This window comes from Aptenodytes patagonicus, chromosome W, assembly GCF_965638725.1.
Source record: "Aptenodytes patagonicus chromosome W, bAptPat1.pri.cur, whole genome shotgun sequence".
NCBI classification, from domain to species: domain Eukaryota; kingdom Metazoa; phylum Chordata; class Aves; order Sphenisciformes; family Spheniscidae; genus Aptenodytes; species Aptenodytes patagonicus.
The window spans coordinates 17,067,534-17,211,712 of NC_134981.1; the positions used below are offsets into that span (position 1 = coordinate 17,067,534).

Below are 144,179 nucleotides of genomic sequence, written 5' to 3' on the forward strand. Positions count from 1 at the left end.
CATTCTATTTACAGAGGCAGGTTGTGTTTAAAGTGATAGTTATGAAATAATGATTATCTTTGTTATTGAAAGACCTGCCAATAAACTCATGTAGAGTTATGATTGCATCACTACTCCCTGATATGACCACATTTACAACCTGACTCATCTACATGTGCTTTAATCATCTTCTTGCCTTCTGCAGTTGTCATTTCTTGTTTTGATAATCGTAAAACAGCTACCAAGTAGATTTTACATCCTACTTTTCTCCATTACTTTATGTTAAGTAAAGAAAAATATTTTCCAAATATTTTTAATCCTCAAGGGAAAGATCATACAATGTATTTTATTTCAACAGTATTAAAAAAAGCTTTCTATTGTTAAAAAATTTGGTAGTAGCAAAAGAAACTCAATTTGTCACGTTTACATTCTACAATTTGTAGATACCTTTAGAATTGCAGGAATACAGGCCACATAATCAATAACTGTAGCAGGAGATACAACTTTCTCAGAATTTCTTTCTGAGCAAATATTTGTTCTTCCAGCGGTTCAGTGCAGACATCTGAACTTTCATAGTTCATTTTATCTGAGCTAATGATTCTTTCTATATTAGTCAATCAGTGAAGCCGTTCTAATTTAGCCTGTAGTGATTTAAAATTCCCAACAGTAGTCTGCACCATTAGCGTCGGGCTCATAGACTGAAGTTCAACCAAGTAGCAACTAACAGCATCCAAGCAAACACTTGTGAATCGTCGCCTGTAAAGAAAACAGAATAACAACAAGCTCCTTTTTGTTTCTGTATATTAGAATTAATCTGAAATAGAAAGTGAGCATTCTTTGAGTTTTAATGGATTAACATAACATGATACAGTTAATAGCAAGGTGAAATATTTAGTTAATATTTAGATATTAATACAATAAGTTATTAATTTAGATAGCAATTTAAATATCTAACATGAACATCAAATTACAACAATTTAGATATTAATATCTAAGTACATATTAAAATTAGACAACATTCACTTAAGTTCTATACAAGTTAAGAGTGTTTAAATCAGCTAACCATAAAAGACCAAAAAAGCAAGGAAAAAAATAGATGTAAACTATATTTGAACGGAGGATATTTGCATGTATATTTTCAACAGAATCAGAAAAGCGTATGGTTAGAAAAGTTATCAAGACATTGCCTAGTTCTGCTTGTTGTTTCTGAGACAAGATAGTTCTGATTGAAGTTTGTATAGTCTATTCACAAAAGTTGCCAATGCTAGAGATTCCATAATATGCAGGCAACTTCAAGTACATAGCTGTTCTTTTAGCTAGAAACTTTTTTTTCCTAATATTAAACCTAAATTCTTTCCTGTTGCAGATTAAGCTGAATTTTAGTTTTGGAGAGTGATTCATCACCAATCTCTTTAAAAACAATTTGGGAAGATCTATGCCCGTTTAGTCTTTTCTTTTCCAGAATACAAGAACTCAGTGCTTTTAGCCTTTCTTCATGAAACATTTCACTGTTTCATTCACAAAGCACCTGATTCTCATTTTTCCCCACTTTTCCCAGATTCCCTCAAATTTGTCTGTACTACTCCTTAGAGTATGTTGCCAAAATTTACTAAATAATCCTCTCAGTTCCTCATGAATCTTCAGTGAAGTGGAGAAAATTATCTTTAAGTAGTTTATAGGGAAGACCCTACAAGTTTCTACCAACTGGTTTAGAATGAGGAGTCTCAGTAACCACTACTTGGAAAGAAATAATAAATTCACCCAAAAGAAAATAAGAAAAGCTTTGGGGACTGCAGAAGTGCACTGCTTTAGGATATTTCATATATTTTACTATTTATTAGGATATAGTTGCCTCTCTTACCTCAGAAGTACTCTGCTTGGATCACGTACATATCCTGATAATAATACATGAACACACTCTAAAAGGTGTAAAGGCTTTTTCATTCTATTCCAATATGGGTCCTAAAAAGAGATTCCAAAATATTAAGGAGACAAGAAATACATATATATATAAAAAAATGGTATCAATATACCATACTATTTGTATGAGTATACAAATTACCAGCTGTGGTAATTATTTATTAATTGTAACAAAAATGTAAGAGAAATGGGAATTCTATCTTAATCTATATTAAGTCTATGTTTTGAGTACTATTTTGACTTTTGAGTACTAAAACATACATGAATTTAACTCAGTTTTCCATTGCCTAACAGTCTGTAAAGTAGTAGATTTTTAGGAGGTTTTGAATTCCTTACACTGTAAGGGATCTGGGTAAAAAGAACCAAGTCAATTCTCTTTGTTTTAATTCAGAAATCCTGTTCTACAAACCAAAAGTTCAAAATATGAATTCTTATTCTTTTTGCCTATTGCATCTAATCTATTATTAGAGAAGATGCAGTAATATAGCAAATTTTAATCATGAATAGGAAACAAATACAATTAATATATTCAAGATATGCTGTTCTTTCTGCAGCATAACAATTTTAATCCTACTTAATCCTAAATCAACTGTAGGTGATGTAAAAGGGTTAACAAAATCAAAACAATTTTCCTCATACTTTAGGACTGAAGTTAAAATCAACGGGGGGGGGGGGAAGCAACATTAAGAACCTTTGAGTAAAAAGGAACAAAAGCTATGAAGTTGGTATTTTGATATATCATACATTACATTATTTTATGTTTCCCGCCAAAGTAAGACCTTGATAATAGTTGAAAATAAAACTATTTTGTGGCTATTTTCCTTACCCGTGCTTTAAACAACTGGTCATATACTTCAAGCAGCCTTGGCAATGGCACTCCAATTTCTTGCATGGTACATGTTACAAAACCTACATCCCAGTTCAAAGTGCAGACCTGTTGCTCTAGAAACTGCACTAAAAAATCTGGAGGAAAAATATAACAGGATGTTTAGATTCCAACTTGTTAATGGTAGTCTAGGAAAGAAAGGCATTTGAAAGTGATTTACTAGCTCCAAGTTTGATTTTCTGTCTTCCACACAGTTGGTACCTTTCACCTGCGAAGCAGATGTAAGTTTCCCCCAATCTGCACAGAGGAAAGGATATGCAAAATATAACTACCTCCAAAGATGGTATTAAGCTATCAGCAATGCATGATAGGGTTCTGCCATAGAACTATGCAGTTAAGAAAAGTTCATTAACTTTTGTTTCATCACAAAAGAACATACTATCATTTCATTTGCCAGAATAGCCAGCTCTATCTGAAACACTACTGCATCTTTATCATGTTTAAGTGTCAGTAGCAATATTTTAGTATTGTAAAAGAATATTTAGTGCTGTAACAAGATATTTTCCAGGTTTTTATTTAATACCAAGTCATCAGAACATTTGAGCATCTCAAAAGCAGAAAGAAGCTCCAAAAGGATCCAGAAATCTCCTAAACTGTTTCTAGAATCTGCCCCTGCAGATAGCAGTAGATACTTTAAAAGACAACAAATAAATGTGGTTGCCTAAAATCTTATTATATGTATAAACATACATTTTTACTTTGTACTTTAATACAAAAAACAACTTTACTACTTTCTAAAATGCGATCTGCACAGCCATCCAAAAGTAACCGTTGCTGCCTTCTAAGCTTCATTCAGGGTGAAAACCTGTAAATTCTGGTTAAATCCCTAGATAAACTCTAGCAAAAACTGCACCTGTAGAAACTGTAATGGTTTTGTAAACATACAATTATACTGCATTTACAAGATTAGAGGCAATAGGAATTCTATTTCTACTTTTTGTCTAACCTCCCTCTCCTTGGTCCCTTGTCAAAGACACTGTAATAATGAGCAAGTATCACAATGCTTTTATTCTTAATTTTGTGGACAAAACCGAAAAGCACCACCCAGCTACCCTCAAGATCAACTCCACTATTGGTGGTTGAAATAATTTGTTGCTTCAGCTACAGCGAAAAATTTCACAAATAACTACAGTAATTATGTATCACAAGCATTGGAGGAAATAAAATTATCAATATTCTTTTCTTTTAGATTTTAGAGAGAGACATTTCCTAGGTTAGAATATTTTTTTAGGAGGCTAAAAAGAAAGCTGAGACCCATTCATGTAATGCGTATGTTTATTCACTATGCAGGCTAAACCACTTGCCTAAAGGAAAGTAACGAGGTGTGCCAGCATATATCTTTCCAAGCAATACCATCTTCAAACTAAGTGTTTGCATTCTGTCAGCAGGGCTCAGAGACACAGTATCGCTCAACTCTGAAAGAGAAAAGAAATAATTTAGAGAGAACTTCGGGGGGGGAAATTCCACATTTATTCACAACTACACTGAGGTACTTAAATTTACTATTAACACATTAAAATCTTATGCTATTGTCAGTGCAAAGTCAGCACTGGAAGTGAAAATACAGCTCTATCTGGTGTGTATGCATATATATTCACAGATTTTTTTGTTTCCTTGAAGTTCCATGCAAATCTACTGAAAAAAAGCAACCACCAAAGCCAACACAAAACACACAACCATGTAGCTTTTCCCTCAAATCACTGTCAATGTTGTTTGCACAATGGCAACCTCAAGCACAAAATCCAAGGGGGAAGAGAAGAAAAAAAAAAAAAACCACCCAAACAGGAAGAGTGAATTACCCACTTATGGTAAAGGTTGAGGCAGATTATCACAGCTGAGTGGCTAGGATTGCAGAGCTGTGCCTACTACTCTGCTTCTCTATAAAGGGACAAAAGCCTTAAGTTTCCACTCCTGTCAACATTATAAAAAACGCTGAACTCCCTGAAGATTCTTTAATCTTTGTCACAATAGATTTAACATTTTTATTAGAATTTCCTAATACTGAAACCTTCAGAATAAAATTTCACAAGCATTCTGAAGTCCATATATAATGGCATCTAAGAACAAGAAGGGATGAAAATGACTTCTTAAATGTTATCTGGAACATGATTATTCAAGCCATACATGCAATATGCTCCAACATATACGTAAAAATATTACTTTTCTGTCCTTTAGGCACACAAACCAAAGGTAATAACATTAATGAATTACTAGTAAACTACACTTACCAAATATATTACAGAATATTCTAGAAAACATGCATCTCACCTGGACAGCATATTAGTAGCAGCACATAATCAGTCTTAAAAGCTTTAATTGTACCATTTTCCTATAGTTCTAGCTTTGTACCATTCCTAGTCCATTAAGACCTACCTTTCTCAATGATTTCTTGCCAGAGAGTTTGCACCAAGATAGGATCAGAATGACTCGCACAATGTATAATTGCAAGCTTACACTCTGAGAGATTAAAAGGATCAGCAAATTCTCCATACAGCTGAAAGAAAAATGATCAGGTTTTACATGTCAAATAGGATAAAAAGGAAATTTTTAAAATCAGCTTTTCTTTATTTTGTATGGTAGACATTAGACTAGTAAAGGTACAACTTAAGTAACTGTTGTCAAACACAAAATGAAAATTATTTTTGTTTACTACATTTAGTTTTACCTCTTAAATACAATCCCCAATTTTATATGAAGTTATAATTAATACTGCTAATTTTCTAACATGACACTCCCAATAAATCAAGAAATCTAAGAGGCTTAATAAAGAAGATAAACACATGAAAGAAATTAAAGTACTAAAAACTGAAGGAATATCAAAGCACAGAAAAAGACAGTATAGGGTAACACAGACATTCTGAGACCAGGAATGCCAAACTGTCTATCTATTACTTTTCCTAGTCAACATAAGATCATTCTTTGCAAAGCATTCCCCCCCCTCCCCCTGCCAACGTGATAAATTGACATTTAATTCAGAGAACTTTCTAACAACCTTGGTTATATCCATCAGCTCAGCATCAAGCTGGGAGATTGCATCTTGCACTGAAGACTGATGGGAATACTGCCACTGTAATGTTTCTTGTATTTGAAGCTGGATCCTTGCAACCTTGTTAAAAAAAAAAAAATCAAGATTGGATTAATTTAATCAAAATTTAAGAATACACCCAGAATTAACTTTAACTTATTGAAACATAGAAATGTTACTGTCTTACACCTCAGAGTCTCCTATCAACTGCATAACTTTGCCATGTTGTGAAGAAAGCACAGAAAACTGTTTCTACAGAATTGGTAATAAAAATATCATGTGCCAACGAGACAAAGTGAAATAATACATTTACAGTGTAGCTTAGATTAATATTTTTTCTTACTTCCATTTTCTCTTCTAGTTCATGTAAGAATTCACCATCTGCAGCTATAGAGGATATAGCAGTAGAACTTTTGGCACTCGAAATGGCACGTGCAATGTATTCAAGACGCTGCTGAAGAGAAATTTCTGTGCTGCAAAACAAATATTCAAAGTGTAAAATGGGTACTTAGTATTTGAGGGTGTCCTGGTTTCGGCTGGGAGGGTCGAAACATGGGGCTCGAAGGCTTGAGATAACGACAGATCTGACCAGAGCATGAGACTCTTAATCTCAGGGTTGTGGGTTCAAGCCCCACGTTGGGCATCAAAAGGACTGTTGTGGTTTAACCCAGCAGGCAGCTAAACACCACACAGCCGTTCGCTCACTCCCCACCCCCCACCAGTGGGATGGAGGAGAGAATCGAAAAAAAAAAGTAAAATTGGTGGGTTGAGATAAAGACAGTTTAATAGGACAGAAAAGGAAGGGAAAATAATAATGATAAAAGAATATACAAAATAAGTGATGCACAATGCAATTGCTCACCACACGCCGACCGATGCCCAGCCAGTTCCCGAGCAGCAGTCACCCCTCCCCCAGCTAACTCCCCCCAGTTTGTGTACTGAGCATGACATCATATGGTATGGAATAGCCCTTTGGCCAGTTGGGGTCAGCTGTCCTGGCTGGGCCCCCTCCCAGCTTCTCACTGGCAGGGCATCAGAGGCTGAAAAGTCCTTGACTAGTGCAAGCACTACTTAGCAACAACTAAAACATCAGTGTGTGATCAACATTGTTCTCATGCTAAATCCAAAACACAGCACTATACCAGCTACTAGGAAGAAAATTAACTCTATCCCAGCCGAAACCAGGACAGAGGGTTAGTTATATTCTTACTAGACCCTGGGAATTAGCATGTGACTTCTCCTGATTTTACTAAATCATGCAGGAGATTACCCAACCATGTAAACCCCTTCTTTGTGCAGGCTCAGTTTTAGTGTACTTCTCAATCCACTGCTCCACAGTTACACTATCACATTATAAAGTTCTGTGTAAGAAATGACCACTTAATATATGGTACTTACAACAGGAAATACATTGCAAGCTAATGAATAATACATAAAATAAATATTTCATTTTTTCCCAATAATGCCCTGGATTAAAAGCTAACATATTCCATTCATTTAAAAATTTTTTAGCAAATGTCCTTGGGCATTGGCCTTTTCTTGTCCTTGTCCTTTTCTTAAAATACCTAAATTAGGTATTTTAAAATACCTGTTAGGTATTTTAAGAAAACCCATTAGGTTTTGATTTTATTTTTCAATTACCTCAATACATGCAATAGATCACACATAATCCATACCTATGCAGGTCAGCCAACTTCGCCAAGACTCTGGCTGCATTACTAAAATTTCTGTTCTTTTCAAAGTATCTCCAAAGTAAATCCATATAATGGACTTTGTTTTGGTCAATCTTGGTCATCCGCACAAGGTAGGGTTCCAAAAAGGGGGCAGTCACCTGCAAAGGTCATAAAGATAACATTTATATTCTTGCTCTGTCCTCTTTTTTAAAGCATCAGCATTATTACTGATAATACTGATGCTTCCAGCCCAGTGGAACCATCCAACAAATTATTTCCTTGAATAGAGATGAGCTCACCTGTAACAGTTTGTCAGCCAAGTCAACTTGTATCAACCAGTTATAAAGTGCAATACTAAAGAGTTCATCTGTTGAACGCTGAGCCAGCTTTAGCATTTGTTCAAACTAAGGGAAGAAAAGGCCAAAGCTGCTATTCCAGAAGTGGTTACATTACGTCAAGCACTATGCATGCGACAATATTTAAGTTCATATGTTATTTGCATATCATCATTTTTTATGAACACTCTGTACATAAAGAAGCCAATTCATAACAAATCTTGATGTTTATCTACTTCACTAAGCTATTACTTTTTTTAAAAAATAATAAATTCTATACCCCTTCAAATCACACTATTTCTGGAGTGCAGTCATGATTTTTTTTTGCAAGTTTCTTACATAGTGTCCTGCTTCTTCATTGCTTAGCATGTTGGGGTCAGATGACAGCACTGGAGGACCTGGCTTTTTGGGTACACTGGGAGACTGAGGAGCAGCTTTACTTTGATTCACTAACTCTTGAAGGGTGTCAGTGATACACTTGTAGCTGTTCAGTCTGTAAACAGAGCAAAAGAAAATAAAAGCCTCACAATTTTCATTGCGACTATCTATGAAATGCTCTTCTCAAATGTTGTTATTGTATGCCTTTGTAAACATAATTACTAAAATGAAAAAAGGTCCTAGATTATTGTTCAGCTAGTTGCCACAATCTAGTTTGTTCTCAATCATCTAACAAATATTTCTGTAATGTTCAGATCACAACGTTTTCTGCATATATCAGTTTATCCTCTGTTCCAAATTAAGTTGATGCCATATTAATGATAATCAAGGAAATCATGTTGGGCAAAGACATCTATATTGTGTCCCTTATTCTAAAATGCTTGTTTGTCATTACCCTCCATACCTTCCCCAAAAGAGCTACTTTTTCAGTCACTTGAAATAAAGCACCCCATATAATGGTAACAAGGTATCCTGAAAACTTGCCTCTCTTGAAAAGCTTGGAGTCCAACAACATCCTCTTCTGGTTCTCCATTTTTATAGAAATGAAGGCCAAGACCTTGGGGATCTTTCTTCTCAGCAGCTGTAAGAGAGAGTTCTACTACTCCCTCATAGAAACGCACTAGGAAAAAAAAAGACCAAATAGCACCGTTCATTATTGTATTAAATCTATGACAAAATGGTAAGTGACATCAAATGCTTCCCATTTTAGCAAGCAAGAAAAAATAAACCTTATTCACTCTGGTCTGTACCTTATAAAGGTTTATGTCTGTACTTAACCTGTAACTTCAAATCACACTGTAATGTGAAATAAATGGATGGGAATATTTTTATACAGAAGTGGTGGTTTTTTTCATTTGTTGGTGAAATCTAGAAAGGCTTTAAACAAGAACAGGTTGACGTATATTAATTCTAAGAGTTATTAAGAAACTGTTTATGACAAAACATCACTATAAAATGAGTTGGAAGTTAGCAAACAAAAAAGAAGATGGCACAAAAGAAACTATTTAGCAGAACACGATCAGTGATTGCCTCTTACCTTGCCTATATTGCGCACAAACATTAGCAAGGTCTACTTGATTGCTGATCTTTTGGTACTCTTTCAGTGAGCCTCTTAGCATCTTCTCTTTTTCCAGTTTGCTTTGAGCCTGTCGAGACCGCTGAAGCAGTTCGTTTGCCTACAGACAAATGATGGGAAAATGGAAATTATTCACATGAACACATCATGAACAGATCATAAACATTGTTGTGAGTTAATGAGTTATCATGCCAAACTTCAAAGCTAAAACAGTAGAAACATCATCATCATCATCTCAAAAACACCCTCTCGTCACTTGATAACAGTAAGTTTCTAGCAGAAAGACTGTACAACTGCAGTAGAGAGAAGGGATTAAGACTTAAACAACCAATTGGTTCCCCATTCTCCCCTCACCAGTTACTTTTGTCAAATTTATTTGAAGAGCTCCAAAGAGAGAAGTTTTTGAACATAATTATCTTCCTACAAATTCCACGGCAACAGGCAGAAAACAAGAGACTACGGTGAGGAAAGACTGGAGTAAGAACACGTTTTATCAACATCAGGAAGAAAGACAGTTTTATTAGACATCACATTGGAGGTAGAGCCCCTATGAACACTACAAATAACTGCAAATGCTTCAAACCAGAGCTTGCATAATTTTCAGCATTAATCAACTACAAGACGCAAATATGCAGATGACCTGCCTTCATTAGTTCTTGTGCTCCTGAAGCTACTTAAGCATAATGATTTACAAGCTGCCCAAGTTATCTCATTTGAACATGTTGTAAAGTTGTGTTGTGGTGCTGTAAAAATCTGGAAGTGCCCTTACCTTGGAACACACAGCATCATCAGTGCTATAAAGAAGAGGACAGATATCTTGCAAATGGGCACTGATGCCATCCACAGCAGCGTTATCTTTGATATAACAGTTTATGAGAGAAGCAATGAGTGCTCCAGTCAACACTCTGTCTCTAATTACCAAGTCTTTGAAAGCAGTAATCTTTAGATGTTCTTGAAGTTCCTGAAGATAGACAGAGTTTCATTAGTTTACCGAAGTTTTTACTTTATTCTGCTTAGAAATATCAAAATGTTACAGCAGCAAAATTAACTGTTTCCAGTAAATAAAAACATACAAAACTCCAACGACTGAAGTGCACAGCATAGAAATACATTATTTTAAATACACGTTGTACAGTAAAATGGAAAATACTAGAAAAGAAAGCCCTGTCAATGAAGACACTAGACCCTTGGATGCCAAAGGACAGTGAGAACGCTATACGACTTCCTCTGCTATCTTCACTATGTGTCACTTTTGTTTCAGTTCTCTGTAAGAATGGAATTAGCAGTTCCCCCCTACTTCACAGGGCACTGTCAGAATGCACACACTATAGAATGAGTATGTCACAGTTTTTAATAATGGGAACCATCTGAGTACCGTCATAGATGAAAACAATGACGGATGCAGAAAAAGGGGGAATTTAAAAAGTTTGAGGTCTGTACTCTTTCTGCTTTTTTATATTAAGTTATGTTGAAGGTTATTAATTTTTTTAATTATTAGGAACATTTGCTCACATAGAGTTGCCAGTAGTGTCTATGTAGTGTTTATGGATGACCACTAACAGCATGAAAATACTGTTAGAAAAAACTCTAAAACTACCGAAGACAGAGGAAAAGGTTCTATTTGTTAAACAATTAGTTAACTCCTTGTCTGACACAAGAGAAAAGCTGCCTGTGTTAGAAATCGTGCTAACTCCCCAAAGCAACAGTGTGAAGAACTCCAACTTCTGTGCATTTGTAAAGTTTAAAAATTGTTCTTTTTAATGACAAAGAATACAACTTCTCAAATAATCTATTCTATCAAGTGCTAGGACAAAATGCCTAATATTCAAATTAATAGCTTCTTCAAGGGCTGGATGCAAATTCAACATTAGCAAAGGGTACACAGCAGTAACATCCATAGTTCTGTAAGTTTTGTTCCTTACAAACAAGGAGGCTGAAAGAACTGGGATTGTTTAGCCTGGTGAAGAGAAGGCTCGGGGGGTGTCATGTGTGGGATCTTACTAATATTCATGGGAGGGTGTAAAGAAGACAGAGCCAGACTTTTCTCAGTGGTGCCCAGTGCCAGGACACGACGTAATGGCCAAAAGCTGAAACACGGGAAATTACATTTGAACATAAGAAAAATCCTTTTTACTGTAAAGGTGGTTGAACACTGGAACAGGTTGCCCAGAAGTTGTGGAGTCTCCATCCTTGGAGATATTAAAAACCTTACTGGACATGGTCCTGGGCTACCTGCTCTAGCTGACCCTGCTTTGAGCAGGGGGGACAGATAATCTCCAGAGGTCTCTTCCAACTTCAGCTGTTCTGCGATTCTGTGATACATTCTAGACCCCTGCTTATGCAAAAGTGCAAGGGTTTGAAGTCTCTACAACCCTACTGCTCTCCACTGTTAAACCTTTACCAACAGTAAGACAAAGAGTAAATTCCTCTAGGTTGGACAACACTGGTCCATTCTTTTCAGAACACATTTTGCAGAATGTGGTTAAGGTGAAAACATAGTTTATAAAACCAGACTCATTATTAACTGTCAGTAAAATTAAATCTATTGTTAGTGACACTTCCAATTTGCTAAAATTGGGAGATGAGATCGATACTACACATTAGTCTCTTAAAAATAAACACTTGCAACCTGAATTAAAAAAAAAAAAAAACCCCACACAAAAAAAAAAATCTATATGTGGTTTAAAATTCATAATATGCTTCTCAATGAATTAAATACCCCTTTGGGAATATCTAAATAGCAAAAGAAATTCAGACGTTAAATATGAACAAATTAGAATCATATGATTCAGATCATACCTTCTGAAGCTCACCTACAACAACACTGAATTGGTGCTCACACAGCAATTTCCATAAAGCCAATGCCTGGCAGGTTTTGCGAACAAGCTGCTGGATGCCTTGAAGTGAGGTCTTCTCAGTTAGCTGTGCCTCAGCTGAAAAAGCAAAGAGATTGTCAATAAGTAACTATGTTCTACATGTTTTGAATTAGTATGTCAATTTTTAAGGTTTTACAATAACAATTTCCTTAAACTTCTAATTTTTTTCTCCTCCATTCTTCATTAATGCTGTCTAGCTCTCTTTGGAGGAAAGTGCCATGTTAACATTTCCCCCAAACAAATACCATCTCTTAATATTTATTTCAAACTATGCAACACAGGAGGAGTCCTCTCTGAAAAAGAAGTATGGCTTCGTGTGAGTGCACAGAATTTACATAATCAGTCTTAAATTTTAACTATTTCTGGAGAAAAAAAAAATCAAGTTATAAATATATTTATCATTAATATAAAATAAAAACAAATATATACATATTCCCTTCTTGTTTGATTACCTGTATTTGCTTTTAGAAAGAACAATTATAATTACCTTTTTGGTCAACACTGTCTACAATGTCTTTAAAGCTCAGGCTTCAAAGGAACAACAACTACACCAAAAACCAGCAACATTAAAATCTGGTAAGATGTATTATATTCACCGAAAGAATATAATGGTCATACTTATTACCTGGGTGGAACATAATTGCAACAATTTATGTCTTTACTTTTGAGTGCTTACATTTCAGAAATAAGGCAGCAATAACTATATTGTGTCATTTAGCAATCCAAAATGATTTATTGGCTTTGGAATGCATGAAAATGAAAAATAAAATTATTAAATGTCTACCAAATTCTACATAACGACTTTTCTTTTTCTTTCTTAAATTTACATTCACACTATTGGAAGTAAGCTGTACAGAAAAAATAGTAGAAATGAAAAAACAGGATTATACCCACACGGACCAAAACCATCTTTAATTCTGTATACACATCAGCAACACTTCCCAACTTGCCTGCAAGTGCTGGGCAAAAGCTACACTAAAGGAGGACATGAGTTCAAATGAGCTGTGTGACAGGACTCTGATTTCTAAACAAAGTTTTGTAGACATTTCAGTGATTGGAACTTTGGCAACTTGCATTACAGTATTTGGACAACATACTAACTCGTCTCACAAACGAATTGCTTAACAATTGCTATCCTGAAAATATAAATAGATATGCAGCTACTAAGTATTGTAATGAAGAGATGAAACAATCTTCTGAAATATGGAGAACATTAGGAACAAAAAAAGAACTCTAGTTTTGTATTTCAAAATTATTTGAATGGGGAAAATAAGATAAAGAGGACACGTATCTACATAGAATTGTAACAATTCTTTGTATGAGAGAGAAGTTTAAAAGTGTTTTAAAGTTCAAGCACTTATATTTTAGCTTAATAAATTGACAGATATAACTTGTGTTTTGCAGTGGCTCAAGACCACTAGATGTTATTGTGCTGAAATCCAGATTTTCTTCAGAGATGTATTCTCCTTTGTGGACTGCTTTAATTAGTTGCAATATTAAAGCTTACAGTATCAAACTGAAAGGTAACATCTGCAGTGTGTAACAAACAAAGTCTCTTGCCACAGTCAACCTAAAGACTGGAATGTTCCTCTATTTAGATTTGAGTTTTCATTCTGGGTATATACTTCATCTCTTGTACAGTCATATGTAAATGACTTCACATCAATGTCACTGCAGAAGCACTACTCCTGATGGAATGTTATGATACGCTATGAAAGCAAAAGCAAGGTGCTAGCAAAGTTAGTTTCCAGACTACAGTGCTCTTTCTGAAGAACTTATTACTGGGTATGGTATATTGATAAATGTCAAATTTGTATGGAAAAAAAGGCATTTTTATTCAGGGTTTTTAACAGGAAAAGTGAGAAATTCAACATCCAGATGCACCATTCTCTGATACTTCCTGTTCAAAAGTAATTGCCTACCATGATATTTCCTTTGGAGTTCTTGTTGGACTTGCTGAGAACTTCCACCATCAGGTCGCATGAAACCCAGGAGCCTCTGTTGGAGATTAGCTGCTGTGCTGAAACTGCAATTCCAAAATAAAAAGAGATGCTAATATGATTACAAATACTGAATCTTTTAAAGATTAAATTTAACAACTCATTTTTGGCATCTGAATAGTTGAAGCTGGAGACCATACATACACTTCAACTCAATGAACACAGATATGCACCGGATAGTTTTTCAAGAGCTGGACATTAAACACCACTAGTAAATTTAACACAATGAATAATACCTTGGGTTTCCGAGGACTCCTACTGTAGCAAACTGTGAATTTCTATTCAGAAATTCTTGTAAACCTTTTAGTTCTTGTAGTACACATTCCAGCACATGGGATGGAACACTGCTTTCGACCTGCAACAGAAAGCAACTTCTTTACAGAAAGCTTAGAGTTTCCAAACATTTTTCCAAAAGTTTACAATTCTAAGCTAAAGCCACTAAAAAGACAAATGCAAAGAGGGTGCAAAACATAAATAGCATAATAGTAATGCTATCACTAGAACACAACATTGATTATACCACACTCATTGAGGAGGGGGCACATATGTGAAGAGGCAGTAGTCCTCTGAAAATATACAGTATTAAAGATGCTTTGTTTGCCCCTCTGATAACCAAATGAGCTGTGTTTTACTATTTCCAACTCCAAACTAAAACAATGATTGAGCATTGCTAAGACACAGAGTATAAATGCCAAGGTCTTCCAAAGTCTCCCAGTTACCTTATAACTGGAGGAGGAAAGCTTATGTAGCAGTTAATTGGCATTGCCGAAATTACTCAGTTCAGGATTCTATTAACATCCAAAGTCAGAAAAGATTTTGTTATTTTGATCGTGGACAAAAAGTGAAACACAAAGATGTTAGTCAGGAAGATGCTGGAAAATTATACGATGTCCTTACATAACTGCAATGTTTATCCTAACCCACTAAAGCACTTTATTTTTAGGCTTTGTCTGGAGGGTGTATGCAGAAATGAAGGAAGTGCAATTGATGAACATAGAAAAAACTGGCCATTGCCAATTAACAACAGATATCAAATTACTTCTTAAGAAACCTAACTGTAATGTTCAAAATAGTAACTTAAAAAGATTTTAACATCTACAATTACTCCTCATTTAAGAGCGCAGCACTTAAATGCAATCAAGAAAACATTCAAATGACAATTATGTTTTTTTTTTTTTCTCCTTATCAGTTTATAATTGGGAACAGAAGTTATAACAGGGCTTAAGAGACATACTATAAGGAACTTTTAAAAATACAAAATAATCTTTTACATACTGCAACAACTTCTCGATTGCCACTTTTGAAAACTCTCTCCACAACTATACTGCCATCCCAAATATTTCTGCAACACAAAACAGTACTGTGTTAAAAGCCAAAGAATTTAAGCAAGTATTTTTGCAAGTCTTCTATTTATAATTTCTTAAGAAAAAAATTGGTAATGTTTTTGACTTCATGGTCTAACATAAGAATTTTTTGAATGTTTAATTTTCATCCAAATTAAAAAGTTAGCATTAAACATTTCTGAATGGTACAGATATAGATCATTAACAAAATTTCAAATTTTAAAACTTTAATCAAGTGGAGTTTGATGCTCTCAAATATTTTATATATGGGCCAGTATTATTCTCTGGAAACATAATATAGGCAAACAAGTGTCATAAATATTTCTTTCCCAACCAGCATACAGAGAGATGACCAGCGTATGAAGAGCTCTGTTCTTGCTTGGGGTGTTTAGTAACACAGGACCCAACATCCAAGTAACAGAATCCTCTTTAGTCTTGCTTCATTGCTCTGATTTGAGCATGCTGTTAACAGAAAAGACTTCAAGCCAGGATTTTGATACTGTAAGTCCTTCTGCATTTCTGTTTCATCCTTTAATAGGAGTTGGAAACATACAGCTCATAGGATTGAAAAATAAACCAGCAGTTTTCAGAGTTGTGCATATACACTCGATTGCAGGATCAATGTCTAAGCAACTTTCCTGTCTTAGCCATTCACTGAATGTATTATTAATAGAGCTATAAAGAGAACCTATTATATTCAACAGGTACTTCATAAGCACAACATAAGTGTACTTTACTAATTTTAAATTTAAATGCTATTAAGATAGAATTTACCACCTACAAGCATTAGGGGACAGAAAACTATGAAATGAATTGAGTGAATCTCTTTTTACACAAACACCTCACCCTATAATCCGAGCAAAGTATATGCAGATGCCATTGTGTCTTCCAGAAAATACTATCTCGGGACCCATCATACCGCTAATGGACGTACCAGGGTGAGACATGGAATTCCCAGAAGGAAACATGGGGGTTGACATACTAGGAGGTTGTAAACCTAAGGTAAAGGTAGGCAAATATTACTCCAATTATTTTTGATGCAAATAAAAAAACCTAGTTGAAAAAAAATTCTCCACTTCTCCAGCAAGGGAAAAGAAGTCCTTACCTTGCCCAGGTGTTGTCAAAAAGCTAGGATTAGGATATGGACTATCAACAGTCAAGGGGGAACCTAAAAAGAAAAAGAAATAAAATAAGTTTGTTTAAAAAAAATTAATTACCCCCCCCCCCCAAAAACAAACCCTAAAAACCCTGTGCAAAAGCAGCAAAGTTTTCAAATCACGTACTTTAAAGTTAGAAAACATAGAATTTAGTGGCTATACAGGACCCTTCCACAAATCCATTCCAACAGCTTTTAGTTATAGTTAAAGACCAAATTGCACTCATTTCTGACGGACCCAACATTCCATAAGTGACCCAAATGGATATGATTCTTTTAATGGCAGTTATTAAGCATTTTTTTCCAGCATTCATGTTTTATTGCACACCATCTGTTCCCTGCATTGAATTTAATACTGTCCACATACTTTTTCTTGTTCTTCATCTTCTGACTGCTCCCATACCTGACATGGGCACCTACTCTCAAAGCACTCACTTTCAGTCATTTAGATCTTTTCAAAGAATACCAATTTTACCTTCAAAGCACGCAACTGAAAGAAACTAGTATTATTAATTTTTTTTTTTTTTTTTTTTTTTTTACATAGGACAGTTGGACAAACACTACAGCAACACTGTTAACTTGGGACATTCAGTTTGAGACATCCTGAGTCTGCTTTTTTGGCCAAATGAGTCTAGAGCAGAACTGTCCATGGCCTCAGATTCAGCTGTGAATACTCAAGCTGTCCAAAACCATGAAATGCTTGCTACTCACTGGCAGGAACAGGAGAATCGAAAATAGGTCCAACGTTGCTTGGAGGAGGCAGAGCTGACCGAAATCTCATTTGTGCTTCTCCACCATACCTAAAGTTTACATGCAAAGACAAAAATTCCTCACACTTCATACACAGCCCATTTAATTTTCACGTCTTTGAGAATTAACAGCAATTTTGGGGTTCTTTTAAAATGGGGAATAAAAAAACCCAAAAAACAGCAGCATAACTTTTCAAAAATATTTGTGACTGTATGATACTTTTGGCACAAGAAAACTAACAATAAGTGTTATATGAAAAGCATTAACGCATGCAATTGCAAAGATAAGTTAGATGAACAACTAAGTAATTTTTTTGTGGACGTTTTAAGTTCTGTAGTGATATAGGATATGATCAGGCTTTAAAGAGAAATTTACCAATTCTCAAAATCAGGCTTATGCTTTAGTATTTTTAACCTTTCACTGAAAGGGTTATCAAGCACTGGAACAGGCTGCCCAGGGAAGTGGTTGAGTCACCATCCCTGGAGATATTTAAAAGATGTGTAGACGTGGCACTTAGGGACATGATTTAGTGGTGGACCTGGCAGTGTTAGGTTTACGGTTGGACTCGATGATCTTAAGGGTCTTTTCCAACGTAAATAATTCTATGATTAAAGAGCCTGTATGATTATTTAGTGGCTGTAGTGATCCTGAGCATAATATTCAAAACAACCTACAGAATTTAAACTTACCTGAAGAATGCTCGAGTAGCCCAGGCAGACACTTCTCTGTCACACGCAGCATTAGAACAGGCCAAGATAAGGCAAGTGGCACAGGCCTGATCCTCCTAGAGCATATTATACTATTACTGTGGCAGCTTATATCAAGTTGATAAGAAATGTACAGAACTTATATTGGTCAATAACTAAACAGTAAATACTTTTTGCATCATTTTATTTAAAAGGCAAGGAAATCAGCTCTGCCCAATTATAGACAGGAAGTGAATCATAGTGAGGCATCCCACCATAGCAGGTAAGCTTTTGTTATACACAGTTTTTGCAAACTCAGTATGGTTACTGGTAGGAAACAATCTCCATGTCTATCACCTAATTATGACTAAGATTCATGAAATTTCTACAGAAATGTAAATTAAGATTGTGTTTGAAGAAAAAAAAAATCTACACAAGTAATAATGGTTTGCATATTCTAATGGCATGTTAAAATATCACTTAGTATGTCCTATCAAAGCAGAAGAGAATAGATTACAGTGAACATTCACTACAGATACTAATCAGTACTAGTAAAATTAAAATTGTAATCTACGATAGCTTCCTTCCTGCTTGTCTGTTATTTACCTTAAACAAAAGAATAGACCAGTTTACACATTTGTACTGGCCTTCAAAATGTAAAAACCTCTTGTAGTGGTAGGAAATTAGCTTTTTTAGAAACTCTTCCTCCCCTGGTCTTAGATTAACTCCTTTCCTAAACTAAAAAACTGCATTATACTTCTGCGTACAAGAAATATAAGAATTTCAGGGAAAGTGAATTACACTTCCATTTTTAGATATCATAAAATGAGAAATTATTTCTCATTATACAATCTTGTTTTATGTAGACAACACAGGAAGAAAAGCTAATACTTAAATTGATAAATGAAATGTTAACTAGAAGTTTGTAGCAACAACAACAAAAAAAGGACACATGCTAAAGAAAGCTATTAGATTTACATATATATTATAAATCTTCCATTTTTCATAACAGGTCAAAAGTTCTTACCTGATGCAACTTGAAAAATCTTTCAATCTCTTCTCCATCTCCACCTATATTGCTAACAAGAAGATGCCGCAGCTGATCGACGGGTCTGAGTTTATGAAACATAAAGCTCCCCTAAAAGTAACCCAAAATAATACAAAGTTAGAATAAAGCTATCTTTACACTGGCCATACCAACACTCCCTCCCCAAAATGCTTATCTTCAGCATTCTGAATTTTCCTTTGTTGCACTATTGGATCAAAGTGTAATGTGAAGGGTGCCTAAAGCCTAGTTCCCATTCACATGCAGAAAATTCTCTGGTGAGTCTAGGAAAGGCAGGAAAAATACTACAATGGCTATAAACTCTCCAGCAATTGAGTTAATTAGCCTAACATGAAGCATACAATACAAACATAAAGCCTTTCTTTTTCTTTATATACTTGCTATCTGTATCTTGCAAATCCTCAAAACTGCCTCGAAAAAAATGCTTGAAGAATTCAGGATCAAGGGCATGGTAAAACTCCATTCAATCATCTCGCCTGCATCCACACTAACTACTGGAGACAGTCTGATTACTGCCTTTAACAAAACAGCTGCTATTAAACAAATGCAGGTTGAGTCTAGAGGTTTGTCATGGTTTAACCTCAGTCAGCAACTGAGCACCACCCACGCAGCTCCTCGCTCACTGCCCCCCCCCGGTGGGATGGGGGAGAGAATTGGAAGAGCACAAGTGAGAAAAACTCGTGGGTTGAGATAAAAACAGTTTAATAATTGAAATAAAATGATAATAATAATGTAATAATAATAATAATAATAATACACAAAGCAAGTGATGCACAGTACAATTGCTCACCACCCGCCGACCGATGCCCAGCCAGTCCCCGAGCAGCGGCCCCCCCAGGCCAGCTTTCCCCAGTTTATGTACTGAGCATGACGTCACATGGTATGGAATGTTTCTTTGGCCAGTTTGGCTGTGTCCCCCTCCCACCCTCTTGTGCACCTGCAGCCTTCTCAGTCAGCAGAGCATGGGAAGCTGAAAAGTCCTTAGCTAGTGTAAGCATTACCTAGCAACAACTAAAACATCGGTGTGTTATCAACTTTGTTCTCATCCTAAATCCAAAACACAGCACTGTACCAGCTACTAGGAAGGAAATTAACTCTGTCCCTGCCGAAACCAGGACAACATCCACCCCTTATTCTATACCATCTGCGTCATGCTCAAGTCTCACATTTTCCAGTACATTTTCATTAATCACCACCCCCTTTTTTTTTCAATACATATATACACACACACACACAGAGATATCATTCCCTTAGTCTGTGGGCCATCCCTCTAAAATGTTCGGTGAGTTCATTTAGTCCATGACTTCAGGCTCCATCTGTCATAATAATCTTTCAGGGCAGGAAAAATGGAGATGGTGTGCGGTGTTGGATTGTTTCATGTTGAAGTCAGTTCTGGTACCATCATCACTGTGCTTTCCTTGGTTTCACTGAAGTTATTCTTCATTAGTCTGCGTGATTCTTATTGTAATAACATTAGTATGGCATATAATATTATTAGTATCATTAGTATAACTATTATAACTATAATTAGTACTTAACATCACATAATTCAGATCATTGGCTATTCTCACCCAAAATCAAATCCCCTTGAGGTACACATCGGACTTCCCCATCCTTCCGCATCACCCACCAAGTGCACCCAGGCCCTTGAGCAAAAGCAATCCCACAGAAGGGTTTGCCTTTGCCCGAGGCAGGAATAACCCAAACTGTTTTCCCCAACATATTTTTTATGTGCACTACAGGGACTTTATTTCCATCTACAGTACGTAAAAGTTCTGACTGGGCAGGGCCTGCTCGACTGGCAGATCCCCTCGTGTTGACTAACCAGGTGGCCTTTGCTAAATGCGTATCCCAATCTTTGAATGTCCCGCCACCCATTGCTCTCAGTGTAGTCTTTAACAGTCCATTGTATCGTTCATTTTTCCCGGAGGATGGTGCATGATAGGGGATGTGATACACCCACTCAAGGCCGTGCTCTTTGGCCCAGGGGTCTATGAGGTTGTTTCGGAAATGAGTCCCGTTGTCTGACTCAATTCTTTCTGGGGTGCCATGTCACCATAGGACTTGCTTCTCAAGGCCCAGGATAGTGTTCCGGGCAGTGGCATGGGGCACAGGATATGTTTCCAGCCATCCGGTGGTTGCCTCCACCATTGTAAGCATGTGGCGCTTGCCTTGGTGAATTTCTGGGAGTGTGATATAATCGATCTGCCAGGCCTCCCCATATTTATATTTCAGCCATCGTCCTCCATACCAGAGGGGCTCTAACCGCTTGGCTTGCTTGACTGCAGCGCATGTTTCACATTCATGGATAACCTGCGCAATACTGTCCATGGTCAAGTCCACCCCTCGATCACGAGCCCATCTGTATGTTGCATCTCTTCCTTGGTGACCTGAGGTGTCATGGGCCCACCGAGCTATAAATAATCCACCCTTATGTTGCCAGTCCAGATCCACCTGAGCCACTTCAGTCTTAGCAGCCTGATCCACCTGCTGGTTGTTTTGATGTTCTTCAGTGGCCCGACTCTTGGGTATGTGAGCATCTACGTGACGGACTTTTACAACCAGGTTCTCCACCCGGGAAGCAATATCTTGCCACAATGCGGCAGCCCAGATGGGTTTGCCTCTGCGCTGCCAGTTGCTCTGCTTCCATTGCTGCAACCACCCCCACAGGGCATTTGCCACCATCCATGAGTCAGTCTAGAGATAGAGCACTGGCCACTTTTCTCGGTCAGCAATGTCTAAAGCCAGCTGGATGGCCTTTACTTCTGCAAATTGGCTCGATTCACCTTCTCCTTCAGCAGTTTCTACAACTTGTCGCATAGGACTCCATACAGCAGCTTTCCACCTCCGATGCTTTCCCACAATACGACAGGACCCATCAGCTTCTCATTTTCTGGTAGTTTATTAAACATTGGGGCCTCTTCAGCACGCGTCACCTCCTCCTCTGGCGATATTCCAAAATCTTTGCCCTCTGGCCAATCCATAATCACTTCCAGGATTCCTGGGCGACTGGGGTTTCCTATTCAAGCCTGTTGTGTGATCAGTGCGACCCACTTACTCCATGTAGCATCAGTTGCATGATGTGTACAGGGGACCCTCCCTTTGAACATCCAGCCTAGCACCGGCAGTCAGGGTGCCAGGAGGAGCTGTGCTTCAGTACCAATCACTTCCGAAGCAGCTCGAACCCCTTCATATGCTGCTAATATCTCTTTTTCAGTTGGAGTATAGCGGGTCTCGGATCCTCTGTAGCCCCGACTCCAAAACCCTAGGGGTCAACCTCGAATCTCCCCTGGTGCTTTCTGCCAGAGGCTCCAGGTAGGGCCATTCTCCCCGGCTGCGGTGTAGAGCACATTTTTTACATCTTGTCCCGCCCGGACTGGCCCAAGGGCTACTGCACAACTATCTCAGTTCGTATTGAAGTTCTAGCATGTCTGGCACAGCAGCACTCAGCGGTGGCGTGACTTCATTTAGGCCACGATAGTCTACTGTCAGTCTCCACTCTCCATTAGACTTCCGCACTGGCCATATGGGACTGTTAAAGGGTGAGCGAGTCTTGCTGATCACTCCTTGGCTCTCCAGTCGACGAATCAGCTCACGAATGGGAATGAAGGAGTCTCGGTTGGTGCGATATTGCCGCCGGTGCACCGTGGTGGTAGCGATTGGCACCTGTTGGTCTTCGACCTTCAGCAACCCCACAACAGAGGGGTCCTCCGAGAGACCAGGCAAGGTGGACAGCTGTTTAATTTCCTCCATCTCCAAGGCAGCTATACCAAAAGCCCACCGGTACCCTTTTGGGTCCTTGAAATACCCTCTCCTGAGGTAGTCTATGCCAAGGATGCACGGAGCATCTGGGCCAGTCACAATGGGGTGCTTCTGCCACTCATTCCCAGTTAGACTCACTTTGGCTTCCAATGCAGTTAGCTGTTGGGATCCCCCCCGTCACCCCAGAAATACAGATGGGTTCTGCCCCTCTATAGCTTGATGGCATTAGGGTACACTGTGCACCGGTGTCTACTAGAGCCTTCTACTCCTGTGGGTCTGATGTGCCAGGCCACCGAATCCACACAGTCCAGTAAACCCGGTTGTCCCTTTCCTCCCCCTGGCTGGAGGCAGGGCCCCTCTAATCCTCATCACAGTACTCATTTCTCACTTCTTGTACATACGAGTCAGAAGTCTCTTCATTAAGATCAGGAGTAAGATCAGCCCTTCTACTCTGTCTGGGGAACTGCCCGCTGGAAACTGGAGCAGCAATTTTCCTGGAAGAACCCCCTTTTGTGATTGTTTTCCCTTGCAATTCACGTACCCGTGCCCCTAGGGCTGCAGTAGGTTTCCCATCCCACTTCCTCATGTCCTCTCCGTGGTCACGAAGGTAAAACCATAGGGTGCCCTGTGGTGTGTACCCTTTATATCCTCTCTCGAGCAAAAGAACGCTGACTCCTAATAGCCGAGATACTGGTCCATACAGGTGAGGAGTAGGACCTATCCTCTCCGAGTTGCTGGATCTCCCGGGACAGTTTCTCCACCGCCGAGACGAGGGAGGAAGAGAGACTTTCCTCATATTGCCGGAGTTGACTAGCCAGTTCATCCACCGTTTGTTCCTCTCCATCTTTCCAGGTCATCACTGCCAATGAATTGGCGTATGATGATGATACACTCCTTATACACTTCTGCCACATGGGTCGTGTGCACTTGACTTCATCCGGATCTTTGGATAGTTGTTCATTGTTCAGGTCACCATAAATCACCTCCAGCACAGCTAATTCTCTCAGAAACTGGATACCCTTCTCCATGGTGGCCCACTTGCTTGGGCAACATATGACATCTTCCTTGAAGGGATACCTTTCCTTCACGTTTGACAAGAGTTGCCTCCAGAGGCTGAGGACTCATGTCCCTTTTCCAATCGCTTTGTCAATGCCCCCTTCCCTGGAAAGGGATCCCAGCTGCTTGGCTTCCCTACCCTCTAATTCTAGGCTACTGGCCCCATTATCCCAGCATCGGAGCAGCCAGGTGACAATATGCTCACCTGGACGACGGCTGAAATCCTTTCGTATATCTCGCAGCTCACTCAGGGATAGAGATCGGGTGGTCACTGCCTCGTTTATGAGTTCTTCCTCTTCTTCCTCCCCAATCAGTGGCCGGCTCTCCTCCTGCTGTCCTCGTGATGGCCCTTCTCCAGGGTCGTCTGTCTTGTACACTTCTTCCTCTGCTTCCCTTTTAGAAAAAGCTTCTTCCTCTCTTACTAAGCGAGCCAACTTCTGCTTCCAGAATTTCTTCTTGTGTACAGGGGCGACTGATACCGGCACAGGCTGGTTCTTTGGTTCAGTCGAAGGGTGTGTCACCGGGGTCTGAGTGGCCGCAGGGCCTGTCGCTGGGGTCTGAGTGGCCACGGGGCCTGTCGCCGGGGTCTGAGTGGCTGCAGAACATGTTGCTGGGGTCGGAGCGGTCACAGAGCGTGTCGCCGGGGTCTGAGTGGCTGCACGGCGTGTCGCTGGGGTCGGAGTGGCCGCAGGGCCTCTCGCCGGGGTCTGAGTGGCCGCAGTGCGTGTCGTTTTATCGTCAGATCCAGAGACCTTCTCTTCCCTTTGAGGGTACTGAATGGTGTTGAACAGGGCTCGGTAGGCATGGGCCAGGCCCCAGCACGTTGCAATGATCTGCATCTCTCTGGAGTTGCCAGGGTGACAGCATACTTTGTCCAAATATTCTACTAACTTTTCAGGATTCTGCACTTGCTCAGGGGTGAAGTTCCAAAACACTGGGGGTGCCCATTGGCCTAGGTACTTGCCCATCTTGTCCCACACACCCTGCCACTCATAACTATTCAGCCTTGGGGCAGATCTCTGGATGATATTCTTAAATTGCTTACCAACTTTAGACAAAACCGAAACAATATTCCCCAGAAATACCAATAGAAGTATCTTAACTACCCAAGGATGTTCAAAATACTGAAAAGTTACTGTAATGAAGGAGGAAACATCATAGAAGAAGGTAGTGACACTGCCATTCTGTATTTCCTCCGTAAAAAAACTCTCAGAAAAGTCACTGTAATTGCTAGTTGCCTCCACGAAATGGTATCCGTGGTACAGTAACGGCTTCATTGCAAAACTTACATACCACACTAACACCAAGGTCAATGTTCTAAAAACAAACCTCACAAACGAGACATCACCAATCACTGCAGACCACAGCAAACTGCAAAACCCAACACCAATCTTTAACATGTACAGCAAAGAAAGGAGCACGATGCAGATTATACAAATCAATATCGAGAACAGAGAAACCAACATTGTGACCCACAACTATTAACAGATATAAGTTCCTTAATACACTCCGGTTAATCTGTTATTATCTCAAACCCTTCGAGCCCCATGTTGGGCACCAAAAAGGACTGTCGTGGTTTAACCTCAGTTGGCAACTAAGCACCACGCAGCCGCTCGCTCACTCCTCCCCCCACCCCCGGTGGGATGGGGGAGAGAATTGGAAGAGCACAAGTGAGAAAAACTCGTGGGTTGAGATAAAAACAGTTTAATAATTGAAATTAATAATAATAATAATAATAATAATATAATAATAATACACAAAGCAAGTGATGCACAGTACAATTGCTCACCACCCGCCGACCGATGCCCAGCCAGTCCCCAAGCAGCGGCCCCCCCGGCCAGCTTTCCCCAGTTTATGTACTGAGCATGACGTCACATGGTATGGAATGTTTCTTTGGCCAGTTTGGCTGTGCCCCCCTCCCAGCTTCTTGTGCACCTCCAGCCTTCTCAGTCGGTAGAGCATGGGAAGCTGAAAAGTCCTTAGCTAGTGTAAGCACTACTTAGCAACAACTAAAACATCAGTGTGTTATCAACATTGTTCTCATCCTAAATCCAAAACACAGCATTGTACCAGCTACTAGGAAGGAAATTGACTCTATCCCTGCCGAAACCAGGACAAGGTTGCAAGACATTAATGATTAAACATTTTTTAAAATTGCCTATTGGTTAAGATATTAAGTGCCCTAAAATATTGCCAAATGTAATCAGAAAAGAAAAGTAGGGAAGTTAATTTCTTTTTTCTTTTGTGTGTTTTGTTTTTTAAAACCCTTTCAAAAAACCCTTTTGGGACTTCTTCTATGAGAAAGAAGAAATTATTTTTTCAAATTTCAATTGCCAACAATATTTACTCAAACTATATTTTCTGGGCAGCCCGTGTCTGTTTCAACTTCACATAATCATGAGTATAACCAAGGTTAAAAGAACTTCTCAGATGATCTTTATCTACAAGGGTCTTGTGAGGCCAACAAAAACGATTAATACACTGTGGAAGAGAAGCTGGCCCAATAGCTTTGAGTAAATTTAAAATAGGTACAGATGGTTTCAGCAATCTTCTCCCTTATTCCTTTTTATGTTCAGAATATAACCCTAAAAACGTATTAAAAATTAATAAACATTTACAGGTTTAGATCAGTCTTCCAACTTTATATTTATTCTTCTGATTTCCTGTATTAAGAAAAGTAATACTCACCTGGGCTGAAAGCAGAACAAACTTCTTAGGTGGCAACATGTGTTGCTGCACGACAACAGGAGAATCAGTTATTGGAATAATGTCTTCATTTAGCGGTGTTACAATCTTCTGAACTTTAAATTCATTGATAGCAGAAAGAGCCCAGGAGTGTCCATCAACACAGGTGGTCATCTGAACAACAGATAGATATTATCCAAAGTTTGGCAACAGACATGGATTTTGTACATCCACGGTGATATTTTACTATTTACAATTTAAAATTACACAGAATAGAAACTACTCTTGACATAAGAAATCCCAAAGAACATAAGCAAGTTCTTGTATTGTCTAACAGAAGATTACCACCAAATTTACAGCTATATATACTACTTCTTTTAGGAGACAGAGAATATATTGCTTCTTTTGGGCGACAGGGACAGTGTTTTGTATTTAAATGTAAAACAACTTGCAAAGTGGGATCTTTTAGTGCTGCTTCAATATAAACAGCAACAATCTGTTAACCATATGAGAAGTAAGTACCAAATTTTATTTATTTATTATTAAAAAAACAAAAAATGCTGGAACTGAATCATAAGGGTTTACAAGACTTTCATGGTTGGCAGCAGTACTTTAAATATAACTCAAGAAAAGACGTATGGTAGTGAAGACGTTCCAGAAAACTATGTATGCTAACAAAAAACCGCTGCTCAAGAACAGATTGCAGTTTTGTTTGGGAAATCTAGCTGTCTGTTACTGTCAAATGCCTTGGAAAAAAGAGAGGTCAGCACTGGGGATATTTATGTGTAAGTTTTTGCAGGGAAGGGAGACGGAGTAACAAATCTCCTTTGTAAGTTATTAAAATGGCAGATAAATCAAAACCTTACTTTGAAACTTTTAACTTATAGTCTCTCCATTCACTCCAACTCTACCATTGCTCCTGCAATAATACTATTTTTTGACAGGTCATTCCTCTACTTCAGCAGAAGACTCCAGATTTCCTTCAGTGCTGGAACGCAAGGAATGTTCTCCCTGAACTGACGCATAAGGAAACTAACCCCCTCCAAACCTCTCCTACAAACCCACTTATGTAACAACTGGGAAAAAGAAAATCAGGAAAAAAGAAAAGAAAGAGTGAAATAATGAAGAGATTAATCATGTTTGAAATTTAATGAAGACATAGCATATCTGTTTAAATAAAGAAACCCAAAGTCCCTAGCACCTGTATTTTAAACAATCTTCTTCACCAAATTTTATCCTCGTCAATGAACACTACTATCGTAGAATCACAGAATGGTTTGGGTTGGAAGGGACCATTAAAGATCATCTATTCCAACCCCCCTGCAATGAGCAGGGACATCTTCAACTAGATCAGGTTGCTCAAAGCCCCGTCCAACCTGACCTTGAATGTTTCCAGGGATGGGGCATCCACCACCTCTCTGGGCAACCTGTTCCAGTGTTTCACCACCCTCAGCGGAAAATATTTCTTCCTTATATCTACTCTAAATCTACCCCCCTTTAGTTTAAAGCCATTCCCACTTGTCCTATCACTACAGGCCCTACTAGAAAGTCTGCCGCCATCTTTCTTATAAGCCCCCTTTAAGTACTGATAGGCTGCAGTAAGGTCTCCCCAAAGCCTTCTCTTCTCTAGGCTGAACAACCCCAACTCTCTCAGCCTTTCTTCATAGGAGAGGCGTTCCATCCCCCTGATCATTTTCGTGGCCCTCCTCTGGACCCGCTCCAACAGGTCCGTGTCTTTCCTGTGCTGAGGGCTCCAGAGCTGGACACAGTACTCCAGGTGGGGTCTCACCAGAGCAGAGTAGAGGGGCAGAATCACCTCCCTCGACCTGCTGGCCACGCTTCTTTTGATGCAGCCCAGCATACGATTGGCCTTCTGGGCTGCAAGCGCACATTGCTGGCTCACGTCCAGCTTTTCCTCCACCAGTACCCCCAAGTCCTTCTCGGCAGGGCTGCTCTCAATCCCTTCATCCCCCAGCCTGTACTGATACCAGGGGTTGCCCCGACCCAGGTGCAGGACCTTGCACTTGGCCTTGTTGAACCTCATGAAGTTCACACGGGCCCACTTCTTGAGCTTGTCCAGGTCCCTCTGGATGGCATCCCTGTCCCTCAGGCATGTCAACCGCACCACTCAGCTTGGTGTCATCTGCAAATTTGCTGAGGGTGCACTCGATCCCACTGTCCATGTCCCCGACAAAGATATCAAATACTGTTCCCAATACGGACCCCTGAGGGACACCACTCATCACTGATCTCCATCTGGACATTGAGCCGTTGACCACTACCCTCTGGATGTGACCATCTAACCAATTCCTCATCCACCAAACAGTCCACCCATCAAATCCATACCTCTCCAGTTTAGAGAGAAGGATGTTGGGGGGGACCGTGTCAAAGGCCTTACAGAGGTCCAGACAGACAACATCTGTAGCCCTTCCCGTGTCCACTGATGTAGTCACTCCATCCTAGAAGGCCACTAGGTTAGTCAGGCAGGACTTGCCCTTGGTGAAGCCATGCTGGCTGTCTCAAATCACTTCCCTGTCCTCCATGTGCCTTAGCATAGCTTCCAGGAGGATCTGTTCCATGATCTTCCCAGGCAGAGAGGTGAGGCTGACAGGTCGGTAGTTCCTAGGGTCCTCCTTTCTACCCTTTTTAAAAATGGGTGCAATGTTTCCCTTTTTCCCGTCACCAGGGACTTCACCTGACTGCCATGACTTTTCAAATATCATGGAGAGTGGCTTGGCAACTACGTCAGCCAATTCCCTCAGGACTCTGGGATGCATCTCGTCGGGTCCCATAGACTAATGTATGTTCAGGTTCCTCAGGTGGTCTCGAACCTGTTCTTCTCTTACAGTGGGAGGGATTTTGCTCCCCCAGTCCCTGCCTTGAGGTCCATCCGCTCGAGAGGTGCGGGAAGAGAGATTGCCAGTGAAGACTGAGGCAAAAAAGTTGTTGAGTACCTCAGCCTTCTCCTCGTCTGTTGTTACCAGTTTGCCCGTCGTGTTCATCAGGGGGGTACACTTTCTTTGATCTTCCTTTTCTGGCTGACATACCTTATAGAAGCCCTTCTTATTATTCTTTGCGTCCCTTGCCAAGTTCAGCTCCAGCTGCACCTTGGCCTTCCTGACCCCATCCCTACACAACTGGGCGAGTTTAAAATTCAACAACAGTCAGCACACTATGGACTGGGGACCATGTTTTCATGTGCTTGTGCACAATATGCAGCATGCTATAGACAACAATATTTTCAAATATGTTAATTAGAAGTCAAATCTTAGAAGTCAAGGCAATTGCTTTTGAAACATAGCTTGCATCAAGCTAGAAAACATGGCTGAACTGGGAATTCCTACTAAGAGATCAGTTCCCATTCACTGACAAAAACGCCTACTAAGAAAAATTTGGGGTTTTTTTCTTTGAAGTATATTGATTAGTAGCTTTGTGTTTCCAAACTCCTCATGGAAGTTTTCTGTGAACTACCCATTTCTTTCAGATAGCATTATTCAAGTATCCATTATCAGAAAGAAAGAAAAAAAAAAAAAAAAAAAATCTATAATCCATCAAAATTGTATAAAAGTTTACTGTAGCACCTGTGTTTCCATCATTGGCTTTTGAAAAGGGAAAGAATCATGATTGATACACCACAGGATGTCATTATCCTCATTTTCTGAAGCTGCCATCAGCAGGACCCCTAGCAAGAACAGCGATATTAAGTTTGTATTAGAAGCAATAACCATGCATTAGATGCAAATTCATTAATTCCTTATTTAGTAAAAATCAATCTTTAAGTCCTCATCATACAATTTGAACAGCAAATAACATCTCCTGAGTTTGTATGTCATGGGGTTCTTCAGGAGGTCACTTTTAACACCATCTTGCCATCTACTCTGAAAGGTACAAACAAAAATGAGCCTAAAATAGGTAGAACGTGCCTCAAAAATGAGATGTTTAAACAGGTCCTGGATGAAAAACAAACCATCCGGAAATGACTTCAAGGATAAAAATCAGTATGTATGACTAAAAGGGTCAGCAACATAGAGATGTTTCTCCCTGCATTTCTACAGCACTTAAAAATTCAGCCTACAATCAGAAGTGACATAAAGCTGGAACCATCTGGCAGCTGTTTGGTAGCTTATGTGGTATTAGTAACTAAATGAGTTTAAAAATAAACAACAGTCAGCACACTTGGTAAACTCGGCAAAGATGAGAGGCACTGAACAGGTAAGAAGCCTATTCTATCCCCTGCTTTCCAGAAGTAATCGCACGTGGCTAGACATATAGGCAAATTTGCTCCACATTAAATCTATTTTATGGAGAGATTAGCAATTGCAAGAAGAAAAGGTTGATCAACACATGAATAGAGTTCTCTGCTCAAACACTGTACCTTGCAGAAGAACTAAATTCTGAAAAATGACAACTTTCCACTTCCAAGAACTCTCCCATTAACACGCAGAAGCCACGTTTAGTTCTCAGTCATTCCCATTGCTTCAAACTTGCCAATGTAAAATAGTACGATAGTGACTGTCACAAAAACAAACAAACAAACAAACAAACAAACAAACAAACTCATCTGAGCTGTGTTCCACTGCTTACCTTTGCTATAAATAGCTCTGTGAACCTTTGAGGGCTTCTCCACATTAGAAGAAGCTGAAAATCCAGGCGGCAAACGGACATGAACCAAGGTTAACATAGAGGGACGAGCTGTTGGATGCTTAAATTGTGAAGTACTAAAATACAGTCGGACACCTGAACAAAAGGGAAAAAAGGTCATAATTTTGTTAAATTGTGCAGATGCTGTTTATCAGTTTAAAAGGGGGGCAATTAGCATTGCTTTCTTACCTGCATGTGTGATTGCTAGTAGTTGACAGTATATGGATTCAGAATTTTCAATCACTGCTATTTGAACAATAGGCTTAAATACAGAACGATCTATTGTTCTAAAACAAACAAACAAACAAACAAACCCCATATGCTCTCAATCCAAAGAAATAAGCAAATAACATTCTTCAAAAATGTACTGTGAAACTATTGGCCTTACAGGAATCCTCTTACATTATACTTATAAATATACCTGGCAATGCTTCCAGCAGCAGAAACTATAGCATTTTGTGAAAGAGAAGTAACCCTGGTCATTCCTTGACCATCTTGTCCCAAATCGTAAACCTGCAATATAATAATACAGCTTAGTGATTTACAGTTGAATTAATTCATACAGCCTCACCTATCAAGCAGCAACTCAAACTCTATTTTTATTCCATCCTCATGTTTCCATATAATTGAGGGGAAGATCAAAAGGCTACTCTTTCCTCAGAAGAAAGTATTTTAGGTCTTAAACACATACTGTGTTAGGGAAAGATAAACCAGAATAATATCCTGACACACCTACAGAGAATTCCCAGGTACTGAGGAAAACTTAAAAAATTATATACACATTAGTAACATAGCCAACAGTCATTAGAATAAGTCACATACTTGCAGCACTCCTTTTTCTGAGCGGGTGTATAAGGTATTTCGAGAGTTGTCAATGGCGATTTGAACTACAGGATCTGAGGAGTGGGAACAAAAGGAAGAAGCAACAAATCAACATTGGACTTGGTGAAAACAAGTTTAAGACAGAATATCTATAAAATAATTAATTGCAAGTTAACAAAAACTGCAGGAGTCCCACACAGGACTCCTACCAGAAGGGTTTTAAAACAGCAAACAATTTCACACAATTATTAGTAAACAAAAAACAAAAAAACAAAAAACGAGCAAGAAATTGCATAATAATTTCAAATTAATGTTTCACTAATCAGTGAAACAGGGTAAAATTATTTACTTAAAGATTCTACTGTTTCCAGTGATCCCACTAAGCACATATTAATTTTGTACTACAGAACACTAACTTTAGTCATAAATGTCAAACTTTTTAGGCTTTGGTATCTATATCCTGACCTAGACGCACAAACAAGCGACCTGATTTTCATAATCACCAACCACTGCAAGTTTCATTGACAATAACTATATGCATGTAACGAGGAAACCATTCAGTCTAACTTCTTGGTAGTATTATTTAAAAGGTTACATTAAGTTATTGGGTAAGTCTTTAACATCAGTACTTACCATCCTCTGAGAACGTGAACTGTAGCAATGAAGGAATAAGGAAAGACAGCGTGCTCTTTGAATGATTAATTTTTCTACAGCGCTGGCTAAACCAGCCTGCCTCAGCCTACAATTTAAAACAGATACAGCATTGAAAGAAAAAACAAACCAAAACAAAAAACAAAGTAGCAGTTATATTTAAAAAGTCGTTAACAGGACAAGTATGAAAACAAGTAAAAATCTAACTACACACCATTGATTTCAGTGAAGCATATATTATTCAATTGAAAGCAGTAGGTGATCATTAAAAGGAAAATTTTACATGAAAAAAGGGTGCAAGATATGATTTTAATTTTATTTTTGAAGTTGACCAAAGCTGCATTGCTATTCCTCATATAATTACTACTTCTTCAAAGAAAATGCATCTATGCTAAGACATCAGAGCAGTTGTGCAAATAAGCCATGCAACATAATTATGGAAGAAAGAAGATGGCAAATCTGACATGTTTTAAAGCTCTTAGTGCCTAGACCCCACAACCATGAAACAATGAAAAATGCTTGTGTGTAAAACCTATAATCACCTGGTAAGCTACTTCATATAAGCAGCCATCCTTTCCAGCCAAAAAGATACGCCCATTATCAGTGGATGTTATTCCCAGAATGTAAGTATTGTCAGTAGGGAGCGAATAGAGAGGGTCTGGTAGCAGCTGCATTCCGCCAGACATATTGTCATTGAGTGATCCAGTACCTTAAATAAATAAATAAATAAATCCTCTTCAGTTTTTAGGTTGTTTTAATAAATATTACAGGTCTGTGATTAGAAGCATTTCAGAAAACAGGAAAGATTACAGCAAATTTCATAATTACTAAACACATTCTGGAATAGCTATACTCCAAAGTGAACTGCAGAGTAACAAATCTTCTGTTTTTAAAAAAAATTAAAGAAAATTCTCTGTATAAGTTTCCAAGTAAGGAAATATAATGTTTTTTCATTTTCATACATTGTCATCTCCTCTAAATCCCGACAAGTCTAAACCACAGATTTCTACATTTCTATTTCACATCAAGAGAGTATCAAAAGAGAGCAAAAGATTGTAATTCTCTCACTTTCTCAAAACAATTGTGTATTTTCTCTGTTAATATATATGGCATTAAAAAAATGGTATCAGGTTCTCAATTTCTGTGGTTGGAATACAAATGCCAACGAGGTTAATGAACTCATTAAGTTTCAAGATTCATGCCCATCTCATCTCCTTCTCTAACATGCTGCTTAATTAACAGGAGTATCTATTTTAAAAGTTGGTTTTTTTTATGTTAAACGTGAATAATACAACTCAATGCTCCTATGGGAGTCCAGGATCCAGCAGGTGCACACCCCATAAAAATTATTTGACCCCATCTGTAACGTGATTTAAAAATTAGCAAGGGGCTTACCATATGGTCTTGTTTTTCTTTTTTCAAATGGCTACTAATAAAATATATATAAAAGTATATATAAATATATATAAATATACTTGTTAATGCACAACTGTGAATGCTACCCTAATAGCTTCTTTAATTTACTTAAAAAGAGGCAGGAGGAGGAGAGAGAATTACCTGCTTGTGTATTAGCACAACTGAGCCCTAAAATCACAATATCAACGGGGGTAGCCAGAACAAGTAAGTGTTGTACATGAGGCTGGAATATACCTAAAGAGGGGAAGAAAATTAGATTTTAGTTTGCAGCCAACCTCTCAAACTCACAATGAGATATCCACTGTATTCTTTGGATAGACACATCAGCTGGTTAGAGGGAAGTCATATTTAAGACCTAATGATCTGTGAAACACTAGAATTAGAAAGCAGTATGAGTCAGCAGTTCAGCTTCCAGTTCATGAAATACAGGATCTTTAAAATGACATTTTTCTTATAAATGTGCTTCTTTTAAATTCAACCCTACTGCCGATTCAACTTTGATTTCAATGTTATGTAAGCAGTAGCTATCAAAAGAACTGGGAGGGCTAAAAATCAGGATCTCATGGCAGTTATCACTTGAATGTGTAAATTTATAAACAGTACAAACTTTAGAGTATGATGTGGCAAAAAAACACAAGCTCATCAGTGTAAATGACTGTTAAACTATACATTATTTTTGGCTTGTAATTAATTTCATGTTTCTAAAAGCAAAAAAAACCCCATATATCTTGCATATATATATGCGCACATAAAACACAGATTTTTACATATGCATATATAAAAAGACATATATAGAAGGTTCAGTAACTGCCTAATTCTAGTCACTAGTCATATATTCCTTACCTCCCTTTGGCTTTACAAGACCCACTGCAAGAATAGTTTCACTAAGGCCATCAAAATAAGCCAGATCTCCCCTGTCAACAAACAAGAAAAAAAAACCTGCATAGAACTTGTCACATAGTATCACAGAATAACAAAGCAAACAAAATCAGATACTGTATTTTTAAAAATTAATACTTATTGTAACATTCGGAAGCCATCTATACATTTTGCTTCGGGCAAAAGCAGGTCCAGCAGAATGGAATGCCAGAGAAGTTTCACAGCAAAACTATACAATCATTTGAGCTGCTTGAGAGTCCCTATAGTGGAGTTTCAAACCTGAAACCCAACTGCAGTATTTTATATTTTTTGATTCTGTTAATTCATACAGTCTACTCTGAATTACACAATGCAGCATCTGCAATGCTGATTAACATCAAGAGGGAGGAACTTATTTTTCATGGGAAAAAAATACAATATATCTAAGTCAAAAAACCCCAACCTCTTCCCCAGTACCTTATGATTAACACCATGAAGTGTTGTATTATTTGGTGAATGTATTTAATGCACTGTAACACAATATAAACGTATGGAGTGGAGCTATGTGAGGCACAATCTTAACTTTAATCTTCTTAAGAAATGCAAGAATATGTATAAAGCAATTCCTACTAAAAGAATTATTACTATATAGACAAATAAGGAAACAAACCTGCAAATTATAAACATATCACTGCTATTTGAAAAGATAACGAAATTATTTTCGGGTTTATGCATCCTTAAAATAAGTTAGGCAGGAGAGCTTCAATCACAATACTTCAAAGTACTAAGGCCATATTACTTACCATTGTGGGAATGACTGACCACTGTATATGCATCAGTGTACTTACTAAATTTACTTAGAAAAGTTAGGCAATTAGTATAATTTTTTTCTACTTTTTGGCATAATCAAAGCCCTAGCATAAACACAGCAATAACTTTAGGATATTAGATATGTCTAACTAAGCAAACGCATTTTCCTTTCTTCCATCTCTAGATTATTTGGCAGCAGTATTACTAACTCTTAAAAATCCTTAAACACTTATTCAAAAATTTCAGTAAAACCTGAAAGGAATCAAGATAAGTTAAACTGAATAGCACACCTCTGTGCTACCAGTAAACAATCTCTCACTACTGCAATCGCCTAATTTCGATATAATACCAATAAAATATCATTGGGAATGTGTTCTCTACATACCCGTCTTCATAGTTCCACATAAAAATGTCACTGTCGATGGTTAGCCAAGCTCTGCTGATTTCTGAAAATACTCCCATCATACAATTGCACTGCATATCTGAAGCACTGCTGATGTAAGGACTAAATGCATTTCAGCTAGCAAAGGCAAAATCCCCTTTGGAGCACTTTAAAAAATAATATTACTTTATATATAGTAGTACACAAACTATGTACCATAAACATTCAAAGTTCTTCATACAGAAACTAATTCCACCAGCAACTCTACACAAATAGACCTTGTTACCACTTGGAGCCTTATGAAGGGAACATGAACAATATCAAAGTTCATTTTTGGGAGTCTAACAGAAAGATCAGGGAAAAAAAGATTATGAAAGAAAAAAGTTCATTTCTAATATTATTATTTACACGACCTAACACATTATTTTTCATCAGGATACGTCCAAACTGCTCCACTAGCTCTGGGGGAAGTGGGACTCTGCGGACTGAGCTGATCTCTGGAAGATTAGGTATTGACAGCAAACCCGGTCCTTGCAAAGGATAATCCATATCTGACATACCAGAAACAGTAGGGCTACCTGCAATTAAGAACAACAACAAAGATTAGACTTCCTATAAAGGATTAGAAATTTACAAAAAAATGTTTATATTCTCTTTCTCTATCTTTACCTGATTATTTCCTAATCTGTGAAATCTAAATTAGACTAATGCGCATTTCTCATTTTAATTTAGATTAATAACACAGGCCTTCAGACTATGCAGAAAAACATGTCTTGATACTGCAAAGACTTTAAGCATATGAATACCACTACTCACAAGATATGTGTGAACAAAGGCTTCTGTAGAAGCAGGACCGTAAACAATAAATCTAAATCTCAAATCAGACATGAACAAACAGTTTTGCAAACAAACTCTTACGATAACTCATCTGCCCCCCAGCCTACTCTTTACACCATTTTTTCCATGATACTCCCCAGCCCTTTTTTCATTGTATGGCCAGACATTAAATATGCCACATGAACAAGCCAGGAGCATATTCCTTCACCTAGAAAAGCTGATCTGTGCTCCCAGTATGAAGTCAAAATACCCATGTACACCCATTATTTTATGTGATGTGTATCCATGATGCTGCTAGGGCAGCTACACTTTAGCCATACACATTACATCATATCATAACAGAAAACAGACACTCTTTACTTGTATCCTGATACCTGCTGGATATACATTGATTAGGTCACCTACAGCTCTAGAGTACCTCTTCACAGCCCACTTCGCCAGACAGTTGGCACCAATGAAGTAGGAAATGCTGTCTTGATGTTTCAAGGAAAACAAAACAAATGCTTGAGAAAAGCTATACCATACATCATAACTACATGTAACATACAGCTATAGACAAATAAAAGTCACTCAAAGTGCCGACCAAGGCCACCCTGCAGGGAGCCGCGGGGCGGCGAGCGCACCGGGGCGGCTGAAGCGACGAGAGCCCGAGGCAGAGGACCACCGAGTGCTCCTTACCAGGCACCGGCACCGCCAACAGCTCAGACAGGTCCGGGTAGCAGCGATCATACTGGATCTGCCGGTCGATAATGCAGCCCGCGATCTCCAGCACCTCGTGCGCGGTGAACGCCGCGGGGCTCATGGCGGCGGGCATAGTGGGGGGGTGGGGTTAGGGAAGGCTCCACGCATGGCCAGAAGGCGCGAACTCGCTACCCGCTGCTCCGCACCCCACCAAATCCCGTCAGGCCTTGCGCGTGTGACGTAGTCCCGCTGCGCCGATTACCGCTTCCGCTGGCGGGAAGGAGGGCGGGGCGGGGCGGGGCGGGGGTGACGACGACGAGTGCAGTGGGGTGGTGGGTGTCATGGCAGCCCGGAGTGCCGGGTAGGGATTGCCTCCAGGCGGTACTTGGTTGGCCTGCGTGGAAAAGGGGTTCTAGTGGGAGGCGACAGACAACGCCTCTTGGGGCTGGGGATTGAGCGTGGCTGGAGGGGAGCTGCTGAAGCTGGGTAGGCTGACTGCCGCGTCGGGGCCACGCTGCCTCACCGATGGGCCCTGTGACCTGGCGGGTCGCCGCGCTATCGCTGCGGGCCATCCGAGCGCCAGGCGCAGTGTATTGTCGCGGGCCCGCAAAGGCACAGGACAGGCTCAAGGAGAGCAGCGGGAAGCGGTTCCTGGCAGTGTTGTGTGACCCTGGGTGGTTCCCTGCCTGTTTCTCTGCTAGGTGGTCACTGTAGCTCTTGGGGGTGGGGTGGGGGTGTCCCTATGACAACTGTGTCAAAGATATTTTATACTGCGAGCCTGATGTGATATTGTGGTAAGACCATATGGATCAGAGTTATTAAAACATACACGGATTTTGTTTGTAGTGATGTAAACCAAAAATAGTGAGAACTCCCCTTCAAAGGCAAGCACAGAGCCTCTGGAGCTAAGGTGTGGAAGCAGAGCAAGTTGCCTTTGCACCGCACTGATGCGGTGTGGCTGTTGCTTTTCCAAAATTTGGGCTGATGCATCAATGTGACTAGCACACAGTTAACTTACCAGGCTTGGGTCTCTGCTAAGTGTTTTATCTGCTCTGGACAGCGTAGGCATTCCCAAACCTTCATAGGAAGTCTCAGGGCTGGGTGAAACCTGGATTTCAGGGAATAGGTCTGGTTTGTAAAACGTGTTTACTGCCCTGACCGCAGTGATTCTCTGCTCCTGGATCAGTCCAGTGCCCATTCTGGAAAGCTTCACGTATGAGAGGCACCTGGCATGAGAAAGGAAATCCCCTGCACTTTCCAAGTGGAGAACCTGAAGTTAAGCCCCAAATCCTGCAGGGTTTACATGGCAAAGTGGTAAATTCTCCCTGTATCTTCTCAAGACTTCGTCGAGGCCTTCCGAGCAGCGATGGGAGAACAGCACAAGGTCACAGCCGGCTTCTGGCGACTGACACGCGAAGCCGGGAGATGAAACACCCCATGGGCCCTGCGCTCGGCTGCTTCCTGCTGGTGCCTGTTGTGGTTCCGGGGCAGCTGCAGCATGGAGCCGACGGTGGAAGGTGGTGAGCGGCGGGGTGGTGTGGGCCGAGCCCAGCTCAGCGTCCCCGGCTGACCCTCGTGGTTGTCTTTCCCCCTCCTTGCAGGCGCTGAGATGCTGGCGGGACCCGACCCGGAGCTGGGGTCGGATTCCGCCACCGTGGGCTTTTCGGGCTTCAGTGCATTGCAATGCGGGCTGGGGGGCGCTGGGCGAAGCGGTCGTGCCCGTCGTCCCCCTCGCCTGGAGCTGCCGGAGTGTCTGTGGCCAGGGTGAGCTCGAGTCTCCTTTTTCTTCATTTTCAGGGAAGAAAGCTCGGGCTTTCGACCTCGAAGCCATGTTTGAGCAAACGAGAACTGCTGTGGAGAGGAGCGGGAAGATCTTGGGTAAGAAATGCGACTGTTGTCAGCTAATGCATTTTAAAACGTGTTTTGTTTTTCTGTCTTGGGGTGATGTTTAAAATGTTTCAGACTGGCTAACTTAGAAAACAAACAAACAAATGCAGTTTTGTTCAAGGAAGCCCTAAACAGTTTGGGGCTTGGTAAATAGGCAAGTTATTAATTTACATATGTTGTCAGAGTACGTAAGAGCAATGTGCATGTGCGAGGTTCCTGTTGTGAGGCATAGCTTACAGATACAGGAAAAAAGTGAATTTGAACACAAGACGCTTTCCTTCCTTCTTTTACTTAGCTGTGTATTTATTTTGGAAGGGAAGTTGATATGGATAGTTTTAATCTAGAGAGAACAGAATAAAAAAAAAAGAAATATGTGTCTTATAACCTGCTGTTTGGTATATAGCAGCCCACAAGTTTGTCTCTGTCTTCTGCTGTGCTGGGAATGGGTAAGTTTTCAAGGTGGTGGTTTGAGAGTGGGAGATGGAGAAAATTGTACGTTTTGCTGTCTGTATCCAAGCAAACACTGTTTCAAAGATGGTCCTTAGGAGACACTTGTGTATGTTCTAGAATTCCCTTTGCTAACCCAAATGGTCCATGCTTTCTCCCTCTGCTTGGACAGCGTGTGCAGAATGTGTGGGGTTTGGTGTTTGGGGTTTTTTTTTTTTTTTCATGTGATGCCATCATGGTTGAGCAGTTCCTGTCCTTAGGCTTAATTTGCTCTCTAAAATGTTGCAGTTTATGAAGATAGTAGACTTGAAGACTGTCTTATCATGAAGAAAGCAGTTTTGTATGAAAGAACAAGATCATTGCAATGTTAGTTGTTTTTGTTTTGATTCTACACAGAACCACATGAACAGACCTCTGTGGAGTCTTATTGACTTTATGGACTTTAAGACACTGTGAAATTCAAATATACAAGGGATTCCAAAACTTGATTTGGACCCTTTTTTTTTTGTATTGGCTGAATCTAAACACAACAAGATTTCTTCCATGTTGGAAACCTTTTCATGTTTGATACTGGTTCAGGTTGAGCTATCATTCCTTTTGAGAGATCATCTGCTTACACCATGTTTTAGTTTAGGAGGGAAATCCAGTAAGTGATTACAAAAACATAATGTTTTTAAGTCAAGATATCTTGAATTGCATCTTGAATGTCCGTGTCCGTCCCCGTTCCCCCCCCCCCCCCCCCCCCCCCCAAAAAAAAAAGGTTTCTAGGCTCATACCCATAAAGGAAGCACAAAGCATTTTATTGTTTATAAGATCGGTCATTTTACCAAAAATGACAAAGCTTTGTATATAATTCAGCTGTTTAACTTAGAAACAAATTTTGGTATTTATAATATGGTAATCAGAAAGGTGTACATTTTACAGCTTTTTTTGGGGGGAGGGGGTAATGTGAGCATTTTATTTTCAGATTTCTTAAAATACACTGTTGACTTAACTTTTTGGAATACCTATGATAACTTTTGGAAACATCTCCTCCGCTACCCGAGCTGTGGATAAAAATGAACTGAGATGAAAATATGTTTCCTGGTTCTGTATCTTGCAGGGATTTGTGTTTCTCGTCAGAGGAAAATGCTTCCTAGCTTTGGTGCAAAACATGTTTGTGGTGGTTTGTTTGTTTTTTTTCTTTTAATTTAGTTAGCAAACAGTCTTTACTCTTAAACTATGTGAGTGAGCAAAAAAGAAAGTGGTTTCTTGTATAGAGAGAAAGTAATTTTTCTCTGCTTAATAGAAGTTGAGTACTTTTAGAAATAAATACAGTAGCTGTATCTGTTCCCCTGTCATAATCCCACCATTCTTATTTTAACTTTGAAATGGAAGATTCTGTTTACTTTGATTTTGTTGCAATGTTCCACAGGGATTCTTTTTCAGTAAGTGAAGTGGGAATACAGAGTTGTATTTCTTTTCCATAAGTCATATTTAGAGTTCATTTATTTACACATATGTATATTTATGTACTAATTTAGTTCCCTGCACTATGAAAACCTCAAGAACTCTCTGAGGTAATCATACTATTTCATTATAGTGTTGAAAATATTGAAATATCAGCATCATTATATGATCAACTTATGTTTGATAGTGTGTACAAACTAACAACTGGAAGGTGTTTGCTTTTTCCTTGTGACATTTTGTTTTTCTGAGTGATCATTGCAGTAGCCATGGAAATTTGATTTATATGGAAAAATAATCTATTTTAAGGTGAAATCCTTTATTTGCTGTTATCTTTTCAAATATTTCATATAGGTCTGAAAATGAAGAAAATTGTTTTACTGTCCTCAGCAGGCCTCTAATTTTATTATTTTCTAAAAGTCTTGATTATTTGTCATTTATGTGCTCTCCATATTCAGAGGCTCATGAAAGAGAGAAGGAAGACCAGGCTGGAAAATAATTTAGAAGTCCACACACTGATTCATCAGTTTCAGCCTTCAGTGCAACAGGAGTTTGGGTCCACATTAATCCCAAGGTACTTAGATTTGGTGGGAGATTCCATGTAACAGCTTTCTTATCTGAAGAGTTGTGTTTTGGGTTTCTTTGTGGTTTTTTGTTTTGTTTTGTTTTTTGAGCATGAGCATCATTTAACTTGTGTGAACATGTCTATGTTATCTGAAGTCTTTCAGTGGAAATACTGATTTAGGTTTTTTTTTTTAATCTATGCTTTCTTAAAGGTGTGTCAATATTTGTAAATATTAACATATATTTAATAGTTAATTTTGCAGTCTCCTCCCTAATCCTGTTTGACATACTTTTTTTTTTCTGTAACAACGTTATCATCCGTGGATTTTTTTTGAAAATATTAGGACAAATATAATGCTACATGTGCTGACTTAATGAGCAGCTATTGTTCCCACCTGTAAATAGAATATACTTGTTCATGCCTGCTGAAAAATAAAGCAAAGTAAGTAGAGTGACTCCGTATGCACATTGTATGGAGTAGTGGTGGGGTTGAGAAAGTATTTTGATTTGACTTCAGACTGAAATTTACTCCCAAACTTGTCAAAGTTTGCTTGTCATTGATGAACAATAAATGCTACTGCTTTGACTGTTTGAATTCTTAAATGCTGGGAAATCAAAAGTAGCTGAATGTAATGGGGGCCACATCTCTCCATAGTGTGGCTGGGATTGTGGAGGTTAGTGCACTGTAAATTTTTAGGTTTCTATATCTATGGAAATCTAATAACCCATACAAGACTCTAGTAGACATATATATATGTGTGTGTATATATCTTGTGGGCTGATAGAGTCTATATGTGGTAGATGGTTATAGACAAACTTGTGTTTCAGACTGTGAACAAATTTCTGTTACAAAATTTATTTTTTGCCTGTTGCTCTATAGAAAGGTCAAATGAGCTGTGGACCCTCACTGAAATAACTGATAACACAGGATCTATAGGGTAGTATATTGTGCAATGTCTTGTGCACGAGGGAAAAATATTCTGTGCTCCCATTCACTTTTGATGATCTTAGATACCTATCTGGTGAAATAATGGAGGATGACAAGAATTTAAATGTAACGTGATTGTGTACTGTATATGGGTGACTTCAATATAAGGAAACAATTAAAACAAATGGTAAGGTGGAAAGTAGTCAGATGATATAGAGCCTTTCCCTAATCTTCTCATTTTGGTAAGGGACTTGACAGAAGAGAACTCCAGGCACTTTGTATAAAAGATGATGATAACTACCTTTCAGTATTCTGAGTTATTAGGTAGGGTCTGGTAACTCACCAGAGTTCTGTTGATATTAAGTTTTCTTTGTTTTTCTTTTTTTGTTTTTACTGAGGATTGAGAAGGGAGGGCATGATGTGAAAAGCTCGTGGAACTGGAAGCTGAACGTGTCAGCTTGCAGTTTTATATTTCCTTGTAAATTATGATACGTAGTGTAGAACTTAGTGCTGAAAACAGGAAGCTAGTCAAAGCGGCATGCCATTGTGACTCAGCCTTAATTCAGAGGAACAATCCTACAACTGACAATTGAAGTCTGAAATGTGGGACTCTCAGTGCTTCTTTTTATAATGCAGATTTTAGTTACTAGAAACTGATCTAATATATTATGGCTTGTTCTATTCTCTGAAAATGGCAATGCTTTCCTGAATATTACTTTTTTTTTTTTAATTCCTCATACTAAATTTTTAATTGTTAAAAGGGGGTTGGTCACTCCAAAACAATGTGAAGAACAGCTACTGATTTTTTTTGTTTTTGAACTACTTTGCTACAGAGAAATGTTTCCAATAGTTATGGTACTTACATATTTATGCATAAGTACAATAATAATTATGCTTTGTGAAATGAAAGCATCTGCTAGTATATAAAAAGAAAAAGCCTGAGAAAATAGTGGATGATGTGAGGAGAGTGAACACATGGGGGAGATATGCCCACATACTTGCACAACTCTCAGAATGTTTTTCGTTATTTCCCCTCTGTGTGCCATCTGTGCTCTAATGCAGCTTTCTTTTTTTCCTCTTACAGCTTGTTTCACTTACTGAGGAGGTAATGAGGGAAAGCAAAAACCAATTCCTTACACTTCTCTGAATCCTGGGAAAGGGGCTGACAAACTGGTTCTTTACAGCCTCTGGTAGAGGAAGACTGTAAGGCTGAAAGCTGAAGGAAATGCCGCTATGTCTCCTCTCTTGTTTTGTCCTTTCTGTCAGCACCATTCCCAGTCGCTGTCAGAAGGGTATTACTCAGCTAGATGGGCTTTTGGTCTGGCTGCATTGGGGGATGTTCTTATGTTTGAATTTCTTCCAGTCAGGACAGAGGATACCAGTAGCTGTAGCACTTGGGCTGTCTCTGCCAAGCTTGGAGTGTGGTGAAAAATAGCACTGCGATTCTGGCCATTTCACACGCAGAATGATTACACTGCCTCTCAAAATACTGAAATGTTTGAATCGATTGATTTATCCTCCCTAGCAAATGAGGGAATGATAAGGATACGTAATTAGGAAGGGAGCTAGATATTGTTCTTGGGTGTCTATAGAAAGATCTGAAAATCTGGGACTCCAGGATTAGAAGGGCCTCCTTGAATCGTTATGTTGTATACACTCTTCTCACTGGCAGCTACAGTGTATGTTTGGTTCCATTCCAAAACTAATTAAATTATTTGTCTTTTAGGGAAAAGATATGTGGTTTGCTAGTCTGGGAATACATATTGACTCTTAAAACACAACTCTCTTGCATATAGTATTGTAAAATTGTTAGTTTTGGGGATACCTAACGTGAAGAACTTTGAAGTTCCCAACCCATCCCTCACATGCTGGAAAAGCTTCCTTTTGGTAAAAGGATATTGATTGCCCCATTGTTGTAGAGTAAGAGAAGCTCTTCTTATTTGAGTTAGATTTATTAGATAATCATATCCTGATCTAGGTCTTTAAATGTCTCTCATCACTATGCAAAACAAAGTTTGTATGTAGAGGTATTATCTTTTATTAGGCTAGTAAATATAGTTGGAAAAATTAGACAAGTTTTCAGGCATGCAAGCCCTTCTCATCACTGTAACAACTGAGGACCTAATTCATGTTGGTTTTAGTTTGTTTTGATTTCTTCCTAAAATAGAATTCCACTTGCTCATCCAAGACAAATATTTGCTGTGTAACCTATTACCTGCTCGGTGTACAGCTGTTTTGGGGAGGGCTGCATTCTCTGTCACAATTACACAGTTTAGAACCTCTTTTCTTAATGCTTTATTATGTTCTTGAACTTGTGTGTTTTTATTATCATTTTTAAGTGATAACCCAAACTTTTTAAAAAAAACAATACCTCTGTAGTCGTCTTTTTTCTTTTGCAGTCTGCTCACTTGTAAACTCACATACATGCTCCTAAAATATAAGCTCCAAAAGCAAGTCTTGCAACTTGAGCTTATCTCACTGAATCTGAAAGGAACAGCTGACTTCCACTGCAAGGTATCACTGTAATGATACTATGTAACCTAGTCAAAAGGCAAAGTTTTCTGCTTATCGCTTTTAGACCTTTTGCCAGTTAGAATGCCACCTACTTGATAACTACCAGCAGAGGGAGTACGTTATTTTGAATAAACTGAATGAGCGTGGATTAAATAGTTCTACTTACTTTCCAGAAATTTTCCAATGCCAAAAATAATGTGTTCACACAACTGATTTGGACAACAATGAAATGATAATTTAATGTAACTTTTAGAATCTAGATGTGTGATAGTTTACTGAATATTAAATATTTTTGACAAAAGTGCCTGATTCCCTGTACTTTTTTACTGGCATTATAAGGCAAGTGCCATGCTTTGTGTTCTCGCTCTGGTTGTGAGCCTGGACCATTACTCTTTTGAGTTCCACCCAGCCAACAGAGGTGCAGAGCGTCTGCACAAGCTGCAACCTGAAGCAGCATCTTGAAAATGCTCTGTAACAACGTTTTCTGTTGGCTTCTAAGCAGTATTGAAACCCATATTAGTGACGTGGTACTGTTATTTTTACAATTCATCTAACTTTTTCTTTGTTTTATTCTGTCCAGTTTTTTTAACTCTGTCGCTATGATATTCCTTTTTTTTTTTTAAAGCTTTGTTTATGCTTTCAAGATGATGGTGGGCCTACACTCTATTAACAAAAATTAGTTTATGTTTTGCTGCTAATTTCAGTGTTGACAAATTTATATCAGTGCTCAACATCTTTTATCTGAAAAATCCTGTGGAAGCGCTGATGTTCTTGAAATAGTAATTTTTTTAATTTTTCCATGCATAGAGACAGCCTGTAGTGAAAGTGAAGGTAGCTCAGATAAAGAGTTAACTGGTTCTTCCATGCAATCCCAGACTTCTGCTCGAGGTCCAGCTGAGGATACTGATGATGAATTCATTGGGCCACCACTTCTGCCTGGGTTCAAGGATAGTGATGATGATAATGACAATGATGGTACAGAGGAGGAAGATAATGTATTTTGCTCCTCTTTAATGTTTTAACACTTTGAGTAGACTAATTTGTAGGTATGCTCTTTCCTTTATGATTGAATTTGCAGGTGAGGTATGACTGTTGTTTGAAATGCAGGGGGTTTGTATTTTTTCTAATGATTATTCAACAGATGCAAATAATTTTCATTTAAAAATACCCAGATTTTTTTAAAACATATGCATGTTTCCTCAAGGGAAATTCATCATCAATTAGTATACATTGTTTACTCTTTTTCTTTTTTGTTTCCGCATTTTGAAATAGCTATATAAATAAATATTTTATATAGTTTGTTTCCCAATGCATGTGTAGAATTTTTTTCAAGAAAGGGGAGGTAGAGGTGGGCTTGAATCTAGGGAGAATAATTGTGCCAGAATTGTTCTGAGAAAATGTATTGCTGTAACTGAGGAGGTTTTTTGTTTGTTTTGGTTTGTTTTTTTTTCTAAATCTGAATAAGTGCCAGACTGGTTTGTTAGAGTGAATATAGGTTGTATATATGCATGTTAAAAGCAAGGAGAAAACCCCAAACAGCCTAACTTGGGTATCACAGATACTCAGTTGACAAATCTCTTTCTATTTAGTTAAAAGTTTAATGGTTTGATGTTCTTTCTCCAAAGCTTCCTGGATTGAATATTTTGTGGCAGTGGATTTTGTATGATGGTTTCCATGTTGTTTTGTAGCAACAATGGTAAAAGTCCTGTAAAAACAGCCTTACTTATGCTGTTTTGAACTATTTAGTAGCAAAACCTGTATGTCCTGTTACACAAATATAAACCAAATCCTAAAAACAAATTCTGAGGTCTCGGGGGTTTCTTGTCAATTCCTCTTCAGTTTTGACTAGGTGTTTAGTTTGTTCTTTTCCTGTAAAATCTCTTACCTTGCATCTTGTGAACTATAAAACATAAGTTTAGACTACTCGCTTAAAATGAGCGAGAGCAACTTCTTGAGCAATGACATAACTGATTTTTAGAGCGAGCCTAACCTTGTATGATCACAAATATTTGGGGATTTTTTTTCAGGGGATAAGTGACAGGAAATTCTGATGCTTTAAGGTTTTTTTTATTACTTTGATCTGCTTGATTTACTGTTGCCTACTGATTTCTTTAATTATCAAACTGTATGTTTTTAGTGCCATATCTCCTGTGATCTCATCTCTACCCCAGACATGACTTATTTTGTCTTAGGGAACCAACTGCTGATAAATCCCAAACTTTCTTTGAGAATGTTGTAAGTCATAAGTGCCTTAAGTTAACTTATGAATTAATATTGATCTGTATCAGGAATTCCCTTAACTTTGAGCTGTAATGGCACTGTGGAGTGAGTCCATATTCCTGAGGATGTCGTAGACTCAGCAGTTTTCAGTTGCTGTGGATCATGTCATATTGAAGTCACTACTTTTTTTCTGCCAATTTTCATCTTTTCTCCCATCTCAGGTCTGCTTGTTTATACATTTTCGGCTCATAGTAAAATCTGAAAATACAGTGCTTTATCCAGAAATTTAATCAAACATGAATCTCGCCAACAGATAATCAGAATAATAATACCTGTCTTGAAAAGTACTTACATTTACTGATGCTGAAGGAAATGTTTGGTCTTGTTCAGTTTTGGCTCTAAATAGTTTTCAACCTTTTTCATTATCCAGAGTGTTAGTGTGTACACAGATTGTGGTGAACCCAGATGCTTGTCATTTTGGAAAAAACCCACAATATATTGGATTTACACAAAGAACAACTACTTCTGAAAGTATCTATTAATAGCTGCTAACTCTGTGTGTGTATGTACTAGGAAGTGATAAATCTCAAAAAATGTATGCTTATTCTGCACAGGTGTGTTCTTTCTTTGGGGTCTCACCAGAATGCCCTTCTAAATCACAGCTCTCCCTAGCTGTCCCCATTTCTCTTCCCAGAAAAAACAATCTTCTGCTCTGCTGTCAGCACTTCTGAAACTTGTAACTGCCTTATAGCACTGAATAATTAAAGCCACACAGAAAGAAACAGTCAGGCTTGGGAATCAAGTCCTGCCCGGTATCTTTAATCTTTGGGAGAGTAAAAGCTCTCCAAGATGCTCAAAGGATTTCAGTGTATACGACACTAAAATAAAACAGTGCAAACTTGATTTCAAGTTATATCCTGGCAACTAAACCCAAGGTTAAGCCGCATGTCTGCTAATATTTCATTGAAGTATTGCACAAAACTTTGCATCGGAAGTCTCTTGTAGCTATTCAACCTGATCTTTTCTACGCAGACTTTATTGTTCATTACTTTGTTTCCATGTTATGTCCTTACTTATTTTCTTAAACAACAACAGAGATTTGAAAACACTAGAACTATAAGCAGCAGTTGTCTTGAGGGGGGAGGTATATTTCTGTGGAATGCCTTCTTGTCAGGGTCTTAAGGAATTAAATTGATTTCTGAGTATCTCTAGATTGCTCTTCCTAATAATTAATGGAATTTTGCATGTGTTGGAAAATCATAGAGAATTTTGCTTAAAAAACACACTTATCAGATTAGCTAAATAATGGTAGTTCATCTTATATACCTAAATTTTTCTTGTAACTCATGCCAAAAATTACTAGGGTTTTCTTTTGCAAATGAAAATTGATACAAATAGCTTGTGGTTTGACCATAATTTTGTTGTAAGACTGGATTAAAATTTGGGAAAACTTTTCCCCTGGTTCCATGGTCTGTTAGAGACGTCACTTTCTGCGGTTAGCAAAAAGCATTATATATTTAGCTTGCTGTAATTCCTTTCTGAAATAAAATATATATACCTTTCAATTAAGTGTGTTGGCGATGGTCTTGCCTACATATACTGAATTGGCAAAATTATTTGGTTGCATCAAAGAAAGTTTCACTATGTTGGTCAAGTAAGCTATAATGGAAATACACTAAATATGCAACATCTGTTTTATTGCATCATCAGTGGAAGGCTGGCATCCTTTGACATATCTCTTGTCGAGTAATTTTAGTTGAGTAATTTTATTAGGCTCACATGAATCGAGAGTCCTATATATACTACCGTTTCAGTTTATGGTATAATCATCTCTTTTGTCTCAGTAGTGAGTGTTATATGGATTCCTAAATGTTATCATGTTCAAACTACAGATTAGTGCCAAGTTGTAGCAGACTCCTTCATTTATTCATATTTATGGAATAAATGAGGTCTTGTAGGAGAAAGTAACTAAATGCTGAGCACTCATTTAGGTAGTCATAGCAGTGTGGGAGAACAATATTATTTAATAATTGAGAAATGGCAAGAAGATGCATAACATCTCTTAAGTGGTAAAACTCTGTATATTTTTTGAGATAATATGTATGTTCCACAGAAAAGGGTAAGGCTTTCAGTAGTAGAGAGAGCTTATGAAGCGAAGAGGGGGTTATCAGCAATGAAATAGAAAATATGTGTTTCTTTTTAATCCCTCTGTGTTATAGTGTGCTATGTACCTGTTTTCTGTTGTCCTTCATCAAAGATGGCTGCACCTTAGTAGGGCTTTGTGCATTGAAATCTCTAAAATGCGGTCTATTATACATATAAATCATTTTGGAAAAAACGATTGGATTGTTACTTTAACTTGATGTCTGTCATGTGCCAATGAGATATGGATATTTTAAAATTTTTATATAATTGTTTGTATGCCTGTCAGATTTATGGTTTCTGTGCAATGAATATAACTTATTTTCATTCTCTCTCTCCAAAGGGCAGTGGGCATCTTGTTTAGTGAAACCCTTGCTTTAGTTCTATAAAATTCTCTAGAATGTCAAAGGGAAAACAATGTGCAGAAACAGCTGATTTTACTTCAACCTGTCTTTCTCAGTGTTTCTCAGTAGTCACTTTGCTGGTTGACTGTTTTAATTTCTAGCAACATAATGGTATTAATTTTTATATATATATATAGTTGGATATAGTTTTGATTGTATAGAGCTCAACGATTGTGATGATGGTACGGTTGAGTGTCTATGGGTAAGTGTCGGAGTTTCCCTTTGTTCAGTGTCGACGACGGAGCGGGAGTTGCGATTCCGGAGTAATGACAGATCTCAATATGAGTATGGTCATTCTCCTTTATTTACACTTATAACAGGGCTTATATAGTTAACTACTATGGACACGCGCTACCTGCAGCTTGCAGATAGGTTACAGCCTTGTGTTCACGCGCATCTATGCTCTAGCAGATTGGCCCGTTCTTTCTGATCATGCGAAATGCCTTCATGGTCTTTATCTTGTTTTTCTCCTTTCAACTGCACATTCCTTTCTCCGTTATTTACTGCTTAAGTGCCTTGTCATGCCAGGTGGTGCAGTGTTTGCTCATTAAAATCAAACTCAGGAATGTCCGTTAGTGAGACTCCCATTCCCACATCTCCCCCTTTTTGTTTTACTAGAAACACTGCTGAAACCGATCTTTCAATCATTTTTCGTATACATTGCAACAAACAGGGTACACAAAACAAAAATGCATATAAATACTATTACACATATCCCTCTTAGCTTGGCTAGTCCTTTTAACCAGCCACGAGGAGGAGCTGTCTGATACCCGCAAGTCTGCAAACGCAGCAGCCAGGGGGTCTTTCTCCCCGGTCACTCCCCCATCATTCACCGGAACGGATGGGGTGGCTGGGCACGCTCTTCATAACAACCTATAATTGGTTAATCACAGCTGTCCACGCACTCACAACACCTTCGGACACGCGCTTCATAACAACCTGTAATTGGTTAATCACAGCTGTCCACACGTTCACAACACCCTTCTCATCGGTAGCTGCCGGCTGGTCCCGCCGATCTCTGCCTCCTCCTTATCCCGGGTGTTGTTCCGCTGTTGTTGTTCATCACGTAGTGAGGCTCCTTCTTCTGCTCAGGGAAGGATGGTCAAGGTCACCAGCCGTCTTTGTCAGCATATCCCTGCTACTGTTAAAAACATGGGTTGCTCATGAATACTAGATCGTGCCCCTGCTGTACCAGCCACTCCTCCACAATTCCCCCTTCTTGTTTTTGAGCAACCCAGACTTGATTAACAATTTTCATAATTGCTTTCTTCACACAGCTAAAAATTATACAAGAGCATATACTTATTACTAATATAACAATTAAAATGCGTAAGCTTTCTTTTATTAAACTTATTATCCAAGATGGCAGTTCCCCAAATATATTCTTAAGCCAGGTATCGAATAACCCGTGATCTTGTTGAATATTCTTGGTGTGGTCCTTTAACCATTGTAGCTGTTTGTGGATTGACTCCCCATGGTCAGACAGATTCATACAACACATCCCTTCAAAATCCTCACACCCATGTCCTTGTGCTAGTAACAGAAAGTCAATAGCAGCTCTATTCTGTAAAATCGCATGATGGAAGCTATCCTGATCTGCAAGTAATTTTCCAATAAGCTCTGTTGTCACATCAGCCTGCTTTTTAGCCCAACAAGCTAATTTCCCTACCTCATTTAGGGCCCTCGCAGCTGCAGCGCCTGGTACAAATAGTGAAAGGAAGACCTTTTCGGTGTCGCTAGGCAGAATTACGTCATCACGACAGTCTGGGGAAAGACCCGTGGCGGCTCTTTTTCGTCTTTGTTGTTGCCCTTTTCTTGTTATGGTTTTCCACCAATTTTCTCCCGGGGCCAACAAGGTCAATTTTCCTAAGTAGCATGGCCCTCCTACAGCATTTGCTGGGATACCCTGCCAGGCCCTGTCCCCACATATTAAAAATACCTGTGGGGGCAACGCCTTTGGGGTACCATTGTTCCAGATCCCTATTCCTCCCTTTGTTTCCGCTCCAGCCGCTCCTAAAGCATAGCTATTACCACTGTCATTGGTACCACAAAAATCGCCCGCATCCTGATACTTGTAGTAAGATGCGTGAGAGGTGACATTAGTCCACCCTGTCCAATTTCTTGCCTGGTAGAAGTGGATACCCGTCTGTAGGGGTCCCCCAAATATAAAACATGTCTGAGTCCAATTTTTAGATGTATTTCCAACTCGCATCGACCCTAATAGTTCCAACTCCTGGGGATTCCAGGGTAGCGAGTGATTTAATCCTTTTATCAAGTTAGCACTACAGTTGCTAGTTGCAGTCACATTAGTACAACTGCCAGTACTGAACCTGGCAAAGTCACCTTCCTTATATCCAGGCATACCTAACAAACAAGTCCTAAACGGCTCAGTTGCTGAGGCGAGGGAAAGGCAAAACGCGGGCTGCCCTGTTTTATTTGCCCAGGTTACCCACATATTTTCCCTTGGGTTAATGCGATGTATAGTTGCTGACCCTGGGATTATTAAGATTAGCCCAATTACGATCACATCTGCCTGGCTCAACATTTTCTCTTCTAGGCGAATTGCCTTTCTTTTTTTGTTGGGTTTTTTTTTGGTTTTTTTTGTTTGTTTGTTTTTTTTATAAACAATAATCAATTTGGCAGTTTCGTGGACTGTATTTCGTGTCCAGTGGTTATTAATATTCTATACAGCACTATTTCTTTCAGATAGCAAGTTTCACACCACCTTTGTGCATGCGTGCACCAGGCCCACCACTTCTTATCACAGTGGTACAACTGACACAATACCCACGACACACACCATAGGCACTCTTTGTTTTTGTTTTTTTTTGTTTGTTTGTTGTTTTTTTCTTTTTTTTTTTTTTTTTTTTTTTTTTCCACGTATCGCCCCCCACAAGCAATCGACAAAATGACTATACGCTTCAGTGGCACCTTGCTGTACAGAACTAAAAGATGGAGTGGACGAACCGGGTAAGGCTAAAAAGGCGTCTAGCGCCAGTTTGGCAGACAACTGCAACAAAGCAATAGGAAAAACCAACTGAGCATTAATATCATTAAACCTTCCCGTCCCCGTTATCATTTCCACGGTAATCCCATAGAGGGGATCCCCCTGCGTTTGATGCTGTGCCGCAGCACTTGCCGCCCGCCGTGACCATTCCGACCCCCACAACAAATACTGCGTAGGTGACAATAAAAGCCTCATAAGGTTTTGGCAGTCAGCAGGGCACATCAGGTCAGCCGAAAAAATCCAGATTACAATTTGACGTGAAGCTTCTGATTTTATCCCATACTGGGACACAGTGTTTTTTGCTTGCTGTAGGATTTTCCAATCGTGAGGTGCCCACTTATTGCCGTTATTCTCTTGCAGCACAGGAAAAGCACTCGCCCCCAAGCTGGATACCGCTTGCCACTGCCCGTCCAGCATAGCGTCTCTAGCCACTTCGCTCCAGCGTCTGGGCTGAACCATCGCTGGTGGTCCAGAGAGGCAAGGGGGTAGGGATTCCCCTGATGCCCCGGACAGGTGCTCCATCCCTCCCCTCTGGGTTGTAATTGTTAAGTCCTGTAACTGTTGCACCACCTTCTTCAGGAGCTCATTAGTCTCAGCCATACTCTGTTCTTTGCTGTCACCCTGTGGCGGAGTAGACGCACCTGAAGAGACTCCTAGAGGCGGGGCTGTTGGCCACGGAGGGGTTAACGGAACCAGCCGCTCCTCCTCTCCGGGTCGTCGCTCTTCCGCGACCGCCTCAGGTGAAAGAGGGGCCCCGTTACCGCTAGTTTCTGCATCTTTGCAGTCCGTAAGCGGAGGGTACGTTTCAAGCAGTTCAGAAGCGCCGTCACCCCCCAGAACACTATACTTGGCTTCCAAGGCAGTTCGTTTGGGGGTACCCGACATACCTCGGACTGCAGACGGCCCAAAGAACCGAAACAGTCCAGATGTTGTATTCTTCGGTCTATCAGGCAAGGGTTCTGGGGCTAGCATTTGAGTGGCTGCACAAGCCACCTTTCTTTCAGCTTTCATGGCTTTTAAAGTCTCTGACACAGACCTCCATAGTTCCCGCACTGTTTTAATCTCCTTCTTTGACTTTTCATCCCCCGTGATAGTCTGCTCCCACATAGTATTGCCAAGCTCTCGCCACTCAAGGTCAGAAAAAATAGTTTGACTGTCCTTAAAATGTCCCCTACGTTGTCCTAATTTAATCAACGTACATAATTGTTTTACCGTTGTCTCGATCCCTCTCTTGGAGAGGATGCTTACGAGCAACACAGCTGCCGCCTCTATTTCCATGATAGCGGTCGCTCACTGGGAGGCAGTTGGCCAGACTGCTCCGTTATCTTATCCCCCTCCGATCATCGGGATAGTACAACTCCCAGCCGCTTTTCTCCCGCTCCCCTTCTCTCGCTGCTCTTACCGCAGTCTCGAAGATATGCGCCGAACCATCCTCTGCTACCAGATGTCGGAGTTTCCCTTTGTTCAGTGTCGACGACGGAGCGGGAGTTGCGATTCCGGAGTAATGACAGATCTCAATATGAGTATGGTCATTCTCCTTTATTTACACTTATAACAGGGCTTATATAGTTAACTACTATGGACACGCGCTACCTGCAGCTTGCAGATAGGTTACAGCCTTGTGTTCACGCGCATCTATGCTCTAGCAGATTGGCCCGTTCTTTCTGATCATGCGAAATGCCTTCATGGTCTTTATCTTGTTTTTCTCCTTTCAACTGCACATTCCTTTCTCCGTTATTTACTGCTTAAGTGCCTTGTCATGCCAGGTGGTGCAGTGTTTGCTCATTAAAATCAAACTCAGGAATGTCCGTTAGTGAGACTCCCATTCCCACAGGTAAGGATGAGGGGGAAGGCCAACGAGGCAGATATCCTGCTGGGAGTCTGTTATAGACCACCCAACCAGGATGAAGAGGCAGATGAAGCGTTCTATAAGCGGCTGGCAGAAGTCTCTCAATCGCTAGCCCTTGTTCTCGTGGGGGACTTCAACTTCCCGGACGTCTGCTGGAAATACAACACGGCAGAGAGGAAGCAGTCTAGGAGGTTCCTGGAGTGTGTGGAAGACAACTTCCTGGCACAGCTGGTAAGTGAGCCTACCAGGGGAGGTGCCTCGCTTGACCTGCTGCTTACAAACAGAGAAGGACTGGTGGGAGATGTGGTGGTCGGAGGCCGTCTTGGGCTTAGCGACCATGAAATGATAGAATTCTCGCTTCTTGGTGAAGTAAGGAGGGGGGGCAGCAAAACCACAACCATGGACTTCCGGAGGGCAGACTTTGGCCTGTTCAGGACGTTGGTTGAGAGAGTCCCGTGGGAGACGGTCCTGAAGGGCAAAGGGGTCCAGGAAGGCTGGACGTTCTTCAAGAAGGAAGTCTTAAAGGCGCAGGAGCAGGCTGTCCCTGTACGCCGTAAGAAGAATGGGCGGGGAAGACGACCGGCCTGGCTGAACGGGGAGCTCTTGCTGGGACTCAGGAAAAAAAGGAGAGTTTACCGCTTGTGGAAGAAGGGGCAGGCGACTCAAGAAGAGTACAGGGATCTCGTTAGGTTGTGCAGAGAAGAAATGAGAAAGCCAAAAGCCCAGCTAGAATGCAATTTGGCCGCTGTCGTTAAAGACAACAAAAAAAGTTTTTACAAATATATTAATGACAAGAAGAGAGCCAAGGAGAATCTCCATCCTTTATTGGATGCGGGGGGGGAACATTGTCACCGAGGATGAGGAAAAGGCTGAGGTACTCAATGCCTTCTTTGCCTCAGTCTTTAACAGGCAGAGCAGTTATCCTCAGGGTACTCAGTCCCCCGAGCTGGAAGACAGGGACGGCGAGCAGGATGAACCCCCCGTAATCCAAGAGGAAGCAGTCAATGACCTGCTATGCCACCTGGACACTCACAAGTCTATGGGGCCGGATGGGATCCACCCGAGAGTGCTGAGGGAGCTGGCGGAGGTGCTCGCCAAGCCGCTCTCCATCATTTATCAGCAGTCCTGGTTAACGGGGGAGGTCCCGGATGACTGGAGGCTTGCCAATGTGACGCCCATCCACAAGAAGGGCCGGAAGGAGGATCCGGGGAACTACAGGCCTGTCAGCCTGACCTCGGTGCCGGGGAAGATTATGGAGCGGTTCATCTTGAGGGCGCTCACAAGGCATGAGCGGGACAACCAGGGGATCAGGCCCAGCCAGCATGGGTTCATGAGAGGCAGGTCCTGCTTGACCAACCTGATCTCCTTCTATGACCAGGTGACCCGCCTAGTGGATGAGGGAAAGGCTGTGGATGTGGTCTACCTGGACTTCAGCAAGGCCTTTGACACTGTCTCCCACAGCATTCTCCTAGAGAAGCTGGCGGCTCACGGCTTAGACAGGTGGACTCTGCGCTGGGTCAAAAACTGGCTGGACGGCCGGGCCCAGAGAGTTGTGGTGAATGGAGTTACATCCAGTTGGCGGCCGGTCACGAGCGGTGTTCCCCAGGGCTCAGTACTGGGGCCAGTCTTGTTTAATATCTTTATTGATGATCTGGATGAGGGGATCGAGTGCACCCTCAGTAAGTTTGCAGATGACACCAAGTTGGGCGGGAGTGTTGATCTGCTCGAGGGTAGGAAGGCTCTGCAGAGGGACCTGGACAGGCTGGATCGATGGGCCCAGGCCAACTGTATGAGGTTCAACAAGGACAAGTGCCGGGTCCTGCACTTTGGCCACAACAACCCCATGCAGTGCTACAGGCTTGGGGAAGAGTGGCTGGAAAGCTGCCCAGCAGAGAAGGACCTGGGGGTGCTGGTTGACAGCCGGCTGAACATGAGCCGGCAGTGTGCCCAGGCGGCCAAGAAGGCCAATGGCATCCTGGCCTGTATCAGAAATAGTGTGGCCAGCAGGAGTAGGGAAGTGATCGTGCCCCTGTACTCGGCCCTGGTGAGGCCGCACCTCGAATACTGTGTTCAGTTTTGGGCCCCTCACTACAAGAAGGACGTTGAGGTGCTGGAGCGTGTCCAGAGAAGGGCAACGAGGCTGGTGAGGGGTCTGGAGAACAAGTCTTATGAGGAGCGGCTGAGGGAACTGGGGCTGTTTAGCCTGGAGAAAAGGAGGCTGAGGGGAGACCTCATCGCTCTCTACAACTATCTGCAAGGAGGTTGTAGCGAGGTGGGTGTTGGTCTTTTCTCCGAAGTAACAAGTGATAGGACGAGAGGAAATGGCCTCAAGTTGCGCCAGGGGAGGTTTAGATTGGATGTAAGGAAAAATTTCTTTACTGAAAGAGTGGTGAAACATTGGAACAGGCTGCCCAGGGAAGTGGTGGAGTCCCCATCCCTGGAGGTATTTAAAAGACGTGTAGATGAGGCGCTTAGGGACATGGTTTAGTGGGCATGGTGGTGTTGGGTTGACGGTTGGACTCGATGATCTTAGAGGTCTTTTCCAACCTCAATGATTCTATGATTCTATGATTCTATAATGCTACAGCTGACTCAATAGAGTGTAGTTACTGGAAACCAAAGTTAAAACACCCCAATGAAAAGTTTCAGACAGAAAGGTAACTTGCAGACTGGTGTGATTTAAATTTGTCTGAACTTAAATTTGTCTGAACTTAAGACAATAGTTACAAAACAGTCTAGAATAGATTTGGTTGAGAATAAACAGAATGGCGGAAATATGAGACTTGTGGGTTTTCAGTCTAAACAGTTAATTTATAACTGGGAAGATTTTGTGTCAGCATGGATGCCAGAGGCCTTTGGGGTCTAGAGCCTCCCCTTACTGCTGTTCATGAACTCAGTTATTTTCTTTCCTGTGAAGGGAATCAAGAAACAGCTGTGCTTTCCTGATTTCCTGTTGATCGATTGGTGATCACAGTATGATCCTGTGAGCCCCAAGGAAGGCAGGTGTTGCTGTTATGAGAAGTCTGTGATTCCTTTTTCTTGCTTGTACATCAGGCTGTGGTTGGTACGCATGGGGGCAGAGCTGGGAGAGGAGAAACGGAAAGCTCCACTGAATAATTCTTTTGTTTCCAGATGGATTGTGAGACTGCCTCTCTTTTGTTATCATATTTTGCTACTGAGGTAACTTATTTAAAACACAAGCATCTATATTTTTGACTGTGAAGGAAACAAATTTTTCTTTAATAGTTATATGAGGTGCAGTTCTGTATTCTGAAGTCTTGTGAACTTTGTATAACAGATAAAATGCATCAAAATACTGGCTTCATCCTGGTAGCTTGCCACTGTCTCTCAAGCCTGACTTTAGATGTGGTTTTTATTACAGGAACATTGTTTTTCCATCATTGCTTGTTCAGTTGTTGCTTTTGCTTTCTTATGAGAGACTGTCAATAGAGACATTTGTCAAAATTGGTTGCTATGAGATTAGCATCTCTTGAGTCTAGGGTTGGCCCAGGACTGCCCAACTCACATCATGTATTCTACTGAATAATCATCAGGTGGAAGGAGTAGCTGGTGGTTATTATCTTTGAAGGGAATTTTTCATACCTTATTGGTGTTTTTATAGGAAAATTAATAATAGCAGTTAATTGCTGAACATTTTGCCTTGTAGTGTTTTGAATCAGCACTGTTAGTTTTTGAATATTATACACTTCTGTAATTTACATTTACATGTGATACAAACTGAACATAAATTTTTGACGTGAGCCATAGATATTGTATTACATAACAGATTTAAACGCGGTGAAACCAAAAGCAGCACTCAGTCGGCGAGGCACGCAGCTGCGGCAACAGTAAGTTCTGTGGTTGAGTGCTAGATCGAGGTGTACAAGGGGGTTCCCGGAGCCAGGGAAACCCGAGGAAGAGCAGAGAGCCCCGCCAGGAGCCGGCAGCTCTCACGAGAGAGGCTGATGCAGCTTGAGCATTGCCAGGAGCAACTGTGGGAGCTTAAATGGCCCTAGGGAGCACTAGCGACCAGGAGCACTGCGAACAGGGCGTGCAAACAGGGATTGAGAGGGCACTGCAGTTTGCGACGCAGAAGGGTGTGTGAGAAGGGCCGTGCACCCTGCTTGTAGGCCCACAGCACAGGGAAGTGCTCTAGGTCTCTGCCAGGATGGTGGGCACTTGCCTTAGAGTTAAAACCAGTGTTTCTACATAGAAAGCCCATGAGATGTCTGACGCTTCCACCCAGATGGAACTGGTAAGGAAGGAGACTTCAGTACAGACGGTAGGTTGCAACAATTGCCCAGATCCTTCTCCTGGAGAAAAGGTAAGTACCTGCAAAAGATGTGCACAGGTTGATGATCTGTTGCATCAGGTAGCCGAGTTGCAGGAAGCAGTTAAAAGACTGCACAGTATTAGTAGGGCCGAGAATGAGATAGATAAGTGGTTTCAGAACCATGCTCCTGTGGCAGACACCACAGAGAATGAGGCACCTTGGACCCTGGTGACCCACAAAAGCAGGACTCTGCTTCAGTCCCCACCTTCCAGCATTACAGCCAAAAGCAGATATGAAGCTTTAACAGCTGTAGACACCCACGAGCAAGGTCTGCAAGGAGAAACTGTACCAGCAGCACACAGCGGATACCACAAAAAGAAACGACGAGTGCTCGTAGTGGGTGACTCTCCATTAAGGGGCACTGAGGCACCCATCTGCCGGCCTGACAGAGTCACGAGAGGTATGCTGCCTTCCGGGAGCTAAGGTCCGAGATGTTGCCGAGAGGGTGCCACAACTTGTCAAGAGCACAGACTACTATCTGTTGCTACTCTTTCATGTGGGCACGAATGACACCGCAACCGGAACCTGGGCAGAATCAAGGAAGACTACAAAGCCCTGGGGATGCAAGCGAAAGGTATTGGTGCCCAAGTTATCTTTTCTTCCATTTTACCAGTTAGAGGAAGGGGCGCAGCCAGAAATAGACGTATAATGCAAATCAACTTCTGGCTTCGTTGCTGGTGCTGTTGTGAGGGTTTTGGCTTTTATGACAACGGGACATTCTTCGATGACTATAGCCTGTTAGGGAGGGATGGGATCCACCTGTCTAGAAGAGGCAAGGGAATCCTTGGCAGCAGGCTGGCCAACTTGGTGAGGTGGGTTTTAAACTGAAGGACTTGGGGGGGGGGGGGGGGGGAGGGTCCAAAGTGGCAACGCTCATGCCATTGCAACCAACTGGAGAATAAGCCAGGCCAACCAGAGCAGCAACAAATGTTCCTTAGCTGCCTCCCAAGATGAGAACCAGAAGACCAACCACCTCAAGTGTATGTATACCAATGCATGCAGCCTGGGGAACAAACAGGAGGAACTGGAGCTCCGCGCCCAGTCAGAAAGTTCCTATTCATAGGAATAACTGAAACATGGTGGGACAACTCACATGACTGGAGGATCACGATGGATGGCTATAGGCTGTTTCGTAAAGACAGGCAGGGAAGAAGAGGAGGAGGAGTCGCGCTCTACGTTAAGGAGAACCTTGAACGTATAGAAGTCAACTACAGCAATTGTGGAAGCCCTATCGAATGCCTCTGGGTCAAGATCAGAGGGGTTGTCTCCAAGGGGGATCTTACAGTAGGCATCTGCTACCGACCTCCAAACCAAGACAATAAGGCCAACGAAGCAATATTTGGGTCACTTAAGCAAGCTTCGGGTCAACAACCTGGTTCTTATGGGTGACTTCAAATACCCAGACATTTGTTGGAAGAACAATACAGCAGCTCACGTGTCATCCATCAAGTTCCTGGAATGCGTAGAGGACTGCTTCCTCATACAAATGTTAGATGTGCCAACCAGGAATGAGGCGCTGCTGGACTTGCTACTCACGAACCAAGAAAACCTGCTTTGTAATATCTCGGTTAGTGATAGCCTTGGCTGCAGTGATCACAATATTGTGGAGTTTGGGATCCTGCTGAGCACGCTGAAGGTTAGTACTAAGACAAAGGTTTTAGATTTTAGAAGAGCAAACTTCAGCTCGCTCAGAACTCAGTTGGGAGGGATTCCATGGGAAGCTTCCATGGAGGATAAAGGAGCTAGTGAGTGCTGGGAGTTTTTCAAGAACGCTCTCCTGGAAGCATAAAAACAGTTCATCCCCTTTAAAGGTAAGGGAAGTAGGCGGAGCAAGAGACCCCCTTGGCTTAATTGCGAGCTTCTGGGTCTGCTCAAAACCAAGAGAGAAGCGTACCAGAGATGGAAAAGTGAACAAATATCCGTTGAGAACTACAAGGGCATTGCCAGGGCGTGCAGAGATGCAGTTAGAAGAGCAAAAGCTCAGCTTGAATTGAAATTGGCCAGAGATGTCAAAAACTACAAGAAAGGGTTCTTCAGGTACGTAAACAACAAGCAGAAACAGAAGGAAAATATTGGCCCACTGTTAAACAGGAGAGGTGAATTAGTCACCAACAATGCTGAAAAGGCAGAGGTTCTCAACACTTTCTTCACCTCTGTCTTTACCAGCACTGTTGGGCCCCAGGCCTTGGGAACAAAAATCCAGGTTGATGCAAACACAGACCCACCGTCAGTGAAGGAAGAAGAGTTGGTATGTGAACTATTACAGGAGCTTGACCCCTACAAATCGATGGGCCCTGACAATATCCACCCGAGGGTGTTAAGAGAGCTGGCTGACATCGTTGCGAGGCCGCTCTCCATAATCTTTGAGAAGTTGTGGAGATCGGGGGACATCCCAGAAGACTGGAAGAAGGCTAATGTCACCCCCATCTACAAGAAGGGCTTAAAGGAGGATCCAGGAAATTATAGGCCCATCAGTCTTACTTCAGTCCCTGGGAAAGTTATGGAACAAATCCTCCTGAGGACTATCACAAGTCAAATGAAGCACGTGATTGGGAAAAGCCAGCATGGATTCACCAAGGGCAAATCGTGCTTGACAAACCTGATCGCCTTCTACGACAGAGTAACCTGCTTGGTTGATGTGGGGCAAGCGATGGACATTGTCTACCTGGATTTCTCCAAGGCTTTTGATACGGTTTCCCACAGCCTTCTCCTAGAGAAACTGATGCGTTACAGTCTAGACAAGTGGTCTGTGCGGTGGGTGGGGAACTGGCTGACAGGCCGCACCCAGAAGGTGGTAGTAAATAGCTCCTTTTCAAACTGGCAACCTGTCACAAGTGGGGTCCCCCAGGGATCGATATTGGGCCCAATGCTGTTTAATATCTTCATAAGTGATCTGGATGATGGGCTCAAGTGTACCCTGATGAAGTTTGCCGATGATACCAAACTGAGTGGGGAAGTAGACACTTCGGAAGGGAGAGCCACCCTGCCGGAAGACCTGGATAGGCTGGAAGAGTGGGCTAACAAGAACCTTATGAAGTTCAACAAAGACAAATGTAAGGTCTTGCACCTGGGAAAACATAATCCAGGAGTGCAGCACAGGCTGGGATCTACCCGGCTGGGGAGCAGCTCTGTGGAAAGGGACCTGGGGGTCCTGGTGGACAAGCAGCTCAATATGAGTGAACAGTGTGCTGCTGCGGCAAAGAAAGCCAATGGGATGCTGGGTTGCATCAACAAGGGCATCACCAGCAGAGATAAAGAAGTCATTATTCCATTCTACTCAGCACTTGTCAGGCCACACCTGGAATGCTGTGTTCAGTTTTGGTCCCCGCTATACAACAAAGATGTGGACAGGCTGGAGAGGGTCCAGAGAAGGGCCACAAAGATGATCAAAGGACTGGGAAGCCTGCCATATGAGGAAAGGCTGAGTGAACTGGGTTTGTTCAGCCTTGAGAAAAGAAGGCTTAGGGGAGACCTTATCACCATGTTCTAGTATTTAAAGAGTGGCTACAAAGAAGATGGAGACTCCCTTTTTACAAAGAGTCACATGGAAAAGACGAGGGGTAATGGGTACAAGTTACTCCTGGGGAGATTCCGATTGGACACAAGAGGAAAATTTTTCACAATGAGAACAATCAGCCATTGGAATAATCTCCCCAGGGAAGTGGTGGATTCCCCAACATTGGACACTTTTAAGATTCGGCTGGACAGGGTGCTGGGCCATCTTGTCTAGACCGTGCTTTTGCCAAGAAAGGTTGGACCAAATGATCCTTTAGGTCCCTTTCAACCTGGTATTCTATGATATGTAAATTCTGACTTTAATTACTTTTTTCTCTGAATTTATGTAAGTTCATTTTATATACTCAAGTCTGTGGTAGCTGTTGTAAAGCATTTTTCCGTGTGATTAAATTTTGTGTTAGTACTGATGGTAGTTACATTTAATGAATAAATATTTAGATTTAATGACTTATTTAGTATAATTCACCTCCATTCGTGCCAGCAGCGATGATTCTTAACAAGGCATAATATGCTTGTAAGTACTTATACAGATATTTTACAGTGCTTGTTTTGTAGTAGTGTAAGGGACATTGCTGTATCAAGTATATTTTAAGGATGTTAGGTACACTTGGTATCAAGTCCCTCTGATATTTTCCTCTTGTTACAATTTTCCTCTTTATATGAAAGACTTTTATTAATTTGGGGAGTGAGGAAGATGAGTAGAGTTGTCTATTTGAAGTGTGATCTGTGCTTTTCTGTAGTGCTTTTTCTCCTAACGGAGTAGAAATCCTGGTTGGATTGTCAGTGCTGGTTTTTCACATAGTCATAAGGTGAGGGGAGGAGGGAGGAAGCAGAGCGTCTCCTGTAGCTTTTCAGGTTTGGTTTCTATCCCCAAAAGTATGCCTTTCTGGAAAACCTGAAGAAAATCTTTTGTTTCCAAACAGGGATGTTTTAAAAGAGAAAATGGCTTGTTTTTCAGAGGACAGGTTCTTACCGAGGACAATATTTCATGTGGTAAATTTTAGGGTTGGGAGATGTAGTAGTGTCTTTGCCAGCATACACTGGGTGTGTATCTGGTGTTTGTGCAACCAAAATAAAGTCTGGCTGGAAGGGGACAGGAGACTAGCCAAAGCAGTTATGTCAGGGTTGGTGGGTGGACAGCTTTAAATCTAGGACATAGTGCATTTTTCAAGGTAATGGATGACACCTATTAAAATACATTAGTAAGAGAGTGTGTATTTCTGAATATTCTCTTCTACATGTGATTAGATAAATGTGCTGAGATCTTTAACAGAACTTAATGGAGTGCTAGCATCTTGTGACACGTTTTTCCTCACTTGAAGCAACAGGTATAGAGGTGGTTGTTGGAAGAATTTACCAGATGGATTTGCAAGGCTTTATCTTCTGTATGGACCTTTGTTACAGATGATTCCTCTTTGGAATCCAGAACTGTTTCTCCCTGCAGTACCAAAGGGATACTAATCATGTTGTAATTATGTCCCTGAAACAAGTACAGCCTTGGGCCTCTCCAAGGTTGTGCTCTGATTTGGGCATATTTCCAAAATGATAGCATAGCCCTATTCCAAGCTTTAGAATTGGTTTGAGACACTTAAATTTTTGCAGGGGTTTAACAGGACATACCAGTAATACTCACTTGTTCGGAATGGAAGAAAGCCATTTCCTGCTGATTTAGATGGAGAATTTAAGTAGACTGTAATTGCTCCAGTTAGAATTTGGCTATGGTACCAGGCTAAAAATCATGGTCTTGTTATGGGAATTTTTAGTCGCCCTAAGGAGTTATAACATTTAGGCTGAGGATTGTCTGTCCTGGTAACTGCTGAATCTTATCTACCCAGTCATGTTTCATCTTGTCTAAAGAAGAAAAAGTGAAGTAAGCTGAGCAAAGCAATTTTAGTGTGTGCAATAGAGACAGAAAAGTGCAGTTTTGAGGATGAGAGGCATTATTTTTGAACTATCTCTAGTCATTGATACATTGATGAAAAAAAGGTAGCAATTACCATTGCTTTCAATTTCCTTTTGTGTTACCTTCCTTATATGGTCAGGAGGAAAATACTTTTGTCACATCTGTGCATAATATGTTCTTAGGTCTTAACAGTATTTCTGCTGTAAAAATCAGGAAAATGTATTTTCTTTATATTAAACTTGGAACAAGTCATGGAATTTTTGTTAAGGATTATCAATGTGGCTACTAGTGTTGCAAAGACTGAGAAAGATTATGTCAAAAGTGAGTTAGAAAGGATTTGCAAGCTTCAGAAAAAAATTAAAAAAAGCAAAATCAACCCCCTAAATTTTGTATAATGAAGCTCAGTGTAAATATGTGAGAGAATCAGTCAGAAGCTGGAAGGGAAGGAATACTTCTAATAAGAAACTGAGAGCATCATACGGACAATGTACAAGAGGAAGCTAACAGGGTAATTCCCTTGGGGAATGTTTGTCTTTCATAAAAAGGCATGGGTATTTGTTTTTCTCCTCTCCAACCCAATGCCCCAGAGTAAGTGATTACCAGTTGCCTCCAGAGAAAACAAATGTACTTACAAGATCTCTATTTATCAGTTCTGCAGAGTGTAGTAAGGCCAAGACTTCTCTGCTGTATGCCATGCCATGCCTTTCTGGCGGCATTATATTCGTTTTAATTAATTAGTAATATGACTGAATATGAGAAGTTTTAGAATGTTTTCTCTACAGATAGATACTTAGTCCTATGAGTTTGCTTCTAGAAATCTTTTGTGAGAAAATTAATAGGCATATAGTTGTTGACTTCAAGGTACTTAAAAATTAGAGAGGTGACTTTAGTAGTATTAAATAAAACGTGATGTAGAACATAATTATTGTTACTACTGTCCTTTTTAACAAAGTTTAGAGATTTTCTTATGTCCTGTTTTTACTCTTTGCCACCTTCTTTAGAGACCCTTCATCCAGGTCAGCCTGACCTGATGGAGCCTGTAGAAAGCTCCTTTGGGAGCTTCTGGTACCACTTCTATATTTGGAAAGGGAACTGCTAAGAGTGATGCAAAGTGTTCTTCATCTCCGGGCCAGATACACTGTGGCTGCAGAGCTCCCACGCTTGAAAAATGGGATCCATCATGCTCATCTCTCCTGAGACCCTTGGTTTCTTTATAGCCAGAAGATTTTGTGGAAGCCAATGTCCTCTGATGTCCTTAGAGGGAGAGTAAAAATGTTGTTTTCTGACAGGTGTGTTTGAGGCATGGGTAACTTTGAGGCTGTAAAATTCTGTGACCTACCTCTTAAGAAAAGAAAAAAATTCTAAGTCTTTCTAAGCACATATTCTACATGTGTATCTCAGTCACAAGACTGAACTTTTGATATAGTATTATTTAACAAGAATATGTAGTTGTAAATGTTATGAAATTCCATTTACACAATGGTATATGAACATCTAATCCTAAATATTATTACTTTATTTACTTCCAGTAGAAGTTGGGATCTTTGGGGATGAAGGGAATGAAATGACTTTATTCTTTGAGAACCTAAAACACGCAGTCAAAGCAAAGCGATGACTACCTTCTTAGATGATGCTTTTGTTGGCAATTGCAACATATTTCCAATGTACTTTTATAAAGAAGCACAAATACCATATTGTATCTATCAGTGTTAGAATACATAAAATATTTCTAAATTTGGAAAGGGAGCTAACAGTGATATTAACACAGTATTCTACACTGTTAGTATCACTGTGGAATACATAAATGGAAGATAGCAGGGTTTATTTGTATCTGGCATATGAATGTTATCTTTTTGAAAAAGCTGTTTGTGCTCTAAACAGAATAATGAGAAATATAGGTATAGAGAACTCTTGCTTGAATGAAGAGAAAAATAAAGTGGATGATAACAAGTATTTGAAATATTTATGATGGGAATGATTAAATAATTTAGGCTATATTTGAAGGAAGAGTAAGTGACATGCAGTTACATTTCCTTTACAAAACAAGTCTTCACAGGATTTTTGATTAACAAATGATTTATGTTAAACTGTTGGAGCTGCAGACTGCTCCAGTGGTATCCTTGGAGAGCAATTTTGTTGATTCTTGGAATATCTGCTGTTTTTTTAAAAGATGGCTTTGGATTTTTATGAATGTGAGACTACCACATGTAATGTTTTACAACTGCTGCAATGGCATCTCTTATTTGCAGGTGGGCACTTAGCGCAGTATACAGGGACTATACATACTTGATGCTAACACTATCCAGATCACAAAACAATCATACTGAACTTCCTTCCTTTACTCCTGCTTATCTTTTTTTGTATTTTAATACCTAATACAATTATTTTCAAATTATTAGGATCTTGAATAATATATTGCTGTTACCTTGTCTACTATTTATAAATGTTTATTCAACTTGCATCATTGTAACAGGATTGATAAATGTTCATAGAACCAAATGTTATGGGAATATATTACAAATTTTTTCTGATTTCCTTTCATAAATCAAAAGACTTTCTTCAGTTCCTTTAGAGAAAGTATCATAAAGAATCATTCATATGAATTTTTATTAACCATCCCCTTTCATGGTCCAGTCCTGAGGCTCTTGAAATGTGTTTAAAGCTCTTAGTTGGATTCCAGTGAGCGCACTTGTTGCTTTTTTAAACTATTTATTCTACTAGAAGTATTTTATTTTAACTTTGAAAATTATCAATGGTTTACATCTGTTGTTTTTGTAGAAAAACTTTTTGAAATGTCTCAAATAATACCTACTTAATGAGGAATAAGATAGAAGAAGAAAACTGAAAAAGAAGCCTTTAAGATCTTGCATCTATTTATATGAGGACCCTAATGTAGTTTAAAGTCAGGTGAATTAAACATAGCGTTTGGTTTTCAACTAAAACATTACTTTGTAAAGCAAAAGTTATTTTCATATCACTAGCACCATGTGCAAGAGTAGTGAAAAGGTGATAAGTTATGTAGCCTTTCCTTCCCAATATAAAAAAAATAGTTCAGGCAGGACCTTTATGCAATAAGGATAAGGAGCTTTCTGTTCAGTTTTCTAAAATGGGGCTTAATGCAAATAGCTAATAAATAGCTATCTCATGAAACCCAGTTTATGTACTGAGCATGATGTCACATGGTATGGAATGTCTCTTTGGCCAGTTTGGCTGTGCCCCCCCTCCCACCTTCTTGTGCACCTCCAGCCTTCTCAGTCAGTAGAGCATGGAAAACTAAGAAGCCCTTGGCTAGTGTAAGCATTACCTAGCAACAACTAAAACATCGGTGCGTTATCAACTTTGTTCTCATCCTAAATCCAAAACACAGCACTGTACCAGCTACTAGGAAGGAAATTAACTCTATCCCTGCTGAAACCAGGACAAGACAAAACATAGTTTGGTACTAACAGGAAGAAGGTGATTTGTGACTTCCATTTTTATTTTGAGGTTTAATTTGCCAGTGTTTAGTAAATAAAAATGTGTGGTATTTTGCAGCAAAGTGTGCTCTCAAGGTGCAAATAGGAGTTCGTGGAACTAAGCAATCTTCTATGTGTCTGTGCGAGAGCAGTGACTGACTACTAAAATAACCACCCTGCATTCTGGGCAGCTTGGGACAGCAGAGGAACGCGCTGTGGGGGCATGGGCAGGTTGTTCATTCTCTGCTGTTGTGTCTGCACTGCAGTTTATACACAAGTTTGAGTTCATCTACATGAGATGCAGTCAATGTTTGACTTAAATTTGCCTATTTCTTTGATACACCTTAACCCAAATATTGTCAGCTAACATCAGTATTATTTTTTTTCCTTCCCCAAAATTGCACTATGGGGCAGTGAAAACATCTTAGATGCATATCAACCTTCTTAGAACTTCTATTTGTCTTGCACAGTTTCTGCAGCCCTCTTTAGCAACTAGCTTGGAACCAGTTTTTAGAGTAATTAGTACTATGTAAAGATTTTGATTGGGATTATTTAGATGTGTGGAATTCATTGCAGTGAGCACATGTACATTCTTGTGTGGTGAAACACAAAGTCTTAAATCGGGGTTGTCACTGTGGCCCTTTTAGAGTACACAGGTCCTACTGGTTGTCTTTCATATAACAGTGAGCATGAATGAAGGAAATAAATCCTGGAAGAGCTATAGAAATTAAGAATAGAACTTATTTTTCTATGCATGACCAAAACTTTTGTCGTGGAAAAAAAGGTTTTGAAGAGTTAAAATAGTCAATCCATTAAAAGCATATCTGGAATGAAAGCAAAAGCTAGAGTTCTCACTAATATGTGAGTTGTTTGCATGGAAATGCTAGAAAGCTTGACTTATTTTAAGTCAAGTATTTCACAAATATCACAATAAAGGTGATATTTCCCTATCACCTAGACACACACAAGTCTATGGGGCCGGATGGGATCTACCCAAGGGTACTGAGGGAGCTGGAGGAAGTGCTCACCAAGCCACTTTCCATCATTTATCAGCAGTCCTGGCTAACCGGGGAGGTCCCAGTTGACTGGAGGCTAGCAAATGTGATGCCCATCTACAAGAAGGGCCGGAAGGAGGATCCGGGGAACTACAGGCCTGTCAGTCTGACCTTGGTGCCGGGGAAGGTTATGGAGCAGATCATCCCGAGTGCTATCACACAGCACGTACAGGACACCCAGGTGATCAGGCCCAGTCAGCATGGGTTTATGAAAGGCAGGTCCTGCTTGACTAACCTGATCTCTTTCTATGACAAGGTGACCTGCTTAGTGGATAAGGGAAAGGCTGTGGATGTTGTTTACCTGGACTTTAGTAAAGCCTTTGACACCGTTTCCCACAGCATTCTCCTGGAGAAACTGGCTGCTCATGGCTTGGACGGGCGTACTCTTTGCTGGTGAAGGGTCTGGAGAACAAGTCTTATGAGGAGCGGCTGAGGGAACTGGAGTTATTTAGCCTGGAGAAAAGGAGGCTGAGGGGAGACCTTATTGCTCTCTACAACTACCTGAAAGGAGGTTGTAGCAAGGTGGGTGACGGTCTCTTCTCCCAAGTAACAAGTGATAGGACGAGAGGAAACGGCCTCAAGTTGTGCCAGGGGAGTTTTAGATTGGTTATTAGGAAAAATTTCTTCACTGAAAGGGTCATTAAGCATTGGAACAGGCTGCCCAGGGAAGTGGTTGAGTCACCATCCCTGGAGGTATTTAAAAGATGCGTAGACATGGTGCCTAGGGACATGGTTTAGTGGTGGACTTGGCAGTTAACAGTTGGACTTGATGATCTTAGAAGTCTTTTCCAACCTAAATGTTTCTATGAAAACAGTGATTAATTCTAAACTTTTGAACTACATCTGAATGGCAACAATTAAGGCAGTTGAAACAGTTCTTCAGCCTATCTGAATTCTAGCGCACAATTTTCAGACTAGAATATCTTAGAATTTTGGTTAAGATATAATGTAACATAGATTTATATATATCAAGAACTTGCTAGGCTTTACTTAAAATATAAATTGGGGTGAGAAGAATCATAGCTCATAGAATAATTACTGGTTTTTTTTCTCAAGTCTGTAATCTTCCAAGTTTCGTGCAACCTGTTACTTAGGGAGTCTTGGGACATGCTCTTCTCTGCAAAGAAAGCAAACTTACATATCAGGCTATAACCACATCTGTAGGGATCAGCTGGCTTTCAGTGCTACCAGATTGGTAACCTTTTTCAGTACAAATAGTCAGTGTATGTCTCTTGCAAAGCGAATGTCATGATGTAACTGCTCTTGTCTTATATTTAAGAATAAACATATTTCTCAGTGACGTTCCTTAAGTAGATTGTTACTACCTTTTCTACTGAGTACTGAAAAATATCAGGAATGGAAATTCAAAAGAAAAAATAACTAGCTTAATCATCCTCAGTGTCTACAAATTGCACGTACCTATTTTATAAGACCGCTGTGACACAAAGTACTGAATCATTTTTAAAGACAACCCCCTCTTGTTCTACAGTTTTAAGTCTTGGTCTTTGCGAGCATTCTGTGCCTTTAAGACCATCTAAAAATTAAATTGTTTTTTAACTCCATTGATTCTTCCTGTGGAAAAAAATTAAAATTCTGGAGAAGATGTAAACTCCCACATACTAGTTGCTTTTTTGTTTCTCTTGTGTATTTTTTGTATGTTTACTTTTCCTCAGGTTTTCCCTGCCTCATTTAGATGACATACATGTGTGTGCAGGCACATGAGGTGAAATGTTGGGCCATGTAGAAATGTGTGATAATTTTGTGACTGACTTCAGTGGATAGAAATGAGTGACATCCAAAATTAAATCCTAGAAATAACGATGCCAGAGTAAACCTCACAGTATATCTCGATAGAAAATATTTTAAAAATTCTGATATGGATCTCTCTTCTGCCGATGATATAGTAACTTGTTTTAATGACTTCGTTTGTTTTAACTTGGAATTTATTACCTCTTTTCACAGAGTCCTTCAGAGTTATTCTTCTGTTTTAGGATTAAATGCCGCCTTATCTATTTCTTTGGTGAGGGCAGCCAGTTGTAGTTGCGTTCTGATTTCTCCTATGTGTGTGTGTGGTGGTTTTTTTTTTTTTTGTTGTTGGTTGGGTTGTTTTCTGTGACAGACCTGTACTCTGTCATAATTGATATTTCTTCCTAAGGTGCCTTGTAGGGGTCAGGCATCCTGTTGATCCTCTGTGTCCCCTTCCTGCTGGTATCCCCCTCTCTGGTGACTCCATGTCATATTTTTCTCCTTTCTGAAAAGGAATATCTTAAAAATAGGTTTTTAAAATATCAAATGTTTATATTGTGATAGTGCAAGCCCATAAGTAATAGAGTAATTAAGGAAGTTTCTGCATTTAACAACTGCAATTTTTAAGGGCAGATCCTTTCAATTATCTCTAAATTAAGGGTACAAATAGTACCGGGCTTAGTCCAGTTGCTTTCCATAAAGTATTTTTCTTAGGGAAGGCAAGTATGATACGTTGAATAGACAGTGAATTTATGAGAAGGCCCAGCGGTAGTTTTCTGTCATTTCCTGAAGTCTTGTAGTCCAAATAAGAAACTGCAAATGAATGCAAAATGAGCAGTAGTCAACTAATTCACTGTATTTTCAGCAAAAATATTAACTCCCCAGAGTAAGATGAATGTTGCTAAATCTAAATTAGCTATAACTATGCTATTTATAATGCTATTTTAAATGAGCATCTGTCCAAATCACGATAGTTATGAAAACTAGTTCTGTCCTGTCAAAAAATAATAGTTGTCAGCTGTACTTTAATGTAATTTTGCATTAGTTTACCTCTTGGGAGTTGTCTCATAGTATAGGAATTAATGGAAGCTGCAACCCTGTCTGATACTTTTAGGAGGTAACCTCCTGATGGACTCTGCAACCAAGTTTGAGTGGGTGGCAGAATATCATAGAAAATACTCAACTTCTCTGGCTGATTAGGAGAAAATTTTGTGTCTAGCTGCATCTTGAAGTACTGTATACAGTCAGATTTATGATAGCAGACCTTTTATAGTACATTTCATCACGGATCATACACAGCAGTTAAATGATACAGAGGTGAATTAGGCAAATAAGAATCAGTAATATGAGAAAATATCTTTAAGCTGTGTTTTCTCTGGTAGTTGCATAACCACTAATGTAACTGGCTCACTTTCAGAACTAAATTGAGCAGGAGAACTTCCTAATAACCAGTTTTGGTTCAAAGCTGTTTGCACATATTGCAGTTTCTGCAGATAAAAAATTAAATCAGGAGTGATTGAGGCACAGAGAGTCTAAAAGAAAGATTATTGGTGGTTTTAGGATTTATTTGTTAGGAAATATGTCTTGCAGGCCAGGAGCTGATATGAGAATCCAAACGCTTACACGTGTGGCATGTTTGTATTTGAAATAAGGTGAATAAATAATATTTATTTTATCTTTAATCTCTGATTGCTCATCTCTCATCAAAGGAAACAACCCAGTTTTAGATTTCATAGGTTTTTTGAAAACACTGCGTGGCAGCCTCTGATAATACAATGCCTGGGCTCTGTCTGTGCCATTGTTCTTGCTGAAAAGGCATGGAGGAGAAGCTCTGAGGCACGCTGACAATAATCTCTCAGCTTGGTGCTTTTAAAACAAGAAGGGCTTACTGTGTAAGCATTAGGCTTAACGTACCATACCTTGTTGTAATTTCAAGTTCTAAGGAGGTAATCTCAGGTCTTTCATCCATTGGGGTAGATAGGTTAAATTGCATGCGGTTCATAATATAGCTTATGAGTTATTTGAGTTCTTTAAGTGCAAGTTTGTAAACAGGCCTATCACTTGAACAGTAATTATCATCTTAGAGCAAATATTCTAAGCTTATGAAAAATTCCAGTGTCTTAGCCAGAACTCCCCCACTCCCTTTATTGTGCAAAATTTTGACGGTGCAATGTGTATCTACCCTGTGCCTGTCAGTATTAATAGATACTTCTAAGCTCTTGATACCCACAACCAACTGCAAAAATCTATTTATATGCATTTGCTCACTCTTGCCAGCTTGTTCCCTCACCTACGTTCTACACTACTGGAATTGTTTAGTATCATAGTGACTGTGAGGACTTGAGAATGCATGAATAGCCTATGGTGGGTTTTAATAGATTTTTTTTGTACATTTGTGTCAAACATGATTGTGTTTTAAAAGCAGGATTCTTTTGCTTTCTCTGTTTTCTTCTTTCTGTATTGCACTGAAATTCCAAGGGCAAGTGGTTCACAGGTAGGAACAGATTGCGATCAATGTCAGGGTTTTCCCATTTTAATAGATTGCCCTATACAGTAGTTTGACTTCTACCTGAAATAATTGGCTTATGAAGGGAAATTTCACCTAAATAAAGTGACCTGGGAGGAGTTTCTCCCTATCTGTAGAGGTTTATCAGGATCTCATGAGAGGAACCTGAAGACAAGAGGGTGCCATCATTCTCTACTCTGAGGTCCGTTTTTGGTATCTCAGACTGAATACTATCTGTTGTAGCCAGATGAAATGAGAATCCAGAGTATCTGAATGTGTGATGAATCTCTAAGGTAAACTTAAAAACAAGCATGTAAAGAAAAGTGCCTTCAAGTGATCTGTACACTCTTGCACTTTAAACAAAATAATAGCATTGAAAAACTCAAGGCAAAACAGTTTGTTTTGTAAGCTTATCTACTGTGCATTTTGTGTGGCTCCCAAGAGTTGAAATGTAAATTATTAAAAGTCCTGGGAAACAGTCAAGACCAGGACAGCAGTAGGTGTTAATGTGAGATAGCATTAGTTTCAGAACTAAGCCATATCACTTCATGGATCACATGTCCAAGGTGGATGTCAAACACAAGGTTAATGTGAAGAATTCAGGTCTACAGAACAAATTCCAGAAATAGGAGCTAAATTCTGTCCAAGCCCAGCAAACTGTGCAAAATTTGGAATCCTTGTTTTGGCTTCCTTCTTAGTTGTCTAGAAAACATCCATAGCAGGGAATTTGAACAAACCTGAGCCAAAATTCTTGGACTACATTTGATTCAGATTATTTTATGGGTTATATGTTCCTTCCCACCACTTCAACTTTTCCTGTGGAAAGCCAATAAGTGTTTATAAGCTCTCTGCTTCTCTCATGCTCATTTTTGGCTTATTTTATACTTTTGATTCTCTTTTGATAGAATAGCAAGTTGGACCTATGTTTAAGCACTTGCTTGTTACAGGGGAAGAACTACTGGAGGGGTTTTTTTTAGCTTGCTATTTTATGGAAACAGTAGCTATGGAATCATGCATTCCCCTGTAACTTAACCAGTCAGCCAACCAGGAGATATGAAATACCACAGATCTATTTTCTCAACAATTGCAAGATTTCACTTGTAATATGAGCATTATACACAGAGTTCTTTTTTTCTAATGTGGGTTTTTTGTTTGGTTTTACTTTGTTCTGTAAATGAGCTTGTAAGGGACTTGGGGTACCTCAAAGTATGGCATATTAATAATGGGCATTTATAATAGCTTCTCGCTTGGTAGAATCTGAGCAGCTCAAATGCACGAATGAACCTACCATATTTATTAATGTATCATTGTAGCACACCTGCAAGATGAGACTTTTTATCCCATTTAAGACATGATACTTAAACACAAGCAATGTCTTAATGAAGATCTCGCAGCAGATATGTAGTAGATATGGGGTCTGAAATCTGGAGTTCCTTATATCTAGGACTATTCTTTTCATTCCTGACTCCAAAAGAAAGTAATTATAGATCATCACCGGAACATCCAAAATTGTCATCTCTGTACACTATACGAGTGTGAGTGAGTAAAAAATACATTAACTGTCTATGTAAGTTGAAGATGTATGTTGTTATTAATCCATCTCAGCTAGATTAACAAGGTTATTATGTACACAATTAATAGTGACTTAATTTGAATCGTATAAGCCAAACTTAAATTTTAGATTGTAAAAGTAAGACGACTCTTCTGGTAACACAAGTAATCTTTGTACAGTATGAAGTATCTGCAGCAGCTACTTGTGGAGCAGAACAAAGATCCTGTTGAATAATTTGAGGGAAGATCTCATAGGATGTATCTAGTACTCTACATTTTCTAACAGTTATGCAGTGAGAAATATATATGAGGGCTTAACATAATGTCAGTACAAGTCTGTGAAATGAGGCATTTCAGTAAGGTATGATGTTCTTGAATTTTTGCCTTCTTTCTCCATGCACACAGTTAAAAATTTTGTGTATTGTCTAGACAATGGATCTTTATCTTAGTCTGGGTTAAAAAGCGAGAGTGTTGCTTCTGTATGCTTTTATACCTCAGGCTCCTTGAGGAATGACTATACTCATGTTGGGTTTCACATGTGGGCATCATTTCACTGTAAAATGTGTTGGGGTCATTGCTCTGTTTACGTATAATCCACAACTGAGCAATACTGATTAATAGTTGTTTAATTGCTATGTAGAAATGAATGGCTCTCTGTTTAGTTGTATGTCTTGTCAGGTTTAATTGCAGTCATTGGGAATTTTCAGACTACACTATGTGTATAGAAATCAGTATTTTTTTGATATGGTATGCTGGAGGGCTTTCACCATTTAATAGATACTATAGTAAGGCATATCATATAAATGCATAGAAGATAAGCATGTTTTATAATTCTTGGGCACATCTTTTAAAAATGATTTGGTTTATGACTAAAAATAAAACCAGGATATTCACACTGGCTGTGACTTTTAACCTAGTGCTTACTATTTGCACTGAACAGACTGCAAATAATTTTCAAGGTCGATAGGTATTATAGCGGTTTTAACAATATGAGATACACCAACTGGCCATAATGCACTACCTTCTTCTGACATAACAGCTTTAGTTAAAGGAATATACCTGAGAAGCATGGAGAAAGGTGCGTGCCTTCCAAGCATGGACCTCACGCGTACAATATAAATGTATCTTTTCCTATTTCCAGATGCATAGTTAAAGTCACTTAGCAATTTATTGTCATGTCACATTGCATAAAATTGTGCTGCTATAACACAGCTTAAACGTTAATGTTTTGAAGGTAATTTCTGGGTGGCATGGGAGAATTAGTAATCAAAACAGTAATAGAATTGGAACCACCTATGGGAGCTAGATAGGACATTGTCTTTCCTTCCTGCAGTAACTTAAACATGCTGTAATTTTTAACCCCTACCCTCACCCCGTGGTTGTAGATCTTCTTTGCATGACTATCTGATGACCCCACCCCACCCCCCGTTTTAATTCCTTATCTTAATTTATTAGTAAGTTTGTAGACAACTGGAATATTTGTCACTGAGTGGGACGGTATGCATAAATTTGTCTCTTTTAAGATCCTGGAGCAAACATTTGAGTGAACACCTTTTTACAATCAGAATTGGAGAACTGCTGAAAAGTATAGTCTGTGGACAACTCTCTAGAGATGCGATTGTTTAGTTTTGCTGACTGCAGTGCGTTTTCTAAGAATAACAGGATCCCTGAGGAATGTGAAGAACTTCACCAACATTGCTGAATAAAACATTGTAGCAGATTCCTTATGATAGATATTATTTAATCAAATTTTTCAGATGAGGAAACTAGGGTATGCAGGAATGAAATAAATTGCACGAAGTCAAAGGTCAAGGATTGCTCTACAACTAAATGGTGCATTGTTTTAATTTTGGTCATTAAAATGTGTATAGTTTGAAAGATGGCTCACTAATGCATTTGCCATTATACTGGTTCATATATATATATATATATATATATATATATATATATATATATATAGGTTCTTATTCATATTGCCTTGATGTTTACAAAATTCTACGCCAATGTGATCACCAGAAGTCTTAAAGTGAACATCAGGCCCTTGTTTGACGAGAGGAAAAAATATATTTTCTATTCTATTCTATTTCCATTGTAATAATCTCCACGTGTTTTAGACGTAAGTGCTGTATATTGAACATCTATTGGTTGTGTTGCTTTTTAAGTTTTGATGAGTCCAAAATTAAAGTTTAGAGGGTAGTGCTGCTGATGGACTTAACTCCACTGCTTATGAAACTTGCAAAAGAAACTAGTACTTAATCTACTGCATATATTATTTTAATGTACTTCTATGGAAGTGCACATAACTAAAATTACCTTTTGCTGCATGAATTACAAAGGCTTAATCATAGAATCATTAAGGCTGGAAAAGACCTCCAAGATCGAGTCCAACTGTCATCCCAACACTATCATGCCCACTAAACCATGTCCCTAAGCGCCTCATCTACTCGTCTTTTAAATACTTCCAGGGATGGGGACTCAACCACTTCCCTGGGCAGCCTGTTCCAATGTTTAACCACTCTTTCAGTAAAGAAATTTTTCCTCACATCCAATCTAAACCTCCCCTGGTGCAACTTGAGGCCATTTCCTCTCGTCCTATCGCTAGTTACTTGGGAGAAGAGACCGACACCCACCTCGCTACAACCTCCTTTCAGGTAGTTGTAGAGCGCCATGAGGTCTCCCCTCAGCCTCCTTTTCTCCAGGCTAAACAACCCCAGTTCCCTCAGCCGCTCCTCATAAGACTTGTTCTCCAGACCCCTCACCAGCCTCGTTGCCCTTCTCTGGACACGCTCCAGCACCTCAATGTCCTTCTTGTAGTGAGGGGGCCCAAAACTGAACACAGTATTTGAGGTGTGGCCTCACCAGGGCCGAGTACAGGGGCACGATCACTTCCCTACTCCTGCTGGCCACACTATTTCTGATACAGGCCAGGATGCCATTGGCCTTCTTGGCCACCTGGGCACACTGCCGGCTCATGTTCAGCCGGCTGTCAACCAGCACCCCCAGGTCCTTTTCTGCCAGGCAGCTTTCCAGCCACTCTTCCCCAAGCCTGTAGCGTTGCCTGGGGTTGTTGTGGCCGAAGTGCAGGACCCGGCACTTGGCCTTGTTGAATCTCATACAGGTGGCCTCAGCCCATCGATCGAGCCTGTCCAGGTCCCTCTGCAGAGCCTTCCTACCCTCAAGCAGATCAGCACTCCCGCCCAACTTGGTGTCATCTGCAAACTTACTGAGGGTGCTCTCGATCCCCTCATCCAGATCATCAATAAAGATATTGAACAAGACCGACCCCAAAACTGAGCCCTGGGGAACACTGCTCATGACCGGCCACCAACTGGATTTAACTCCATTCACCACAACTCTCTGGGCCCGGCCGTCCAGCCAGTTTTTGACCCAGCGAAGAGTACACCTGTCTAAGCCGTGAGCCGCCAGCTTCTCTAGGAGAATGCTGTGGGAGACGGTGTCAAAGGCCTTGCTGAAGTCCAGGTAGACCACATCCACAGCCTTTCCCTCATCCACTAGGCGGGTCACCTGGTCATAGAAGGAGATCAGGTTGGTCAAGCAGGACCTGCCTTTCATGAACCCGTGCTGGCTGGGCCTGATCCCCTGGTTGTCCCACACATGCCTTGTGAGCGCCCTCAAGATGAACCGCTCTATAATCTTCCCCAGCACCAAGGTCAGGCTGACAGGCCTGTAGTTCCCCGGATCCTCCTTCCGGCCCTTCTTGTGGATGGGCGTCACATTGGCAAGCCTCTAGTCGTCCGGGACCTCCCCCGTTAACCAGGACTGCTGATAAATGATGGAGAGTGGCTTGGCAAGCTTCTCCGTCAGCTCCCTCAGCACTCTCGGGTGGATCCCATCCGGCCCCATAGACTTGTGAGCATCCAGGTGGCATAGCAGGTCGTTGACTGCTTCCTCTTGGATTATGGGGGGTTCATCCTGCTCGCCGTCCCTGTCTTCCAGCTCAGGGGGCCGAGTACCCTGAGGATAACTGGTCTGCCTGTTAACGACTGAGGCAAAGAAGGCATTGAGTACCTCAGCCTTTTCCTCATCCTCGGTGACAGTGTTCCCCCCTGCATCCAATAAAGGATGGAGATTCTCCTTGGCTCTCTTCTTGTCATTAATATATTTGTAAAAACATTTTTTGTTGTCTCTAACGACAGCGGCCAGATTGCGTTCTAGCTGGGCTTTTGCCTTTCTCATTTCCTCTCTGCACGACCTAACGAGATCCCTGTACTCTTCTTAAGTCGCCTGCCCCTTCTTCCACAAGTGGTAAACTCTCCTTTTTTTCCTGAGTCCCAGCAAGAGCTCCCTGTTCAGCCAGGCCGGTCATCTTCCCCGCCCATTCTTCTTATGGCGTACAGGGACAGCCTGCTCCTGCACCTTTAAGGCTTCCTTCTTGAAGATCATCCAGCCTTCCTAGACCCCTTTGCCCTTCAGGACTGTCTCCCAAGGGACTCTCTCAACCAGCATCCTGAACAGGCCAAAGTCTGCCCTCCGGAAGTCCATGGTTGCAGTTTTGCTGGCCCCCCTCCTTACTTCACCAAGAAGCGAGAATTCTACTATTTCATGGTCGCTAAGCCCAAGACGGCCTCCGACCACCACATCTCCCACCAGTCCTTCTCTGTTTGTAAACAGCAGGTCGAGCGAGGCACCTCCCCTGGTAGGCTCACTTACCAGCTGTGTCAGGAAGTTGTCTTCCACACACTCCAGGAACCTCCTAGACTGCTTCCTCTCTGCCGTGTTGTATTTCCAGCAGACATCCGGGAAGTTGAAGTCCCCCACGAGAACAAGGGCTAGCGATTGGGAGACTTCTGCCAGCCGCTTGTAGAACACTTGAGTTAGTATCTAGAGCCAGAAGGGGCGCCGCACCCTTCCGACGCGCCACGTCCCGTTTGCCCGCCCTGTTCACCGCGCTCCCTGGGGGCTGCCCTTGTATGTGAGGGGGTTTGGCCGCCGTCCCTCCTGTCCCCGCCCACGCTGAGTCAGAGCTGCCGCTCGTCAGGATCTCACTCCTCCAGCTCGGGGAGGGGCAGGGGACTGGGGCACCCTCTCTCCCTGCGCTTTTGCCTTCGCGGTTTATGCCGCTTTAGGAAGGGTGCCCCCCGCCCCAGTGGCTTCGCTGCAATGGCGGGTACACTGGGTTTTAAACTGCCGCCGTCCTTCCTGTCCCCGCCCACGCTGAGTCAGAGCTCGTCAGGAGCTCCCTCCTCCGGCTCGGGGAGGGGGGTGCTGGGGCACCCTCTCACTCCCTGCGCTTTTGCCTTCGCGGTTTTTGCCGCGGTTTTGCCGCTTTAGGAAGGGTCCCCCGGCGCGATCCTCCGCTCCGGAGCCCTTCGCCTCGGTGGCTTCGCAGTATATATATATATAAAAAAAAAAAGATATAATAGATATAATAATATCACTGACTTAAAATATTTGGAGGGAGGCATTTTTTTTGCAAAAAATGTTAAACTTTGTAGATGTATGGTTTGAATTCTAAAATACTTCATAAATAATTTAAGACAGAAGACAAATCTGGAGAACTGTAAAGCTATTTTAATGACTGAAAAACATCTAAAAGTATTCTAATTATTAAAAGCCAAGATACTGCTTCTGGAATTCTTAGTGTAACCTTGGTTTTCATAGTTTCTCTTGGTGAGTCAAGTGAGAGAACTTCACGCATTTTTTTTCCTAAATTTTGCCAGAAGGTGATATGATAAAGTGTCTGTACAGTTTAGGTAAAGTATGTTTTAGAGTGAGTTTAATGTAAATAATTAAGTGAGCTGGCTAGCAAGTTGAAAAATGTTATGTATTAATGAAAGTTAGGTTCAGTCTGGTCCTGCTTCTCATGTTGTGTTCTTAGATTCTTTCATGTGTGTCTTCTAGGGCATATTCCCTGCAGTAGAAATCCCATGTGGCATCTATTTGGTACAGAAATTCTTATCAAACTGGATGTGAAATATGTGAATGCCTGTTTGCGCAAAGTGAGGCCTGTTTGCATCTGAACATGTGCATTTGGCACTTAAACTCTGAAGAGATGAAAGTTCACAATTATTTGTTCTTTCTTATTTCAGAATTAAGCTATTCTTTGGTTACCTGCCAGCCTGAGCAGAGCTTTCAGAGCAGAGCAAAGATGTTAGTTCTGCGCTTTGTTTCTCCTTGTTGTCAGTTGATCTATGGTTATGTGTGCTATTTTGCTCTACTGTTTCAGAGTAAATAAAACTACTCCTTTAGGTCAAAATGAAATATTCTATTCAGCTCTAAAGAATAATCTTAATAAAGGTTATATTTGACTGAAATGCTAGTTGTTTCTTCATTCTCAACATGGTAGATAGTGGTTATTTTGTGTATCTTATTGCTGTAGTAAAACTGTGTATTGACTGAACATGGATGTTTTGGTGGTATGTGGCAGTTGTGCATATTGTTTTAGCAAATATGAAGTATTTATATTTATACACATTTGAAACTGAGATGATAAAGCTGAAATAGGCAGGTGGTTATGTGAGCAGAATGTAACATATCTGAAATATCACCTGAACACTCAGCTTAAGTAAATCGCTCTCCCAGAAACTGCAAAGGAAAGTTGAATGACTATAGGCAATTTTAGATTTAAATCAGTTTTATCAGTGATTACAACTTGCTTTAGAAAAGGCTCAAGAGAATTTCTCTGGTATACATTTTGAGAACAATTCCCAGGTCATAAATAGTAATAAAACTATGACTTCGTAAATCAAGAGCTTGTTATAAATTTTGAAATTATCTGAATGAGATTTCAGGATCTAGGTGAAAAATAGCAACCTCCTGAAATCTATCTAAAAATATCTCCCAGGAGACAGATGAGGCAGGCTGTTTGCTGTACTTGAGAAGTATGATGTTTATATCTAAAAATGTATTTGCAAACTGTGCTGAGACTCTAATTGCAATACCTTTTGTAAATTGTTAAGTCATCAGAGTCTTTTCAGAAGGAGACATGCCAGTAAGTGGCATGAAAGGGAAGAGGAGATTTAATTCATGTTACCTGTTGTGTCTGGGAACGGTCTCTGAATTACCATTTGACCCATCATCTAATAAAATATGTTGTATCTGACCTATAATAACATTACAAATGTGTAGTTTTAGGCATTCATATGTTGGAATGAAGATTTAATCTTCTAATCTTTTTTTAATCTTTTCCCTTGCTGGTTAAACCTGACAAAACACTCTGGTCCAGATCATAAGAAAAAAATTACATGAGACTGTGAATTAGATGATGTTGAGAGAAGCTAGCCACAGTACCGTTTCCATATTGAATAAATAAATTTACTTCCTGTAGGCATTCGAAAGGAAGTTGATCTATGTAAGCACCTCCTTAATTCTTGAATGCACCCCAGAGTAATGCATCTTAACTCACTAAAGAAAAGAATAATCTCTCCTTAGTCTTCCCATACTTAAATTTCAAGACATGAGTTCTGTGCTGTTTTTAGTGTTACCTTGTCCTGGTTTTGGCAGGGACAGAGTTAATTTCCTTCCTAGTAGCTGGTACAGTGCTGTGTTTTGGATTTAGGATGAGAACAATGTTGATAACACACTGATGTTTTAGTTGTTGCTAGGTAATGCTTACACTAGCCAAGGACTTTTTAGTTTCCCATGCTCTACTGACTGAGAAGGCTGGAGGTGCACAAGAAGCTGGGAGGGGGCACAGCCAAACTGGCCAAAGGGACATTCCATACCATGTGACGTCATGCTCAGTACATAAACTGGGGAAAGCTGGCCGGGGGGGGCCGCTGCTCGGGGACTGGCTGGGCATCGGTCGGCGGGTGGTGAGCAATTGCACTGTGCATCACTTGCTTTGTGTATTATTATTATTATTATTATATTATTATTATTATCATCATTTTATTTCAATTATTAAACTGTTTTTATCTCAACCCGCGAGTTTTTCTCACTTGTGCTCTTCCAATTCTCTCCCCCATCCCACTGGGGGTGGGGGGAGTGAGCGAGCGGCTGCGTGGTGCTCAGTTGCTGACTGAGATTAAACCACGACAGTCCTTTTTGGCACCCAACGTGGGGCACGAAGGGTTTGAGATAATAACAGATTAACCGGAGTGTATTAAGGAACTTATATCTGTTAATAGTTGTGGGTCACAATGTTGGTGTCTCTGTTCTCGATATTGATTTGTGTAATCTGCATCGTGCTCCTTTCTTTGCTGTACCTGTTAGAGATTGGTGTTGGGTTTTGCAGTTTGCTGTGGTCTGCAGTGATTAGTGATGTTTCGCTTGTGAGGTTTGTTTTTAGAACATTGACATTGACATTAGTGTGGTATGTAAGTTTCGCAATGAAGCCGTTACTGTACCACGGATACCATTTCGTGGAGACAACTAGCAATTACAGTGACTTTTCTGAGAGGTTTTTTACGGAGGAAATACAGAATGGCAGTGTCACTACCTTCTTCTATGATGTTTCCTCCTTCATTACAGTAACTTTTCAGTATTTTGAACATCCTTGGGTAGTTAAGATACTTGTACTGGTACTTCTTGGGAATATTGTTTCAGTTTTGTCTAAAGCTGGTAAGCAATTTAAGAATATCATCCAGAGATCTGCCCCAAGGCTGAATAATTATGAGTGGCAGGGTGTGTGGGACAAGATGGGCAAGTACCTAGGCCAATGGGCACCCCCAGTGTTTTGGAACTTCACCCCTGAGCAAGTGCGGAATCCTGAAGAGTTAGTAGAATATTTGGACAAAGTATGCTGTCACCCTGGCAACTCCAGAGAGATGCAGATCATTGCAACATGCTGGGGCCTGGGCCATGCCTACCGAGCCCTGTTCAACACCATTCAGTACCCTCAAAGGGAAGAGAAGGTCTCTGGATCTGACGGTAAAACGACACGCCCTGCGGCCACTCAGACTCCGGCAACACGCGCTGTGGCCACTCCAACCCCAGCAACATGCTCTGCAGCCACTCAGACCCCAGCAACATGCTCTGCGGCTACTCAGACCCTGGTGACATGCTCTGCGGCTACTCAGACTCCGGCAACAGGCCCTGCAGCCACTCCAACCTTAGCAACAGGCCCTGTGGCCACTCAGACACCAGCGACAGGCACTGCGGCCACTCTGACCCCAGCGACACGCCCTGTGGCTGAACCAAAGAACCAGCCTGTGCCGGTATCAGTCGCCCCTGTACACAAGAAGAAATTCTGGAAGCAGAAGTTGGCTCGTTTATTAAGGGAGGAAGAAGCTTCTTCTAAAAGGGGGCTGGAGGAAGAAGTGCACGAGACAGACGACCCTGGAGAAGGGCCATCACGAGAACAGGAGGAGGAGAGCCGGCCCCTGCTCGGGGAGGAAGAAGAGGAAGAACTCATAAACGAGGCAGTGACCACCCGATCTCTATCCCTGAGTGAGCTGCGAGATATACGAAAAGATTTCAGCCGTCGTCCAGGTGAGCATATTGTCACCTGGCTGCTCCGATGCTGGGATAATGGGGCCAGTAGCCTAGAATTAGAGGGTAGGGAAGCCAAGCAGCTGGGATCCCTTTCTAGGGAAGGGGGCATTGACAAAGCGATTGGAAAAGGGACATGAGTCCTCAGCCTCTGGAGGCGACTCTTGTCAAACGTGAAGGAAAGGTATCCCTTCAAGGAAGATGTCATATGTTGCCCAAGCAAGTGGGCCACCATGGAGAAGGGTATCCAGTTTCTGAGAGAATTAGCTGTGCTGGAGGTGATTTATGGTGACCTGAACAATGAACAACTATCTAAAGATCCAGATGAAGTCAAGTGCACACGACCCATGTGGCGGAAGTTTATAAGGAGCTCACCATCGTCATACGCCAATTCATTGGCAGTGATGACCTGGAAAGATGGAGAGGAACAAACGGTGGATGAATTGGCTGGTCAGCTCCGGCAATATGAGGAAAGTCTCTCTTCCTCCCTCGTCTCGGCTGTGGAGAAACTGTCCCGGGAGATCCAGCAACTCAGAGAGGATAGGTCCTACTCCTCACCTGTACGGACCAGTATCTCGGTCACCTAGGGTGAGGCAGTCAGCCCCACGCATTACGACTGCCGCTGCTAAGAAAAAAAGGAGGGTAATTGTCATAGGCGATTCCCTTCTGAGGGGAACAGAGGGCCCGATATGCCGACCGGACCCGTCCCACAGGGAAGTCTGCTGCCTCCCTGGGGCCCGGGTCAGAGACATCACTAGGAAGCTCCCTGGTTTGGTACGGCCTTCTGATTACTACCCGCTGCTGGTTATACAGGCTGGCAGTGATGAGGTTGCAGAGAGAAGTCCTGCAGCGATCAAAAGGGACTTCAGGGCACTGGGGCGACTGGTTGAAGGATCGGGAGCACAGGTAGTGTTTTCCTCTATCCCTACAGTGGCAGGGAAGGATACTGAAAGGAACAGGAAAACACACCTGATCAACGTGTGGCTCAGGGGCTGGTGCCATTGGAGGAATTTTGGTTTTTTTGATCATGGGGAGGTTTACATGGCACCGGGCCTGCTGGTGACAGACGGAGTCCAGCTGTCTCACAAGGGAAAAAGGATCATGGCTCATGAATTGGCAGGGCTCATTGAGAGGGCTTTAAACTAGGTTTGAAGGGGGAAGGGGATAAAACCAGGCTCACTAGAGATGAGCCGAGGGGTGGCGTGCCGATGCCGGGGGCGAAATCGATAGCCCAGCTCAAGTGCATATACACCAATGCACGCAGCATGGGCGGCAAGCAGGAGGAGCTGGAAGCCATTGTGCAGCGGGAGAGATATGACTTAGTCGCCATCACAGAAACATGGTGGGGTGACTCTCATGACTGGAGTGCTGCAATGGATGGCTATAGACTCTTCAGAAGGGACAGGCGAGGAAGGAGAGGCGGTGGGGTGGCCCTGTATGTTAGGGAGTGTTTTGATTGTATAGAGCTCAACGATTGTGATGATGGTACGGTTGAGTGTCTATGGGTAAGGATGAGGGGGAAGGCCAACGAGGCAGATATCCTGCTGGGAGTCTGTTATAGACCACCCAACCAGGATGAAGGGGCAGATGAAGCGTTCTATAAGCGGCTGGCAGAAGTCTCTCAATCGCTAGCCCTTGTTCTCGTGGGGGACTTCAACTTCCCGGACGTCTGCTGGAAATACAACACGGCAGAGAGGAAGCAGTCTAGGAGGTTCCTGGAGTGTGTGGAAGACAACTTCCTGACACAGCTGGTAAGTGAGCCTACCAGGGGAGGTGCCTCGCTCGACCTGCTGTTTACAAACAGAGAAGGACTGGTGGGAGATGTGGTGGTCGGAGGCCGTCTTGGGCTTAGCGACCATGAAATGATAGAATTCTCGCTTCTTGGTGAAGTAAGGAGGGGGGGCAGCAAAACCACAACCATGGACTTCCGGAGGGCGGACTTTGGCCTGTTCAGGACGTTGGTTGAGAGAGTCCCATGGGAGACGGTCCTGAAGGGCAAAGGGGTCCAGGAAGGCTGGACGATTTTCAAGTAGGAAGTCTTAAAGGCGCAGGAGCAGGCTGTCCCTGTACGCCGTAAGAAGAACGGGCGGGGAAGACGACCGGCCTGGCTGAACGGGGAGCTCTTGCTGGGACTCAGGAAAAAAAGGAGAGTTTACCACTTGTGGAAGAAGGGGCAGGCGACTCAAGAAGAGTACAGGGATCTCGTTAGGTCGTGCAGAGAAGAAATGAGAAAGGCAAAAGCCCAGCTAGAACGCAATCTGGCCGCTGTCGTTAGAGACAACAAAAAATGTTTTTACAAATATATTAATGACAAGAAGAGAGCCAAAGAAAATCTCCATCCTTTATTGGATGCAAGGGGGAACATTGTCACTGAGGATGAGGAAAAGGCTGAGGTACTCAATGCCTTCTTTGCCTCAGTCTTTAACAGGCAGACCAGTTATCCTCAGGGTACTCGGCCCCCCGAGCTGGAAGATGGGGACGGCGAGCAGGATGAACCCCCCGTAATCCAAGAGGAAGCAGTCAATGACCTGCTATGCCACCTGGACACTCACAAGTCTATGGGGCCAGATGGGATCCACCCGAGAGTGCTGAGGGAGCTGGCGGAGGTGCTCGCCAAGCCGCTCTCCATCATTTATCAGCAGTCCTGGTTGACGGGGGAGGTCCCGGATGACTGGAGGCTTGCCAATGTGACGCCCATCCACAAGAAGGGCCGGAAGGAGGATCCGGGGAACTACAGGCCTGTCAGCCTGACCTCGGTGCCGGGGAAGATTATGGAGCGGTTCATCTTGAGGGCGCTCACAAGGCATGAGCGGGACAACCAGGGGATCCGGCCTAGCCAGCACGGATTCATGAAAGGCAGGTCCTGCTTGACCAACCTGATCTCCTTCTATGACCAGGTGACCCGCCTAGTGGATGAGGGAAAGGCTGTGGATGTGGTCTACCTGGACTTCAGCAAGGCCTTTGACACTGTCTCCCACAGCATTCTCCTAGAGAAGCTGGCGGCTCACAGCTTAGACAGGTGGACTCTGCGCTGGGTCAAAAACTGGCTGGACAGCCGGGCGCAGAGAGTTGTGGTGAATGGAGTTACATCCAGTTGGCGGCCGGTCACGAGCGGTGTTCCCCAGGGCTCAGTACTGGGGCCAGTCTTGTTTAATATCTTTATTGATGATCTGGATGAGGGGATTGAGTGCACCCTCAGGAAGTTTGCAGACGACACCAAGTTGGGCGGGAGTGTTGATCTGCTCGAGGGTAGGAAGGCTCTGCAGAGGGACCTGGACAGGCTGGATCGATGGGCCCAGGCCAACTGTATGAGGTTCAACAAGGACAAGTGCCGGGTCCTGCACTTTGGCCACAACAACCCCATGCAGCGCTACAGGCTTGGGGAAGAGTGGCTGGAAAGCTGCCCAGCAGAGAAGGACCTGGGGGTGCTGGTCGACAGCCGGCTGAACATGAGCTGGCAGTGTGCCTAGGCGGCCAAGAAGGCCAATGGCATCCTGGCCTGTATCAGAAATAGTGTGGCCAGCAGGAGTAGGGAAGTGATCGTGCCCCTGTACTCGGCCCTGGTGAGGCCGCACCTCAAATACTGTGTTCAGTTTTGGGCCCCTCACTACAAGAAGGACGTTGAGGTGCTGGAGCGTGTCCAGAGAAGGGCAACGAGGCTGGTGAGGGGTCTGGAGAACAAGTCTTATGAGGAGCGGCTGAGGGAACTGGGGTTGTTTAGCCTGGAGAAAAGGAGGCTGAGGGGAGACCTCATCGCTCTCTACAACTACCTGCAAGGAGGTTGTAGCGAGGTGGGTGTTGGTCTTTTCTCCGAAGTAACAGGTGATAGGACGAGAGGAAATGGCCTCAAGTTGCGGCAGGGGAGGTTTAGATTGGACGTAAGGAAAAATTTCTTTACTGAAAGAGTGGTGAAACATTGGAACAGGCTGCCCAGGGCAGTGGTGGAGTCCCCATCCCTGGAGGTATTTAAAAGATGTGTAGATGAGGCGCTTAGGGACATGGTTTAGTGGGCATGGTGGTGTTGGGTTGACGGTTGGACTCGATGATCTTAGAGGTCTTTTCCAACCTCAATGATTCTATGATTCTATGATTCTATGATTCTATTAGGAGTCAGTGTTCTTTTGCTCAAGAGAGAGGATATAAAGGGTACACACCACGGGGCACCCTATGGTTTTACCTGTGTGACCACGGAGAGGACATGAGGAAGTGGGATGGAAAACCTACTGCAGCCCTAGGGGCACGGGTACGGGAATTGCAAGGGAAAACAATCACAGAAAGAGGTTCTTCCAGGAAAATTGCTGCTCCAGTTTCCAGCGGGCAGTTCCCCAGAGAGGGTAGAAGGGCTGATCTTACTCCTGATCTTAATGAAGAGACTTCTGACTCGTATGTACAAGAAATGAGAAAAGAGTACTGTGATGAGGATTAGAGGGGCCCTGCCTCCAGCCAGGGGGAGGAAAGGGACAACCGAGTTTACTGGACTGTTTGGATTCGATGGCCTGGCACATCGGACCCACAGAAGTATAAGGCTCTAGTAGACACCGGTGCACAGTGTACCCTAATGCCATCAAGCTATAGAGGGGCAGAACCCATCTGTATTTCTGGGGTGACGGGGGGATCCCAACAGCTAACTGTATTGGAAGCCGAAGTGAGACTAACTGGGAATGAGTGGCAAAAGCACCCCATTGTGACTGGCCCAGATGCTCCGTGCATCCTTGGCATAGACTACCTCAGGAGAGGGTATTTCAAGGACCCAAAAGGGTACCGGTGGGCTTTTGGTATAGCTGCCTTGGAGATGGAGGAAATTAAACAGCTGTCCACCTTGCCTGGTCTCTCAGAGGACCCCTCTGTTGTGGGGTTGCTGAAGGTCGAAGACCAACAGGTGCCGATCGCTACCACCACGGTGCACCGGCGGCAATATCGCACCAACCGAGACTCCTTGATTCCCATTCATGAGCTGATTCGTCGACTGGAGAGCCAAGGAGTGATCAGCAAGACTCACTCACCCTTTAACAGTCCCATATGGCCAGTGCAAAAGTCTAATGGAGAGTGGAGACTGACAGTAGACTATCGTGTCCTAAATTAAGTCACGCCACCGCTGAGTGCTGCTGTGCCAGACATGCTAGAACTTCAATACGAACTGGAGTCAAAGGCAGCCAAGTGGTATGCCACAATTGATATTGCTAATGCGTTTTTCTCAATCCCTTTGGCAGCAGAGTGCAGGCCACAGTTTGCTTTCACTTGGAGGGGCGTCCAGTACACCTGGAGCCGACTGCCCCAGGGGTGGAAACACAGCCCCACCATTTGTCATGGACTGATCCAGGCTGCACTGGAACAGGGTGAGGCTCCAGAACACCTGCAATACATTGATGACATCATCGTGTGGGGCAACACAGCAGAAGTTTTTGAGAAAGGGAAGGAAATAGTCCAAATCCTGCTGAAGGCCGGTTTTGCCATAAAACCAAGTAAGGTCAAGGGACCTGCACAGGAGATCCAGTTTTTAGGAATAAAATGGCAAGATGGACGTCGTCAGATCCCAATGGATGTGATCAACAAAATAACAGCCATGTCTCCACCAACTAGCAAAAAGGAAACACAAGCTTTCTTAGGCGTCGTGGGTTTTTGGAGAATGCATATTCCAAGTTACAGTCTGATCGTAAACCCTCTCTATCAAGTGACCCGGAAGAAGAATGATTTCAAATGGGGCCCTGAGCTACGACAAGCTTTTGAACGAATTAAAGAGGAGATAGTTCATGCAGCAGCCCTTGGGCCAGTCCAGGCAGGGCAAGATGTAAAAAATGTGCTCTACACCGCAGCCGGGGAGAACGGCCCTACCTGGAGCCTCTGCCAGAAAGCAGCAGGGGAGACTCGAGGTCGACCCCTAGGGTTTTGGAGTCGGGGATACAGAGGATCCGAGGCCCGCTATACTCCAACTGAAAAAGAGATATTGGCAGCATATGAAGGTGTTTGAGCTGCTTTGGAAGTGGTTGGTACTGAAGCACAGCTCCTCCTGGCACCCCGACTGCCGATGCTAGGCTGGATGTTCAAAGGGGGGGTCCCCTGTACACATCATGCAACTGATGCTACATGGAGTAAGCGGGTCGCACTAATCACACAACGGGCTCGAATAGGAAACCCCAGTCGCCCAGGAATCCTGGAAGTGATCATGGATTGGCCAGAGGGCAAAGATTTTGGAATATCGCCAGAGGAGGAGGTGACGCGTGCTGAGGAGGCCCCAATGTATAATGAACTACCAGAAAATGAGAAGCAATATGCCCTGTTCACTGATGGGTCCTGTCGTCTTGTGGGAAAGCATCGGAGGTGGAAAGCTGCTGTATGGAGTCCTATGCGACAAGTTGTAGAAACTGCTGAAGGAGAAGGTGAATCGAGCCAATTTGCAGAAGTAAAGGCCATCCAGCTGGATTTAGACATTGCTGACCGAGAAAAGTGGCCAGTGCTCTATCTCTAGACTGACTCATGGATGGTGGCAAATGCCCTGTGGGGGTGGTTGCAGCAATGGAAGCAGAGCAACTGGCAGCGCAGAGGCAAACCCATCTGGGCTGCCGCATTGTGGCAAGATATTGCTGCCCGGGTGGAGAACCTGGTTGTAAAAGTCCGTCACGTAGATGCTCACATACCCAAGAGTCGGGCCACTGAAGAACATCAAAACAACCAGCAGGTGGATCAGGCTGCTAAGACTGAAGTGGCTCAGGTGGATCTGGACTGGCAACATAAGGGTGAATTATTTCTAGCTCGGTGGGCCCATGACACCTCAGGCCATCGAGGAAGAGATGCAACATGCAGATGGGCTCGTGATCGAGGGGTGGACTTGACCATGGACAGTATTGCGCAGGTTATCCATGAATGTGAAACATGCGCTGCAGTCAAGCAAGCCAAGCGGTTAAAGCCCCTCTGGTATGGAGGACGATGGCTGAAATATAAATATGGGGAGGCCTGGCAGATCGATTATATCACACTCCCAGAAATTCACCAAGGCAAGCGCCACATGCTTACAATGGTGGAGGCAACCACCGGATGGCTGGAAACATATCCTGTGCCCCATGCCGCTGCCCGGAACACTATCCTGGGCCTTGAGAAGCAAGTCCTATGGTGACATGGCACCCCAGAAAGAATTGAGTCAGACAACGGGACACATTTCCGAAACAACCTCATAGACCCCTGGGCCAAAGAGCATGGCATTGAGTGGGTGTATCACATCCCCTATCATGCACCAGCCTCTGGGAAAATCGAACGATACAATGGACTGTTAAAGACTACGCTGAGAGCAATGGGTGGCGGGACATTCAAACATTGGGATACGCATTTAGCAAAGGCCACCTGGTTAGTCAACACGAGGGGATCTGCCAATCGAGCAGGCCCTGCCCAGTCAGAACTTTTACGTACTGTAGATGGGAATAAAGTCCCTGTAGTGCACATAAAAAATATGTTGGGGAAGACAGTTTGGGTTATTCCTGCCTCGGGCAAAGGCAAACCCATCCGTGGGATTGCTTTTGCTCAAGGGCCTGGGTGCACTTGGTGGATAATGCGGAAGGATGGGGAAGTCCGATGTGTACCTCAAGGGGATTTGATTTTGGGTGAGAATAGCCAATGATCTGAATTATGTGATGTTAAGTACTAATTATAGTTATAATAGATATACTAATAATACACAGATATACTAATAATACTAATAATATTATATGCCATACTAATGTTATTACAATAAGAATCACCCAGACTAATGAAGAATAACTTCAGTGAAACCAAGCAAAGCACAGTGATGATGGTACCAGAACTGACTTCAACATGAAACAATCCAACACCGCACACCATCTCCATTTTTCCTGCCCTGAAAGATTATTATGAGAGATGGAGCCCGAAGTCATGGACTAAATGAACTCACCGAACGTTTTAGAGGGATGGCCCACAGACTAAGGGAATGATATCTCTGTCTGTGTGTGTGTATATATATATATATTGAAAAAAAAGGGGGTGGTGATTAATGAAAATGTACTGGAAAATATGAGACTTGAGCATGACGCAGATGTTATAGAATAAGGGGTGGATATTGTCCTGGTTTCGGCAGGGATAGAGTTAATTTCCTTCCTAGTAGCTGGTACAATGCTGTGTTTTGGATTTAGGATGAGAACAAAGTTGATAACACACCGATGTTTTAGTTGTTGCTAGGTAATGCTTACACTAGCCAAGGACTTTTTAGTTTCCCATGCTCTACCGACTGAGAAGGCTGGAGGTGCACAAGAAGCTGGGAGGGGGCACAGCCAACTGGCCAAAGGGACATTCCATACCATGGGACCTCATGCTCAGTACATAAACTGGGGAAAGCTGGCCGGGGGGGCCGCTGCTCGGGGACTGGCTGGGCATAGGTCAGTGGGTGGTGAGCAATTGCACTGTGCATCACTTGCTTTGTGTATTATTATTATTATTATCATATTATTATTATTATCATTTTATTTCAATAATTAAACTGTTTTTTATCTCAACCCATGAGTTTTTCTCACTTGTGCTCTCCCAATTCTCTCCCCCATCCCAACTGGGGCGGGGTGGGGGGAGTGAGCGAGCGGCTGCGTGGTGCTTAGTTGCCGACTGAGGTTAAACCACGACAACTGGGAGCACCAGGCGGTGGAGAACAGTCAACTGGATAATCGAGAGGTGACAGGAATTCCCTGCCTCCAGTGTCCCGGATCAACACATCACGCATGGACTTTGTGTAAATGCGATAATTGCGAAAGAAACTGGTATTGTCACTCTCAGTTCCGGGCGGGAAGGTGCACAAGGTGCACAAGGTGTAAAGGGCATACCACCAGGAGCGCCGAACCACAGATTCTACAGCTAGTGTGTGGGAGATCACATTGTGTCCCCCAGCTGTGGACTGTGTGGGAAACGGACTGGGAAAGTACCAAACGACAGTGTGACAAACGATTTGGGTGGAAACGGAACAAAAAGAGAACGTAAACCATGACGCCAGTATGGGGGGGCGTCTTGTGGCTAGTATCACTATCTGCAGTCGCTGCGTTATGGGTACCCTCACACCCGAAGGAAAATATTTGGGTGACTCTGGCCAATCAGACAGGACAGGATTCCATCTGCCTGTCGATATCTTCCCCCGGTAACCCCTTTTCTACCTGCTTAGTGGGGCTTCCTTTAGATAATTGGGACTTGGGCCTGACTAGTCCTTTCAAGGAGGCCTGCTGGGGGGGACAACACGCCACTGACAATTGGGATGGATGCCTGCCGCATCTTAATCACTTGCCAATAGAACCTCAGGAACTCGAGCTATTAGGGTCCATAAAAATGGATTGGTGTTTGTATTTCAATTATTCAGGGGCCAATGTTTCCCGAGCCTGGTCAGTTAACGCTACCCTGGAAATCTATAAAAATGAATCACTGTGGTGTAACCAGACAAGCGGCAATATATCTAAATCATCCAATGCACCTATAGGATTACCCAGGGGGGTCTTTTTAATATGTGGAGACCGGGCCTGGCCTGGCATTCCTTCTCATATTAAAGGTGGGCCGTGTTCGTTGGGAAGATTAACTCTACTAATGCCAAACACATCTATGATCCTAGACCACAGAAGGGGCACCCCTAAGACGTGCAGTAAGCGCGGAGCACATGCCTACACTTCACAATGTGATGATGCTGTCGACCTATGGAACCAGAACACTATAGCTGCGGTTGCAATCTTGGCTCCAGGTGTCGCAGCAGCAGAGTTTGGTCACATTAAATAAATTAGGATGTTGGCTAGCGAAACAATCAAATGCAACCTCTGAAGCACTAACGGGATTACTAATGGATGTAGATTCTATACGACATGCTACTTTGCAAAATAGAGCAGCGATAGATTTTTTTGCTTTTAGCGCAAGGCCATGGGTGTGAAGAGTTGGAGGGAATGTGTTGTATGAACCTATCTGATCATTCGGAATCAATTCACCGCAGCATTCAGATGTTGAAGGCAGGAGTACAGAAACTAAGAGTGGAAGACCCCTGGGACTGGTTGGATAAATTATTCGGGAAATGGGGTCTAAGTGGCTGGTTAAAAGGACTAGCCAAGCTAGGAGGGCTATGCTTAGTAATGTTCCTTTGCATCCTGGTTTGTGTGCCGTGTTTATTACAGGGAATGCGAAAAATGATTGAAAGATCGGTTTTAGCAGTGTTTCTAGTAAAACAAAAAGGGGGAGATGTGGGGATGGGAATCTCACTAACGGACATTCCTGAGTTTGATTTTAATGAGCAAACACTGTACCACCTGGCATGACAAGGCACATAAGCAGAAGATAACGGAGAAAGGAATGTGCAGCTGGAAGGAGAAAAACAAGATAAAGGCCATGAAGGCATTTCGCATGATCAGGAAGAATGGGCCAATCTGCTAGAGCATAGATGTGCGTGAACACAAGGCTATAACCTATCTGCAAGCTGCAGGTAGCGCGTGTACGCTTCTGCTTGCTATAAAGAGTGCTAACAAAGAGCAATAAAGGTCTTTGGTTGCCGTGCCTGCCAGAGTCCATGCTGCTTTTAACCCCCACAGGCAATAATAATAGTTGGGATTTGGCAGAAGACAGAGGGATACAGGTGATAACATCAGTGCTCAGAAGTATAGCTCCAGATCCTCAAAAGAATAGGAGGGAATGATAACATCAGTGCTCAGAAGTATATGTAACACCCTGTAACAGTAATAGGAGAGAACAAGGGCAGACCATACATCAATAGTTAACCTTTAAAGTTAACCTTTAAGAAAGACAAGAATGACTCGGACTGAAGGACGCCAAATTGAAGAGGTGAGCAAAAGGACACAGTGAGGAAGACTATTGACGACCACCAGAGGACCCTGAGAGACCACCAATGAACATAAGAGCGCATGCGTTAAAGACTTTTACATATGATGATGATGAGTTCCAGGAAGTAGCATGACTATGTTAATCATTTCTAGGAAATCTAATGAATATGTATATTCTAATTGTATATAACTTCTGGAGTTGAACAACTCAGCATGCACATTAGGTGGAGCGATCCCCTGTGCGCCCGGCGCCGCAATAAAGAATGCCTGCTTTCTAAAACTCCAAATTGAGTCTTAGGGAGTTTTTCATCTGCCGACTTACGGTAACAGTTTTGGCGACCCAGATGGGACCCTGCTCTTGAGTCTCGACGGATCCTGGGATCGCGGAACCTCAGCCGGCACCGAGGGATTCTCGGAGAGGATTTTTCCCGATCCCCGGACCGAAGAGCCCCTGAGTGAAGAACACTGTTTTGTGAGTATTAAGGCATTCTTTCGAAATTTGGTTACCTGCCCGTCAGATGCAGCGAAAGCTCCGCAGGGTTGGGTTTGGGACCCGGGCAGGGGCTAGTCCCCATTTGGTAGGGGTTAAACATCCCCGTTTGGTAGGGGTTAAACATCCCTGTTTGGTTTGGAAGGGGTTAGAGTCCCCATTTGGTTTGGAAGGGATTAAAATCCCCGTTTGGTTTAAAAGGGATTGGAATTCCCACTCAAGGTAAATGTTAAGAGCAACCGCGGTAACAAATACTGTAAGAACTTGTCTATTATTGTAAGCATTTTGTCTGTTTGTTATAGTTTGTCTGTTTGTCATAGTTTGTCTGTTTGTCATAGTGACCGGTTATTTGTGTTGTTGTACGAAAGACTTGTTTGTGTGTGTGTGATTCCCCATGTATAAAATGGGTGCCGGATCATCCACGGGTGAGGGAATTTTAAAGAAATCACCTTTGGCTTGTATTTTAATACATTGGAAACAAATTGCAGGATCCCCTGGTGGGGTCGCAAAAAGGGATGATCTAATTAAGTGTTGTAATCAATGGTGGCCACTATATAAACTAGAAGATGGAGAAAAGTGGCCAAGGAATGATACTTTGAATTATAATACTCTGTTACAACTAATGCTGTTTCCAGGGAGAGAAGGAAAATGGGATGAGGTATTGTATGCTGATATGTTCTTTACATTAAGGCAGCATCCTGAGTGGCAAAAGACGTGTGGAATCAATTTGGCCCTAACTGATCCTCTGGTATTGGCACTGGAAAAGGATAAGCGAGAGAGAGAAAAAGGGAAAGTGTTAAAAAGGTGTTGTTCGGCATGTAGTATTGGACAGAGATGTTTGAAGTTGACCCAGAATGAGCAGGAAGAGGATTTAGAGATGTTAGTGGCTCCAGGGTTGAGGCAAAGACCTCAGAATCATGAACTTGAGCCCTTTGGGGCAGAGGGTGGATTGGACGATGAGTCCGAGAGAAACGTTGCAGGGGCCACGCCGGTAGCAAGGAGAACTTGTAACCGACAGGGAACCGTGTTGCAAGCTCCGTTGAGAGAAGCAGTAGGGAATGATGGTCTGGTTGTAGTGAAAGTGCCTTTTTCGATTACAGATTTAAATAATTGGAAAGCAGCTGCTGGTAGTTATAGGGATGATTCTGATCGAGTGGCTAGTGCCTTTGAAATGATGGTAAAAACTCAGGATCCAGATTGGAAAGATATTGAAGTTATCATGCAAGTATTGTTTGATAGTACAGAGAGGGCGATGATTCATGAGACGGCAAGGACTCAGGTTGAAGCCCAAATAGCGGCAGGGACATTATCCTGGCTGGGATCCTAATGATAATGGGCAGAAATTGTTATTAATGCAATATCAGAAGTGGGTTCTGTTTGGTATAAAAATGCTATACCAAAAGCGATAAATTGGTCAAAATTATACAAGGTTAAGCAGGATAGAAAGAAGCCTCCCACTGATTTCCTAAATAAACTGAAGGGAGCTGCTCGGAAGTATACAACTCTGGATCCTGAGTCAGAGGAAGAAAAGAATCAGTTAACAACTTTGTTTATCAGGCAGTCTGCTGATGATATCTGGAGAAAGCTGCAGAAGTTACAAGGAGCAGATGCCAGGGACCTGGGAAAATTGTTGGATATGGCTTGGGTGATTTACAGAGATCAGCAGAAAGAAAAGGGAAATGCTAGATTGATCGCGACGCTAGAAGGAACCTATGGTCCTCGAGGAGGACCCAGGGGAGGATTTAGAGGTGGTCATCAAGGAAGAGGACGTGGTAGAGGATTCCCAAGGTCCCCAATAGGAGACATACAGTGTGCTTATTGTAGAAAAAAAAAAGGGGCACTGGAAACGAGAGTGCCCATTGTTGCAGAAATTTGGGGAACAAGACACTCCCGTGTTAGCCGTAGAGGCAAGGGATTGAAGAAGACCGGAGGAATCTTCCCCAGCAGAGCCTCTGGTTAAAATTAAGCTGGGGGAAGATGAAACTGAAATAGAATGTTTGGTCGATACAGGGGCCACCTATTCGGTTTTGAACACAAAGAAACATGAGTTAGGATATGATACTGTGAGAATTATTGGTGCAACAGGTGGAGCCTTATCTATGAGCCACAGTCTCTCCAGGGGTACACCTGCTGCAGCATAGACTTATCCACAGTCACTCTGAGATGCACCTGTTCCAGCATGGCCTTCTCCATGGGCCACAATGCCTTCAGAGATATACCTGCTCCAGCGTGGCCTTACTCACAGCCACAGTCCCTTCAGAAGTAAACCTGCTGTAGCACAAACATAACCGCGGCCACAGACGCTTCGAGATGTACCTGCTCTGGCATGGGCTTATCCATGGCCACAGATGCTTTGGGGTGTCCTGCTCCCGCACGGACTCATCCACAGGTCACAGTCCCTTCGACCCGAGTTCACACTGGAGTTCCAGCCTGTCCAGTACAGCAGCACAGAAACAGCAGCGATGCCCTGGCCATCTGCCAGCCCAGGCGCATCGCCATTGCTGTTATCAAAATGTTCCCAGGCACAGTAGAATATGATGATAAGCAGTACAGCAGTACAGCAAGCAGCGAAAGCAAAAAGCAGCCACTAATGAGCATTAGACTCTAATATACAGTAAGGCAAGCAAGCCCCATGGCAAGCACAGGAGCCTGCCAATTAATAGCTAAACAGCAATAACAGGTATAAATTCGATCTAGCACATTCCAATCAAACCTGTCATTATCTCAAACCCTTCAAGCCCCACGTTGGGCGCCAAAAAGGACTGTCGTGGTTTAACCTCAGTCGGCAACTAAGCACCACACAGCCGCTCGCTCACTCCCCACCCCCGGTGGGATGGGGGAGAGAATCGGAAGGGTAAAAGTGAGAAAACTCGTGGGTTGAGATAAAGACAGTTTAATAGGTAAAGCAAAAGCCACGCATGCAAGCAAAGCAAAACCAGGAATTCATTCACTACTTCCCATGGGCAGGCAGGTGTTCAGCCATCTCCAGGAAAGCAGGGCTCCATCACGCGTAATGGTTACTTGGGAAGACAAACGCCATCACTCCAAACGTCCCCCCCCTTCCTTCTTCTTCCCCCAGTTTTATATACTGAGCATGACGTCACATGGTATGGAATATCCCTTTGGCCAGTTTGGGTCAGCTGTCCTGTCTGTGCCCCCTCCCAGCTTCTTGTGCACCTCCAGCCTTCTCAGTCGGTAGAGCATGGGAAACTAAAAAGTCCTTGACTAGTGTAAGCATTACCTAGCAACAACTAAAACGTCGGTGTGTTATCAACTTTGTTCTCATCCTAAATCCAAAACACAGCACTGTACCAGCTACTAGGAAGGAAATTAACTCTATCCCTGCCGAAACCAGGACATAAGAGAATGTGAATCTAAGTATAATACTCCGATTTTACCTGTTAAGAAAGCTGATGGAAAATCTTACAGATTAGTCCAGGATTTGAGAGCAGTAAATCAAATTGTCCAAGATATACATCCGGTAGTCGCAAATCCGTATACACTATTAACTGCACTCACTGAGGATCAGGGGTGGTTTACAGTTTTAGATTTAAAAGATGCCTTTTTCTGCGTCCCACTTGATTCCGGAAGCCAGGAATTGTTTGCCTTTGAATGGGAAAATCCTGAGACCGGAACAAAAACCCAGTATATTATGGAGACAAGAAAATAGAAAGGGAGTAATGCTACAGTATGTCGACGATATACTAATAGCTGGGAACTCCCGAGAGGAATGCTTGGAACTGACAGTCAGTTTATTAAATTTCCTCGGACGTAGTGGTTACCGAGCGTCGAAAGGAAAGGCCCAAATTGCACAGGAAACTGTAATATATTTAGGCTTTGAAATTCTGAGGGGACAGAGACAATTATGGATTGCTAACTATGGACTGATGGTAAAACCCTTGTATGAATTATTGAAGTCATCAAAAGGTCCCCTGCAATGGTCAAATGAAGATCGAAACGCATACATTCAACTCAAAAGAGCTCTGATGAAAGCCCCAGCTCTGGGGCTGCCTAATTTAGAAAAGCCATTTGAACTATTTACTCATGAAAGACAAGCAATAGCCCTTGGAGTTTTAACCCAGCGGTTGGGGGAATATAAAAGGGCTGTGGCCTACTTTTCTAAACAACTTGATCCAGTGAGCCAAGGATGGCCGAGTTGTCTAAGGGCAGTAGCTGCAACAGTGTTATTAATACAGGAGGCTCGAAAACTTACTATGGGACAAAAGATAACTGTTTATGTTCCACACATGGTGACCACAGTATTGGACCAGAAGGGTGGACATTGGTTGTCTCCTAGTAGAATGCTAAAATATCAGGTGGTACTAATAGAACTAGATGATGTGACCTTAAAGACTACTACCGTGATTAACCCTGCCATGTTTCTCTCAACTCGACAAGAAGGCGGCAAACCGGAACATGACTGTCTGCAGACCATTGAGGAAGTCTATTCAAGCAGACCTGATTTAAAGGATGTTCCCTTGCAGAATCCGGATTGGGAGCTATACACGGACGGTAGCAGCTTTATGAAAGAAGGAAAGCGGGTATCAGGATATGCAATCATCACCGTCGAAACGGCGGTGGAAGCACAAGCGCTGCCCATCAAGACGTCAGCTCAGAAGGCCGAACTGATAGCTCTCACCCGAGCTCTACAGTTAAGTGCAAATAAGTGTGTGAATATTTGGACAGATTCTAAATATGCTTTTGGAGTAGTGCATGCACATGGAGCAAATTGGAAGGAAAGAGGATTGTTGTCCTCACAAGGTACGGAGATAAAGCATAAAGAAGAGATCTTGAGCCTACTGGAGAGCATAAAGGCTCCGGCTGCTGTAGCTATTATGCATTGTAAAGCTCATCAGTCAGGACAAACTGCTCAGGAGCGAGGAAATAAGCTGGCTGATTTGGCTGCAAAGCAGGCTGCAGAAAAAGGCATAGGAGAAAATGTATTAGCAATAGTGCCAGGAAAAAGAATCTCCCTTCAGAAAAACCCTATTTATAATAAGCAAAATTTGAAATTAATCGAAACTTTACAAGCAGAAAGACGAGAAGACGGATGGGCAGTTACACCTACAGGTCTAGTAATAATACCTCATTCCCTCATGAATAATTTAGTAAAGAAAGAACATAACACTGTGCACTGGTGGACTGAAAATTTGTTAAAACATTTACAGAAGTCGGTTATTAGCAGGAACATGGTGGAAATTATAAAATCAGTCACACAAAGATGTGAAATATGTTGTAAAAACAACCCAAAAACGCAGAATAAAATTCAATTTGGAAAAACTGCCAAGGGACAGGCACCTGGGGAGTATTGGCAAATAGATTTTACCGAATTGCCAAGAAAAGGGGGGCTAAAGTATTTGTTGGTCCTCGTGGATACATATACAGGTTGGCCTGAGGCCTTTCCATGTCGCACCAATAAAGCAAAAGAAGTAGTAAAAATATTATTAAAAGAAATAATTCCAAGATTTGGAGTACCTTTAGGGATGTCATCAGATAGGGGTCCACATTTTATAGCCAAAGTAGTTACCGAAACAAGCAGACTGTTAGGTATTAGTTGGGATTTACATACCCCTTATAGGCCTCAATCTAGTGGTAAAGTAGAAAGAATGAATTATACCCTCGAGACTCAGTTAAGTAAGATATGTCAGGAAGCCTCGATGAATTGGACACAGGCCTTGCCTCTAGCTTTGTTAAGAATTAGAGTCCAACCACGAGGTAGACAACGTTTCAGCCCGTATGAATTGATGTATGGACGACCGTACCAAACACCTGGACTGCCAGGAGAGATGCGAATACAAGGGGAGAATGATGCAAGAAATTACTTGATTGCTCTCGGGAAAGTTTTATGAAAACTAAATAAGTATGTAGTCTTGAATGAATCTCTAGGTCTTGATTCCCCAGCGCACCCATTCCAGCCCGGAGATTGGGTATACATCAAATCCTGGACTTCTGAAAAATGGAAAGGACCATTTCAAATCTTGTTACAGCCCAAAAAAACATTTCTCTAGCCCTTAGTTGTGTCCAGGCTCAATTGTGGATGCAATCTATGGTAGCGGCAATTATAAGAGAAGGGGAAGAGGGCACCCTACCCACCAAAATTCGAAAGGTAATTTGGGATAATGCAACTAAATTTGAGAAAGAATTCCAATCCTGGTGGTACTTAGTTAATTTCACTTTTGATCCCATCAACAATAAGGCCACAGCTTTTGTTTTAACAGTTCGTAATGCTTCGGTATACACCATATACCCAATCATTGCATTAGGATAAAATCACAACGGAGCTATAATCTATCCATTAGAACATAGGGTATGGGCCCAACGAAATGGAAACAAATGGCAGACTGTTGATGTTAGTACATGTATTGTACGGGAACAACAAGGATTTTTTTTGTGAAAGTAACACCATTAAAGCCCAAGATGTGTGCCATGACACTGAGCAAAACGTCTGTCATTTTGAAGTGCATCCCGATGAAATGCTCGAAACCATGCTTGTATATATTGGAAAGGGATGTGTTTGTATGAGAACCTTTTGTGATTTTATATTTGTAGATAATGTTACAGTATATACTAACAACCATTCAAATATATGTGTTTGCAACTTCACTAACATTATGGGATGTGATTTTAACTATACTGCTCCTGTTACCTCTTATCAGTTACTACAATCCAATTATACACTAAATGAAGATTTGTTACCTACCCCCATTGGAATGAATCTAACATTAGTGAAAAAGTTGCTACAACATAATGATTTGTGCCAATTACTAGAATGAGTTCGAGACAAAGGACATAGAACTTTAATTACTGTACATCATGATGCGGAAGAAATACATCATATCTTGGAAAGGGTGAAGAAGGATGGAGAACATCATTGGTGGGAAACTCTTCTTGGCTGGTCACCAACTGCAACAGGAATCCTGAACTCCATCCAATCGTTATTCTGATAATCCTAATTGTATTATGCCTATTACTGATATTAATTTTATATCTTAGAATCTGGTGTATAATGCGACAGTTATCAGCTAAGATAGAATATCTGAAAGAATTACAATATATTCATAACCAATAATGTAGTGAGGATTGTAGCTTTAATAGCTCCAGATCCTCAAAAGAATAGGAGGGAGTGATAACATCAGTGCTCAGAAGTATATGGAACACCCTGTAACAGTAATAGGAAAAGAACAAAGGCAAACGATACATCAATAGTTAACCTTTAAAGTTAACCTTTAAGAAAGACAAGAATGACTCGGACTGAAGGACGCCAAATTGAAGAGGTGAGCAAAAGGACACAGTGAGGAAGACTATTGACGACCACCAGAGGACCCTGAGAGACCACCAATGAACATAAGAGTGCATGCGTTAAAGACTTTTACATATGATGATGAGTTCCAGGAAGTAGCATGACTATGTTAATCAATTCTAGGAAATCTAATGAATATGTATATTCTAATTGTATATAACTTCTGGAGTTGAACAACTCAGCATGCACATTAGGTGGAGCGATCCCCTGTGCGCCCGGTGCCGCAATTAAAGAATGCCTGCTTTCTAAAACTCCAAATTGAGTCTTAGGGAGTTTTTCATCTGCCGACTTACGGTAACAGCGCCACACAATGGCTCTGTCAATGGGAAACCCTGAACTGGGAAGTAAACAGATCTCCAGTTTGGAGAACTCAAGATTGGCAACTATTACTAAATATAGCCAGAAAAACACCATCCAAGATGGGATGGGTGAAAGCTCATGCCAAGGACAGTAAACCAGCCACAAACTGGAACCAAAAGGTGCATGAGTTGACTAAAATTAGGAAAATAAAAATAGGGAACTCCTTAAAACCCAAGTGGTATTGGTTGGGGGAATGGCTGCATCAAAAATTAGGTCACACAAGTAAAGATGCGCTTTGCTGCACAGAGCAAGGGTTGGCCCCTAAACAGGAAAACTTGTGAAGTTATTCTTACAGAATGTCCTCAATATAGATTAAAATTACAAACAAATCACCCTGCTAAAGCACCACCCCTACATATCAATGAAGGAAAAACTTTGTGGTCTACATGGCAAATTGATTATATCGGGCCATTCAAACCCTCTGGGGGATATCGATATATCCTCACAGGAGTGGAAGTAGTCTCTGGCTTGCTTATGGCGACTAAGTGCCAGAAGGCCAATGGGCGAAATACAGTACAAGGGCTATTGTTTTGGTTCTCAAGTCTACCTACTCCTGATGTCATCCAAAGTGATAATGACTCGCACTTCTCATGTAAGGAAGTGCAAGAATGGGCAAAACAAGAAGAAATTCAATGGATATTCCACACCCCATATTATCCTCAATCAAATGGGATGGTAGAAAGAGCTAATGGCTTATTGAAAAAGAGTCTTAAGTCACATGAGGCCCAGTGGGATACTTGACTTTCCAAAGTACTTCATCAATTGAATAATCAATATGGGCCCACCGGGAGCCCTGTGAGCCGAGCATTCTTTGCAAAAGCTGAGCTTGATGTTCCACCTTCTGATGAAAGAAAACATCCAATAGCATTACAGCCAGGACAACCTGTCATGGTAAATTTACCACAAATTGGAACTGTATCTATGAGACTAACTAAACCTCGTGGCCCGCTTGCCTTGGGAAGCTACTGATAGCAGTGGTGCAAAACATAGAATAAGTGCACAGTGGATTTTTCCTTCTTTCTAACGGGGTAACCTGTCTGGAAAACCCCACCAAAACCAGTCTATTTTACCTTTTTGTTTTGCAGCCTCCTCCAAGATGAAAGTAAGATACATCGTTCTACTGCTGTTGAAGATTTCGATAATACTGGCTTCCCCATGAATGCCCACCTGTCTCAACTTAACCGTCAATCAAGAAATCAGCCGCGATTGTATCAATATAGATAAGCCACCCGTCTTGTTACTAACAGACAGTAATATAAACGTGACCTGTAAAACACGACCACCTGTTAATAAGGGATATATATATATATATGTTATGATTATTCACACTTAACTCTTACACACCATATAGAAAATGCTGTAACGTAAGTCATTGATCAATACATGACATAGTGAAGGGACATTACGATGTTAAAGTATCATGCAGACGGAACACTCTAAAGGGATGCAATGTAATACTAGGAACAATATCTCTCAGAATCACTAAACCTATCACAATGATGTCGGTGCCTACTTTGATTACTCCCCCAGTTTTACTAAGGAGTCTTACTGAGGATGCTGCACTCAAGCCTAAGTATGCACAATGCAGTAATCAAGCAAACTCACAGGAGCTGGTAACCTCTGCCTTAACATGGACAGTGAAGCCCAACATATCCAAAACCCACCAGTGGGGCAGCAAGAACGAAGGTATCCACCTGACCACATGCACCAATCTTACCTTTTGCTTAAGTGTTAGTAGTCCATATAGAGGAATCTGGACTTGGGTTGGAGAGACTAATACTCGCATTATAGATGGGGGCACTGCCCTACAATATGATCACGATACCACTGAAGGACCTATTAAGTTTGTCCTTTTACACAATTGCACACATGTAACAATACCGGATAAACCCAACAAGGGATGGCAAGGCCCGCTGGAAATGGAGCCGTTGGGATTCATTATGGGAGTTTGTGTGCCAATTAACTGTCGAGGTCATGGTTCATGTGCCACAGTGGGCAGTATGCAATTTAATGTTTCCCTGATTCCCACTACCACACCAACAGCTACCCCTACTGTCTATCAATCTACTCCCTACCCTATTACTCCCACAACTGACCAAACCTTATCCCCACAAATTTCCGAAATTAGACCTTACGCTATTAAATACACAGGCCAACAGCAAGTGTTGTTTAATCCATTGTGGTCCCTCAAACGAGTGGAACTATCAATGCAAATTAATATCTCTGCAATTAAACCTACTTTCTCACCGTTCTTAAGTACATCCTATGCAGGATGGTTAGCGTGGTTGCATGGATGAACCCTCACCTCTCCAAAACGAGCAAGGAGAGATGTGACTGGTATCTTAGGAACAGGATTAGGAGTATTAAACAGCATAGATGCTGAAGTATGGTCTGCCCTTGTTCTCTCCTATTACTGTTACAGGGTGTTACATATACTTCTGAGCACTGATGTTATCATTCTCTCCTATTCTTTTGAGGATCTGGAGCTATACTTCTAAGCACTGATGTTATCATTCCCTCCTTTTGAGAACCTGGAACTATACTTCTGAGTGCTGACGTTATCATTGGGAGGGAATACAAGATACCTTTAACAGACTCCCACAGGGGTATAAACATTCACCCAGGATTGCTCATGCTGCACTTGCTGAACTTTTACAGACAGTCTCACTCCCTCAAGATCTGAAACTGTACCAATATATAGATGATATTCTAATTGGAGGAACTTCCCCTGAGAAGGTGGGGGAAGCGGCAGCAGCAGTCTGGCAAGCACTACATAAAGCAGAAGTTGAGATTCCACCTGAGAAATGTCAGGGACCAAGTAGAGAAGTAAAATTTTTAGGCACTCGGTGGATAGCAGGCAGCGCAGTGATTCTTCCAGACACCTTAAGAAAAATCAAACAGCTGCAAATGCCCCAATCTAGGAAAGAGTTGCAACAGTTGATGGGAACTTTAGGATATTGGAGAAAATGATATATGGAGAAAGCATGAACTTGGATTTTCTATCATTGCTCATCCATTATATTTGCTTTTACGGAAGGGCAAACCCTAGGAGTGGAAATTAGAACATAAGGAGGCGATAAAAACTCTGATTGAAGAATTAAAAACATATCAGTCATTGGGACCAGTACACCCTCATGACCCTATTATAGCCGAATGGGGTTTTGCTGAACATGGTACTTACTGTAAACTATTCCAAACTGGCCCTGAGGGACCAAAGAGACCTTTATTATTCAGCTCGACTGCATTTAAAGAGACAGAACAGAGATACTCTGAATGGAAAAAGGTGAAAGGGTTACATCCCTGACAATCCCTGACTAAAACCTTGCTGTGATACACAAAAGCTTCACTTGCATAGTCTTAGTTATTTGTCGAGTAGAGTTGATGGTGGGACATTTTGAAACATGTAACTTCTTGCCTGACAAGATTAAACAGGCCTTTAGCTAGCTCGTTAAGCTTCCTGTGTCAATCACTGATAACAGGAACTCAGGACAATTGTGTCAACATAAGTGCCAAAAAACTAGTTTAAACTGACCCCCTTGTAACATCCCGGAGTCGAAGGACTGTTAAGCTAATTTAAGACTGTTTTCTTGTGTCAGTGAAAAGCAAATTCAGGATGCTTTATATGTTTAGTTCCTTCCTACTATGGCAAAATGCAGCTAAGGAAGCTCTTAAGAAATAAGCCATTTCTGAAATACGATTTTTAATTTTTGTATATTGTTATGTTTAAAATCCAAATGTGTTTTCTCTTGAAGCAAAAGAGCCCTCAATAATAGATGCAAACAGGTCAAACTGGTGGTCCCAGGCTGAATTTGGCCCCTTACACAATTTCATCAGTCCTGGCACCCTCAATTTTGTGGAAAGATAACACAGCTTTTAGAAGTGCATGAGATGTCAAAACCTCCTCTTGCACATATCTATGACCAGTTGTTTAGACCCACAATCCACTGCTGATTTTACGTAGCCCAGCATAGACGTTCCTAAGCTGCCATTCAATTCCTACCACTGAAAAAGTTGGACCATCTTGTTTGAAAGTATGTATAGTAGTTGCAGAGAAGTCAGTGTTGGAAGTATAAGTTTGCCAGATATAGGAATTCATTAAAGGCTGATAAGTTGTAAACTAAGTTTACAAAATCAGTTACATTTGCAAATGGAGGGGGAAAAAAGTAGTATATTTTCATGTCACCTCTGATGTTGGCACATGAACAACTTCACATTCTTACTAGAGTCACTGCATTTATATATACACCAGATATACGTGCATGTACGTGTATTTCAAACTACTGTGAAGGAACTACAAATTCTTAATTTATGATCCATCACCACTGGGTGGATTGCCTAGTTTTTCCTGTGTGAGTTTGTCTGTCTTACACTGACAAACAGAATAAGCCTCCCCTATTTCATATACAATAAACTTGGAAGCTGTGGATAACATGAAATTCTAAGTTTATTATTTCAGAAAAACAAACTGATCTAGTCTTGGAATCAAAATACAAGACTAGGGGCAGAATCTCAAAATGAAATTGGAAGATCAAAGCACAATGCTTAACTGAAAACCGAGTCTTCAGCAAAAGTTAGTGTTTACATGAGCTGGAATATCAAAACCACTTGATTAATCAATTTCACTTCAACCATGCTATGTGGAAAGTAGAATTTTGTTCCTGTGTATGTGTGTAAGCACATCTGAATTTTAAAATTAAAACCATTCCATAGGGTCTAGGGACAAAGCACAAGCCATACTCACTTCCGCAGAGCCATGGACAATATAATAGCAAGACTTGCTTAAATAAATGAGAAAAAAAATTGGCACAATTTAGCATGCTTTGGTCCCCCATTTTCTCTGCACTGCAGCAAGAAGTTTTTCTTTGATTTTAAATTTTTAGTTCTTAAGATAGATAATTTACCTGAAACTGTTTGAACCCTTTAAAAATGAGGTTATGTAGTAAAAACGTCAGTTGAAAAAGCTCTCAAATGCAAGCTCTTACAAGTGACTGCATTTTTTATTGCAGCAGCTAACATTTTAATCAAGAAAAATTTCAGAAAAATATTAATATAAACATACATAGTTTATAAAGATGAAAATAGCTTTACTGACCCTTTTGTAAACATACATCTTTCAACAAGGGCCAGCACAGTCATTATTCAAACTCCTCTTAACCAGGCCTGCTCATTTGCTGTGTTTTCTTAATCAGCTCTGCGCTGCATATATCTATAAGTGGATAAGTTAGTCTAGGAAAAGCCATCCTTATGTATCTGGAGTGGACTTCACACCTTTACACGTATCAAGACAAAAAGCAAACTACTATGCCAGTGCAGTGCAAATTACTACACACATGCGAGATAGCAGCAATTTCTTGATGAAGGCTTTCCTATATTACAAACAAGTCTCCAGAGGTGATTTTTCTAGACACTTATAATTTTGACTAATCAGAGGACATTTTCACAAAAGCAACTGAACTATACCCTTACACAACCACAATGCTCCCTCTTCCTGCCAAATACCATGCTCCTGTGCCGAAGGATGAGAACTTGTGCTGTTCCAGAGACAGGAGAAAGAAAAAAGTCACCAGAACTTAACATAATCGACACATGTAATTCCCAAGCCTCATTATTGGAAACAGCTGAATTGCTATGGCTGAAATAAAAAATAAAATGTCAGCTATGTGAGGATAGATAAGGTGGATATACAAATCTTCCTGTGTAATTTGATTTTCATAAATGTCAATTCTGCTTTATTTTTACCTCATGTAACTCTTGAGAACAAGTTTTTAGATAATCTGCACAGTATTTCAATAGCACTGTAGTACACAAGGTATCTCAAATACTGGTTAAACCAGGTTTATGTGGAAGAAAAAGTATATTTTACACAGGTAAAAACTGAGAGACCTAAAATTTCTGTAACTGACATAGGAATATAAAAAATAAATTATTCAAAGACTTATTTTACCTTGGGACCAGGTACCAGACTATCAGTTCCTTACTCTCTGTGTTTACTCTCACACACATGCACACATGTGCAAACATCAGGTTTCTTTGAAGCCATAAAATTTTGTTACTTCATGTACCTCTAACTTTCCTCCTGTTTTGAATTTTATGAATGTAGCACTAGTCATACATTTGATATTTAATTCTAAGCAATGCTATCTGCAATAGTTTAAGAGTGCCTGTGGTGGGTTTGACACTGGCTGGATGCCAGGTGCCCACCAAGCCACTCTATCACTCTCTCTCCTCAGCTGGACAGGGGGAGAAAAAATACAATGAAAGGCTTGCGGGTCGAGACAAGAACAGGGAAGGATCACTCACCAATTACCATCACGGGCAAAACAGACTCAACTCGGGGAAATTAATTTAATTTATTACCAATCAAAAGTCAGGGTAGGATAATGAAAAACAAAAACTAAATCTTAAAAAACCTTCCCCCACCCCTCCCTTCTTCCCAGGCTCAACTTCACTCCCGGTTTCTCTACCTCCTCCCCCCGAACGGCAGAGGGGGATGGGGAATGGAGGTCGCGGTCAGTTCATCACACATTGTCTCTGCTGCTCCTTCCTCCTCATACTCTTCCCCTGCTCCAGCGTGGGGTCCCTCTCACGGGAGACAGTCCTCCACAAACTTCTCCAACGTGAGTCCTTTCCACGGGCTGCAGTCCTTCACAAACTGCTCCAGCATGGGTCCTTTCCATGGGGTGCAGCCCTTCAGGAACAGACTGCTCCAGCGTTGGTCCCCCACGGGGTCACAAGTCCTGCCAGCAAACCTCCTCCAGCATGGGCTCCTCTCTTCACAGGGTCACAGGTCCTGCCAGGAGCCAGCTCCAGCGCAGGCTCTCCACGGGGTCACAGCCTCCTTCGGGTGCATCCACCTGCTCTGGAGGGGGGTCCTCCACGGGCTGCAGGTGGATATCTGCTCCACCGTTAACCTCCAGGGGCTGCAGGGGGACAGCCTGCTTCACCATGGTCTTCACCATGGGCTGCAGGGGAATCTCTTCTCTGGCGCCTGGAGCACCTCCTCCCCCTCCTTCTTCACTGACCTTGGTGTCTGCAGAGTTGTTTCTCTCACATATTCTCACTCCTCTCTTCCAGCTGCTGTTGCGCAGCAGTTTTTGCCCCTTCTTAAATATATTATTGCAGAGGGGCTACCACCTTCGCTGATTGGCTCAGCTTTGGCCAGCGGTGGGTCCGTCTTGGAGCCGGCTGGCATTGGCTCTATCGGACATGGGGGAAGCTTATAGCAGCTTCTCACAGAAGCCATCCCTGTGCCCCCCCCGCCAAACCTTGCCACGCAAACCCAATACAGTGCCTTATTTAAGTTAACTGCCAATTCACAAATAGTCATTACAGGAAATAAAGCTTGTAGGGCTCACTACCTTAAAGTCTTCCTATGTTATGGCACTGAATATGCATGGAATACTTTTAAGTTATATTTCATATAATTATATGCATTTCCAAACAAAGCGGGCAGATCTACCACATCTGTACTGCTTTTGGAAGCCTTGCAATATTTTGTATTTTCCCAAGACCTTAAACACTTGAAATTGGTAGACTGCACGAGTATTTCAGCTTTCACTTGAAAGAACCGCAAAGAGCTTGAAATATTAATATTAAGCAAGTGCAGACTAAAGGCTCAGAAACAAGGAAACAAATAAGCAACCTTTTAAATATTTATTTGTATTTTGAATAAATGGATGTTATTATATATAACAACTTGAAATATATATATATAACACTACTTGAAAATCTACTTGGCATTGTCTAAGACATTATCATCTGGATGTTTCAGTGCTAAATCATTCATTTGAACATTAGCTGATGTGGAGGCTCTTTAAACCAAGCCACTAACTTTCTACTGAAGCAGATCAGTAATGTTCACATCACTCATTCCACCAATTCTGTTATAAGGGTGCTAACCTTTGGCAAAGGATAAAAAAAAATAGGAGTTAGTTATTAACATTTACATGTGGAACAGCTACTTTACAACTGCACAGACTGTTCCCCAAAATATCAGAACCTGTGAAACTAAACTATAATGCTATTATTTTTCACACACAGTGGTCAGGAGACTACTAATGTCATCTAGATCCATGGGTCTTCGGTTCAAAAATTAGCCATTCCAGAGTCACTGAGAGAGTTGTTACTGGATGGTTAACCTTCATGTAAATAAATGTAAGCTACATAAAATATACTAGACATCCTTTGTCTACTTTGAAAAGTTTCTAGAGCAAACAAGCCCTGGCCGTGGACTGTATGAGTGCATTCTGGTCCTCTGAGGTAGTCTCTCTGCATGAAAGAACTGGAAATATATATTCCACACTGTATTTAAATGGCAATTTTGATATAATGGTCTGAAAATACAACTACAAAAATATATTTTTATATTAGCACTATACACTCACTCAGTGTTCTTAAAAAATTAATTTAATTAAATGATGAAACATCAACTTATAGACAAGGAATAAAATCCATTTTCAGAATTATTATAACTTGGATGCAAAAATAAAGTTATTTTGTTTTATTTTTTAAAAAACTACTCCCTGAAAAAGTTCTAAAGCCAAATTTTAACACAAACCAACTTTGTTTAAAGTTAAATTATTTGCTGGGGTTTACAATAAACATGCTGATAGAATAATTAATTTTAAAGCTTAAGCATGTACCATCAAAAAAGGGAAGACACCTTTTTTTCTTCTCTGAAACTCTTCAGTACTTGTTATTCTGCTAACTATCCATTTAATTCACTTTGAATCACACAACAGAAGGAAGCTGCAAATGAGAATAAGTAAATTATTTATTTTGAAGGGAGGAATGTATATGGTCTAGTACGTTTATGATGACAAAAGAAGATCTGCATCTTATCTCACCAGAAGTTCAACCTCAGGAGACTGAAATGTTTGCCAGCAGGTTCTAAATCACGTAGACACCAATGAATGTAGATATTAATTGTAGGGATTAGTTGACCAGAAGTTTCCGCTACCATTAATGAGCTAAACTGAAGAATATCGACCATGTGTTTTCTGTCCTAGTAAACAGAAGATTTCACAAATCACAGATCTGGAAACATTTCGAGGAGAAGATGAACGGTTTCCAAATCCAAACTAATCCCTCTCAAGAGAAATGCATTTAATATAAAGCTTTATTAGCAAATACTTGAACAATAAAATTAGCTTTAAAAATTAACATTATTGCCATAAAGAGACTGTAAAACAATCTTTTGGGGAATGATTTGGAGACAGCAAGGGGGAAAAAAACAGGTAAAAAGTCAACAAGGAATTGGTTGGTAACACTGTGAAGGCAGACTGATTTTGAAGAGATAACATGCAACTAAAAAAAAATAAAATAAATCTTGTAATTAATGTGCTACAGAGAAAACCATTAGATCCATTTCCCACCAGAAGTTCCACATGGACAGTTCTGCCATCCTCAGAAGGACTATGTATAGACTTCTTCCTAGCCTCAGATAGCTGAATAACTTTAACAGACATTGACAGCTCAAGCCCCAAAACCTTATCCATAAGTAACTAAGTCACACGTATGAATTGATCAGAGTTTTTATCACCAAGAAATCTACATGCCCATTCCAATCTCAGGCTTATTAACTGGTGCTTTTTGAGCTCACTGGTTTGTTTGCTGATTAAAAGAGGAATTTCATCCACCAATTTCAATATGAAGGCTACAAATGGTAAAGAATTTACTGCATTCCTTTCTTAATAATCAGTTCCTCAGTCACACAATCCCTCTGTTGACAAAGAAATACTTTTTCTCTCCTACTCAAACCTTGCTAACTTCAGCTTCCGATCACTGGATCTAGTTGTGTCTTTCTTTAACAATTTAAAGAAATTTCAACTGTCAGACATTTTATCTCCACTCCAATATTTCTTTCCTATTGCCAAGTCTCTTAATATCCTATTCAATAAACTAAAGCATATTCACTGTTTCAACATCCTTTTTAGGCTGCTTCATTGGAAGTAAACACAGAACTCAACTACAGTCTCAACAGTAATTGCTGAAAAAAATATTGCTGTGCTTCAGTACCAATCACTTCCGAAGCAGCTCAAACCCCTTCATATGCTGCCAATATCTCTTTTTCAGTTGGAGTATAGCGGGCCTCGGATCCTCTGTAGCCCCAACTCCAAAACCCTAGGGGTCGACCTCGAGTCTCCCCTGCTGCTTTCTGCCAGAGGCTCCAGGTAGGGCCGTTCTCCCCGGCTGCAGTGTAGAGCACATTTTTTACATCTTGTCCTGCCTGGACTGGCCCAAGGGCTACTGCGTGAACTGTCTCCTCTTTAATTCGTTCAAAAGCTTGTCGTAGCTCAGGGCCCCATTTGAAATCGTTCTTCTTTCGGGTCACTTGATAGAGAGGGTTTACGATCAGACTGTAACTTGGAATATGCATTCTCCAAAAACCCACGACGCCTAAGAAAGCTTGTGTTTCCTTTTTGCTAGTTGGTGGAGACATGGCTGTTATTTTGTTGATCACATCCATTGGGATCTGACGACATCCATCTTGCCATTTTATTCCTAAAAACTGGATCTCCTGTGCAGGTCCCTTGACCTTACTTTGTTTTATGGCAAAACCGGCCTTCAGCAGGATTTGGACTATTTCCTTCCCTTTCTCAAAAACTTCTGCTGTGTTGCCCCACACAATGATGTCATCAATGTATTGCAGGTGTTCTGGAGCCTCACCCTGTTCCAGTGCAGCCTGGATCAGTCCATGGCAAATGGTGGGGCTGTGTTTCCACCCCTGGGGCAGTCGGTTACAGGTGTACTGGACGCCCCTCCAAGTGAAAGCAAACTGGCCTGCACTCCGCTGCCAAAGGGATTGAGAAAAACGCATTAGCAATATCAATTGTGGCATACCACTTGGCTGCCTTTGACTCCAGTTCGTATTGAAGTTCTAGCATGTCTGGCACAGCAGCACTCAGCGGTGGCGTGACTTCATTCAGGCCACGATAGTCTACTGTCAGTCTCCACTCTCCATTAGACTTTTGCACTGGCCATATGGGACTGTTAAAGGGTGAGTGAGTCTTGCTGATCACTCCTTGGCTCTCCAGTCGACGAAACAGCTCATGAATGGGAATCAAGGAGTCTCGGTTGGTGCGATATTGCCGCCGGTGCACTGTGGTGGTAGCGATCGGCACTTGTTGGTCTTCGACCTTCAGCAACCCCACAACAGAGGGGTCCTCCGAGAGACCAGGCAAGGTGGACAGCTGTTTAATTTCCTCCGTCTCCAAGGCAGCTATACCAAAAGCCCACCGGTACCCTTTTGGGTCCTTGAAATACCCTCTCCTGAGGTAGTCTATGCCAAGGATGCACGGAGCCTCTGGGCCAGTCACAATGGGGTGCTTTTGCCACTCATTCCCAGTTAGACTCACTTCGGCTTCCAATACAGTTAGCTGTTGGGATCCCCCCGTCACCCCAGAAATACAGATGGGCTCTGCCCCTCTATAGCTTGATGGCATTAGGGTACACTGTGCACCGGTGTCTACTAGAGCCTTATACTCCTGTGGGTCTGATGTGCCAGGCCACCGAATCCACACAGTCCAGTAAACCCGGTTGTCCCTTTCCTCCCCCTGGCTGGAGGCAGGGCCCCTCTAATCCTCATCACAGTACTCATTTCTCATTTCTTGTACATACGAGTCAGAAGTCTCTTCATTAAGATCAGGAGTAAGATCAGCCCTTCTACTCTGTCTGGGGAACTGCCCGCTGGAAACTGGAGCAGCATTTTTCCTGGAAGAATCCCCTTTTGTGATTGTTTTCCCTTGCAATTCACATACCCGTGCCCCTAGGGCTGCAGTAGGTTTTCCATCCCACTTCCTCATGTCCTCTCCGTGGTTATGCAGGTAAAACCATAGGGTGCCCCGTGGTGTGTACCCTTTATACTCTCTCTCTTGAGCAAAAGAACGCTGACTCCTAATAGCCGAGATACTGGTCCGTACAAGTGAGGAGTAGGACCTATCCTCTCTGAGTTGCTGGATCTCCCGGGACAGTTTCTCCACAGCCGAGACGAGGGAGGAAGAGAGACTTTCCTCATATTGCCGGAGTTGACTAGCCAATTCATCCACCGTTTGTTCCTCTCCATCTTTCCAGGTCATCACTGCCAATGAGTTGGCACATGACGATGGTGAGCTCCTTATAAACTTCCGCCACATGGGTCGTGTGCACTTGACTTCATCCGGATCTTTGGATAGTTGTTCATTGTTCAGGTCACCATAAATCACCTCCAGCACAGCTAATTCTCTCAGAAACTGGATACCCTTCTCCATGGTGGCCCACTTGCTTGGGCGACATATGACATCTTCCTTAAAGGGATACCTTTCCTTCACACTTGACAAGAGTCGCCTCCAGAGGCTGAGGACTCGTGTCCCTTTTCCAATTGCTTTGTCAATGCCCCCTTCCCTAGAAAGGGATCCCAGCTGCTTGGCTTCATTACCCTCTGATTCTAGGCTACTGGCCCCATTATCCCAGCATCAGAGCAGCCAGGTGACAATATGATCACCTGGACGGTGGCTGAAATCTTTTCGTATATCTCGCAACTCACTCAGGGATAGGGATCGAGTGGTCACTGCCTTGTTTATGAGTTCTTCCTCTTCTTCCTCCCCAGGCAGTGGCTGGCTCTCCTCCTCCTGTTCTCGTGATAGCCCTTCTCCAGGGTAGTCTGCCTCGTCCACTTCTTTCTCCTACTCTCTCTTAGAAGAAGTTTCTTCCCTTACTAAATGAGCCGACTTCCACTTCCAGTATTTCTTCTTGTGTACAGGGACGACTGATACCGGCACAGGCTGGTTCTTTGGTTCAGCCGCTGGGCGTGTCGCCAGGGTCTGAGTGGCCGCAGGGCCTGTCACTGGAGTTGGAGTGGCCACAGTGCCTGTCGTTTTACTGTCAGAGCCAGAGACCTTCTCTTCCCTTTGAGGGTACTGAATGGTGTTGAACAGGGCTCGGTAGGCATGGGCCAGGCCCCAGCACGTTGCAATGATCTGCATCTCTCTGGAGTTGCCAGGGTGACAGCATACTTTGTCCAAATATTCTACTAACCCTTCAGGATTCTGCGCTTGCTCAGGGGTGAAGTTCCAAAACACTGGGGGTGCCCATTGGCCTAGGTACTTGCCCATCTTGTCCCACACACCCTGCCACTCATAACTATTCAGCCTTGGGGCAGATCTCTGGATGATATCCTTAAATTGCTTATTAACTTTGGACAAAACCAAAACAATATTCCCAAGAAGTACCAATAGAAGTATCTTAACTACCCAAGGATGTTCAAAATACTGAAAAGTTACTGTAACGAAGGAGGAAACATCATAGAAGAAGGTAGCAACGCTGCCATTCTGTATTTCCTCCATAAAAAACCTCTCAGAGGAAGGACTGTAATTGCTAATAGTCTCCACGAAGTGGTACCCGAGGTACAGTAATGGCTTCAGTACAAAGTTGAAATACCAAATTAAGCTCAAGGTCAGTGTTTTACTAACAAACCTCCCAGGCAAAACATCACTAATCACTGCAGCCCACAGCAAACTGCAAAAACCAACACCAATCTCTAACAGGTACAGCAAAAAAAGGAGCACGATGCAGATTAGAGAAACCAATATCGAGAACAGATGAACCAACATTGTGACCCACAACTGTTAACAGGTATAAATTCCTTAATGCGCTCTGGTTAATCTGTTGTTATCTCAAACCCTTCGTGCCCCACGTTGGGCGCCAAAAAGGACTGTCGTGGTTTAACCTCAGTCGGCAACTGAGCACCACGCAGCCGCTCGCTCACTCCCCCCACCCCCGGTGGGATGGGGGAGAGAATTGGGAGAGTAGAAGTGAGAAAACTTGTGGGTTGAGATAAAACAGTTTAATAATTGAAATAAAATATAATAATAATAATAATAATAATAGTAATAATATACAAAGCAAGTGATGCACAGTGCAATTGCTCACCACCCGCTGATCGATGCCCAGCCAGTCCCCGAGCAGCGGCCCCCCCAGCCAGCTTTCCCCCTGTTTATGTACTGAGCATGACGTCACATAGTATGGAATGTCCCTTTGGCCAGTTTGGGTCAGCTGTCCTGGCTGTGCCCCTTCCCAGCTTCTTGTGCACCTCCAGCCTTCTCAGTCGGTAGAGTATGGGAAGCTGAAAAGTCCTTGACTAGTGTAAGCACTACTTAGCAACACCTAAAATATTGGTGTGTTATCAACATTATTCTCATACTAAATCTAAAACACAGCACTGTACCAGCTACTAGGAAGGAAATTAACTCTATCCCAGCCGAAACCAGGACAGCAGTTGGGATGAAAGAGATCCTGAAACAGAACTGTTCACTAAGACATATCAAATTTCAAAAGCACCCACAAAGCCTAAATCTCTATAGTAGTATCTAGGACATAACGGATGTCTTAAAGGAGAGAAAACTCTTCTAAATTGCAGTGCGTGCCAACATTAGATGGGAGTTATGCAAAACTATCTACACCACTCGTCCTTCACAAATTATATTTTGTGTGCATAAAACTAAAAATCGTATTTGCAAATTTAATCAAGCTTATTGTCAATTGTTCCATTAAAAGAGGTAGTTAAGCTACCATTGTCAATGAGTTAATAGTTTTTAACCTGAAAAGAAGGATTTTAAGAACGTATTCACTTTTCCTTTCTGAACACTCTCTGTGGTCATCACTTATTCTAATTCATACAAAAATGTCTAGGGCAGAAATCTGTCTCTTTCTTTTTCATTAACAAGAGAACATTTACTAGGCAATAGTATATGATAAAAACAGACATTTAACAACTTATCCCATGGAGCAGAGTAGCTTCATATTTGAAATATATATTTGACAAAATCTAAGGATTAAATTGTACCTTAAATGCAAAATTTTATTTCTGAAGATTTGAAGCTACTTCACTGAAATAACTCCATCTATTTAACTGGAGATAGATTTACACGGAAGCAGAATTTATCCCTAAATAACTTATTACAGAGGTCACTTGGGGATTGCAGTCAATATTGTCTAAGATACCGTTTAAAGAGTATGAACATTCAGGAAGGCTGGTCGTTCTTCAAGAAGGAAGTTTTAAAGGCACAGGAGCAGGCTGTCCCTGTACGCCGTAAGAAGAACGGGCGGGGAAGACGACTGGCCTGGCTGAATGGGAAGCTTTTGCTGGGACTCAGGAAAAAAAGGAGAGTTTACCACTTGTGGAAGAAGGGGCAAGCAACTCAAGAAGAGTACAGGGATCTCGTTAGGTCGTGCAGAGAGGAAATGAGAAAGGCAAAAGCCCAGCTAGAACGCAATCTGGCCACTGTCGTTAGAGACAACAAAAAATGTTTTTACAAATATATTAATGACAAGAAGAGAGCCAAGGAGAATCTCCATCCTTTATTGTACGTGGGGGGGAACATTGTCACCGAGGATGAGGAAAAGGCTGAGGTACTCAATGCCTTCTTTGCCTCAGTCGTTAACAGGCAGACCAGTTATCCTCAGGGTATTCAGCCCCCTGAGCTGGAAGACAGGGACGGCGAGCAGGATGAACCCCCCGTAATCCAAGAGGAAGCAGTCAACGACCTGCTACGCCACCTGGATGCTCACAAGTCTATGGGGCCGGATGGGATCCACCCGAGAGTGCTGAGGGAGCTGGCGGAGGAGCTTGCCAAGCCACTCTCCATCATTTATCAGCAGTCCTGGTTAACGGGGGAGGTCCCGGATGACTAGAGGCTTGCCAATGTGACGCCCATCTACAAGAAGGGCCGGAAGGAGGATCCGGGGAACTACAGGCCTGTCAGCCTGACCTTGGTGCTGGGGAAGATTATGGAGCAGTTCATCTTGAGGGCGCTCACAAGGCATGTGTGGGACAACCAGGGGATCAGGCCCAGCCAGCATGGGTTCATGAGAGGCAGGTCCTGCTTGACCAACCTGATCTCCTTCAGGAGATGTGGGGATGGGAATCTCACTAACGGACATTCCTGAGTTTGATTTTAATGAGCAAACACTGTACCACCTGGCATGACAAGGCACTTAAGCAGAAAATAACAGAGAAAGGAACGTGCAGCTGGAAGGAGAAAAACAAGATAAAGGCCATGAAGGCATTTCGCATGATCAGGAAGAACGGGCCAATCTGCTAGAGCATAGATGCGCGTGAACACAAGGCTATAACCTATCTGCAAGCTGCAGGTAGCGCATGTACACTTCTGCTTGCTATAAAAGATGCTAACAAAGAGCAATAAAGGTCTTTGGTTGCCGTGTCTGCCGGAGTCCATGCCGCTTTTCACCCCCACAAATGGCGCCCAACGTGGGGCGAAAATGCTGGAACAGAGCACCGGTGGGGAGCCAGCTGAACGAGTCATAGCCAGCGGGAGACAGAGCAGTCTCAGGAAAGAGCTGGAGCCGGAACTTTGAATCATCGCCTCGTCGGAGTAGAGGTGAGCAGCTGGGAAACTTAAAATGGGATCGCAACTAACTAAGGAGGAGGAATCTATACTATGTATTATTAAGAAACTGTTAGAAAAGCGTGGAGTTAAGTATGATGACCATACCCTCCGCCTATTGCTTTCATGGCTAAAACGAAAGGGAATTCCCCTTGATTTGGCTACTGCTTTTAACGGCGAGCGGGAGACCCGCTACGGGGCGCGGGACTTGCTCAGTTAATGGGGGAGGACCCTATCAATACGCTGCAACTGCAGGCACGGCTGGCGCCTGAAATTTTAAGACAATCAGCAGACCTTGCGTTTCAAGCAAAGGTCCCTGATACAGGACGACCGGTAAAATCTTTTACTAGCATTAAGCAAGGGACCAATGAACCTTATATGGATTTTATCAACAAGCTCCAAGAAGCTATTCAAAAACAAATACAAAATCCTGAAGCCAAAGAGGCATTGCTTATGAAACTGGCTATAGAGAATGCCAATGAGGACTGTAAAAGAGTCTTGCAGACATTGCGAAATCTGACCATAATAGACATGCTTGACGCGTGCAATTGTGTGGGTTCAATTACACATAAGAATGAGGTTTTTGCAGCCTGTGTAGCCGCCGCCTTGCGTTCCGGTAACAAAGCGTGTTTCCGCTGTGGAAACTCGGGGCATTTTAAACGGCAATGTCCTGAGAATCCTGTACAGAAGGGAGGATCGGAAGGAATTCAGCAGCCCCCTGGTATTTGCCCGTGCTGCCGCAAGGGGAGGCACTATGTTAATCAATGCCGGTCGAAATACGATCTCCGCGGTCGACCCTTGTCGGGAAACGGGAAGTCGAGCGCGAGGCGAGGGCGCGCACCGACACAAATGCCACCCCAAAATCCCCAACCCCAAAACCCCATGAGACCGCTGTCTCAGCAAGCCTGGATCACCTCAAGGCCAGAACCCTCGGCAGTGCCAGAGTGGATGTCTCCACAGCCACCAACCTCTCTATAAACGATCAGACTGTGCACAGGGTGCCCCTCAATGTGAGAGGCCCCCTTGGCCAGGGGCTGAGTGCCCTATTGGTGGGGAGGTCCAGTGCTACTATACAGGGTTTGTTTGTGTTACCTGGGGTTATCGACTCTGATTATACGGGACAGCTGCAAGCGTTGCTATGGACCCCCTCTCCTCCAGTGTTTATTCCAGCTGGAAGCAGGATTGCACAGCTAGTTCCTTTTAAGAGCATGGTTCGTAATCGGGATCCTATTTCCCGGGGAGCTGGTGGATTTGGGTCCACAGGTGAACCAAATATTTTTTGGACTCAGCTTGTCCAAAGAATTCAGCCCACTTTGACCTGCACTCTAAAGAATAAAGGCAGCAAACCAGAACAACTGGTAGTGAAGGGAATGATAGATACAGGGGCAGACGTTACTATCATCAGTACTGCAAAATGGCCTGGATCATGGGAAACCATCCCGGTCAACACGGGGCTAGTGGGAATTGGAGGCCTGTCGACGTCCAGGCAGAGTGCCAACTTAATACAGATTATAAGCCCGGAAGGACAGGTTGCAACTATTCGACCTTTTGTGGTTCCTGCGCCGTTAAACCTGTGGGGACGAGATGTCTTGAGCACTTGGGGACTAGCGATTGGCACTGCTGATCCGCATCAACATTTTTAGCGGGGGTCACTGGCGCTCGGCCCACCATTCGACTCACATGGCTCACCGATCAGCCAGTGTGGGTGGATCAGTGGCCCCTATCACAGGAAAAGGACGACGCGTTGCGAACGTTAGTGGACGAGCAAGTGAGTCAAGGGCATCTGGTTCCCACCACCAGCGCCTGGAACACCCCAGTGTTTGTTATAAAAAAGAAAAGTGGAAAATGGAGACTTCTGCATGATTTACGGCAAGTAAATGCCGTGATTCAAGATATGGGGACATTGCAACCAGGTATGCCTTCGTCAACATTGATACCTCGTCAATGGGACATTGTGATTATCGATTTGAAAGACTGCTTTTTCACGATTCCCTTAGCGCCGGAAGATGCTCCCAGATTTGCCTTCTCTCTCCCAGTTGTAAACCATCAAGGGCCTAGGTTGCGATATCATTGGACGGTGTTGCCCCAGGGCATGAAAAACAGTCCCACAATATGTCAAATGTATGTTGCACGTGCGTTGTCACCCATAAGAAACAAATATCCTGACTTAATTTGTTATCACTACATGGACGATATTTTAATCGCCGGACGAGACCCAAAGGAACTGGCCAGAGTTATGAAAGATATGTTGGAGGGGTTTAAGACATACGGCTTGCAAATAGCTCCTGAAAAGGTGCAAGTGCAAGCCCCGTGGAAGTACTTGGGGTGGAAGATTTTAGAACGTACGATACAGCCCCAACCCATAACCTTGCAATCTAACATTAAGACACTGAATGACTTGCAAAAACTAGTAGGGACTATCAATTGGGTACGCCCATTGCTGGGAATAGATAATGACATGTTAAACCCACTGTTCAAGTTGCTAAAGGGTAATCCCGAGTTGACATCTCCACGAGAATTAACGACAGAGGCCAAACAAGCGCTACAAAAAATATCACAGGCGCTTACCGAAAGGCAAGCACAACGAGTAATTGAAGGATTGGGAGTTAACTTGTATGTCCTAGATCAGTCCCGACAAGCAGTGGGCCTCTTGGGCCAATGGGACACCAAGGGTACCCAGGATCCCTTAGCCATCATTGAGTGGGAATTCCTGCCGCATCAAGCACCAAAAATGATAGTGACAAGGGTGGAAATGTTTTCGATGCTTGTGCGAAAGGGACGTGCGTGATGTTTGGAATTAACGGGCACAGATCTTAAAACAATTTATCTCCCATTGACTAAAGACCACTTTAATTGGTGTGAGGCTGATAGCCTAGAACTACAGATAGCGCTGGAAAACTTTAAGGGACAAATTCTAATTCACTATCCATCTCACAAATTATTCTCCCTTAATGAGGAAATTAGTATAATTCCTGAATCGTTGAGTAAGGAGGTACCTGTCGAAGGACCCACCTTATTCACCGATGGATCAGGACGAACAGGTAAGGCAGTTATAGTGTGGTGCGAAAAAGGGGAATGGAAACATCAAGTTCACCATATTGTAGGAAGTCCTCAGCTGGTGGAAATATACGCAGTAATTCAGGTCTTTCACCAGTGGGAGATGCCATTAAATTTGGTTACTGATTCTCAGTACGTTGCCAACGTTGCCAGGCGCTTGGAAAAGGCTTGGCTCAAAGAAGTTGATAACGAACCAGTGTTTTTAATGTTCAAACAGGTATGGGACTTGTTGAATCGCCGCGTAAACCCGTATTACGTGCTCCACGTGAGGAGTCATACCTCTCTCCCAGGGTTTATATCAGAAGGGAATGCGCGAGCTGATCGTCTCGCTGCCCCCGTATGGACAGTCCCTGTACCAGACGTTTCTACACAAGCCCGATTGTCGCACGAGTTTTTCCATCAATCTGCCCGAATGCTGCGTTGACAATTTGGGTTGACTTGGGACACGGCACGAAGTATCGCACAAATGTGTCCTGACTGTCAGCAATTAGTTCCCATACCCCAAACAGGGGTAAATCCCTGAGGACAAAAGGCCCTACAGATTTGGCAATCCGATGTTACTCATATCGGAGAATTTGGCAAACAAAAGTATGTACATGTTTCCATCGATACGTTCTCCGGAGCTCTATGGGCGACCGCAGAGACCGGAGAAAAAAGCAAAGATATTTTACGGCACTGAAAAGGGGCCTTTGCTGCTCTAGGGGTTCCACACCAGATCAAAACGGACAATGGGCCTGGGTATGTAAGTGCAAAAACGCAGGCCTTTTTGGCACAATGGGGCATTCGACATATCACTGGTATCCCTTATTCCCCTCAGAGCCAGGGCATCGTTGAGCGGGCTCATCTCGCTCTCAAGCAGCTATTACAAAAACAAAATGGGGGAATGCTAGGGGAATCACCGCAAGCCCGCCTCCATAAAGCAATATATGTGTTAAACCATCTTACAATAAGGGAAGACAGGACAGCAGTTGGCAGCCCTAACACGGTAATAGCGAGACACTTTACATCTTGTAACTCAGCTTCTCCGGTAGGAGAAAGGGCTCGGGTGTGGGTCAAGTCATTGGAAAATAGCCAATGGGAGGGCCCTTATGATCTTATAACATGGGGGAGAGGATATGCTTGTGTTTCCACAGATCGTGGACCCCGGTGGATACCTGCCCGCTGCGTTCGGCCGTATCTGGACAAGGAGCCCAAGGAGCCCACAGATGCATCAATGGTTTGAAGTAGATTACTGGGACTTACACAAAGTATCTCATTCGATATTTGGGGAACCACCTAGTGGGCCAGGCCGTGCCGGGGTATATAGGGGACCAAGTGGGTTGCCATTAGCCGTGGACTGGGAACACCAGGCGGCAGAGAACAGTCAACTGGATAATCGAGAGGTGACAGGAATTCCCTGCCTCCAGTGTCCCGGGTCAACACATCACGCATGGACTTTGTGTAAATGCGATAATTGCGAAAGAAACTGGTATTGTCACTCAGTTCCGGGCGGGAAGGTGCACAAGGTGTAAAGGGCATACCACCAGGAGCGCCAAACCACAGATTCTACAGCTAGTGTGTGGGAGATCACATTGTGTCCCCCAGCTGTGGACTGTGTGGGAAACGGACTGGGAAAGTACCAAATGACAGTGTGACAAACGACTTGGGTGGAAACGGAACAAAAAGAGAACGTAAACCATGACGCCAGTATGGGGGTGTGTCTTGTGGCTAGTATCACTGTGTGCGGTTGCTGCGTTATGGGTACCCTCACACCCGAAGGAAAATGTTTGGGTAACTCTGGCCAATCAGACAGGACAGGATTCCATCTGCCTGTCGATATCTTCACCCGGTAACCCCTTTTCTACCTGCCTAGTGGGGCTTCCTTTAGATAATTGGGACTTGGGCCTGATTAATCCTTTCAAGGAGGCCTGCGGGGGGGGACGACACGCCACTGACAATTGGGATGGATGCCTGCCACATCTTAATCACTTGCCAATAGAACCTCAGGAACTCGAGCTATTAGGGTCCATAAAAATGGATTGGTGTTTGTATTTCAATTATTCAGGGGCCAATGTTTCCTGAGCCTGGCCTGGCATTCCCTCTCATATTAAAGGTGGGCCGTGTTCGTTGGGAAGATTAACTCTACTAATGCCAAACACATCTATGATCCTAGACCACAGAAGGGGCACCCCTAAGACGCGCAGTAAGTGCAGAGCACATGCCTACACTTCACAATGTGATGATGCTGTCGACCTATGGAACCGGAACACTATAGCTGCGGTTGCAATCTTGGCTCCAGGTGTCGCAGCAGCAAAGAGTTTGGTCACATTAAATAAATTAGGATGTTGGCTAGCGAAACAATCAAATGCAACCTCTGAAGCACTAACAGGATTACTAATGGATGTAGATTCTATACGACATGCTACTTTGCAAAATAGAGCAGCGATAGATTTTTTTGCTTTTAGCGCAAGGCCATGGGTGTGAAGAGTTGGAGGGAATGTGTTGTATGAACCTATCTGATCATTCGGAATCAATTCACCGCAGCATTCAGATGTTGAAGGAAGGAGTACAGAAGCTAAGAGTGGAAGACCCCTGGGACTGGTTGGATAAATTATTCGGGAAATGGGGTCTAAGTGGCTGGTTAAAAGGACTAGCCAAGCTAGGAGGGCTATGCTTAGTAATGTTCCTTTGCATCCTGGTTTGTGTGCCGTGTTTATTACAGGGAATGCGAAAAATGATTGAAAGATCGGTTTTAGCAGTGTTTCTAGTAAAACAAAAAGGGGGAGATGTGGGGATGGGAATCTCACTAACGGACATTCCTGAGTTTGATTTTAATGAGCAAACACTGTACCACCTGGCATGACAAGGCACATAAGCAGAAGATAACGGAGAAAGGAATGTGCAGCTGGAAGGAGAAAAACAAGATAAAGGCCATGAAGGCATTTCGCATGATCAGGAAGAATGGGCCAATCTGCTAGAGCATAGATGTGCGTGAACACAAGGCTATAACCTATCTGCAAGCTGCAGGTAGCGCGTGTGTACTTCTGCTTGCTATAAAAGATGCTAACAAAGAGCAATAAAGGCCTTTGGTTGCCGTGTCTGCCGGAGTCCGTGCCGCTTTTCACCCCCACAGATGTGGTCTACCTGGACTTCAGTAAGGCCTTTGACACTGTCTCCCACAGCATTCTCCTAGAGAAGCTGGCGGCTCACGGCTTAGACAGGTGGACTCTGCGCTGGGTCAAAAACTGGCTGGACGGCCGGGCCCAGAGAGTTGTGGTGAATGGAGTTAAATCCAGTTGGCGGCTGGTCACGAGCGGTGTTCCCCAGGGCTCAGTTTTGGGGCCGGTCTTGTTCAATATCTTTATCAATGATCTGGATGAGGGGATCGAGAGCACCCTCAGGAAGTTTGCAGACGACACCAAGTTGGGCGGGAGTGTTGATCTGCTCGAGGGTAGGAAGGCTCTGCAGAGGGACCTGGACAGGCTGGATCGATGGGCCGAGGCCAACTGTATGAGGTTCAACAAGGCCAAGTGCCGGGTCCTGCACTTCGGCCACAACAACCCCAGGCAACGCTACAGGCTTGGGGAAGAGTGGCTGGAAAGCTGCCTGGCGGAAAAGGTCCTGGGGGTGCTGGTTGACAGCCGGCTGAACATGAGCCGGCAGTGTGCCCAGGTGGCCAAGAAGGCCAATAGCATCCTGGCCTGTATCAGAAATAGTGTGGCCAGCAGGAGTAGGGAAGTGATCGTGCCCCTGTACTCGGCCCTGGTGAGGCCACACCTCAAATACTGTGTTCAGTTTTGGGCCCCTCACTACAAGAAGGACATTGAGGTGCTGGAGCGTGTCCAGAGAAGGGCAACGAGGCTGGTGAGGGGTCTGGAGAACAAGTCTTATGAGGAGCGGCTGAGGGAACTGGGGTTGTTCAGCCTGGAGAAAAGGAGGCTGAGGGGAGACCTCATGGCTCTCTACAACTACCTGAAAGGAGGTTGTAGCGAGGTGGGTGTCGGTCTCTTCTCCCAAGTAACTAGCGATAGGACGAGAGGAAATGGCCTCAAGTTGCGCCAGGGGAGGTTTAGATTGGACGTGAGGAAAAATTTCTTTACTGAAAGAGTGGTTAAACATTGGAACAGGCTGCCCAGGGAAGTGGTTGAGTCACCATCCCTGGAAGTATTTAAAAGACGTGTAGATGAGGCACTTAGGGACATGGTTTAGTGGGCATGGTGGTGTTGGGATGACAGTTGGACTCAATGATCTTAGAGGTCTTTTCCAACCTTAATGATTCTATGATTCTATGAACATTAACTTAACTTTACTAGAGGGTGAGAGAGGGAAGACTTGTGAGAGGAATTTTCTACAGTAAACCAGCTGTTAAGTAACCACAGCCCTGGCTGCAATGACAAATCACAAAGTTCAGGACTGCTAAATTTCAAGTTGGCTGCAATTCTACTTCTAAAAGGAAAAAAAAATATGAGAGTAGGGACATAGAACACCTGTTGCTAGAACATTTAATATCACCGAGCTTTCTTGCTTATTCATACAGAACTACCTATCACATTCGTGATAAGAAAACATCCAAATAAAGAAAACAATGTTATCCATTTCCTCTTCCTCCTTTGTTTTAACATAGAAGTCAACTGATATTTTGGAATGATATAAACAAGGAGTTAGTTATGTCTTAAACACAGGGTATTTTTTTAGGTCACTCTGCTCAGGAGAGAGAATAACTTTTAAAGTCTTTCTCATTTTCAACATTTTCTTTCACTTTTAGGCAATGCGTTAATGTTGGCATTTCTGTTACTATAAACTTTAATGCAGTTCTGTAGACATGCTCAACATACTGCTGATAAATTAAGTGACAGATCCTTGCCTTAATAAGTGTATGTTCCAAATAAGTCTGAATAAAGTGGGAAAGGCATTATGAAAAAAAAAACAAAGATGATGTTGATTACACATTGTAGCAGAGCCTTATCTAGAATAACAAAGAGTACATGCAATTAAAAGGGACTGAGGGGTATTCAGAATCTTTCCAAGATCAGTTGTGGGGTATTTAAAATTCTAGGTAACATACAGCCATAAGTGAAAAGATCTAGCAATAGCCTGCTGTGGTGGGTTCACCTTGGCTGGATGCCAGGTGCTACCAAACCGCTCTATCATTCCCCCTCCTCAACTGAACAGGGGAGAGAAAATATAACGAAAGGTTTGTGGGTTGAGATAAGGACAGGGAGAGATCACTCACCAATTACCGTCACAGGCAAAACAGACTTGACTCGGGGAAATTAATTTAATTTATTGCCAATCAAAAGTCAGAGTAGGATAACGAGAAATAAAACCAAATATTAAAACACCTTCTGCCAACTCCTCCCTTCTTCCCAGGCTCAACTTCACTCCTGATTTCTCTATCTCCTACCCCCGAGCGGCAGAGGGGGATGGGGAATGGGGGTTGCGGTCAGTTCATCACACATTGTCTCTGCTGCTCCTTCCTCCTCACACTCTTCCCCTGCTCCAGCGTGGGGTCCCTCTCACGGGAGACAGTCCTCCACAAACTTCTCCAACGTGAGTCCTTTCCACGGGCTGCAGTCCTTCACAAACTGCTCCAGCATGGGTCCTTTCCATGGGGTGCAGTCCTTCAGGAACGGACTGCTCCAGCGTGGGTCCCCCACAGGGTCACAAGTCCTGCCAGCAAACCTGCTCCAGCATGGGCTCCTCTCTCCATGGGTGCACAGGTCCTGCCAGGAGCCTGCTCCAGCGCAGGCTCTCCACGGGGTCACAGCCTCCTTTGGGCGCATCCACCTGCTCCAGCGTGGGGTCCTCCAGGGGCTGCGGGGGGACAACCTGCCTCACCATGGCCTTCACCACGGGCTGCAGGGGAATCTCTTCTCCGGTGCCTGGAGCACCTCCTCCTCCTCCTTCTTCACTGACCTTGGTGTCTGCAGAGTTGTTTCTCTCACATATTCTCACTCCTCTCGCCTCTTGCTGCCATTTGTTGCGCAGCAGTTTTTTTTTCCCCCCTTCTTAAATATGTTATCGCAGAGGGGCTACCACCTTCGCTGATTGGCTCAGCTTTGGCCAGCGGTGGGTCCGTCTTGGAGCCGACTGGCATTGGCTCTATCGGACATAGAGGAAGCTTCTAGCAGCTTCTCACAGAAGCCACCCCTGTAGCCCCCCCAGCTACCAAAAGCTTGCCACGCAAACCCAATACACCTGCGCAAGAAGAAAGTTTAAATCAAGTTAATACCAATACTGAAAAGAGCCTTGCATGTATGCTTTAACAACAGTGCAAGGTTGGTATGAATCAACAACAGCCAAATTAGTGAAAATTGAAATAATAATTTCTGTAAGGCAGACTTTTAACAGAATTACTTCAGTTCCATGAATAAGACAACTGAGTTTCTATGCCTATCTTTTCTTTTGATACAATTTTATTCTAATCACTTGAAATGTTGGAAAGCTAAAAGCAACATTACACAGTTCTGAGAATATACACACAAGATTTATCCTAGTAAAAAAAATACATTCAAATAAAGAACTCCTTAGGTAAATCTCTCGTTTAGTGTTATTCAGCCATAAACTTAAGGTTAATCACAAGATTACTTACAAAACTGACAAATTTCTTATTTCTTTCTGCAACTAAAATCTAACAAACTCTGAACAATCTGCAAAAGCCCAACAAAATTATTATTCATCTCTAATTCAAGAATAATGAAAAGTATTTGTTTAAAAACAGAGTAAGCTTTTTTTAAAAGTTACTATAACCTGAAAAAAAGAAACAGTATGGTATTTTATATGTTTTAGCGAGCCATCATCTGGAGTATTTTCAAGGAAAACAAAATGAAGTGAGCTACTGTAAGTTATATGTATTCACTAACAATCGCATAAGTGGACATGAACTTATACAAGTGAACAAGAGGAGTTTTCAGACTTATTCTATAACTGCCAGGTCTAGGGTCTGGCTCATTCCAGTGTGCAAGCTGACCAGTTTTTGTTTCTCTCATATAGGAGTCAGAAGGAACTGTGTCTTTTTCTTATGTAGTCTTTTCCGAGTTCAACACTGTGTCCTTGAACAGTCATACAAAACACACTGAGACTCCCTGCTGGTAACCCATATATCTGCAGTCCGAAGTTGTAATAAATTTACAAATAGCCTAATAACCACAAATTAGAATATATTATAGTCAAAACCTACTCATAGGATTTATTTTTAAAAAAATCTAAAGAAAATTTGAATGACATGAATAAATCACAAGAAACAGACCATCTTTCAAAACATTTCTTTTACAAGAATCTTCATTTAAATTACTATTTAGTTCAGCATGACTCGCAGAGGCGATCAGCTCCAGTGCAGGCGCGTCCCGCAGCGAAGCGGCGGATCGCGGCGTACAGGGGGATTTCCTGAGCCGGGGAACCCACAGGGGAGCGCAGAGACCCGCCGGGAGCCGGCAGCTCTCACGAGGGCGGCTGATGAGGCGTGGGCGGGGCCAGGAGTAACGGCTGCCACCCCCCATTCCGACTAAAGGCAGCCCTAGGGAGCGCTTAGCGACTAGGGCGTGGCGCGGCAGTTTGCGCGGAAGGGCGCGCAGGGAGGGCACCTTTTCGAAGAAGAGGCATTCCACGGGCCGAGTGGGGGACTCGGCGTACACATAACCCAGCAACTGGGTACAGGTCGAGGGCACTCATCCTACCTCGAGGCAGAATGGTGGGCACTTGTCTGAGGGTAAAGGCTGCAGCTCCAGCTGGGGGGTCTGCACCATCTACCTCAGCGGTGGCTGATGCCTCTGCGCAGATGGAACTACTGAAAGGAGAGGCTGCAGTGCAGTCCTCAGGCTGCAGGGAGTGCCTAGACCTTTCTCCTGGGGTAGGGGCAGGCAGCAGACCTGCCTGCAAAAGGTGTGCCCAGGTCAAGGACCTCCTGCAGCAGGTGGCTGAGCTGCAGGAGGCCGTGAGAAGGCTGTGTAACATCAGAGAGGCGGAGAAGGAGCTAGATAGCTGGTTCCAAGTGCAGTCTGCAGTGGACCTGCAGCCCACAGCCAAACAGCCAAAACCTCCCCCACTGGCACATGCAGAAGGGAGTGGGGGGGCCAATAATGCAGAAGAATGGACGGTTGCAAAGGCAAGGACCAGCAGGAGGAAGAGACTTCCCCCGAAGCCTGAGGTGCCTTTGCAGAACCACTTCACTGCTCTGCAGGCCGAAGAGGAAAGTCCTGTCACACCAGGAGAAGCGATGGAGCTGAGTAATGCAGCCTGATCTGCCCCCTGTATAACAACCAGCGCCACTAAGAAAAGGCGACAGGTGATAGTAGTAGGCGACTCTCTTCTGAGAGGTACAGAGGCACCCATTTGCCGACCGGACGCGCTCTCTAGAGAGGTGTGCTGCTTACCGGGGGCTTGCATCAGGGATGTCACCGAGAGGCTACCAAGCCTTGTACAGTCCACTGACTATTATCCGCTGCTGCTGTTTCACGTGGGCACCAGTGACACAGCCAGGAGCAGTCTGAGGACTATCAAGAAGGACTACAGAGCCCTGGGAGTGGCGGTAAGGGACTCGGGAGCGCAGGTAGTTTTTTCATCAATCCTGCCGGTCAAAGGGAAGGGCTTTGAAAGGGCCAGTCGAATCTGGCGAGTCAACAAATGGTTACGGGACTGGTGCCACAGCCAGGAGTTTGGCTACTTAGACCATGGGAGTCGCTTTGAGAAACCTGGTCTACTGGGGGCTGACAGGGTCCATCTGTCAGAGGAGGGGAAGAGCATCCTCAGTCATAGGCTTGCCAAGCTGGTGAAGAGGGCTTTAAAGTAGAGATGCCGGGGGAGGGGAACCTCAATCCATCCCACTCCTACCAGTTTGATGCCAGGGCCAGCAATAGATGCCCAGAGCCTGGAGAAGGAACACAGGTCAGCAGGAGAGCGCCTGAAGAGCAGCACAAAGGAACTCCAGCCAGTAAGACAGCTTCATCGGGGGCCCAACTTAAATGCCTCTATGCAAACACACATAGCATGGGGAATAAACAAGAGGAGTTAGAGACATGTGCATGCACGCCTGCAGGGCTACGACTGTATTGGCATCATGGAGGCATGGTGGGATGGCTCCTATGATTGGAGTGTTGGGATGGAGGGATACAGGTCCTTTAGGAAGGACAGGCAGGGGAGATGAGGAGGGGGTGTCGCCCTCTGTGTCAATGACCAGCTGGAGTGCATGGAGCTCTGCCTGGGGATGGATGAGGAGCTGACTGAGAGCTTATGGGTCAGAACTGAAGGGAAGGCAGGGACAGGTGACATTACGGTGGGGGTCTGCTGCAGGCCACCTGACCCGGAAGACCGAGTGGATGAGGCCCTCTATAGCCAGATAGGAGCAGCCTCACGCTCACAAGCCCTGGTCCTCATGGGGGACTTCAACCACCCCGACATCTGTTGGAGGGACAACACGGCAGGGCATAAGCAATCCGGGAGGTTCCTGGAATGTGTCGATGATAACTTCCTTCTCCAAGTGGTAGAGGAGCCAACGAGGAGAGGTGCTATGCTGGACCTTGTTCTCGCCAACAAGGAGGGGCTGGTGGGGAATGTGAAGCTCAAGGGCAGCCTGGGCTGCAGTGACCACAAAATGGTGGAGTTCAAGATCCTGAGGGCACCGAGGAGGGCACACAGCAATCTCACTACCCTGGACTTCAGGAGAGCAGGCTTTGGCCTCTTCAGGGATCTGCTTGGTAGAGTGCCATGGGACAAAGCCCTGGAGGGAAGAGGGGCCCAAGAAAGCTGGGTAATAGTCAAGGATCACCTCCTTCAAGCTCAGGAGCGATGCATCCCAACAAAGAGGAAGTCAGGCAAAAACACCAGGAGGCCTGCATGGATGAACAAGGAGCTCCTGGGCAAACTCCAACACAAAAAGGAAGCCTACAGAGGGTGGAAGCAAGGACAGGTAGCCTGGGAGGAATACAGAGAAATTGTCCGAGCAGCCAGGGATCAGGTTAGGAAAGCTAAAGCCCTGATAGAATTAAATCTGGCCAGGGACGTCAAGGGCAACAAGAAAAGATTCTATAGGTACGTCGGGGATAAAAGGAAGACGAGGGAAAATGTGGGCCCTCTCTGGAACGAAACGGGAGACCTGGTTACCCGGGATATGGAGAAGGCGGAGGTACTCAATGATTTTTTTGCCTTGGTCTTCACCGGAAAGTGCTCGAGCCTCACCACCTAAGCCGCAGAAGGCAAAGGCGGGGACTGGGAGAATGAAGAGCTGCCCACTGTGGGAGAAGATCAGGTTCGAGACCATCTAAGGCACCTGAAGGTGCACAAGTCCATGGGACCTGATGAGATCCATCCACAGGTCCTGAGGGAACTGGCGGATGAAGTTGCTAAGCCACTATCCATCGTATTTGAGAAGTCGTGGCAGTCCGGAGAAGTTCCCACTGACTGGAAAAGGGGAAACATTGCACCCATTTTTAAAAAGGGAAAAAAGGAAGACCCGGGGAACTACAGGCCAGTCAGTCTCACCTCTGTGCCTGGGAAGATCATGGAACAGATCCTCCTGGAAGCTATGCTAAGGCACATGGAGGACAGGGAGGTGATTTGAGACAGCCAGCATGGCTTCACCAAGGGCAAGTCCTGCCTGACTAACCTAGTGGCCTTCTAGGATGGAGTGACTACATCAGTGGACACGGGAAGGGCTACAGATGTCGTCTATCTGGACCTCTGTAAGGCCTTTGACACGGTCCCCCACAACATCCTTCTCTCTAAACTGGAGAGGTATGGATTTGATGGGTGGACTGTTTGGTGGATGAGGAATTGGCTGGATGGTCGCATCCAGAGGGTAGTGGTCAATGTCCAGATGAAGGTTGGTGATGAGTGGCGTCCCTCAGGGGTCCGTATTGGGACCGGTACTGTTTAATATCTTCATCAATGACATAGACAGTGGGATCAAGTGCACCCTCAGCAAGTTTGCAGACGACACCAAGCTGAGTGGTGTGGTTGACACGCCTGAGGGACGGGATGCCATCCAGAGGGACCTGGACAAGCTCAAGAAGTGGGCCCGTGTGAACCTCATGAGGTTCAACAAGGCCAAGTGCAAGGTCCTGCACCTGGGTCGGGGCAACCCCCGGTATCAATACAGGCTGGGGGATGAAGGGATTGAGAGCAGCCCTGCCGAGAAGGACTTGGGGGTACTGGTGGAGGAAAAGCTGGACATGAGCCAGCAATGTGCGCTCGCAGCCCAGAAGGCCAACCGTATCCTGGGCTGCATCAAAAGAAGCGTGGCCAGCAGGTCGAGGGAGGTGATTCTGCCCCTCTACTCCGCTCTCGTGAGACCCCACCTGGAGTACTGTGTCCAGCTCTGGAGCCCTCAGCACAGGAAAGACAGGGACCTGTTGGAGCGGGTCCAGAGGAGGGCCACGAAAATGATCAGGGGGATGGAACACCTCTCCTATGAGGAAAGGCTGAGAGAATTGGGGTTGTTTAGCCTGGAGAAGAGAAGGCTTTGGGGAGACCTTATTGCAGCCTATCAGTACTTAAAGGGGGCTTATAAGAAAGATGGCAGCAAACTTTTTAGCAGGGCCTGTAGTGATAGGACAAGTGGGAATGGCTTTAAACTAAAGGGGGGTAGATATAGACTAGATCTAAGGAAGAAATTTTTTCCACTGAGGGTGGTGAAACACTGGAACAGGTTGCCCAGAGAGGTGGTGGATGCCCCATCCCTGGAAACATTCAAGGTCAGGTTGGACGGGGCTCTGAGCAACCTGATCTAGTTGAAGATGTCCCTGCCCATGGCAGGGGGGTTGGACTAGATGACCTTTAAAGGTCCCTTCGAACCCAAACTATTCTATGATTCTATACTACTACAGCCTTAATCACCTGGAATCAGAAACTGTCAAGTGTGTAAAAAAGACTATCCCCCAGTAAGAATTTGAGTTATAGCAGGTTTACATAAAAAGAAAAAGAAATATGTAGTTAAAATATTTTAAATGTATTTATTTAAAACATATTTAAAATGTTTTATTTTCCTTTGACTTTACAAGTCTACTTGCAAAGTTTACTTTTTAACTTCTTTATGCGTCATGAAACCTCTTGCTTTCAATGTACCAACCAGAAGATGCAACCTTTTTTCCTTACTTTATTTTTGAACTGCATGCAAGTGACAACCATTCAACTAAAGAGACAGACAATGCAAATGCTACAGTAGTCAGATAAAATATACTCCACAATGTTGTAAATATTTCTAACAATAAGTTTATGAATGATTGTTTTCCCTAGAGGTGCTGCAAATTTTATCTACAAGCACAGAATATACAGATTAGGGTTTAACACTCCTCGGGTGCTTCCCTGTGTCCTCTTCACTTCCTTCAAACCTCAGACATTGCTATTCAGCATGCCTCAAGCAGCATGACACACGTGCTTCAACTGTTACTTTCAGCAGCTTCTAAACTCGTAGACAAGAAACTGAAAATCCTTACACCTTTTCTTGCAAGCATCTTTAAAAACAAGTGTTGGTTCAGGCAATCAGGTTTGGAGTACACAGAAGCTCTCCACACAGAAATACTGATCAAGCGAATGGAGAAGTCTCAATTTAAGAACTAATACTGCATTTAGCAGCCTGGCTTTTGTATTCTGTGTGATGTTCAACAGAGACTCAAGCCAGCAAAACTGGAAGATGTTCAGTCTTCCTTCATGCCTACTAAAGGCAACACTGGTTTCTTTCTCCTATATCCGTACACTCAGAATTGACCCTCTGAAGGGTCCCATTTTGGTGTTCAGTGTTGGGTGTCCTTCTCCACACATGCTGGTTGTGGCAGTTCCTTTTCCAATCTGAGGAGTAAATCTCAGCATCTAGAGATACAGATAGCACCACATTCTCTATTACAAGTTCCAGAGCAGTCACTGCAATTCAAGTCATTTGATCTTACATCAATGCCTAGTACAAATTTTAGAACAAAACTAACAGAAATTTACTGCAAAATTTCCAGAGCTCATCTTCACTGTATACAAGAGAAGCAGTGCACTGTCAGGATAAAAAACTTTGAGATGAATAGGTGTTTGATTTCACCTTTTCCTCTGATGTGCAACACTGTAAAGCTTTTAATTTCTCCTTTTATGGATATACATTGTCTTGACAGATAAAGCACGACAGAGAAGAATATGTCGAGGACTGAATGCCAAATCACATCTGTGTATAATGTCAGGAATGTCAAAATTAGGTACAGGCAGGTCTCCTGCCCTGTAGAAAGACTGATTCAGGACTGGGAGACTTTTTTTTTTTCTTTCTTCTTCTTCTTCTTTTTTTTATTTTTTAAACTAGATGAAACATTCTTACCTGAAATCTCTATGTACCAAAGCCACATAAAGATATATTGGGCTTTGTCTCAACATCTTTCAAGAGAGAGAAGACCTTACGAACAGTTAACCTATTTGCATGAAAACCACACCAACTCTAGTTATAAAACCACTGCAAAAAGCATTATATCTTGAGAACAATCCACACACTACATTTCCAACAGTAGCATAGCATGAAATTCTGCCTTAATTATTAACTGTCACTGAAGAACATATAAAAACATAAGAAACACCTGACTAAATCTGACCACGGATTCATCTAGCCCTGTATTCAGTCTTTGACCACAGCAATAATAATGCTGACCAATTCTGGCCATTATGGTTTATTCTCTTCATTCCCCCTCACTATCCACAACTGTCATATAAGGTATGTTATAAAAGAATGCCTATTGCATTTCCTATCTGTTTATGAGCCCTTCTAAACATGAATTTTTCTCATCCCTTTTTACATCTGCCTCTACAACCTCCTGTGACAACATACTCCAGAATATATTCAGACAGTATCCAAAAAGAAGTATTTTCTTGTATTAGTTTTAAACTTAACTCCTGCCACTTTCAACAGATACCTCTTAGTATGAGAGGTTTTGGCAAACAACAGTTCCACATTCAGCTCATCTACCACCTTCACCATTTTGCAAACTTTGATCATATCCTATCCCCACTTAGACCTCTCTTCTCTAGGCTAAAGGCTGCTAGTCTTTTGGTCTGACCTGATAAGGCCGCTGGCTCCAAAGTTCAAGTTCTGTTATAGTTGTTTTGTTTGCTTTGCACGCAACATAAACCAAGTTTTCACATACTCTTCAACAGTTTCATAATTCTACAAGTATTTCATTAAGTGCAAATCTATTGACCCAAACAAAAAAAGCCAGCTTTACAAATCAATAGTTCTTCAACACAGAAGGGTCAGGTGTAAATACTATATTAAATGTAAAAAGTTAGACAGATAGATAGACAGATGTAACATTTAATCACATCCATAAACACATTTTACACAAGATGCAGAATAATCAGTAAAATATAAAAAAAAATCTGTTTTCTGGAATGCTTGGAATAAATCGAATTTTTATAATGCTTTTACTTGCAATTCAGAAAACCTGTTTTCTTTAAGCACAAATTAATAGCAGTTCTCAATTATCTCTCTCTGGTACTGCCTATTTCTTTCTTTAAGTTTTAAACATCTCTGCTGTGAAACCTAAGTATTCTAATGTTACTTTTCTAAGTAAAATACTCTGAAATCACCATAATAAAGAAATCTTACAGCAGCTATTTTTCCTCAAAAATCACTAGACAGTACCTTCATTTATTTAGAGCCAAATTTTCACTTGAGCATTCTTCAACATTATAAAAGCAATGCTAAGACCCACCACCAAAAAGAAGTCAGAAATTCACCTGATACTGTATAATACAAAGAACTGCTGCCATTTAATAATGAAATATACATTTTTCTAAGGTGTGCTATTCACTAACAAAGCTTTACACAACATAATTCACTAAAACAACACTTTTATTTATCTCTTTGAATTAATTAATTTTTCCAAACACATTGAACGTTGGCATAATCAGACAACCTTCCCTACTCAGACTCCTACTTTCTTAGTGTATAGTTCCAGTCTTCAGATGAATTACTGATTAAACTTTGGAGACTTTATAGTTTCCATTATTATTAAATTCCACAGATGGAGTACTGTAACATTTAAATCCTGTGTTGCAAATTAAGCAATCCAAATTGTTACTTTTCACATGATGTGTCTAAATCCTGGAAAGACCTGTCACTAGCATGAAACAAAATGAAATGGATTTAAAATACTTTTCCTGTAATGTCAGCCATGTAGTGTCTCTGAAAATGCAATTACACATCCATTTATAGCAGTGTTTATCTGGATTTTACTTACTTGACCAGACCATTTTAATTCACAGCAATTCAAGCATCAGGGATGCACTGATTCCATATTTGGTAAATAGTTAGGCACTTGTTTACACAGGACAAAATTAGACAATCTTAAAAATTTATAATGTCTTAATTTGTTTTTCACTATCTACAAACTATTCAAGCTAATGAAGAAGTACTAATGTCTCTCTACATTTAAAAGAGCAACAATCATTTTAAAATATCTATTCTAACATGTAATAAATATTTCTACTATGGAAGTAAAAGCTTTGTGTCTACAAGCTGAAAAAAAAATATAGTTGGCTTAACTTGCATGTATTTTTATGACTGAACTACTCCATAAAGCACATTGTAGTATTTAAGTTTTTTTTCTTCTGGCACAGTCTGTGAATTTTCCTATTAGAATCATTTGTTTATGTACCTGTGTGTTAAACTGGTAAGGTTGTCCCCTTTGGGAAAAAAAACCCACGTCATTTAAAGTAATTGACAATTGGAGTCTTCTGTTTACCACAGACCTCACTACAGATACATTAGTGGGGCAATTCAGTCTTCCCACTCACTGTCACTCTGGAGTAAAGGAGATGCCAACAGCACGAATTGAGCATTGCTGTGTGACCCTAAGGAAATAAACAGAAAGAGGTCTTGAAAGGTTTTGTAAATTTTACTCCAAATCCATGAAGTGAAATCCTGTTAAAAGCTGAGGGCAGATTAAGACCCTTCTGACCACAGGAATGGCTGACTGAAATCACAATGATTTAACAGATTTTATGTATTCTAATCCATTTCATCCTTGCTTGTTTTCATTTTTGAATTATAAAAACCCTGCCATTCTTCCATTTATACTTTTTTTTCCAGAAAATGGCATGGAATCATACTTACCCTTTATCTCTTGGTAGAACTGTAATGCAAAAAAAGGATGAAACAATAGGCATTAATATGGTGTCATGCAAATTGTTCCAAGCTACACAAAAAAGGCTGTGTTTACCTGGACTTTAGTAAAGCCTTTGACACCGTTTCCCACAGCATTCTCCTGGAGAAACTGGCTGCTCATGGCTTGGATGGGCGTACTCTTCGCTGGGTAAAAAACTGGCTGGATGGCAGGCCCCAAAGAGTTGTGGTGAATGGAGTTAAATCCAGTTGGCGGCCGGTCACAAGTGGTGTTCCCCAGGGCTCAGTATTGGGGCCAGTTCTGTTTAATATCTTTATCAATGATCTGGATGAGGGGATCGAGAGCACCCTCAGGAAGTTTGCAGACGACACCAAGTTGGGCGGGAGTGTTGATCTACTCGAGGGTAGGAAGGCTCTTCAGAGGGACCTGGACAGGCTGGATCGATGGGCCCAGGCCAACTGTATGAGATTCAACAAGGCCAAGTGCCGGGTCCTGCACTTCGGCCACAACAACCCCAGGCAACGCTACAGGCTTGGGGAAGAGTGGATGGAAAGCTGCCTGGCGGAAAAGGTCCTGGGGGTGCTGGTTGACAGCCGGCTGAACATGAGCCGGCAGTGTGCCCAGGTGGCCAAGAAGGCCAATGGCATCCTGGCCTGTATCAGAAATAGTGTGGCCAGCAGGAGTAGGGAAGTGATCGTGCCCCTGTACTCGGCCCTGGTGAGGCCCCACCTCGAATACTGTGTTCAGTTTTGGGCCCCTCACTACAAGAAGGACGTTGAGGTGCTGGAGCGTGTCCAGAGAAGGGCAACGAGGCTGGTGAGGGGTCTGGAGAACAAGTCTTATGAGGAGCGGCTGAGGGAACTGGGGTTGTTCAGCCTGGAGAAAAGGAGGCTGAGGGGAGACCTCATGGCTCTCTACAACTACCTGAAAGGAGGTTGTAGCGAGGTGGGTGTCGGTCTCTTCTCCCAAGTAACTAGCGATAGGACGAGAGGAAATGGCCTCAAGTTGCACCAGGGGAGGTTTAGATTGGATACTGGGGAAAATTTCTTCATCGAAAGGGTTGTCAAGCATTGGAACAGGCTTCCCAGGGAAGTGGTTGAGTCACCATCCCTGGAGTGTAGGCGTGGTGCTTAGGGACGTGGTTTAGTGGTGGACTTGGTAGTGTTAGGTTTACGGTTGGACTCAATGATCTTAAGGGTCTTTTCCAACCTAAATGATTCTATGATTCCATATATTTTTATATATGTAAATTTAATAAAATTACAGGAAGCATTTTTTGGAGAGTCATTTCCATACTGTCCACCTTTTTTTTTACCTTTTTGGTATAGGAATGTATATGGGTCTATTTCTACAATACGTTTTCTCACCATTGATGCTTTTGTTTTAATATACGCTTACAGGTACTGAACTTAATTGAAACATTTTCTTTCTTTTTCTTTTTTTTTTTTCCCTTCTTTTTTAGTCACCAAATCAAATGTTTACGGTATAGCAGCACAGGAGATGTCATTCTCGTCATCTCTGGTAACTCTCAGGCAAAAGTTCTTGACAGAGATGGTTTCCCAGTAATGGAATGCAGAAAAGGAGACCACTACATTGTGGATATGACAAACACAAAGGTAAAGCAAGAAATGAATTGAATGCCAGAAGTCTGACAATATAGTATATTTTTGCTGTTAACGAGAAACCTCATAAAGCTCAATAAGGAAGAGTGCAAAGCCCTGTCTCTGGCATGGGATAGTCCCATATATTGATACATGCTGGGAACTAACTGGCTTGACAAGGACCACAGATTACAGTGGATGCCAGGCTGAATGTGAGCTAACAGTGTGCTTGCATTACAAATGAGAGAAACTGTAAACTGGGTTACATTCAGAAGCACATGACCAGCAGATCAGTGCTGTTTGTTTCATGTCTGAAATACTGTGACTAGTTTTGGGCCCTTTAGTTCAAGATGAACTGAAGAAGAGAAAACAGTTTGGAGAAACTGGACGAGGCCGGTAGAGGCTTTCCAAGGTAGATAAGGGTCTCAGGTGTATGTGCTATGAAGAGACATTGAGGGATCTGGGCTTTTTTAGTCTGGTGGAGAGTAGAGGGCAATCTAATAATAGCCTACAGGTACTGGAGATGAGTTAAAATGTGGGTGTAGCCAAACACTATAGAAGTCTGTCACTACAGAAATTTTTCAGTAGGTTGGTACTGCAGCACAGGAACAGGTAACCCATGGAAGTTGTGGGACCTCCATCCATGGAGGTTTTCAAGACCCAGCTAGACAAAGCCATGGCTGACCTGATCTGGTGTTGGCTATAATCTGGCTTTGAGCAGGAGGTTGACCTAGGTGAACCCAAGAGGTCTCTTCCAACTAACATTTCTATGACACTACGACAAATTCATCTCTTTAAAAGTGTATCTTGTAAAAATTGTCAGCTTCCCCCATACCCTTGTCCAACCAACCAATAAAAAATTAGAAACTATTGATCTGATCTAGTTTCTTGCTTTCTTTTACCCTCCATCCTTTGCTGATACAATTTACCCCTTTCAAGGCAGGGGTTGGAGGTTGTTATTATTGTTACTTGCATGCCATGAATGTAAAAGACTAATAAGCAACAGTGTGTACATTTTTAATGGTAGTTAAAAATGCAAATAGAGAAGGGCTGATTCATAGTTTTGAAGTATTTTAACAACTGTTGATTGGGTTTTGACCACTTTGCCTTCTTATTTCCACAAACTGTATGAGACAAGAATTCTGTTTACATAGATGATTTAAATTCAGGTCAGTTGTTTAAATAGCTTAAGAGCTTAGAAAGTATAAAATCTACTCCTCAAACTGATGATAAAGTTGATTTACTTATTGCTTGTAAAGTATATTGCCAAATAACTAGGCTAAATACTGTTTTGCCTAAAGCTGTTCTTGTCAGATGACTATATCTTTTGGCTAGTGATACGTATATAAAACCATCAGATAATAACATCTGCTTTAGTTCTTGTTTACTTAAAAATAATACAGATTTTCTTTCTATTGTAAACTTCTGGAAGGTCCCCAGGTTCCGCTGGGCAGCTTTCCAGCCACTCTTCCCCAAGCCTGTAGCGCTGCATGGGGTTGTTGTGGCCCAAGTGCAGGACCCGGCACTTGGCCTTGTTGAACCTCATACAGTTGGCCTCGGCCCATCGATCCAGCCTGTCCAGGTCCCTCTGAAGAGCCTTCCTACCCTCGAGCAGATCAACACTCCTGCCCAACTTGGTGTCATCTGCAAACTTGCTGAGGGTGTGCTTGATCCCCTCATCCAGATCGTAAATATATAGCTTTTTTTTTTAAAGGCAATAGACAAATATATTTTTAATGCACACTATGTAGCTATTTGATTATCAGTGCAATGCAAAGGACCAATGCTTCCAGAAACAGAGGACTGAATGAAAATTAGATTCCCCCCCAAAAAAAATACTGGCAGCAACTACAGAGGCTCTCCATAAAGGGATCAACTGTTTTAACTTTCTTCTCTTCCTCATTAATTTTATATAAGCAGAGTACATATGGAAAGTATATTCTATTAATTTCAGTTACAATTATGAAAGTTAACCTGTCTCTTTGAGAGGTTTATAATCTGTTTGCTGATATGCTATTAACAATTCCATCTGCAAATTCACCAGTAGCTTTCTAAAAGGGGAAAATATGCAAGTCATTGGAAAAAGCATGTGTGCTGGTTTTGGCTGGGGTAGAGTTAATTTTCTTCATAGTAGCTAGTATGGGGCTATGTTTTGGATTTGTGCTGAAAACAGTATTGATTACACAAGGATGTTTTAGTTATTGCTGAGCAGGGCTTACACAGAGTCAAGGCCTTTTCTGCTTCTCACACCACCCCACCAGCAAGTAGGCTGGGGGTGCACAAGAAGGTGGGAGGGGACACAGCCAGGACAGCTGACCCCAGCTGACCAAAGGGATATTCCGCACCATATGATGTCATGCTCAGCATATAAAGCTGGGGGGAGAAGAAGGAAGTGGGGGACGTTCGGAGTTATGGCGTTTGTCTTCCCAAGTAACCATTACACATGATGGAGCCCTGCTTTCCTGGAGAGAATTTTATTAGGAGCCTAAAACAGCCACTGTCTTAGGTTAAAAAAAGGAATTCTTTATGCTTACCATACACAAGGCTGGAGCAACTGAAAAGCTTGGAGAGGCATCCATTCCAGCAAAATCCCAAAATTTAACATCAGTCATATCCACCAGTTATCAAATGGGGACCTGAGGGATCCAACCCTAAAGTAGAAACCTACATAGAAAAAAGAAAAAAAAAATTAAGATCATTCAAGCTTTTTATTTTTTTCTACAGTTCTTCAGGTGTCACCAAAATATAAAATTCTACTAAAGTAAAAAAATTAATTCAGTTAGTTTCTTCCTAAAATACGTCAGCTATGCTTTGTTTTTGAATTTTTAGTACCTTGTACAATGTCTGAGTATTTTGGAAGGGGAATGGAAATGGAAATTACATAATCTCAATAAATCACTGAAGACAGCAGAGAAAAGTTAGTTTATTTTAATAAAAGTTAGTTCTCTAATCATCTCATTGCAGACTTTGGATATGTTTCATTTCTATGAAGAAAATTGTATTCTAGACTTTTCTAAAAAGTACAAATAATATCTCTAGCGAGATACTGAAATGGCATTTAATATCTATCAGTTTAAGATTTTGCACTAGTTTATTCAAGACAGTTCATGTGCGTATATAAGCTTTTTGGTTAAATTTCTCTTCCGAAAAAAAGAAAAGAAAAAAAGCAGAAAGTTGATTAAAAAACAAAATTAAAAAAAAATTCACAAAAGCTCAAAAAAACCCCCTACAATACCATGTTTAATATAGAAAATTAGCTGCTTAAAGCTACTCGGAACTTTGAGGAAAGAATGCTTAATGCTCATTACTCTCATTTGCTATCCTCAAATCAAAGGTTTATTAAAATGGGATTTTTAGTCAAAATCCTATTTTAAACCTCTATTTGAAGAACTCTATTATATTTGTGTTCAAATCACCATATGCAAAAATGATAGTAACAAAGTATCTTACTGACTAAAAA

The 144,179-nt window shown here is 42.4% G+C and overlaps 1 protein-coding gene and 1 long non-coding RNA gene across 3 annotated transcripts; one reads left to right on the forward strand and one right to left on the reverse strand.

Moving 5' to 3' along the window:
- Nucleotides 1–276: 276 nt before the first annotated feature.
- Nucleotides 277–37,988, reverse strand: LOC143172070 (nuclear pore complex protein Nup155-like). Its single transcript, XM_076361305.1, has 35 exons — nt 37,807–37,988; nt 36,732–36,869; nt 36,295–36,391; nt 35,085–35,155; nt 34,383–34,475; nt 33,368–33,534; nt 32,808–32,913; nt 32,175–32,248; nt 31,774–31,865; nt 31,542–31,639; nt 31,296–31,448; nt 30,293–30,393; nt 26,715–26,885; nt 19,170–19,280; nt 18,146–18,240; nt 17,418–17,506; nt 16,656–16,718; nt 16,397–16,547; nt 15,483–15,549; nt 14,444–14,562; nt 14,130–14,233; nt 12,131–12,264; nt 10,101–10,292; nt 9,293–9,431; nt 8,740–8,875; nt 8,158–8,311; nt 7,783–7,887; nt 7,487–7,641; nt 6,154–6,283; nt 5,778–5,891; nt 5,159–5,279; nt 4,090–4,200; nt 2,726–2,862; nt 1,841–1,941; nt 277–735 (listed from the first exon to the last, which is right to left on the reverse strand). Exons 1-35 carry the CDS (start codon nt 37,940–37,942, stop codon nt 597–599), a joined length of 4,164 nt encoding a protein of 1,387 aa, XP_076217420.1. The 5' UTR covers nt 37,943–37,988; the 3' UTR covers nt 277–596.
- A 1,298-nt stretch (nt 37,989–39,286) lies between these two features.
- LOC143171853 (uncharacterized) lies at nt 39,287–108,204 on the forward strand. Of its 2 annotated transcripts, none has more exons than XR_012997225.1 (3): nt 39,287–39,329; nt 39,607–39,687; nt 104,704–108,204. It is a non-coding gene; the product is annotated as an uncharacterized LOC143171853 (long non-coding RNA). The 2 variants fall into 2 exon arrangements; XR_012997224.1 differs by lacking the exon at nt 104,704–108,204 and adding an exon at nt 42,048–42,157.
- Nucleotides 108,205–144,179: the final 35,975 nt, after the last annotated feature.

Coding starts and splice junctions, on each gene's coding strand:
- LOC143172070 (XM_076361305.1), bottom strand. CDS start 37,942: ATGCCCGCCGCCATGAGCCCCGCGGCGTTCACCGCGCACGAGGTGCTG. Junction 7,642..7,782: donor TGGCTGACAAACTGTTACAG/GTGAGCTCATCT, acceptor TGACCTTTGCAG/GTGACTGCCCCCTTTTTGGA. Junction 2,863..4,089: donor ACCTCGTTACTTTCCTTTAG/GCAAGTGGTTTA, acceptor TTTTTCCTCCAG/ATTTTTTAGTGCAGTTTCTA.